The sequence below is a fragment of the Salvelinus fontinalis genome, chromosome 42 (genome assembly GCF_029448725.1).
Source record: "Salvelinus fontinalis isolate EN_2023a chromosome 42, ASM2944872v1, whole genome shotgun sequence".
Lineage (NCBI taxonomy): Eukaryota > Metazoa > Chordata > Actinopteri > Salmoniformes > Salmonidae > Salvelinus > Salvelinus fontinalis.
Window position 1 is genome coordinate 7,601,192 of NC_074706.1, and position 144,179 is coordinate 7,745,370.

At 45.9% G+C, this 144,179-nt stretch overlaps 1 protein-coding gene across 1 annotated transcript; it reads right to left on the minus strand.

Moving 5' to 3' along the window:
- Window positions 1-35,537: 35,537 nt before the first annotated feature.
- Window positions 35,538-103,878, minus strand: LOC129841358 (vascular endothelial growth factor C-like). The gene is made up of 7 exons (XM_055909596.1): window positions 103,385-103,878; window positions 68,292-68,505; window positions 67,805-67,995; window positions 58,956-59,095; window positions 44,986-45,098; window positions 40,401-40,725; window positions 35,538-36,848 (listed from the first exon to the last, which is right to left on the minus strand). Exons 1-7 carry the CDS (start codon window positions 103,511-103,513, stop codon window positions 36,737-36,739), a joined length of 1,224 nt encoding a protein of 407 aa, XP_055765571.1. The 5' UTR covers window positions 103,514-103,878; the 3' UTR covers window positions 35,538-36,736.
- Between the last annotated feature and the right edge of the window lie 40,301 nt (window positions 103,879-144,179).

Sequence of the window (144,179 nt, forward strand, 5' to 3'; positions counted from 1 at the left end):
CAGCAGTGACTAGATCAATACAAAAGTGGTCAGATGAAGCAGATGCCAAGCTACAGGACTGTTTTACTAGCACAGACTGGAATATGTTCCGGGATTCTTCCAATGGCATTGAAGAGTGCACCACATCAGTCACTGGCTTCATCATTAAGTGCATCGATGACATCATCCCCACAGTGACCATACGTACATACCCCAACCAGAAGCCATGGACTACAGGCAACATCCGCACTGAGCTAAAGGGTAGAGCTGACGCTTTCAAGGAGCGGGACTCTAACCCGGAAGCTTATAAGAAATCCCGCTATGCCCTCCTACGAACCATCAAACAGGCAAAGCATCAATACAGGACTAAGATCAAATCGTACTATACAGGCTCTGACGCTCGTCAGATGTGGCAGGGCTTGCAAACCATTACAGACTACAAAGGGAAGCACAGCCGAGAGTTGCCCAGTGACACGAGCCTACCAGACGAGCTAAACTACTTCTATGCTCGCTTCGAGACAAATAACACTGAAACACGCATGAGAGCACCAGCTGTTCCGGAAGACTGGGTGATTACGCTCTCCACAGCTGATGTGAGTAAGACCTTTAAACAGGTCAACTTTGACAAGGCCGCAGAGCCAGACGGATTACCAGGATGTGTACTGCGAGCATGCGCTGACCAACTGGAAAGTACCTTCATTGACATTTTCAACCTCTCCCTGTCCGAGTCTGTAATACCAACATGTTTAAAGGAGACCATGCCTGTGCCCAAGAACACTAAGGTAACCTGCCGAAATGACTACCGACCCGTAGCACTCACGTCTGTAGCCATGAAGTGCTTTTAAAGGCTGGTCATGGCTCAAATCAACACCATTATCCCAGAAACCCTATACCCACTCCAATTTGTGTACCGCCTGGTATAGAGGTCCTGGATGGCAGGAAGCTTGGCACCAGTGATGTACTCGGCCGTACGCACTACCCTCTATAGTGCCTTGCAGTCGGGGGCCGAGCAGTTGCCATACCAGGCAGTGATGCAACCAGTCAGGATGCTCTCGAGGGTGCAGCTGTAGAACCTTTTGAGGATCTGAGGACCCCTGCCAAATCTTTTCAGTCTCCTAGGTTTTGTTCTGCCCTCTTCATGACTGTCTTGGTGTGCTTGGACCATGTTCATTTGTTGGTGATGTGGACGCCAAGGAACTTGAAGCTCTCAGCCTGCTCCACTACATTCCCGTCAATGAGAATGGGGGCGTGTTTGTTGTCCTTGCACCACAAGGTCAAGTCTCTGACCTCCAGTCATAGTAGTTTAGCATCTGCTTCATCTGACCACTTTTTTTATAGATCGAGTCACTTGTGCTTCCTGCTTTAATTTTTGCTTGTAAGCGTGAATCAGGAGGATAGAATTATGCTCACATTTTCCAAATGGAGGGCGAGGGAGAGCTTTGTATGCGTGCGTCTCTGTGTGTGGAGTAAAGATGGTCTACAATTCCCCCCCCCCCCCTGTGATTGCACATTAAACATGCTGATAGAAACTTGTTAAAACTGATTTAAGTTTCCCTGCATTAAAGTCCCCGGCCACTAGGAGCGCCGCCTCTGGATGAACGTTTTTCTTTTTGCTTATGGCGGTATACAGCTCATTGAGTGCGGTTTTAGTGCCAGCATCGGTCTGTGGTGGTATGTAGACAGCTACGAAAAATACAGATGAAAACTCTCTAGGCAGATAGTGTGGTCTACAGCTTATCATGAGATACTCTACCTCAGGCGATCAAAACCTCAAGACTTCCTTAGATATCGTGCACCAGCTGTCTTACCAGAGGCTGCTGTTCTATCCTGCCGATAGAGTGTATAACCGGCCAGCTGTATGTTCTTAATGTCGTCGTTCAGCCACGACTCGGTGAAACATAAGATATTACCGTTTTTAACGTCCCGTTGGTAGGATATACGTACTTTCAGTTCGTCCCATTTATTTTCCAGCGATTGAACGTTAGCTAGCAGGACGGAAGGCAAAGGCAAATTAGCCACTCGTCGCCTGATCCTCACAAGGCAACCTGATCTTTTTCAGCGAAATCTGTTTCCTTCTCCAGCGAATGATGGGGATCTGGGCCTGGTCGGGTGTCTGTAGTATATCCCTCCCATCCGACTCATTGAAGAAAAACTATTCTGTTACGGCCGGTGCTGAAGAAGACCAAGGTGCAGCGTGGCGAGCGTACATTTTCCTTTTTATTTAAAATGTCGCTAACAAAACAACAAACGAAAGAAACAGCCGTGAAGCTTACAGGGCATTAGTGCCACAAACAAAGTTAACTACCAACACTGAAAGGAGGGAAAAAGGGCTACCTAAGTATGGTTCCTAATCAGAGACAGCGATAGACAGCTGTCCCTGATTGAGAACCATACTCGGCCAAAACATAGAAATAAAGAAACATAGAAAACAAAACATAGAATGCCCACCCCAAATCACACCCTGACCAAACCAAATAGAGACATAAAAGGGCTCTCTAAGGTCAGGGCGTGACAGAACCCCCCCAAAGGTGCGGACTCCGGCCACAAAACCTGAACCAATAGGGGAGGGTCTGGGTGAGCATCTATCCGCGGTGTGGAACGCAGACCCCGCTCCACCTCTGGCTCACCCCACTTTGGTGGCACCTCTGGTGCGGGGACCCTCGTTGCGGGCCCCGGACTGGACACCCTCGTCGCGGGCCCCGGACTGGGCACCCTCGTTGCGGGCACCGGACTGGGCACCCTCGCTGCGGGCCCCGGACTGGGCACCCTCGTTGCGGGCACCGGACTGGGCACCCTCGCTGCGGGCCCCGGACTGGGCACCCTCGTTGCGGGCCCCGGACTGGGCACCCTCGTTGCGGGCACTGGACTGGGGACCGTCGCTGGAAGCTCCGGACTGGAGACCGTCGCTGGAGGCTCCGGACTGGAGACCGTCGCTGGAGGCTCCGGACTGGAGAACGTCGCTGGAGGCTCCGGACTGGAGACAGTCGCTGGAGACTCCTGACTGGGGAACCTCGTTGCGGGCTTCGTGCCGTGACTCCTCACTGGAGGCTTCGTGCCATGGATCATCACTGGAGGCTTCGTGCCATGGATAATCACTGGACGCTTCTTGCCTTGGATCATCACTGGAGGCTTTGTGCCATGGATCATCACTGGAGGCTTTGTGCCATGGATCATCACTGGAGGCTTCGTGCCATGGATCATCACTGAAGGCTTCGTGCCATGGATTATCACAGGAGGTTTCTTGCCATGGATCATCACTGGAGGCTTCTTGCCATGGATCATCACTGGAGGCTTCTTGCCATGGATCATTACTGGAGGATTCTTGCCATGGATCATCACTGGAGTGAGGAGACGTATGGGCAGTCCGGTACGTGGAGCTGCCACAGGGCTCACCAGGCTGGGGAGACATAAAGGAGGCCTGGGTCTGGCAGCAGGCACAGGACTCACCAGGCTGGGGAGACATACAGGAGGCCTGGTTCTGGGGACAGGCACAGGATACACTGGGCCGTGGAGGCACACTGGAGGTCTTGAGCATAGAGCCTGCACAACCCGTCCTGGCTGGGTGGTTATTTTCGCCCTGCAGATGCGAGGCGCTGGCACAGGATGCACTGGGCTGTGCAGACGCACCGGAGACACAGTGCGCAGAGCCGGCGCAGGATATCCTGGGCCGTGGAGACGCACTGGAGGCCAGATGCGCTGAACCGGCACCTTCCGTCCTGGCTGGATGCTCACTCTAGCCCGTCCAATGCGGAAAGCTGGAATGTAGCGCACCGGGCTATGAACACGGACTGGAGACACCGTGCGCTCCACCGCATAAAACGGTGCCTGACCAGTACGACGCTCCCTCCGGTAAGCACGGGGAGTTGGCTCAGGTCTCCAACCTGACTCAGCCAATCTCCCCGTGTGCGCCCCAATTGTGTTGTGGGGGGGTCTGCCTCTCGTGCCTGCTCCGTTGCCGTGACTCCTGGTAGCAAAGTCGTTCCTCCCTCCCTCGCTACTTCAGCCTGTTTCCATGGCAGGGTCTTATCTCCTGCCATAACCTCCTCCCATGTCCAAGATGTCCTCCATTCTCTCTTCTCCCGGGCCCAGGATCCCTTCTCCTCCTGGCCACGCTGCTTGGTCCTTTGGTGGTGGGTAGTTCTGTCACGGCCGATGCTGGAAGAAGAACAAGGAGGAGCAGGGATCCTGGGCCCGGGAGAAGAGAGAATGGAGGACATCTTGGACATGGGAGGAGGTTATGGCAGGAGACAAGAGCGTACATTTTCCTTTTTATTTAAAATGTCGCCAACAAACAACAAACGAAAGAAACAACCGTGAAGCTTACAGGGCATTAGTGCCACAAACAAAGTTAACTACCCACACTGAAAGGAAGGAAAAAGGGATACCTAAGTATGGTTCCCAATCAGGACAACATAGAACAAAACATAGAATGCCCACGCAAATCACACCCTGACCAAACCAAATAGAGACATAAAAAGGCTTTCTAAGGTCAGGGCGTGACATCTTCATCTAATCTGAGGTGAGTAATCGCAGTTCTGATGTCCAGAAGCTCTTTTCAGTCATAAGCGAATGTAGCAGAAGCATTATGTACAAAACAAGTTACGAACAACGTGGAAAAAACTAACAAAATGGCATGGTTGGTTAAGAGCCAATAAGACGGCAGCCATTCCCTCTGGCGCCATCATAGTAACAAGCAGGGAGAATGAGCTCAACCATCTGGCTCATATCCCTGCATGCTGTAACAGGGATGCTGTTACCCCCCCCCCCCCCCCAGTAAATAAACTCTCCCTAATGAAGTTTCACCTCCAAAATCGCCAAAACAACCTCTATGCAGATGTCGGCTAAAGCAGATCTGATTGAATAGAACCCCATGTGTTTTTTCGCACAGAAGTAAAAGCACGAATAGGTAAAATAATTTAGGCGATAACTCTGCATTAGCATAATGCGTCTTTACTGTGTGTGATGAGAAAACCATTCAGCAGCTTTTCATTCCTCTGGGAAGTCACTGATACCCTTTTCACACTATTTTGCCGAACCGGACTGTGCTGACTCACTGACTCAGATTTTTCATTATACATGATCCTTTCTAGCAGCTATAGTGGATTCTTTACCAGTACAACTCAGTAGTGTGAGAAGGGTCTATAAAAGGTCTCTCTGTCATGTTGTGACACAGAGCAGAAGTATCAGAGTGGATCCACTTCACACAACCTCTTCTTCAGAAGCACCGCACAGAGGCTTCTGTAATCACTCAAGGGCAAACCTAAGGCATGATCAGCATGTATTAAGCAGCCCTGGGAACTCCTCCTGTCAGAAACACAGAGCGCGGGAGTGCGACGTTATCCACCTGTCTGGCGAACAGGGAGGGAACCTGTTTTAGAGGGAGAAAGATGTTTGTCTGTGTGTATCAGGAGTGTGTGTCCGTGTATCCGGAATGTGTGTATCAAATCAAATCAAACCCCAAATCAAATCAAATCAAATTATATTTGTCACATACACATGGTTAGCAGATGTTAATGCGAGTGTAGCGAAATGCTTGTGCTTCTAGTTCCGACAATGCAGTAATAACCAACGAGTAATCTAACCTAACAATTTCACAACATCTACCTTATACACACAAGTGTAAAGGGATGAAGAATATGTACATAAAGATATATGAATGAGTGATGGTACAGAACGGCATAGGCAAGATGCAGTAGATGGTATAGAGTACAGTATATACACATGAGATGAGTTATGTAGGGTATGTAAACATTATATTTAGTGGCATTGTTTAAAGTGGCTAGTGATACATGTATTACATAAAGATGGCAAGATGCAGTAGGTGGTATAGAGTACAGTATATACATATGAGATGCGTAATGTAGGGTATGTAAACATTATATTAAGTGGCATTGTTTAAAGTGGCTAGTGATAAATGTTTTTACATGTATGGCAGCAGCCACTCAATATTAGTGGTGGCTGTTTAACAGTCTGATTGCCTTGAGATAGAAGCTGTTTTTCAGTCTCTCGATCTCTGCTTTGATGCACCTGTACTGACCTCGCCTTCTGGATGATGGCGGGGTGAACAGGCAGTGGCTCGGGTGGTTGTTGTCCTTGATGATCTTTACGGCCTTCCTGTGACATCAGGTGGTGTAGGTGTCCTGGAGGGCAGGTAGTTTGCCCCCGGTGATGCGTTGTGCAGACCTTACAGCCTTACGGTTGTGTGCGGAGCAGTTGCCGTACCAGGTGGTGATACAGCCCGACAGGATGCTCTCGATTGTGCATCTGTTAAAGTTTGTGAGTGCTTTTGGTGACAAGCCGATTTTCTTCATCCTCCTGAGGTTGAAGAGGCGCTGCTGCGCCTTCTTCACCACACTGTCTGTGTGGGTGGACCAATTCAGTCTGTCCGTGATGTGTACGCCGAGGAACGTAAAACTTTCTAGCCTCTCCACTACTGTCCCGTCGATGTGGATAGGGGGGTGCTCCCTCTGCTGTTTCCTGAAGTCCACGATCATCTCCTTTGTTTTGTTGATGTTGAGTGTGAGGTTATTTTCCTGACACCACACTCTGAGGGCCCTCACCTCCTCCCTGTAGGCCATCTCGTCGTTGTTGGTAATCAAGCCTGCCACTGTAGTGTCGTCTGCAGAGTTGAGGCGTGCATGGCCACGCAGTCATGCGTGAACAGAGAGTACAGGAGAGGGCTCAGAACGCACCCTTGTGGGGCCCCAGTGTTGAGGATCAGCGGGGTGGAGATGTTGTTACCTACCCTCACCACCTGGGGGCGGCCTGTCAGGAAGCCCAGTATCCAGTTGCACAGGGCGGGGTCGAGACCCAGGGTCTCGAGCTTGATGACGAGTTTGGAGGGTACTATGGTGTTAAATGCTGAGCTGTAGTCGATGAACTGCATTCTCACATAGGTATTCCTCTTGTCCAGATCGGGTTAGGGCAGTGTGCAGTGTGGTTGCGATTGCGTCGTCTGTGGACCTCTTGGGGCGGTAAGCAAATTCGAGTGAATCTAGGGTGTCAGGTAGGGTGGAGGTGATATGTTCCTTGACTAGTCTCTCAAAGCACTTCATGATGACGGAAGTGAGTGCTACGGGGCGGTAGTCGTTTAGCTCAGTTACCTTAGCTTTCTTGTGAACAGGAACATGAAGCATGTGGGAACAGCAGACTGGGATAAGGATTGATTGAATATGTCCGTAAACACACCAGCCAGCTGTTCTGCGCATGCTCTGAGGACGTGGCTGGGGATGCCGTCTGGGCCTGCAGCCTTGCGAGGGTTAACACGTTTAAATGTTTTACTCACGTCAGCTGTAGTGAAGGAGAGTCCGCAGGTTTTGGTAGCGGGCCGTGTCAGTGGCACTGTATTGTCCTCAAAGCGAGCAAAGAAGTTGTTTAGTCTGTCTGGGAGCAAGACATCCTGGTCTGCGACGGGGCTGGTTTTCTTTTTGTAATCCGTGATTGACTGTATACCCTGCCACAGACCTCTTGTGTCTGAGCCGTTGAATTGCGACTCTACCTTGTCCCTATACTGACGCTTAGCTTGTTTGATTGCCTTGCGGAGGGAATAGCTACACTGTTTGTATTCGGTCATGTTTCTGGTCACCTTGCCCTGGTTAAAAGCAGTGGTTTGCGCTTTCAGTTTCGTGCGAATGCTGCCATCAATCCACGGTTTCTGGTTGGGGAATGTTTTAATATTTGCTGTGGGTACGACATCGCCAATGTACTTGCTAAGGAGTTTGTGCGCGTGTGTGTGTGTGTGTGTGTGTGTGTGTGTGTGTGTGTGTGTGTGTGTGTGTGTGTGTGTGTGTGTGTGTGTGTGTGTGTGTGTGTGTGTGTGTGTGTGTGTGTGTGTGTGTGTGTGTGTGTGTGTGTGCGCGCAAGCATCACTGTAAGTCGGTTAGGATAAAAGTGTCTACTAAACGGCATATATTATTATTATTATTGTGTCATTATTATATTATTGTGTCAGGAGTGTGAGTCAGGAGTGTGTGTGTCAGGAGTGTGTGTGACTGTGTCAGGAATGTGTGTGTGTCTATAGCTTACCGTACGTATGCTTCCCAGTTGAAAGAGTTTTTGTCCCCAGCTGTTCATGCACATCGCATTTTGTCTTCGTCGATGTTTGGTCAACAGCAGGGCTTCTTCAATGAAGTGTTTGTTGTCATTCAAAGACAGACGGCTAGTTTTCATGCACATTTTTTCACTTGAGAAATACTGCACCAAACATGTTATTTAGATGTAAAATTGCACTGCAAAACCGTCAAAATGAATTACAGATTTCTTTACTATTTTGCGGAAGTGTACTTTTGCTACGGCATCTCAAGAAGGGACAAACCGTAATTTTGCCACAATTTTCTCGTTTTCGGTATTTTAAGGGCGTATGCGAGCACAGACGTTCACGTCATCCCTAGCCAAGTTCTGCTCGAAGCAAACTGAATCAATTTTGTGGACGCCTTTATCCCCCCCCCTCCAAAAAAAATTACATTTTCTACCAGCACTGACTTTGCTGATAACTTCTTTATTGAGGAAATATTTACTTTGACATGTGGTTGTCTCACCTAGTTATCTTAAGATGAATCCACTAACTGTAAGTCACTCTGGATAAGAGCATCTGCTAAATGACTCAAATATACATGTGTGTGTCAGGAGTGTGTGACTGTGTCAAGAGTGTGTGTGATAGTGTGTCGTGTGTGTGTGTGTGTAAGCTAAGGGCTGAGAGATACCCTGGAGCTGAAGGATACCCTTGAAGTCACAGTTACACCCCACCAAGTAGAGAAGGCCAGGGGTCGCAATACATCCAAATCATCCATGTTTTTTCCAAAATATGCATGTTTCAGAAGTAGTGGGACACCCTTCTGGTTACACATCAGTAAACAAAGCAAATAGGAAGACAGTTCAGGGTTTTCCTATTCCAAAATTACAAAGAGAGCTTGGATCATAGGACTGTGATGTTGCTGACAGGGCATAGTCAAACAGTAGAGCTCAGTCATGCATAGTTGTATGAAAGAAGAACAGTGAATGCATGTATAATCTTCTAGACTCTTGCCCTGGATCCACACGTTAACAACACTGTCAAATCTTAATGTGACAGGTCGAATAAGGGTTAGAGAGACGTTGTTTGAACAGACTTTTTTGAGAAATTGAAAATGACAAAGAGATTGATTACGGGCGAGTTTGTGTTTTAGTCTAAGTTTCTGGAAAGTTTTGACAGCAGAGCCTCACGATAAATTCCCCCTCCCCCTTGCAAACTTCCAGGAAGAAAAACAACATTCGTCTTATTCCCAAGCCTCAAGCCTCTCCAGTCTCAAAGAGAGAGAGAGAGAAAGGGAGAGAGAGAGGGAAAGAGAGAGAGAGAGAGAGAGAGAGAGAAAGGGAGAGAGAGAGGGAAAGAGAGAAAGGGAGAGAGAGAGAGAGAGAGAAAGAGAGAGAGAGAGGGAAAGAGAGAAAGGGAGAGAGAGAGGGAGAGAGAACCCCACTCGGTCATCAGGCAGATGTTCACAATTACATGGCACCTTCATGGTATCCATATCACAATGCACAGGAGACATGGGAGGTCAATGTTCAGCCTGCCTGCTGCCATTATTGTACCTTTCAAGTGTAGTGTCGCTAATGCTTTGTGTGAGGCGCGACTCCCAGTCGCTGCACGATAGCCAAATGCGATTATGCAGAGTCGAGGTAGGGGAAGGTTAAAAGAGCTGCTACATCGGAATATTCAAGATTTGGAAAGAAAATAGGCCTTCGGAGCCATGTGTGGGAGTTCAAAATGACTCAGGTGGGACGATGGTTTGGTGTGCCAGTGACTAACAGGAGACTATAATTCCCTTAGTGTGCAGTGAGCTAATGAGCCAACAAGCAAAGTGAATTTATACCCATTGTAACCGCCACATGACCAGAATCGAATTGAATTTGCTCTCCTGTTATATAAAATATGCTTGTGAAAGCATTCAGATGTTGTTCGTTGGAAATTAAATCCCCTTAAAAAAAAACTTTACGTGGAAAATGCTGATCATACTGGGGGGAAAAACCTTACTGTACTTCCCCTTTGTTATACCTGATATCATGTGATGCCTTACTTTTCAGTCAGGTTTGAAGAATGCAGGGGGTAATTCTGAGGCAGACAGATTCTCCTAGCTACCCCCTCAATCACCCGTGGCAAGCGCTGCTCCTCTGTGGCACCCTCTGTATCTTTGGCCCTAGTTATGATTCCATTCTGGCTCTTCTTCAGGGCCTGGGAGGCACAGCCCTCATAGACTCCGCCTCCACAGTGGAGTATTACTCCTGTCAGGGTTGGGGTAAATCCCATTTCAATTCCAGTCAATTCAGGAAGCATACGGAAGCATACGTCCAATTCTCTTTTATGCAATTCAAAGATGAACATTTAGAATTGAAATTTGGTTTACCTTCTGAATTGACTGGAACTGAAATGGAATTGACCGCAACCCTGACTTATCTGCCCCAACCCGTAGAAACATAGTATTGTTATGGAAGTTGTTTAGGGCATAGGTAGTCGTCCACTCTACACTTCCACCACATGCATCACAACCCTGGAAGGCAGCAGCAACTGGGCCAGGTACTGAGAGTGATAAGCAAGTGATTGCTCACAGGTAATCATAGTGGAGAAGTGGATTAAGTAGCCTTCCCGCGGTTGTTTGCAATTTGTGCATTTTTCATGTCTTTCCATTGTTAGTTTGTCATTAGCCTCAACATTAATTATCTGCTTGGGTTGGCTGACTACCGAGGCAAGACAGAGCTCGCCCTGAATCCTGGTAAGCATGCCTTCACCTCGGCCAGTGTATCTAACAGAATGAGTTACAGTGAGAGAGGAACACTGTAATGTGTGTATTAATATAGAAACCAAGAGATTTGTAACAGTCCTGACCTATTTATGTTAGTTTTTATGTGTTTATGGTCAGGGCATGTGTTTTGGGTGGGCAGTCTATGTTACCTGTTTCTATGTTGGTTTCGGTTTGCCTGGTATGGCTCTTGATTAGAGGCAGGTGGTTTGCATTTTCCTCTAATCAAGAGTCATATTTAGGTAGGGCATTATCACTGTGTGTTGGTGGGTGATTGTCTCCTGTGATGTCTTCGTGTTGTTTCGATGTATTCACTTTTGGAGCTGTTTGGCTGTTCGTATGTTTCGATGTCCGTTCCTGTTCGTGAGTTTACGTTTGTCTATGTAAGTTTATGTTCAGGTTCCGTTGTACGTCGTTTTCTTATTTTGTAGTTTGTTAAAGTGTTAGTTTTCGTGTCATCAGTTTTCGTTATAAATAAAGATGGCATATTTCCCTAACTCCGCATATTGGTCAGAAGATCCTTCACTCCTCACCTCATCTGAGGATGAGGAGAGCGACAGCTATTACAAGATTAAAGTTTAGTTTAGTTCATTAGGATCCCCGTTAGCTATTGTACATGCAGCAGCTACTCTTCCTGGGGTCCTCCTAAAATGTACAAATACATGATAATGTACAGAACAATAATAGACTAGAACAACATAAGATATTACATTCAATTCCAAATAAACACATTTTTACTCCGAGACAACAAAAATACTATTTATATATACATACTCATATTCCTATATAAAACACAGTAAAATTAGATATTTGGAAAGAGGAGAGGCACAGTGATACGAGATGTTTTTTATCCCCAAAAATGTTTTACTTGCTTTTTGTCTGAGTAACCTCTGGTGGCAGAGCATTCCACAATGACATGCAACGCATTGTCTGTTTTTGGTTTGGGTAACGTGAAGAAACCCATAGTGGCGTGTCTAGTGGGGTATGTATGTCTGTTTGAAGTGTATGCAAAAAGATTATTTCAAGTGGTTAGGCATTTTCAACACAGAGCCAATTGTCTATTGGACTCCCAATTATGGCCAGATGTGATGCAGTCTGGATTTGAACCAGGAACTGCAGTGACCCCTCTTCCACTGAGATGCAGTGCCTCAGACCGCTGCGCCACTCAGGAGCCCAGATATCACAGACTATCATGTTGTTGATGTTAGGTCTGTGTGTGTTAGTCATAATGCTCCATTGTTCTTGTCCTGATCCAATGCCACCCAGAATCCAGAGTGGCACAGTTGGCATTCCAAGCACAAAGCCAAGACATATTTTGTCAATGGTTGGCAGTGACCAGTACCTCTAGAATGCTACAGCATTGTATGATCCAATCCCCAAAGTCCAAACACAAAGAATAACCCTGGCGATAAATAGCCAAATAGGCTGTGAGGCCCATGCTATTGTACCTACTGTAAATCCCCTAGTATTGAAGTAATAACTGCTGGAACACAACGCCACAGTGTAACGTCCTGACCAGAGTTCTTATGTGTTGTGCTTGTTTTAGTGTTGGTCAGGACGTGAGCTGGGTGGGCATTCTATGTTGTGTGTCTAGTTTGTCTGTTTCTGTGTTCAGCCTAATATGGTTCTCAATCAGCTGTCGAGGCAGCTGTCAATCGTTGTCCCTGATTGAGAATCATATATAGGAGGCTTGTTTTGTGTTGGGGATTGCGGGTGGTTGTTTTCTGTGTCAGTGTTTGTGCCACACGGGACTGTGACAGTTAGTACGTTTGTTGTTTTGTATTTTGTCTAGTTTTCTTGTTATTAAATCATGGAAACTTACCACGCTGTACATTGGTCCTCCGATCCTTCTCGCCTCTCCTCGTCTGAGGAGGAGGAAGAGCTAGACTGCCGTTACAGAACCACCCAACAAACTCGGACCAAGCAGCGTGGCTACGGGCAGCGACAGCAGGAGAGAGAAAGAGAGAAAGGAGGAATGGACACGGGAAGACGTTTTGGACGACAAGGGTTGCTACACATGGGAGGAGATCCTGGCTGGAAAGGATCGCCTCCCAGGGGAACAGCTGGAGGCAGCTAGGAGAGCAGAGCCAACCGGAGAGAGGAACCGGCGTTATGAAGGTACGCGGCTAGCACGGAAACCCGAGAAGAAATCCCCAAAATTTCTTGGGGGGGATAAAGGGTAGTGTGGCGAAGGCAGGTAGGAAACCTGCGCCCACTTCCCATGCTTACCGTGGAGAGCGGGAGTACGGGCAGACACCGTGTTATGCGGAAGAGCGCACGGTGTCTCCTGTACGTGTGCATAGCCCGGTGCGGGTTATTCCACCTCCCCGCACTGGCCGGGCTAGATTGAGCATTGAGCCATGTGCCATGAAGCCGGCTCAACATATCTGGCCTCCAGAACATCTCCTTGGGCCGGTGTACATGGCACCAGCCTTACGTATGGTGTCCCCGGTTCGCCAACACAGCCCAGTGCGGGTTATTCCACCTCCCCGCACTGGTCGGGCATTCAACCAGGTAAGGTTGGGCATGCTCGGTGCTCAAGGGAGCCAGTACGCCTGCACGGTCCGGTAAATCCGGCGACACCTTCCCGCCCCAGCCAAGTACCATCAGTGCCTACACCACGCACCAGGCTTCCAGTGCGTCTCCAGAGCCCTGTTCCTCCTCCACGCACTCTCCCTGTTGTGCGTGTCTCCAGCCCAGTACCTCCAGTTCCGGCACCACGCACCAGGCCTACTGTGCGCCTCAGCAGGTCAGAGTCGGCCGTCTGCTCAACGCCACCTGCACTGCTCGTCTGCCCGGAGCCGCCAGAGCCGCCAGCCAGTCAGGAGCCGCCAGAGCCGCCAGCCAGTCAGGAGCTGCCAGAGCCGGCAGCCAGTCAGGAGCTGCCAGAGCCGCCAGCCAGTCAGGAGCTGCCAGAGCCGCCAGCCAGTCAGGAGCTGCCAGAGCCGCCAGCCAGTCATGAGCCGCCAGCCAGTCATGAGCCGCCAGCCAGTCATGAGCCGCCAGCCAGTCATGAGCCGCCCTCCAGTCATGAGCCGCCCTCCAGTCATGAGCCGCCCTCCAGTCATGAGCCGCCCTCCAGTCATGAGCCGCCCTCCAGTCATGAGCCGCCCTCCAGTCATGAGCCGCCTTCCAGTCATGAGCCGCCCTCCAGTCATGAGCCGCCCTCCAGTCATGAGCCGCCCTCCAGTCATGAGCCGCCCTCCAGTCATGAGCCGCCCTCCAGTCATGAGTCGCCCTCCAGTCATGAGCTGCCCCTCAGTCCGGAGCTGCCGCTCAGTCCGGAGCTGCCCCTCTGTCCGGAGCTGCCCTTTGGTCCGGAGTTGCCCCTCTGTCCTGAGTTGCCCCTCTGTCCTGAGCTACTTCTCTGTCCTGAGCTACCTCTCTGTCCTGAGCTACCTCTCTGTCCTGAGCTGTCTCCTAAATCCTGTGGGGACCTTGGTGAGGATTCCTAGGTCAAGGTCGCGGGCAAGGGTCACCACTCAAAGGACGCTAAGGAGGGGGACAAAGACAATGGTGGAGTGGTGTCCTCGTCCTGCGCCGGAGCCTCCACCGAGGACAGATGCCCACCCAGACCCTCCTCTTGAGTTTTAGGGGTGCGTTCGGAGTCCGCACCTCAGGAGGGGGGTACTGTAACGTCCTGACCAGAGTTCTTATGTGTTGTGCTTGTTTTAGTGTTGGTCAGGACGTGAGCTGGGTGGGCATTCTATGTTGTGTGTCTAGTTTGTCTGTTTCTGTGTTCAGCCTAATATGGTTCTCAGAGGCAGCTGTCAATCGTTGTCCCTGATTGAGAATCATATATAGGTGGCTTGTTTTGTGTTGGGGATTGTGGGTGGTTGTTTTCTGTGTCAGTGTTTGTGCCACACGGGACTGTGACGGTTAGTACGTTTGTTGTTTTGTATTTTGTCTAGTTTTCTTGTTATTAAATCATGGAAACTTACCACGCTGCACATTGGTCCTCCGATCCTTCTCGCCTCTCCTCGTCTGAGGAGGAGGAAGAGCTAGACTGCCGTTACACACAGGAGTTGTTGCTGTTGTTTTGCTCTGACCACCAGTCCCTGTGCATTCTCCTGAAAATAACCCCAATGTCACTCATTGTGTCCTTGTGTCATGTGTGACTCTTCGTTGGAGGACGTCATTCCAGAGTCATTTCTAGAATTCATCTTTTTTTTTCCCATTCTTTCAGGTATTTCCTCATTCTGTCTTCCCTGTCGCCGAAATGTAGCACGTAGGTCTGTTCCGTGGACTCAATGGAAGCATAGGTGGTTGACGTAGACCACAGGAGATTGGTGGCTCCTTAATTGGGGAGGACGGGCTCGTGGTAATGGCTGATGCAGAATAGGTGGAACGGTAGCAAATACATCAAACACATGGTTTCCATGAGTTTAATGCCATTCCATTTGCTCTGTTCCACCCATTATTCTGAGCCGTCCTCCCCTCAGCAGCCTCCACTGACATAGACCTAAATGTCTGTGGACATCAAAGCACTTAGAGTAGGAATACCAGAGGAAAACCATTTGTTACATGGCATTTTCAAATTAGTTTTCTGCATTCCTTGCGTAGCAACACATTTCATACTGCACCACACGTTCACATTAAAGCCATACATGTAGGCCTATCCACACAATGTGAGTTGTATTATCTCTTCAATATGAGTGATTGAATGAGCTTTCCATTTGTTCCCCTCAAATCAAACACATGTAAGTGCACACGTTCTCCCCAGTCCACATACTGTCTGTCATGTATGTCTACTTCTCTCTCCTCCACTCCTTGTTTTGTTACCAGTGTTTTCCCATATCAGTTGATCTCTGTTGTGTGGTATCAGGAACCCAGCGACCCAGTTATAGGCATTGGGATTCATTTCCGTCCTGGCAGTGTTTCTGTTCTGTTACATGGAGATGTTAATAATCAAGCACAACAAAGGACCAAGTTCATTTCCAGAAAGTCAGTCAGTCAACCAGCCAGCCAGCCAGTCAACCAGCCAGCCAGCCAGTCAGTCAACCAGCCAGCCAGCCAGTCAACCAGCCAGCCAGCCAGCCAGTCAACCAGCCAGCCAGCCAGTCAGTCAACCAGCCAGCCAGTCAACCAGCCAGCCAGTCAGTCAACCAGCCAGCCAGTCAGTCAGTCAGCCATTCATTCAACCAGCCAGCCAGCCAGCCAGCCAGTCAGTCAGTCAGCCAGTCAGTCAGTCAACCAGCCAGCCACTCAGTCAGTCATTCATTCAACCAGCCAGCCAGCCATTCAGCCAGCCAGTCAGTCAGTCAGTCAACCAACCAGCCAGCCAGCATCAAAGGCAGGCAGCACTGAGAGTGTTTCCCCTTCCACTCACCTGAAGACACCCACTATAGTCAGGTGAGTGATGTTAGGAGTGACTCCTTGGCTTGAGTTTTACAGCCAACTGTACTCAGTAAAGTGAAGTAGACCAGGAACCCAGCGACCCAGATGTAGGCATTGGGATTCATTTCCGTCCTGGCAGTGTTTCTGTTCTGTTACATGGAGATGTTAATAATCAAGCACAACAAAGGACCAAGTTCATTTCCAGCAAGTCCGTCAGTCTGTCAGCCATTCAGCCAGTCAGTCAGTCAGGCAGTCAGTTCTTTAGCCAGTCAGTCAATCAACCAGCCAGCCAGTCTTTCAGCCAGTCAGTCAGTCAGTCAGCCAGCCAGCCAGTCAACCAGCCAGTCAACCAGTCTGCCAGCCATTCAGTCAGTCAACCAGCCAGCCTGTCAGTCAGTAATTCAATCAGCCGGCCAGCCATTCAGCCAGTCAGTCAGTCAATCAGTCAGTCAACCAGCCAGTCAGTCTGTCAACCAGCCAGTCAGCCAGTCAGTCAGTCAATCAGTCAACTAGCTAGCCAGTGTGATAATTCAGCCAGTCAGTCAATCAGCCAGCCAGCCAGCCAGCCAGCCAGCATCAAAGGCAGGCAGCACTAAGAGTGTTTCCCCTTCCACTCACCTGAAGACACCCACTATAGTCGGGGTAGTGATGTTAGGAGTGACTCCTTGGCTTGAGTTTTACAGCCAACTGTACTCAGTAAAGTGAAGTAGACCCCTTGCGTGTTATTAAACCGCCACAAGGGTCTACAGGAAATTAGGCCAGATGTATAAAGTGGTATGATGGGCTGGTGCTCACATTGTAAAGTCCTGATGGAGATTAAGTAGAGAGCAGTAGACCCACATGCCATCTTTGTATTAGCAAGGCTTATATTGCTGACCCTTTTCCTTAGTTAGTAGACTACCTGCACGAGGCCTCTGTCTGGAACCTGTGTGATGTTTATTAACAATGGCACAGAGGAACGTTTTAAAATCATTATTAAATCAGAATTTAATTTAGAAAAATTGAAATACATGGTTTTCCATTTCAAGCTCATACTACATCGTTTTTTCATGGATTGTGTTTTCCTCAACGCCAGTCCATTGGACAGACGGTGCCAAAAGAACAGTCTTTCGTGCCAGACTTCAGCTACATTCACAAACCTGGGCTACATTCCAAATTGCACCCTATTCCCTGTATAATGCACTACGTTTGAACAGGTCTCAAAGGGCTTCTGGTCAAACGTAGGGAACTATGTAGGGAAAAAGGGTTCCATTTCCAACTCTTGTCCAGTTTTAATCTCTTCCTCTTAAGGGCTTCTAAAAGCACTATAAATATCCAGTATTAAATGAATTTGTACCATTATGACTGTGATATTTACACAAATTATCAGATTATGACGTGAACATAACTGAAACCTCTATCTTTAAGTGTTTTTGATATAAAACAATGTTTCTCAAACACAACCATATTTACTTTGTATTATATCTCATTCAGCTTTTGATTATTTTCTTGGCATTTCTGCTGTGGACACGGGTAACAAACCGCAGTTTGTTTTGGATAGGCGGCCAATAGTTCTAGTTTTGAATTGACAGGTTTGAGTTTGTGTTCCTCAGTCTACCAGATGTCACTCAGTACTTTATGGAGCTACAACTAACTGAAATAACATAAAAACTAGTCAACATGTGCTTGTATAACACACTAAACAGGCACATACAGGGCAACTACTGGCTTCTGAATGCAAAGGCTTTGTGAGGGCTGTGAATTTATACCCCTCCACCCTTACACCCACCCTCTCCATTGTTGTCCACTGAGTCAAGGACACACCCCGTTCCTATAATGGGAATCTACACCCCCCACACCCCTACACCTCCACCCCTTCACAGAGGTCATAAGTCTTCCACAATTTCAATAGCAGGAAGAGCGCATCATAGTAAATAATGGGCACAATTATGTAATATACGGTGTGAACCCTTCGTCTGTGCCACAAACGCTAATCTGACAATCAGCAAGACCAAGGCAATTGACATGGTTTCCTTCCCTTGGCGGAGGATATTGATCATCCTTTTAAGAACCTTTTTCGGGTGGCTAAGGCGTTTGTTATTGTCAAACCGTATCCAAGGGGACAACCCAGACAACAAACTATGTTCCAAAGACATCCTGTGAAGTTAGATGTGTTCATTGGTGTTAGGATGTGGATTGGTTAGTTGTAATGGTGCTTATCTCACATTTGAAAAGTTTTACTCCTTTTTTATATATTATAATTTTAATTTGAGACGGGTGTATTTTTCTTCCGGACCTCTGTGTAACCTACAAGGTTCTTGCAAAATATAGAAGTTGAGAATTGAAATTAAAAGCAAAACATCTGGATTGGCCAAACTTAATTTTCAGCCAATTATACAAGTCATCAAATATGTTATTTTTGTCGATGCAGCCTAATTTTGCAGCTCTTCTGTGGCAAAGGTCTACTGTCAAACAACGAAACTAAGAATGTTGGTTTTTCAATTATGGACTGTAAGATTAGATGCTGTACTGCCCATTCTCGTTTGAAATTCAATGATGCGCCAAAAGATTGAATAGCACTGAAAAACAAACTGCAGGCTTAATTGGTAACTAAAAGGACTTAGAGACTTACAGTGGGTTGCGAAAGTATTTACCCCCTTGGCATTTTTCCTATTTTGTTGCCTTACAACCTGGAATTAAGGTGGATTTTTGGGGGGTTTGTGTCATTTGATTTACACAACATGCCTACCACTTTGAAGATGCAAAATATTTTTTTTTGCGAAAAACAAACAAGAAATAAGACCAAAAAAAATGAAAACTTGAGCGTGCATAACTATTCATCCCCCCCAAGTCAATACTTTGTAGAGCCACCTTTTGCAGCAATTACAGCTGCAAGTCTCTTGGAGTATGTCTCTATAAGCTTGGCACATCTAGCCACTGGGATTTGTGTCCATTCTTCAAGGCAAAACTGCTCCAGCTCCTTCATTTTGGATGAGTTCCACTGGTGTACATCAAAGTCATACCACAGATTCTCAATTGGATTGAGGTCTGGGCTTTGACTAGGCCATTCCAAGACATTTAAATGTTTCCTCTTAAACCACTTGAGTGTTGCTTTAGCATTATGCTTAGGGTCATTGTCCTGCTGGAAGGTGAACCTCCGTCCCAGTCTCAAATCTCTGGAAGACTGAAACAGGTTTCCCTCAAGAATTTCCCTGTATTTAGCGCCATTCCATCATTCCTTCAATTCTGACCAGTTTCCTAGTCCCTGCCGATGAAAAGAATCCCCACAGTGGAGCATGGTGGTGGCAGCATCATGCTGTGGGAATGTTGTTCTCGAGGTGATGAGAGGTGTTGAGTTTGCATCAAACATAGCGTTTTCCTTGATGGCCAAAAAGCATAATTTTAGTTTCATCTGACCAGAGTACCTTCTTCCACATGTTTGGGGATTCTCCCACATGCCTTTTGGCGAACACCAAACATGTTTGCTTATTTTTTTCTGGCCACTCTTCTGTAAAGCCCAGCTCTATGGAATGTATGGCTTAAAGTGGTCCTATGGACAGATACTCCAATCTCCGCTGTGGAGCTTTGCGGCTCCTTCAGGGTTATCTTTGGTCTCTTTGTTGCCTCTCTGATTAATGCCCTCCTTGCCTGGTCCGTGAGTTTTGGTGGGCGGCCCTCTCTTGGCAGTGTTATTGTGGTGTCATGTTCTTTCCAGTTTTTAATAATGGATTTAATGGTGCTTTGTGGGATGTTAAAAGTTTCAGATATTTTTTTATAACCCAACCCTGATCTGTACTTCTCAACAACTTTGTCCCTGACCTGTTTGGAGAGCTCCTTGGTCTTCATGGTGCCACTTGCTTGGTGGTGCCCCTTGCTTAGTGGTGTTGCAGACTCTGGGGCCTTTCAGAACATGTGTATATATACTGAGATCATGTGATAGATCATGTGACACTTAGATTGCACACAGGTGAACTTTATTTAACTAATTATGTGACTTCTGAAGGTAATTGGTTGCACCAAGTCTTATTTAGGGGCTTCATAGCAAAGGGGGTGAATACATATGCGCACACACCACTTTTCCATTTCAATGTTTTTGAAACAAGTATTTTTTTCATTTCACTTCACCAATTTAGACTATTTTGTGTATGTCCATTACATGAAATCCAAATAAAAATCTATTTAAATTACAAGTACAACAAAATAGGAAAAATTCCAAGGGGGATAAAACTTTTGCAATGCACTCTAGACCACCTGGCACACCATAAACAAATTGTCTCATGGGCTTCGTATTTGTGTCTCTGTTCTCAATGCCACAACCCTAATGGGCTCAGGATTCAGGAGTATTGTGACCATGTGACCTCACCAGGGAAAACTCAGGCCCTAGTTAAGGTCGTTACCTATTTCTCTTCTTAAAATCAGATTTTAAACCTTAACCTTAACCCTAACCTTAACCACACCGCTAACCTTATGCCTAACCAAAACCTTAAATTAAGGTTATAGACAATTTTTACTTAGTGGCTGTGGTTACTAGTGACAACCCCTTGTTAACATGTCTTTCCTGGTCAAGTCATGTAGTCAGGAAGAGCTCCTGGCTCATACAAACGATCACATTTTGATGTCTTCTGAGGAAGTTCTAAACGGTGCTAGAGAAAGTATGACAACTGTCTATTGGCTGGAGAGAGAGACCTGTGAAACATAAAGGAACATGGATGATTTGTAGAACAAACCTGTCACAATTTCCTCCAAAACGCTGACAAAGCTTCTTGTCGGTGGGCGGTGTGTTCCCCTTGATTAGAATGGATGGCCCTCTTCTGCAGTGTGGAAAGGAGCAAAGGGAGAAAAATATGAAGTTAGGAAGTACAGATGTAAGATCTTAATTAGATCACCCTTTTGCAGGAGAACTTTCCTGCAATGCAGGAAATGTAAAACGTGTAGTGTTTTTGAGGTTTAAATAGGCTTTTACAAAAAAGTTATCAACCCCTACCAAAAAATGTCCATGAATATTTCTCCACATAAATAATTCACATTTCCTGTTGCTGTAGGATATTTTCCCTGCTGTAGCAAATTAAGATCCTACATCTGTATGGAAGCTTAGACTAAGGTGTGTGTTAGGATTTAGACTAGGAATGGAAATCCGACCTAGCCTGTGGCATACACAAAATCGTCAAAGGTAACTCAGTTTGATAGTTGGAGCCAGTTAGCTGTGCCAAGCTTGTGCAAGCTTCCTGTCTTCCTCTCTTGAGCTGGAAGTTCAAATTCTCACACAGCCCAGCAGTATTTCTTTTGGTGTTGAGGTTTGTGGTCGTGATGAATATAAATGCGTTTGTGTCTCCCTGTGGCGATATTGGGACACTGAGGCCTACTCAGGCTTTCATCGTTTGCAGAAGGAGTGTGAGAATTAGATTTTACACTCTGTAGCGAATCAGTCTTCAACATAGTGGAACTGTCCACAATTCCCAACAAAAATACATTTATACATCCTGCCTGTAACTTAATAGGGTGCTCATAAACCTCTTATAAGAACCTAAAATCACTATTGCTTAAGCTTACCATGAACTTTAGAAGGGGAGACATAGTAAAACTCCTGTTTGTTTAAAAAAGCAAGTTAAAGCATTTTTCCCTTTTCAAAAACTGCATACCAACAAGTGTCTGTGACAATTCCAAAACGTGAGAAAAGCAATCTTTAGGCAGAGACACAAAAGCCTTTCCTTTCTAAGTAGCGTTCCGTGTTTATGGCTTAAATAGGGCTTACTAGTAAATGGGGCGCATGCCATTGATTCTGTTTGAATTTCTTTCCAAGTGTAAAAAAGATAATCCTTTATGGGGTGCAGAGAGGGCCAAAAAAGGAGTGGTAGTGTTGTGGACAGATGGAAGCTCTCAGATTGATGTGGAAACGCTGGGTCATAACTCAGCTAGAGAGGACTACGATGCACCCCAACGTCTACAAGCGCTTGAGTTATGGAACGAGGGGAAAACAGAGAGAAAATATTCACTTTTTGGATCACTTTTCTTTTTCATCCTAAAAGGGGTGCCAGTGAATTTTGTATGCATGTGGTTGAAATCAAATGATTGGAGGACACGTTTATCTGGGACTGTGGGTGTCAATTACTGTTCAAATCAGGTGCAACTGACACTCGGAGCTAAGCCTCAGTCTCTAAACTCATGTTCATACCCTCTTGCTTTAGTGAGTGACGTTACTGATATAATGGAAGAACTATACAATAGAACCTACTACTGTGTAGGCTTACTTTATGGATAGGATTAGGATTCCTGTATTCTAATTGGTGCCCATTCTTTGGATGAATTGTTGCTATATCAGAGTTTTGTTCCAGTCTCGTAGTATTGTAAAAAGCTGGATCCTCACTAGCTCCTCACTGTAGTCAGGCGGGCACACTGCTGGAGTTGACCTAGAGGTCAGGAGTCAGGGATCCATTGCTGAGAAGGTCATCTCAGTTAGCATCACCAGTGTGTGGCCTATGAGAACGTAGAGCTACGAACCACCCATAAACACAGCGGAGTCTATTGGGTATGACTCCGTCTGCGTGATCTATGGACCACTTGAGAATATGGTCAGATGGCTTTACACCTTGAGAGGAAGTAAGACTGAATCATAGCTGAGTGGACAGAAGATTTAGGGATTTGATGAAAGATGTATGTTTGGGAAGAAAACGGAATGTTTGCTGTGATTGACTAGCCGTGCCACAAATACACTTTCTAGTAATCCGTTTTAAGTGCTCTGTGCTGTTTTTCTCCCCCATGAAAACATTGGTTGATTAAATTCATAACTACACTTGTTTTACACTGACACGAATGAGAATTGTAAGTGAAAATAAAAACATGTTCAGTTCCAACTTTGTTTGCTTAACTTGTGTTACTTACAGTATACCAAAATTGGACTCCAGTAACTTTAGTGCCTGTGAGAAACTGTCTGAGTAATAAGGTTGGAACAGAATAACGTCTCTGTCTCTATTCTCTTCTAGTTAGTCTAAACAATCCGTGGTTTTCCTCAGTTGTCTCATGGAGCCATTTACAATGATAAGCAACATCACCACATCATTTAAATGGACAGAAACTCTGAGAAAACGGTTTACTTGTGTGCAACCGGGATTCTGCCGCCTCTCACCGGACGTCTCGTTTAAAAAGCTATCCATGGTGGAAAATACTAAACAGATGTATTGTATTGTTTCTGTTGTGGAAACGTAACAGTACACACAGTGTATATTGGATCAGTAATGATGTGTTTCAATACTCATCCTTTACCCCGCTACTAATTGCTAAGCAATGACAAGACAACTTTTTGATTCCACTTATGATTTCCAATGAAAAATGTCTGTTTTTCAGTTTACACAGCATAGCAAGATGTGATGTATTTAAGTGAAGGGTATTCTAAGAAGATAAAGGAAGACTCATTTGAAAAATGTCTAAATATAATATATCGTTATCATGAATGCTCCAAGTTTGTAAAGGAAAAATGTATAAGATGAAACAACCAATTGCAACCAAATCAAACAATCCAACAGTTGGGAAAATTATGTCAAGACAGAGCAAAATAACTTCTGTTACACAAAATTAGGTTACTGTTCAGTTTACTTTTCTTTGACTTGTTTCAACAGTGTTCTGTGTACCGTGTGGTGGGGTTGAATTTGGTGCTGCCCCTCTTCGTCTTGAAGTGAATAGTGTTTTTGTTTGCTCTGTAAACCGATTATTGGCTCATGCTTGGTGTGGACCACCAAGCATCTCTCTCTGTCCATTCCTCACATGCTGGACCTTTCCTTCTCAGCATTACAACACATCCCCGTGGGTTTTAGAGAGACTAGCATGCCTAATCCATTACTCAGTCAACCAGTCACCGTAACAGTGTCCCAAATCAAAGTCCTTGAATACCCCTCTGTCGGTTTCACTAGCCATCTCTGATTTGGTTTCTCTGTCTAGACTCTCTACCTATTCAACTGTTTCTATTCAACTGTTTCTGACATCAGTCACTGTCATTGGTCCATAATACCACTAAATTAACAATAATTATTCAATTTTAGACAGCGGATTTTAGAGATATTGTCACGCCCTGACCGTAGAGATCCTTTTAATTCTCTATTTGTTTAGGTCAAGGTGTGACTAGGGTGGGCAATCTATGTTTTCTATTTCTTTGTTGGCCGGGTATGATTCCCAATCAGAGGCAGCTGTCTATCGTTGTCTCTGATTGGGGATCATACTTAGGCAGCCTTTTTTCCACCTTAGTTTGTGGGATCTTGTTTTTGTACGGTTGCTTTCCAGCCCTACAGAACTGTGCGTTTCTTTTGTATTTGTTTGTTTTTTCCGGTGTCATAAATAAAAGAAAGATGCATGCCTACCACGCTGCACCTTGGTCTACTCCTTCCAACGACGAACGTAACAGATATATGGAGAAAAAAACAGAGCACCAACTGTTGGTCAAGGGTCTAAATTGTCAGGGCGATTTGTGCAGTTTCTGTTAGGATGCTGTCTTTTTACAGTGAAACTGTGGGTCATAATTTACTGCAGGTTTTAAATGTCGTAATCACAACATGACCGAGTACCAAAGAAAACTGTGCCTCTTTGAGATGTTAACAACCAAGCCGTGTTGACGTGAAGATAAAGAATATGTCAAGCACCTTGAGAATTCTGCACACGACACATACAACATCACCAGGCACACCCTGTAGGAATGGACCCCGATCAGTAGGCTTTCTGAGGTCCAGTAATCAGAGAATGTGTGCTGGTGGGAGGGAGTGTATTGCAATTATTGACTTCTTTTCTGTACAGGTGGACGTATGAATGTTTTCATTGCAGAGAGAAAAACACACCCAGTCTCCCACTTGGCAATTTCCACATCCTCCCTTTCTTGCCTTTAGATCCATTTTTCATTACTACTTAATGGTTTCCCTTTCCCACAGCCTAAATAAACACCAACCATTAGGAAAACCTTATGCTCACCCTGGCTGGCCTCAACACACACGCACGCACGCACGCACGCACGCACGCACGCACGCACGCACGCACGCACGCACGCACGCACGCACGCACGCACGCACACACACACACACACACACACACACACACACACACACACACACACACACACACACACACACACACACACCCTCTGATAGGGCTCAAGGTACTCTGACTCTCAGGGCGTTGGAACTCTCCCACAAGGTTCTCTCTTCATTTGATGTGACTTGATACCCGTTAGTGTTCAACATCTATCTTTCTTTCAATTGATTTCAATCCAAGTTATTTCATGACTCTGTCAGATATATGGGATTGTAAAAAGGCAGGGGATGGGAAAATATATTGTTTTTGTTATGAGGTGTGTGTGAGAAAGTATGATGGTGGTTTTAGTTCTACAGTAGAATGTAATGCGGTCATAGGGTTCTTTCGCCTGGGAACCTCTTGGTAGGCGATTGTAGCTAGTATAGACTGGTACATTTCTCCTGTTGGTTGTTGAGTGGGTGTAGAAGAAAAGGACTGTGGTCAGAGTACTAAGGCAGGAAGAGGGTGTGGTCCAGAGGCAGACCGCTGGAGAGTGGAGGAAACTTTGGCCTGATCTAGGATCAGTTTAGTCTTTTAGATCATAATAAATAAGATTAGATGGAAAGCGGGGACCTGATCCTAAATCAGCACTCCTACGCTATTAGAATACAGGCCCAGGACTATTCAACAGAGGAGAGAAAGAGGAGAAGTGAGGGCCGGGCATTGTTCCTCATAACGTGCGATTCATTTGAATTCCAAACTCTTTCTATAAGACCCCTGTGGATATTGCTGACAAATTGTTTACGGCCCAGTTCCACATTAAATGTACCGTTTCATACAATGATAACACAAAAGTCCCATTTTGATCCAAATTTCGACAGCTATCAGCTTAAGAGAGATCAACATTAGAGCAACCTTATGAGTCGTTTATGTCACTCATTTTCTAAAGGAAGAACGTGAACCATAAAACAATAGCAGAACTACACAGCCAGATCCATAAACCTACGGAGAGACGGAGGCTGCATCCCAAAGGGAATTCTATTCCCTAGGTAGTGCACTAAAGCTCTATGCGCCCTGGTCAAAAGTAGTGCACTATATAGGAAATAGGGTGCCGTTTGGTATGCACAGATAGAGAACAATGGTATTTTCCGACACGTCACATAACAGCCAAACACTGACATGATTTATAGGTTCTGAGAAGACAGAAAGACACAGAGTCTGTTTCCCATACCTGTCACTCAATCTTTATCTGATTCCAAGTATATGTCACTGGGATACACGTTCACATCAGCGCATTCACATCAGCGCATTGTAGTGGACGATACCAAATGGCAGGATTGTTGTTGGAACTGGAATGCAGCCAATGTGGCTAATGTGTGTGTGTGTGTGTGTGTGTGTGTGTGTGTGTGTGTGTCTGTGTGTGTGTGTGTGTGTGTGTGTGTGTGTGTGTGTGTGTGTGTGTGAGTGTGTTGTAGACAGGATAATCCTCTAGAAAAATAAAATATAAGGATAGACCACAGAGTTTGGATTTAGATGATAACCAGACCTCTCTGGTGGGCTGAGCCGGAGGTGTTTACCCTAATCAGCTGTGAAAATAAGCTTAAACTCAACAGCTGTTTTAAAGGCAAACAGTACAGACAACAGACCCCTTAGACGCCATAATAACTCCATAACCATAATCCAGTTTGTGTTTAACGGTAATCTGAGAATGTTACTTGAGAAGTAAATGGGTATATGTGTGGACATCAACTCTCGTACAGTATGTTACTGGCTACGGGCCGTACAGCTTTGACAGTGTTCCATTTGGCCTCAGTAATGCACCAGAGGTTAGTTATCAGTGCGTTACAAAGATGAATATTCATTTTTAGGATCATTTCTAGTTGATTGTCGAATTAAAATTAATTTCGAGGAACATATCCCCTTACGACCAACAGGCTTTTTGGTTGAACTATTTGCTGGCTAACGATGTAGCCTGAAACTATTGGCAGGCTAACATTACAGCCTGAAACTATTGGTGGGCTAACATTACAGCCTGAAACTATTGGCAGGCTAACATTACAGCCTGAAATTATTGGCAGGCTAACATTACAGCCTGAAACTATTGGCGGGCTAACATTACAGCCTGAAACTATTGGCAGGCTAACATTACAGCCTGAAATTATTGGCAGGCTAACATTACAGCCTGAAACTATTGGCGGGCTAACATTACAGCCTGAAACTATTGGCGGGCTAACATTACAGCCTGAAACTATTGGCAGGCTAACATTACAGCCTGAAACTATTGGCGGGCTAACATTACAGCCTGAAACTATTGGCAGGCTAACATTACAGCCTGAAACTATTGGCGGGCTAACATTACAGCCTGAAGATATTGGCAGGCTAACATTACAGCCTGAAACTATTGGCAGGCTAACATTACAGCCTGAAACTATTGGCGGGCTAACATTACAGCCTGAAGATATTGGCAGGCTAACATTACAGCCTGAAACTATTGGCGGGCTAACATTACAGCCTGAAACCTTAGTCAGGTGGAAGATCTGCCGGCGATTGATAGACGTTTAGGGGAACAGAAGAAGTACAAGGTGGAAGACCCATAAGGCAGACCAGACCTTGCCTAAAGCTCAGCAGTTCCTCTGGAACCATTATTCCAGTAGCCCCTCTAGTTAAAACCTTCTACAAGGTTCTATTGCTATATAACATACTGGCAACTTGACAGACATGTGTGTAGTATTACACCACACCTGAAAGACAGTATATATTATGAAAAACTGGGTGGTTTGAGCCCTGAATGCTGATTGGCTTACAGCCGTGGTATATCAGACCCGATTACCACGGGTATGACAAAACATGTATTTTTACTGCTCTAATTACGTTGGTAACCAGTTTATAATAGCAATAATGCACCTCAAGGGTTTGTGGTATATGGCCAATATACCACGGCTAAGGGCTGTGTCCAGGCACTCTGTGTTGCGTTGTGCGAAAGAACAGCCCTTTAGCCGTGGTATATTGGCCATATATCACGAACCCCGAGGTGTCTTATTGCTATTTTAAACTGGTTACTAACATAATTAGAGCAGTAAAAAATGTATGTTTTGTCATACCTGTTGTGTACGGTCTGATATACTACGGCTGTCAGCCAATCAGCATTCAGGGCTGGAACCACACAGTTTATATATAGTAGTATACCACAGTGCACCACACCTGACAGCCATGTACCATACATTACACTGGATTAGTGAGAGGGGCTAAATAGAGCAACAATAAATAACATGACTAACGCAGGCCTTGTTCACCACAGGAGACCTGGCCCTGACACTAACAGCAGACAGACACAGAACACATAACTTAGCCCAGATGTAGCCAGGTCACTCAGGTGTGTTAGAACTACTACACATTCTGACAATGAGACTGGAACGGTTTCATAATGATTTTAGGCCATGAGCACTGCACTTCACACAGACCACCCAAGAGAGAGACCTCAATGTAGACGGTGTCACATTTCACATGCTTGTATAAATGTTCTTAGTTTTTTAGACTACCCCAATATGTTTTGTTCTGAATGTTATCACATTTTTTAATATACAATTATAAAAATTTAAAATAAAAATCTATTTTTTTTTACCACAGTTTTAGTAATCTTTCTACCTAAACAAACCGTGTTCAATATTTGGAACTGTAGAACAAACCGACAAAACAAGACACTGGTTTGTTTAGACGGCTGTCTGTTCCATCCTGCAAAGTGTTTTTGTTTCCCGCTCGGCGGAACACACCAATACCAAACAAAGGCCTGATCCTGTTCCCGTGGCGACTTTAACAGTGGAACGTAAACTTTAATCGTTGACCTCAAAAGTCAAAGAAGGGTTAAATCAGTGAGACAATGTTTTTTCTCTTTCAGCTTTCTTTCTTTCCTCTGTTGATGCGATGGCTGTTTCTGGTTTTCTGTCTGCTTCACGGTCCACAGCCACATGTTCTGTCCGACTCCTTCTGAGGTGAACCAATGGGAAAACCATTTGGACAGTATTCAGAGACAGAGTGTGTTCTACCATGTCATTGTAAAGCCCTGTTTCTGGAAAGGAAGGAACTTACTTTGAACATATAGATATACTTTGAATAGACATATTTACAGTAGTAGTCAAAAGTTTGGACACACCTCATTCCAGGGTTTTTCGTTATTTTGACCATTTTCTACATTGTAGAATAATAGTGAAGACATCAAAACTATGAAATAACACATATGGAATCATATTGTAAACAAAAAAGTGTTAAACAAATCAAAATATATTTTAGATGTTATTATCTTCAAAGTAGCCACCCTTTGCCTTGATCACAGCTTTGCACACTCTTGGCATTCTCTCAACCAGCGTCTGGATTAAGATAACAAGTCCGGATAAAGATAAAGAGTATGGATTAAGATGAAGCGTCTGGGTGGAAGATGAAGCGTCTGGGTGGAAGATAAAGAGTATGGGTGGAAGATACAGAGTCTGGATAAAGATAAAGAGTCTGGGTGGAAGATAAAGAGTCTGGATGGAAGATAAAGAGTCTGGATGGAAGATAAAGAGTCTGGATGGAAGATAAAGAGTCTGGATGGAAGATAAAGAGTCTGGATGGAAGATAAAGAGTATGGATAAAGATAAAGAGTCTGGATGGAAGATAAAGAGTCTGGATAAAGATAAAGAGTCTGGGTGGAAAATAAAGAGTCTGTGTGGAAGATAAAGAGTCTGGGTGGAAGATAAAGAGTCTGGATGGAAGATAAAGAGTCTGAATAAAGATAAATAGTCTTGGTGGAAGATAAAGATTCTGGATAAAGATAAAGAGTCTGGGTGGAAGATAAAGAGTCTGGATTAAGATAAAGAGTCTGGGTGGAAGATAAAGAGTCTGGATGGAAGATAAAGAGTCTGGATAAAGATAAATAGTCTTGGTGGAAGATAAAGATTCTGGATGAAGATAAAGAGTCTGGGTGGAAGATAATGAGTCTGGATAAAGATAAAGAGTCTGGATAAAGATAAAGAGTCTGGATGGAAGATAAAGAGTCTGGATAAAGATAAAGAGTCTTGGTGGAAGATAAAGATTCTGGATAAAGATAAAGAGTCTGGGTGCAAGATAAAGAGTCTGGATTAAGATAAAGAGTCTGGGTGGAAGATAAAGAGTCTGGATGGAAGATAAAGAGTCTGGATAAAGATAAATAGTCTTGGTGGAAGATAAAGATTCTGGATAAAGATAAAGAGTCTGGGTGGAAGATAAAGAGTCTGGATTAAGATAAAGAGTCTGGGTGGAAGATAAAGAGTCTGTGTGGAAGATAAAGAGTCTGGATAAAGATAAAGAGTCTGGATAAAGATAAAGAGTCTGGATAAAGATAAAGAGTCTGGATAAAGATAAAGAGTCTGGATAAAGATAAAGAGTCTGTGTGGAAGATAATGAGTTTAGATAAAGATAAAGAGTCTGGATAAAGATAAAGAGTCTGGATGAAGATAAAGAGTCTGGATAAAGATAAAGAGTCTGGATAAAGATAAATAGTCTTGGTGGAAGATAAAGATTCTGGATAAAGATAAAGAGTCTGGGTGGAAGATAAAGAGTCTGGATAATGATAAAGAGTCTGGATAAAGATAAAGAGTCTGGATAAAGATAAAGAGTCTGTGTGGAAGATAAAGAGTCTGGATAAAGATAAAGAGTCTGTGTGGAAGATAATGAGTCTGGATAAAGATAAAGAGTCTGGATAAAGATAAAGAGTCTGGATAAAGATAAAGAGTCTGGATAAAGATAAATAGTCTTGGTGGAAGATAAAGATTCTGGATAAAGATAAAGAGTCTGGGTGGAAGATAAAGAGTCTGGATAAAGATAAAGAGTCTGGATGAAGATAAAGAGTCTGGATAAAGATAAAGAGTCTGGATAAAGATACTGAGTCTGGATAAAGATAATGAGTCTGGATAAAGATAAAGAGTCTGGATAAAGATAAAGAGTCTGTGTGGAAGATAAAGAGTCTGGATAAAGATAAAGAGTCTGTGTGGAAGATAATGAGTCTGGATAAAGATAAAGAGTCTGTGTGGAAGATAATGAGTCTGGATAAAGATAAAGAGTCTGGATAAAGATAAAGAGTCTGGATAAAGATAAATAGTCTGTGTGGAAGATAATGAGTCTGGATAAAGATAAAGAGTCTGTGTGGAAGATAAAAAGTCTGGATAAAGATAATGAGTCTGGATGGAAGATAAAGAGTCTGGATGAAGATAAAGAGTCTGGATAAAGATAAAGAGTCTGGATGAAGATAAAGAGTCTGGATGAAGATAAAGAGTCTGGATGAAGATAAAGAGTCTGGATGGAAGATAAAGAGTCTGGATGAAGATAAAGAGTCTGGATGAAGATAAAGTGTCTGGATGAAGATAAAGAGTCTGGATGGAAGATAAAGAGTCTGGATGGAAGATAAAGAGTCTGGATGAAGATAAAGAGTCTGGATGAAGATAAAGAGTCTGGATAAAGATAAAGAGTCTGTGTGGAAGATAAAGAGTCTGGATGAAGATAAAGAGTCTGGATGAAGATAAAGAGTCTGGATGAAGATAAAGAGTCTGGATAAAGATAAAGAGTCTGGATGAAGATAAAGAGTCTGGATAAAGATAAAGAGTCTGGATGAAGATAATGAGTCTGGATAAAGATAAAGAGTCTGGATAAAGAGTCTGTGTGGAGGATAAAGAGTCTGGATAAAGATAAAGAGTCTGTGTGGAAGATAAAGAGTCTGGATGGAAGATAAAGAGTCTGGATGAAGATAAAGAGTCTGGATGAAGATAAAGAGTCTGGATAAAGATAAAGAGTCTGTGTGGAAGATAAAGAGTCTGGATGAAGATAAAGAGTCTGGATGAAGATAAAGAGTCTGGATGAAGATAAAGAGTCTGGATAAAGATAAAGAGTCTGGATGAAGATAAAGAGTCTGGATAAAGATAAAGAGTCTGGATGAAGATAATGAGTCTGGATAAAGATAAAGAGTCTGGATAAAGAGTCTGTGTGGAGGATAAAGAGTCTGGATAAAGATAAAGAGTCTGTGTGGAAGATAAAGAGTCTGGATAAAGATAATGAGTCTGGATGGAAGATAAAGAGTCTGGATGAAGATAAAGAGTCTGGATAAAGATAAAGAGTCTGGATGAAGATAAAGAGTCTGGATAAAGATAAAGAGTCTGGATGAAGATAAAGAGTCTGGATAAAGATAAAGAGTCTGGATGAAGATAATGAGTCTGGATAAAGATAAAGAGTCTGGATAAAGATAATGAGTCTGGATAAAGATAAAGAGTCTGGATGGAAGATAAAGATAAAGAGTCTGGATAAAGATAAAGAGTCTGGATAAAGATAAAGAGTCTGGATGAAGATAAAGAGTCTGGATAAAGATAAAGAGTCTGGATGAAGATAATGAGTCTGGATAAAGATAAAGAGTCTGGATGAAGATAATGAGTCTGGATAAAGATAAAGAGTCTGGATGGAAGATAAAGATAAAGAGTCTGGATAAAGATAAAGAGTCTGGATGAAGATAAAGAGTCTGGATAAAGATAAAGAGTCTGGATGAAGATAATGAGTCTGGATAAAGATAAAGAGTCTGGATGAAGATAATGAGTCTGGATAAAGATAAAGAGTCTGGATGGAAGATAAAGATAAAGAGTCTGGATAAAGATAAAGAGTCTGGATGAAGATAATGAGTCTGGATAAAGATAAAGAGTCTGGATGGAAGATAAAGAGTCTGGATGAAGATAAAGAGTCTGGATAAAGATAAAGAGTCCGGATAAAGATATAGAGTCTGGATAAAGATAAAGAGTCTGGATGAAGATAAAGAGTCTGGATAAAGAGTCTGGATGAAGATAATGAGTCTGGATGAAGATAAAGAGTCTGGATAAAGATAAAGAGTCTGGATAAAGATATAGAGTCTGGATAAAGATAAAGAGTCTGGATGAAGATAAAGAGTCTGGATAAAGAGTCTGGATGAAGATAATGAGTCTGGATGAAGATAAAGAGTCTGGATAAAGATAAAGAGTCTGGATGAAGATAAAGAGTCTGGATAAAGAGTCTGGATGAAGATAATGAGTCTGGATAAAGATAAAGAGTCTGGATAAAGATATAGTCTGGATAAAGATAAAGAGTCTGGATGAAGATAATGAGTCTGGATAAAGATAAAGAGTCTGGATAAAGATAATGAGTCTGGATAAAGATAAAGAGTCTGGATGGAAGATAAAGATAAAGAGTCTGGATAAAGATAAAGAGTCTGGATGAAGATAAAGAGTCTGGATGAAGATAAAGAGTCTGGATGAAGATAAAGAGTCTGGATAAAGATAAAGAGTCTGGATGAAGATAATGAGTCTGGATAAAGATAAAGAGTCTGGATGAAGATAATGAGTCTGGATAAAGATAAAGAGTCTGGATGGAAGATAAAGATAAAGAGTCTGGATAAAGATAAAGAGTCTGGATGAAGATAAAGAGTCTGGATAAAGATAAAGAGTCTGGATGAAGATAATGAGTCTGGATAAAGATAATGAGTCTGGATGAAGATAATGAGTCTGGATAAAGATAAAGAGTCTGGATGGAAGATAAAGATAAAGAGTCTGGATAAAGATAAAGAGTCTGGATGAAGATAATGAGTCTGGATAAAGATAAAGAGTCTGGATGGAAGATAAAGAGTCTGGATGAAGATAAAGAGTCTGGATAAAGATAAAGAGTCCGGATAAAGATATAGAGTCTGGATAAAGATAAAGAGTCTGGATGAAGATAAAGAGTCTGGATAAAGAGTCTGGATGAAGATAATGAGTCTGGATGAAGATAAAGAGTCTGGATAAAGATAAAGAGTCTGGATAAAGATATAGAGTCTGGATAAAGATAAAGAGTCTGGATGAAGATAAAGAGTCTGGATAAAGAGTCTGGATGAAGATAATGAGTCTGGATGAAGATAAAGAGTCTGGATAAAGATAAAGAGTCTGGATGAAGATAAAGAGTCTGGATAAAGATAATGAGTCTGGATGGAAGATAAAGAGTCTGGATGAAGATAATGAGTCTGGATAAAGATAAAGAGTCTGGATAAAGATAATGAGTCTGGATAAAGATAATGAGTCTGGATGAAGATAATGAGTCTGGATAAAGATAATGAGTCTGGATAAAGATAAAGAGTCTGGATGAAGATAAAGAGTCTGGATGAAGATAAAGAGTCTGGATAAAGATAAAGAGTCTGGATAAAGATAATGAGTCTGGATGGAAGATAAAGAGTCTGGATGAAGATAAAGAGTCTGGATAAAGATAAAGAGTCTGGATGAAGATAAAGAGTCTGGATAAAGATAAAGAGTCTGGATAAAGATAAAGAGTCTGGATGAAGATAAAGAGTCTGGATGAAGATAAAGAGTCTGGATAAAGAGTCTGTGTGGAAGACAATGAGTTTGGATAAAGATAAAGATTCTGGATAAAGATAAAGAGTCTGTGTGGAAGATAATGAGTCTGGATAAAGATAAAGAGTCTGGATAAAGATAAAGAGTCTGTGTGGATGAAGATAAAGAGTCTGGATAAAGATAAAGAGTCTGGATAAAGATAAAGAGTGGATAAAGATAAAGAGTCTGGATGAAGTGTAACAGATTGTGAATAGGTGGAGGTAATGTAGGTAATGTGCTCCAGATGCATTACACTGGTGAAGTGAACAATGGTTAAGCGGTGAGGGTTGGGGGTTCAGGAGGACCAGGCCCACCTGGTGTGTAAATAAGAAAGAGGTAGAGCTCTGTTTAACCCCCTTTATACCTCTCACCCCTCCCCTCTCAATGGAACTATGAATTAACGGCATTATTGGGGGGCTATGCACTTTGAAATACTTGATAACGTAATGAGCGGTCCCTCTAGTAGTTGAGGCATGCCCAAAACGGGAATGTCCTGTCCAGGAATATGGCAGGCGCGCACACACACACACACACACACACACACACACACACACACACACACACACACACACACACACACACACACACACAACCACACACACACAACCACACACACACAACCACACACACACAACCACACACACACAACCACACACACACACACACACACACACACACACACACACACACACACACACACACACACACACACACACACACACACACACACAGCAAATGATTATTATATTTACAGTGCTCAGACGAAAAGTGTGTGTGAATATCAGGTGGACCCAGGCCAGTTCCAAAGCTCATAAATGCACTTATTAAGTGCCATCTGTGGTCTTTCACATACCAACCCGGTGGCTAGATTGCATATCCATGTCAAGATAAACGCGTTCCAACTCTCCAGTTGAAATAAGCCAAAACCCACAGTCCATCTATCTTGCCTTCCCTTCCGCCCAAACGCTTTGCTGCATACATTTCTAGTTTCTCTGCACACAAGACAAAAGACAGGACAAGTCAAAAAGGAACTATTTGCTTCCACATAACCTTTCAACAGTCAGTTACATCAGTCCAATCACTGACTCAGAATATCTGTGCGTCTTGCGAAATTGGTGATTTATTTTCCAGTAGAAAAACATAGGAACAATACAAATTCAGTCGACGTAGAAAATGACCATGACATACTTCAACACTATAACAACAACTCAACCTGCTCTTGTTTAAACCCATACGGAGTGAGCACCTTAGAAACATCTGTGTAACCATTTATCCCGATGGGTCATTCATGGTAGACTTTGAAACATCCATTCACTTGTCCAATGAGTTTTGGTCAGAGAATTAGGAGCATTCTCATAATGGTCTGCATACTGCTGTACTGTAGATTGGATATCCTTATCCATTTTGCTGATTAGGGTTCTCCATAGTAGTAATATTCATTCATTGACAAGGCAGGATTCATGCATTAGTTCACGGTATCCCTTCCTTGGAGATGTCCTTCCTGTGACTTACATTCATAGGATACCCTCATCATGTCATAAAATGGGCCAAACCTGGAAAAACTTATGGCCCTGATCCTAGAACTGAGAGTCCAATGTTAGTATTGCTGGTGAAGTGGTTGACCAAAGATAAAAGTGATATATAGTATATTTTCAAGTATCTAACATAAATGTGTATGCTGTGGATGGCAGTTCAGAAATGACATGCTATTTTGTGTTTATTCATATGGAAATTTAAATGACATTTTTGTTGTGTAAATATAGCCTGCCATAAGATCATAATTGTAAGATAAGTGTGTACATTAGTTATTTACAATCAGTAACTACAATTCAATATGATAAACTAGATTAGAAATACGTTAACAATATTCAACTTTTATTTTAAAGTGGCATCACATGATGCAAACGTATCGATCACAGTGTATTTTCTCGGAAAGATTGAAATTGCAATAAACAAAGAGGTTGCAAACATTTAGTGTCAATAAATTATATAATCAATATCTGACGTACGAATAACAGACAAATACACAACAACAAAAATAAGGCTTCGCCTTCAATTGCTCCCCATCCTTCAGTCTTTTCATTAGATCCTCTCATGATATTTGGGGTTCATATCAATATGTCCATAATATTTCCCAAGTGTCACTTTAAAATTCCAAAGTAGCCCACAAACTATGTGTCCTTTCAACCATTTCTCGACCTAGGTCCGGTCTAGGTACGTCTCCACACGACTGCGGCTAGCATAATAGATTCTAATCATTACAACCGGGTAGAAGGTCAGCTGCCTAATGTGAACTCAAAGTTAATCCTGTCCTCTCCAGTATGTTGGTACGCACCGGCAGACCTCCTCGCTGAAGTAAAAACCTGATGCACAGCGCCGATTCCTCCGTACGTCACACGGTGGTCTGTGGCAACTAGGGGAAGACAAAGACGATTCATGTTGAAGGTACATTTCAAACATGTTTAACTTGATATTCATCATCTCCAGCACCACCCCAACATCAACATGTGGGAAAATGGCGCGTTTCTATGTTTTGTAGTAAAAAAAATGGAGGAAGATGTGTTTCCAATGACATCCTCAACTAATTAGTTGTAAGGGGTGCGTAACTGGTGGCAGGGAAGTCAGACGCAGGAGAGCAGAACTCGGTAATAGCCGGAGCAGTTTAATTACAAAACCAACGGCATCAAGAAATAACCAACTTGGGTACAAAACCCGACGCGCACCAGTAACCATGTGCACAAGCACTTACAACAACCAATACCACACAAAGACATGGGGGGAACAGAGGGTTAAATACACAACACTTAATGAGGGAAATGATAACCAGGTGTGTAGGAAAACAAGACAAAACAAATGGAAAATGAAAAGTGGATCGACGATGGCTAGAAGACCAGTGACGCCGACCGCCGAACGCCGCCCGAACAAGGAGAGGAACCGACTTCGGTGGAAGTTGTGACATTAGTAGACAAATAGTAGGCAAATACGTAGTAGGCAATGCTCATAGTTGGTTAAAATGACGATGCACACCGATGATGTCATCGGGAACACTTATTTTCCTCTCTATTTTTTACTACAAAACACAGAAACGTGCCATTTTCACAGATGTTGATGTTGGGTTGGGCTGAAGGTGATGAATAGGAAGTAGCATTTTTTGTAAATTTCCCTTTAAATCATGTAATGTGCAGGAGTTTAAACCATATATATAACCACAAGTTTATTAGTCCATTCTGGTATACTCTTTCTTTTAATATTTGTCCTACGAGGTACAACCTCTTACTCAGTGTATGTCAATTTTATGGCATCGATATAAGGAAGTCCCTCAGGCTTCTTCAGGAAATTAACCTTTTCTAGTAAGTTTGGTATCAAATAAAAACAGGAAGAAACGAAAGCTGATTCTATTCTATCGTCCGTGTTCCCGACATTGGATCCTTACTGCAGATGGATAGTCATAAATCATATTAACGTGGGGCTACAAGGGGTCACCGTAGTGGGTTGTGGGTTGTTCCTTCAGGCAGGGGGAACTAGCAGTTAACTGACAGCAGTAAGGCAGTGAAACCTTTTATTTGCAAGTGAAATATGTTGTACTATGACCAATGAACACCAAGCCCTTAAAGAGGGCTCATATTGATTAACTGGGTATAGTTTATCATCCTGGCACTGGTTTAAGACCACAGGAGCAGAACTGGCAACATCACCTGAAGAGTGAGATCACTGGTAAATGGGCAGCCCTTATTTCAGTGTTTTTATCGCAGTGTAAAGTGCAAGACTGCAAGTTCATTTACAACTCTGGGCGGATTGGTATTCACAGGACTTCTTTCCTTGCAGACTTCTAAAAACATAAAGGGGCTGTCAGCTTTGAAATGAAAATGATTTATGTCTAATTTGTGTGTGAGGGCATCTGGAAAATGAACATGTATGACTAACAGTCATGCAATGTCATGTCACAGACATTTATACACTAAATGGACAAAAGTATGTGGACACTTGCTCGTCGAACATGTCATTCCAAAGTCATGGGCATTAATATGGAGTTGGTCCCCCATTTGCTGCTATAACAGCCTCCACTCTTCTGGTAAGGCTTTCCACTAGATGTTGGAACATTGTTGTGTGGACTTGCTTCCGTTCAGCCACAAGAGCATTAGTGAGGTCGGGTACTGATGTTGGGCCTGGTTAGGCCTGATTTGCAGTCGGCTTTCCAATTAATCCAAAAGGTCTTCGATGGGGTTGAGGTCAGGGCTATGTGCAGGCCAGTCAAGTTATTCCACACCGATCTCGACAAACCTTTTCTGTACGGACCTCACTATCTGCACGGGGGCATTGTCATGCTGAAACAGGAAAGTGCCTTCACCAAACTGTTGCCATAACGTTGGAAGCACAGAATCATCTAGGAAGTCATTGTATGTTGTAGCGTTAAGATTTCCCTTCACTGGAACTAAGAGGCCTAGCCCGAACTATGAAAAACAGCCACAGACCTCCACCAAACTTTACAGTTGGCACTATCAATTCATGCAGGTTGCATTTCCTGGCATCCGCCAAACCCAGATTCATCCGTTGAACTGCCAGATGGTGAAGTGTAATTTATCACTCCAGAGAGTCCAATGGCGGCGAGGTTAACACCACTCCAGCCGACGCTTGGCATTGCGCATGGTGATCTTAGGCTTGTGTGTGGCTGCTCGGCCATGGAAGCACATTTCATAAAGCTCCCGATGAACAGTTGTTCTGACACTGCTTCCAGAGGCAGTTTGGAACTCGGTAGTGAGGGTTGCAACCAGGGACAGACGATTTATACTTGGTACGCGCTTCACCACTTGGCGGTCCTGTTCTGTGAGCTTATGTGGCCTACCACTTTGCTTCTAGATGTTTCCACTTCACAATAACAGCACTTACTGTTGACCGGGGCAGAAATTTGAGGAACTGACTTGTTGGAAAGGTGGCATCCTTTGACGGTGCCACATTGAAAGTCACTAAGCTCTTAAGTACTTCCCATTCTACTGCCAATGTTTGTCTTTGGAGATTGCATAGCTGTGTGCTCATTTTTATACACTTGTCAGCAACGGGTGTAGCTGAAATAGCCGAATCCAGAAATTTGAAGGGGTATCCACATACATTTGGCCATGTAGTGTATATAGTATAGCAGGTCATATGAGTTTCTCTGTGTGCAAATAGACATGTTTTTGAGTCCTCAATTGTAGTTATCAGTTAATATAATTCATATATTCCAGTGGTTCGCTGACATAATAACTCTTCACGTTCTATTTGAGCCCGTCATTCGAGCTTTGTTGGAGTTCTCAATGATAGAACACATTACAGCTCTGGATGTGCGGCCGCATACATTCTCTCCGTTACCCAGAGTCTGGACGCTGGATTTCCTGAATCAAGTACATTTAGCATGGTTCTAATAGACTCCAGCTGGAGAGGGTTCATCTTACACAGGCCATGCCATTTTAGAGTTTGGCAAACACAGCTGTGGTACAGCCTTGGGGCTTAGCGGCGTGGATCTAACAGGACTTATACCTAGGCTGCGTCCCAAATGGCACCCTATTCCCAATTTAGTGCACTACTTTGACCAAGAGCCCTATGCCCTGGTCTCGTCTCCAGTCGAGTACTGGGTTCAACTGGAACTGGAATACTATAAATAAGTCAGGAACGCTCCAAACCACACTCTCCTCTAAGTAACTTAGTCTCTTCTTTCCACATTGATCAATGGAGGGAGATTTTCATCCCCCCTTTCAGTCCTTCGTCTTGACTGGCTACTTGAATTACCAATGACTATGCTAATGTATATGGTCTGCTATGGAAATGTGCGTTTGAAAAGATCTGAAAAGGTCGTCACGATAGCAATTTGGAATGTCATCATCAGACTTATCCCTATCCTCCATTCTTTACCTTTCTCCATGTCGTCCTCCTCCTCCTTTTCAACAATCCTTCTCATCCTTCATCATCATCATCATCAAGCTGTATTTACCTGCAGGTGGCCTGGTGGAACCTTTTGCCTTTCAGGAAGCACCTGTTGGGTGACTCGTTGCACTCGCAGGCACACTTGGTGCGGTTGAGCGGCTGGTGCTTGGGACACGTCCTGGCGCAGGAGCACTGGCACGTGTCTTTATTGAAAAGCTGGTGCGGCCCACAGGACGATGGGAGCGTCTTACACACACACTGGCACGTGTTCTTATCCAGGTAGCGTTGGGGTCCGCATGCGCCCGAGGCCCGAAGCTGTCGTCTGCAAACACACTGGCACGTCTCCTCGTCCAACTCCTTATCTGACCCGCAGACATCTGCTTCAAACGAGTCTAGAGAGATACAGGGGAGGAGATTAGATTTGAATTATACTGACAAAAATATAAACGCAACATGCAACCATTTCAAAGATTTTACTGAGTTACTGTTCATAGGAAATTAGTCAATTGAAATAAATTCATTAGGTCCTAATCTATCGATTTCACATGACTGGGAATACAGATATGCATCGGTTGGTCACAGAACTTTAAAAAAAAGGTATGGGTGTGGATCAGAAAACCAGTCAGTATCTGGTGTGACCACCATTTGCCTCATACAGTGAGACACATCTCCTTCGCATAGAGTTGATCAGGCTGTTGACTGTGGTCTGTGGAATGTTGTCCCATTCCTCTTCCATGGCTGTGAGAAGTTGCTGGATATTGGCGGGAACTGGAACACGCTGTCGTACACGTCAATCCACAGCATCCCAAACATGCTCAATGTGTCTGGTGAGTAGGCAGGCCATGGAAGAACTGGGACACAGCTTCCAGGAATTGTGTACAGATCATGCTGAAACATGAGGTGATGGCGATGGATGAATGGCATGACAGAATCTCATCACGGTATCTCTGTGCATTCAAATTGCCATTGATAAAATGCAATTGTGTTCAATGTCCGTAGCTTATGCCTGTCCATACCATAACCCCACCGCCACCATGGGGCACTCTGTTCACAAGGTTGAGCAAACCGCTCGCCCACACGATACCATACACGTGGTCTGCAGTTGTGAGGCCGGTTGAACGTACTGCCAAATTCTCTAAAACGACATTGGAGGTGGATAATGGTAGAGAAATTAACATTAAATTCTCTGGCAAAAGCTCTGGTGGACAGAGCTGAAAAATGCATCAACCTCTATATTTGCTATTAGTGCAGGATTCTTTTCCTGCTGTGAGAAACTGATCAAATGAAGATCCTATATCTGTACATAAGAAGAACATACCAATATCCTACAGACTTGAAAGTTAGCTAGAGTTGTTGTTTGACATCACAGCAGCAAACTATTTGAGATAGATTGAATAGATTCCTGCCCTAAATTCCTCACAATATATTTCCCCCCCAGTGGAGCGAACAGATGTTTTCTTTACAACACAGGCGAATAAACGAATGGGATATCTTCGAGAGAGAGAGAGAGAGAGAGAGAGAGATTTGGCTGCAGTCAGGAACTAATTCCTGTCGTTACTGTGTTTATGTGTTTGCTGATTAACAGACCCAGATTGCGATGGCAACGTGTGGTGATGTTTACCACAGTGAGGTTTTCTAACCCTAACACATTAATGGACTGTTTGCTTGTATATGGGGCTGTTGTGGTGTTTCAGACAAAGAGAAAATACATTTCCACTTGGAACAAACTATCGATTCATAATTCATGAGTCTTTAGTGATTGATGCTATTCAATAACACAACCGATAATTGGTCAAGTATCCCTGATGGGGTATGCTTGAATATGCATAATGTTGCCCTGTGGTTTATCATGAATAATGCCAGTTATCAATTATTGAGTTGAATTTACAGTAAATCATAAATCAAGTTTGGCTTGATTTGGAACTGTCCAACAACTTCGCAATCTGAAAGAAATCACAGCATTTTCAGTGGCATCCAAATCAATTTTCTTTTTTTTACAGTTTTACACAGAAGTTTGACACTGTGCCCGCTGCCGTCGGCCATAATTAACGGTGTCGACGGTGTCTCTGTGATTGTGGTCATCATCAGGGAGGTAGTGTACTGTAGTTAATGGAGCTAGAAAGGTCTCTCACGGATCTCCAGCTCCTCTGTCTTGTGTAGAGATCATTATAAGCCAATGTTCTGCTAATCTGAAGAGAGAGAGACAGGAGGGAGTAAGGATCTAGCTGCCATCCAAACTCTGGTTGATTTGCAGAGGGAGTCACCCATAACTACCATTACTTAAGTGACTTATGAGATCACCACAAACCTTGAGACGTGGTAGAATTTTTTTTTAACGTTAATTACCTCTACCCACACGCTCACTCTCTCCCTCACTCTCGCGCTAATGTCTCTCTCTCTCTCGCTCTCTCTCTCACTTTATGCAAGAGGATGTGATCGCAGAGAAATAGGAGAAAGAGCCCTCTATTAGTCATTAGTGACAACCCTGATGCAGTCGAACCAATGAAAAACAAATCCCAGGTCTAGCTACCTCACCTCCCTTTGTGAATGATACCGCACTCTAGATAATGGTTAAAGACGGACGGACATTAACCACGGCACAATGACGTATCCGTCTCCCTAAATCAAAGTCCTAATGCCCTATAGGAGTAATGACCCCAACTGTATATTACACAGGCGCAATAACTGTCCAGCTCTAGGGTTTTGGTGTCTGCTCCTCTGAAGACTTCAGTTGGTGTTTCATACTGACCTGGGGAGCCTGGGGCTGCATAGCAGAGACATTCTATTCCATGGTTGCATCCCAAATGGCACCCTACATTCCCTTTAGTGTGCTTATTTTCAACAGGGCCCATAGGGCTCTGGTCAAAAGTAGTGCACCGTCTAAGGAATAGGGTGGCCATTTGGGATACACTGTCCCTGTGAGCAGAGTAGAGCACGGATCTCCAAGCTTCTAGAGCTACCTCTGATTGGGCCTGTCGAAGCTGGTTAGTGTGAAGAGGAAACCCAAATCAGCTCTGCCGCTCTCGCATGGCTATTGCTATCAAGTCCTCTCGTTGATGTATTCGTCTGTAATGTGGAGGATATAGGCCTAGCTAAATATTTCTTTGGGTTCCATGAAATGGTAGAACATGGCAATGGGGTTGAATGATAATCAATGAGAAATTCAATGAACTGTCAGCCAGTAAATGTCATCGTATGACTGGACAATAAACCTACAGATAACCAACATCTTCTTCAATCTGGTAACTGCATGAGAAAGCTATGCTTTGATCATGAAGTCAATATCAGCTGATAAAAAAGGGGTGATCCCCATTAAACTAAATGTTGATGGCTCGATGTCCTCAATTCACCCAGATGCTTTTTAATATGAGTGAGTAAACTTTGAAGCCAAGTCTGTTAAGAGAGATTAACTTTCACGCGACAACAGAGTTGTTTGATTGGCTTCCTGCTTTCAGTGCTTCATAAACATTGTGTGGCTGGGGTAGAGTGGCGTGAGCCATGGGCTTCGTCCCAAAGGGCACCCTATTCCCTACATAGTCCACTATAAGTCCTGGTCAAAAGTAGTGCACTATAAAGGGAATAGGGTGCCATTTGGGACGAAGCCATGGAATCCAGATCTCTGGGATTCTTTCTGAATTCTTCTGTCTCTCGTTTGTTCACTCAGGGTTCTCTCTACTGCATAGACACATCTGCTGAAAAACAACTGCCATGTTGTGTTTTCATAGTGACAACTCACCGAGACATGCCCTCGGAGATTTCAACATCTGTCTTAGAAAAAAAGTGGACTCGGGTTGTAAATAGTGTATGGGGATCACGGGTACGTTCTCGCGTGGATGGAATGAGTTGTTCTCTTGTTGGTGAGCTGTTGAAGAGACTCGAGTGCTGGTCTGTGTTTCTGTGAGGATTTTGAGGGCTGTTGTAAAAAACCAAGAGCACATTGTCCTTCTCTGTGTCTGTTGCTTCACCATGTCACAGTCTTGTAAGAGGCCATTAAAATACCGTTAATCGTGCTCAACACATTCTCTTGACTCCACATTTCAATCCATACCACAACTAGGACACCCTCAGAACAGCATACGCCTGTCTTACTAATATTGAACTCAAAGAGAAACATAATTCACCACATTAAGTGGTAATTAAGACTAATCAGCGTTAATTAAGACTAATAAGCGGTAATTCAGTCTAACAAACTGTAATTCAGTCTAATAAACTGTAAATCAGTCTAATAAGTGGCAATTCAGTCTAATCAGCGGAAATTCAGTCTCATAAGCGGTAATTCAGTCTAATAAGTGGTAATTCAGTCGAATAAGTGGTAATTCAGTCTAATAAGCAGTAATTCAGTGTAATACGATGTAATTCAGTCTAATAAGGTGTAATTCAGTCTAATAAGCGGTAGCTCATTCAGTGTAATAAGCGGCAAATCAGTCTAATAAGCTGTAATTCAGTCTAATAAGTGTTAATTCAATCTAATAAGTGGTCATTCAGTCTAATAAGCGGTAGCTAATTCAGTCTAATAAGCGGTAATTCAGTCTAATAAGCGGTAGCTAATTCAGTCTAATAAGCGGTAGCTAATTCAGTCTAATAAGCGGTAATTCAGTTTAATAAGTTGTGCAACAGGTGCAGAATCAGCATCAGTACTAGGGCCTACTCACCCGAGTGTTGTGTCTGGGGCGAGGGAGGGGTGTCGCGTTGCACCGCCATACATCTGCACAAGCGGTTGCTCCAGCTGTGGTTCTTTGGGCAGGTTTTATTGGCTACCAGACATCTGTAAGGGGAAAACAGTTATTAGCATTAGAAGAGGAGGAAACCGACAGACAGAGGCTGCTGACCAGAGCCATATGGGCCCTGGTCAAAAGTAGCGCACTATATAAGGAACGCCATTTGGGTGGCAGTAGCTGGAGAGGAAATTCCTCACTTCATTGACATTCATTAACCACTAAGCTATGTAGCATTTGATGTTGTTTTGGTTGTTGGATGAAATGTGACAGGGCTGGACTGGCTATTTTAAGGGTTATTTTGACAACTCCCACCCAGCACATCAAAGTTGGGTTAGCAGCACATCTAATCGCAGAGTGAGAGCGAATAAGCCAATTGGCTCTGATGACATGAAACATTTCTGTCCCCTTATAGATAAGAGGGATGCTGATTGGCTGAGTTTAGACAAACAACCATCAAAGAGAGAGGACTCTTGGGAAGACATCAATGGACAGCAATGGAAAAGAAGTAAGAAGGATATATTTTGTAGTCTAGTAAACATTGGTTAGCATTGGTAAGACCCTTCACTTTAGCTTAGTATTCACCTCTTGCGCTTCCTTTCCGTTCCACATTACACGTCCTAGTATAGAACACTTTGATTATGAATCACTGCATAGTTCCCAGACAGAAGTAATACTTCAGAACGTGGCACTTCTATCGCCACTGGATGTGTCAACGGGGATGATCATTTAGGGGGATGAAAGTGAAAAGGATAAAAACCGGAGACTCTCTCTCTCTCTCTCTCTCTCTCTCTCTCTCTCTCTCTCTCTCTCTCTCTCTCTCTCTCTCTCTCTCTCTCTCTCTCTCCTCTCTCTCTCCTCTCTCTCTCCTCTCTCTCTCCTCTCTCTCTCCTCTCTCTCTTCTCTCTCTCTTCTCTCTCTCCTCTCTCTCCTCTCTCTCCTCTCTCTCCTCTCTCTCCTCTCTCTCCTCTCTCTCCTCTCTCTCCTCTCTCTCCTCTCTCTCCTCTCTCTTCTCTCTCTTCTCTCTCTTCTCTCTCTTCTCTCTCTTCTCTCTCTTCTCTCTCTTCTCTCTCTTCTCTCTCTTCTCTCTCTTCTCTCTCTTCTCTCTCCTCTCTCTCCTCTCTCTCCTCTCTCTCCTCTCTCTCCTCTCTCTCCTCTCTCTCTTCTCTCTCTTCTCTCTCTTCTCTCTCTTCTCTCTCTTCTCTCTCTTCTCTCTCTTCTCTCTCCTCTCTCTCCTCTCTCTCTCTCTCATCTCTCATCTCTCATCTCTCATCTCTCATCTCTCATCTCTCATCTCTGTCCTCCACCATAATATTCTACTCACACACTTTCCATTGGCTGTCCATTGACAAAAAAAATTAGACAAATGACTGACCACTTTGTACACGCACATCTGACACTTGCCAGACCAATATGGGTCTATTTAGATTTTGACATTTCTGATATCATCCATTTCGGAGCCCAGCGCTTTGCTTTTTCTCATACTCTTACACATTAGGCTAGACCACTGCTGAGAATCCAGTTGAGATCACGTACTGCCAACTGACCCACACTGACTTTATCAGAGCCAGTGTCAGCTGCATCCATCTGTCTTTTTGCTCTGAGACAAACGCACGGCTCGTGCTACAGTGCAGCCGCTGGCCAGCGGAAGCACGGTCGCATTCCAAGCTAAACTTGATTCTGGCTGCTTTAACTGCTGTGGAGGAAAAGGGATATAGCTCTCAGCAGGGTGGAGTCGTGGAGTGACATGTGTGTACTATCAAAGATGTAGTGGAGTGCATTTGAAACACGTCAACTCTATATCAACGTCATATGGAGAAGGACTGTTGTTAAGCAACATCTGATCCACGTGAATATAACAGCAGTAGAACTGCAAGAGGTTTGACACAAAAATAAAATGGCAATACATCCAATTAAAATGTATTGAAGTGAATTGGTATTTACACTTAACATACTGAGGAGTATTTCTGTCTGTTTTACAGCCCTTTTGTGGGGGAAAACTCATTCTGATTGGCTGGGCCTGTGTAACGTCCTGAGTTCTTATGTGTTTTGCTTCTTTAGTGTTGGTCAGGACGTGAGCTGGGTGGGAATTCTATGTTATGTGTCTAGTTTGTCTGTTTCTGTGTCCAGCCTAATATGGTTCTCAATCAGAAGCAGCTGTCAATCGTTGTCCTTGATTGAGAATCATATATAGGAGGCTTGTTTTGTGTTGGGATTTTGTGGATGATTATTTCCTGTCTCTGTGTTTTGTCTGCACCGGGTAGGGCTGTCTCGGTTTTCACATTTGTTCTTTTGTTACTTGTATTAGTGTTACCGTTTATTCGTCTGTCTAGGATCAGCGTGGCGCTAGCGGCACACCCCCCCCCCCCACTGAAAAACCAGTGCCGCGAAATTCAAAAAAAATATTTTTTTTAAATATTTAACTTTCACACATTAAAGTCCAATACAGCTAATGAAAGACACAGATCTTGTGAATCCAGTCAACATGTCCGATTTTTAAAATGTTTTACAGGGAAGACACAATATGTAAAGATGTACATCTATTACCTAAAAACACATTAGCATAATCCACCATCTTTTATTTGTCCACCAACACCAGTAGCCATCACCAATTCGGCTAAACTAAGATATTTATAGCCCCTAACCAACAAAAAAACTCATCAGATGACAGTCTGATAACATATTTATGGTATGGGATAGGTTTTGTTAGAAAAAAGTGCATATTTCAGGTAGATGGCATAGGTTACAATTGCACCCACCGTCACAAATGGAATAGAAAAACTACATTGAGCAACGTGTTTACCTACTTACTAATCATCAAACATTTCGTAAAAATACACAGCATACATGAATCGAAAGACACAGATCCTGTGAATACAGACAATATTTCAGATTTTCTAAGTGTCTTACAGCGAAAACACAATAAATCGTTATATTAGCATAGCACATAGCACATAGCAGCCCAGCATTGATTCTAGCCAAAGTGAGCGATAACGTCAACATCGCCAAAAATATATTAATTTTTTCACTAACCTTCTCAGAATTCTTCAGATGACACTCCTGTAACATCATATTACACAATGCATATAGAGTTTGATCGAAAACGTTTATATTTAGCCACCAAAATCATGGTTAGACAATGTGAAATGTAACTCAGCTGGTCAGAATATGTCCTTGCGCCACTTAGACAGTGATCTACTCTTATACATAAATACTCATAAACGTGACTAAAAAATATAGGGTGGACAGGGATTGATAGACAATTTAATTCTTAATACAATTGCGGAATTACTTTTTTAAATTTATCCTTACTTTTCAATACAGTTTGCGCCAAGCGAAGCTACGTCAAAAAACATGGCGTCCTAAGCCACTAAAATGTTTCGACAGAAACACGATTTATCATAATAAAAATGTCCTACCTTGAGCTGTTCTTCCATCAGTATCTTGGGCAAAGGATCCTTTCTTGGGAGTAAGCGTCTTTTGGTGGAAAGCTGTCCTCTTGCCATGTGGAAATGCCAACTGCGTTCGGGATGAACTGAAAAGCGTGCCCAACTATTCACATCGTTTCAAAAATAAATGTCCCAAAATCGCACTAAACGGATATAAATTGCTATAAAACGCTTTAAATTAACTACCTTATGATGTTTTTAACTCCTATAACGAGTGAAAAGATGACCGGAGAAATATAACAGGCTAAACTAACGCTTGGAACAGGTGCGGGCCGGTGTCCTCTAGGCGCATGACGCAGCTCCAAAAGAATGACTAGCCTCAGGGTTTTTTCATTTGTAGTGCCTGTGAACGCGCAATCGACCCCATTGGAATCGTCATCACGTAAAGGCATCCAGGGGAAGACGTAAGAAGTGTCCGTATAGTCATAGCAATGACAGTGCCCTTTTAACTGACTTCAGAACAGTGGCCAACATTTCTCAAATCTGACTCCATGTCAGGGAAATTGCTGTAGAATGGGCTCTGTTCCACTTAGAGACAAAATTTCAACTCCTATAGAAACTATAGACTGTTTTCTATCCAATAATAATAATAATATGCATATTGTACGATCAAGGATTTTGTGGGAAGCCGTTTCAAAAATTACCCAATTAGCATAAATAGTCTAAACAGCGCCCCCATCCCCAACAGGTTAAACCTGTTGAACACTAGGCGCGCTGCATTTTGGTCCTCTCCTTCACCTATGGAAGAAAACCGTGACAGCCTGGCTCCCCAGTGGGTGGGCCTATGCCCTCCCAGGCCCATCCATGGCCGCACCCCTGCCCAGTCATGTGAAATCCATAGATTATGGCCTAATGCATTTATTTCTAATTGACTGATTTCCTTATAGAAATTGTAACTCAGTAAAATATTTCAGTATAGTCCAATTGATCAGGTTCTTTGTAAACACACTGCAGTTTCTTCTTTCAATTAACCCCCTGAACAAAGAACCCTACCTCCCAAGACAATAAACTGCATTTCAGCAGAACCAGAGATATTACATAACCTGTATACTCTAGTCAGTAGTTCCTGCCAGACTGAGATTATCACCACTAAGGAAAATGCACTGAAAAGAGAACGACACTAGCTCCATACTGCCTCTGAAGAGAGGGCCAACAAATAGCACTTAGCGCCTCTATGGAGGTCCGTTGTTGTATTCCTTTCAAGAGGGGGGAGAATAGGAATGGGGCAGGTGGGAAGTTTATGGTAAAGAAAACAGGTGTACGAAATGAAATACCGCGTTGACTTTCTGTTGTGCTACACACGAGGGTAGGTGCTGTGCAAGAGCTAAGGCTTCCGCTGTAGCTCCTGGAACTCACACTCGAAGCTTAATGTGTTTAGGTGCAAAAATGCTAACAAACTCTACTACCCCCGGCATGGAACATTCCTAAACAGTTTGATAAGGCTGTGTTCAACGCACGCTTGCGTAACTAGCCACCGTACTGTGAGTGCATGCAGATCTAAGGCTTCAGTGAACATGCACTCCAACTGTATTACTAAAGTGTTACAGTGCATTCAGCTGGTCAGTGCAGTTGAAAAGGGCAAACCCACTGTCAAAAAAACGGGCCTCTGGTTCAGTAATAAGGAAATGCCAACCATACAGGAGCTCTGCGAGAGACAAACAAACGGGTTGACAGGGGAGCTTAAAAATGTTTTTCTTGAAAACGTAGACCGTTTGTTTCCACATGGTAGTGAAAAAGCAGGTCTTACCTTCTCTGGTAGGGATTTATGACTCTCCCCCTCCAACTCAAACTCCGTCTCCTCCTCATCTCTACATCCGTTTCCCACTCTGTCTCCCCGTCTGCTCTGGCAGGATGATTTAAATGGTCCAGTCATGGCAGGCAGCTCCACGAACGACCACCCCAATATCACCCCAATATCAGACCTGATCTCTAATACATCACCCCAATATCAGACCTGATCTCTAATATATCACCCCAACATCAGACCTGATCTCTAATATATCACCCTAATATCAGACCTGATCTCTAATATATCACCCCAATATCAGACCTGATCTCTAATATATCACCCTAATATCAGACCTGATCTCTAATATAGCACCCTAATATCAGACCTGATCTCTAATATATCACCCTAATATCAGACCTGATCTCTAATGTATCACCCCAATATCAGAACTGATCTCTAATATATCACCCTAATATCAGACCTGATCTCTAATATATCACCCCAATATCAGACCTGATCTCTAATATATCACCCTAATATCAGACCTGATCTCTAATATATCACCCCAATATCAGACTTGATCTCTAATATATCACCCTAATATCAGACCTGATCTCTAATGTATCACCCTAATATCAGACCTGATCTCTAATATATCACCCCAACATCAGACCTGATCTCTAATATATCACCCCAAAAGCAGACCTGATCTCTAATGTATCACCCCAATATCAGACCTGATCTCTAATGTATCACCCTAATATCAGACCTGATCTCTAATATATCACCCCAACATCAGACCTGATCTCTAATATATCACCCCAATATCAGACCTGATCTCTAATATATCACCCCAATATCAGACCTGATCTCTAATATATCACCCTAATATCAGACCTGATCTCTAATATATCACCCCAACATCAGACCTGATCTCTAATATATCACCCTAATATCAGACCTGATCTCTAATGTATCACCCCAATATCAGACCTGATCTCTAATATATCACCCCAATATCAGCCCTGATCTCTAATACATCACCTCAATATCAGACATGATCTCTAATGTATCACCCCAATATCAGCCCCAGCAGGCAGGGGTGCAGGGGTTCAGCCTCAAGCTGACTGTCCACTATAAGGGACAGGAGGACCCATGCCCCTCTCCACGACTCCAATCCATGCCTCGAGGAGTACCCCCTCACCTTTGCACCGAGCCCCACTGAGAAAGTGGACGGATGTAACAGCTAAGGTTACCCCCTCTCTGCGATTGATTGAGCCCCCTTTGTCGGGGGGTGATGGGATGAGAGGGGTGAGAGAGTGAGACGAGTGGCACGGTCAGGGGTTTATCAGACACAGACGTTCAGGGAGGCCTGTGACTCAGGTAGGGAGGCATGAAGCCTCCTTCACCTCCCCCATCTCACATCCGTGCCCTCTCACCTCTTCCCTTTCCTCTGCCTTCTTCTCCCCAGGTCTAAGATCATCCTGTCTTCAAATGGTGGTCCTGTCTGATATATGACCCTGGTACAACATTCTGTCATCGGAGGGCGTCGGGGTGAGTAAGGGGGATGGGCAGGCGCTTTTATTATGGAAATCCCGGCAACAACAAAATTAGTCAGGCCTCTTTGAGGTCAGAACCTCTGAGCCTCCGAAAACATATCCGAGACATTCCACAATTGGTGTGCTAACCACAGTAAGCATCCGTATGCTTGAAAGCAGGGGTGCTACTTTCGTTTAAGAAGTGGGGGGGGACATAATTCATTAAAAAAATGTATCCAGTCAGACAAACACTCCAAACAGCCTACCCGACCGCTCGGAGGCATCCACATGGTCCTAAAGCACAATGTTGCCTCGTTTTGTATCACATTCCAATGAGAAAACTGTGGGGGACAAAAATGCAATTTCAGAACATGTCCCCCATCCCCAGTGAAAGTTGTGCCCCTGATTGAAAGTGAAGAGTGAGCTTAGTCGACCTGATAACAAATTACAGTTAGTGGTTAGAGCACTTCAGAAAAAATCTACTGTTCTGAATTCACAAAGCATTCGTTTCAAATGCAACAATGCAAACAGATGTTGGCTTAATTAACATTTTGTGTTGATTATCTATGTAAAACAAAAACAGACCCTTTCGACTATTTATTTGAAATAAAAGTTGCCATGAAACGGCTCAGTGGCCGCTCTACACATCTGAGGGATTGTCAATGTGCTTTCAATTACCATACACGCAGTGGCTTAAACTGACAACACATTCCAAAGGGCTGAAAAAAGTAACGAAAATCACCCTCCTGGCATGTTTGTGGCTTCGTAGGAAGACACGTCATCTGATTAACAACACGTGCACCGTGCACCTTTCATAACACACAACAGACGTGTCCGTTTAGACAGCCAAGGTGTCACCCCCTTGATATTACTGTACATAGGCTGGGGTAATCCCAGGAACATGTTAGATCCACTTCAGCCGGGAATCTTTGCTGCATGGGATTTGATTAATATAGTGCAACTACTGTCTACAATTCATCTCAGGAGGGGATTTGTATGTGGTATGTGCAGACCTCTGGCATGTGTTGTTTTGATTCATATAGCGAATCAACTACTGTCTATATTTCCTATGAGGAATGGATTGGTACGTACAGGGCCTCCTCTGGAATGTGATGGATTGAAATGAATAATAACTGTGTGCATACAATAGAAGGTAGACTATGTGTTAGCGGGCTATCCACCTGATTTAGTAGCTTTTCTAATGTTAAATTGATCTGGTGATATAGAGCATTACTGTACATATTGTTATATATTATAGCTCTGCAGTCTTGGCGGTACCTGCTGTAATGTCCTTTCCTGCTCCAATTTATGGCACAGGTCTACAGAGTACGCACGTCAGCATTCCATATGCCAAACGTCCTCTTCTTGTATAGGTCCCCCATTAAATGTTCATCTATAAAACTAGATACGCATCTGTTGCAAAAATAAACGTCATCTCTCAGAGTAGAAAGACTTGCCTCACTCAACATTTTACCCACACATACTCTACACGCTCAAGCAAATATATGTATATACTTTAAAATTGGAGAAACAAAGCTTTAGCAGCACATCTGTGTTGCGTCTCTTGACATCAAGCGTTTTACTGGCACTGAGGGTTTTTTCCCCCGACGGACTTACAGCCACACGCCAGGATAAACGTCATCTTAGATAACGGATGGGATGCCCTTTGAGCTCCTCCTCGCTCCTCTCGCTCGGGTAACGGCTGTTTGTCCTGTGGTATCCCAGAGAGAGATTTTATTTTCATTACGCCTGTGAGTAACTCACAGAACCTCCATCCCATAGAAAAAGCAAGCGCGCGTGAAACTCTTAGCCAATTTCGTAATTATTACCAGCCTTTTCACCTCACCGCGGTAGCTGCCCGAGAACAGATAAGGACAACACACTCTAATATTTGACATTTGAGGAATTACACTCTCAAGTTGAAAGCCTTTGTCTTCACTCTGAAGAGTAGCTCATCTCTCTAATGGTTTATTATGTCCAGTATGTGTGAGGGCAGAGAGCTCCTTCTTTGGCACTCCTTAGCCCTGGGTCTTGATAAGTAACGTTAGACCACATTGTGTCAACTCTGGCAGCCTCCAGACTACTATATGATCACGAGATGTTGCCATTCAGACAACAGCATTCCCCGTAGGTTTTGATACGTGTCTATTTATATGACGGCTGAACCGGCCAACATGTATTAGACTACCATTCCGTAGCATCTCCTCATTACAGGTGAGATCCTTACACATGTTGAGAGACCTGTGCTTGCAATGCTCTGTGTGTCCTGAGCATTCACAACAGTTAAGAGGAAAGGTCCATGGAAAAGAACCGCAGAGAAACAGACCAGAGAAAGATCAAAGCTCTACTACTGGACCCACGGGTCTGTTTCAGTCTTTAGCAGCTAGCTGAATCCACAGCCCAAACTAATCAATTATTATTAGCCCTCACAGCTTAATTTGGTCCTATTTCTGCAATCCAGAATAATTCTGGGGATGGATTGGTCTAGACTAGGCTCCATTAGGTCACTTTTAGATGTTGTATTCAGCTTCAATGCATCTGTATCCGCAATCAGAAAACATAAACTGTTGCTGCTATGTAACCATACCCCCACTGGAGCTACAGGCAGAAAAGAATGGTGGAAAGAGACACCCCTTAGTGTCAAGGCAAAGAAGAAAAACACAAGGGTTGCGTCCCAAATGGCACCATATTCTCTATATAGTGCACTACTTTTGATTAGAGCCAAATGTGCCCTGGTCAAAAGTAGTGCACTATAAAGGAAAAGGGTGCAATTTGGGATGCATGCTAGCAGAACAAAGTTCTGCTCGCCATAGGAACACATCTGCTTTTTCTTACGCGAGGAGCTGAGCGAAGCCTGGCGATGTATGAGAGCGAGAGCAGCTCACTCGCCGAGGGATGATGCGTTTTCCTGACGTTGAAAATCACTCTGACAGAGGAGCAGGTAGAAAAATACTGTTGTAAAATATCCCATAATAAATAAACTGGTCTGCTGACTCTCTCTGGAAGGATAGTTCTGACATCTCCAGGACCAACTCAGGGTCTTAGGGGACGAACGCTGATCATTTGTCAACTTCATTCCCTCTGAATTAAGACCTTTATTCCATCATTTGATATGTGATGATGTCACAGCCAGATAAGTCATAGCATCATAAACATCCTGAACATGGACTCTCAGCCTCTAACATATTTATTTCATTTGACTTAATCCTTATTTTACCAGGTAAATTGACTGAGAACACATTCTCATTTACAGCAACGACATAAAGAGGACCAGGCATTTCAATTAGTCACGTCAGGTAAGATTGTATCCATTAATCACACATTGTTAAACTTTACTACTGAACTCAAGCATTATACCATGAATAAACTTTTCCGTACCAAAAACACTCAGTCACCTACATTGTAATTCATCGTGCTTCAACCTATCCTATTGATTGGCCCCTATGATACAGCTAGTGCAAAACAGCCTTATAGCATGGCTCATATCCTGCCATAGATCGTTCAGCCAGGTAGTCATGACCTGGACCTCTGGTCTCCATCCCGATTTGTGCCCTGTTCCCTATGGGCCCTGGTCAAAAGTAGAGCACTATAAAATGAATAGGGTACCATTTGGAACGCAGCCCTGGATTTGACTGTAGCAGGCCTCCCATCTGGGATCGATCTGCAGCTCTCTCTTGGCAATACTGTCCTCCCTGGTCGGTCACAACAACACCACAGCTTTAGGACATGGAGAACATTAGGGCTTACAGATCAATGGTGTTCCAGTTGCCATTGCATTGCTAGAGGAGAGTTTTTCACCTTGGGGAATGAGTCATTTCTCGGCATGCTGGCGCATGTCAAGAACGGGCGAAAGGCTAATCCTTCAGTCTGTGGGGTTGACACAAGGGCAATAAACATTTACACTAGTTGCGCTAAAACAGCGCAATGCCGAGCAGAAATAGAGAGCAAGATCCCTTGTTAGTATACTAAGAGCATGTATGAGACTTACAGAGACTTACTATTGATCTAAACATTGTGTCACATTAGAGACTATGAATTGACAGTACATGACATGACAAGGCCGGCGTAGCGTCGGTTGGCATAGCGTTTCTTATTTCGGTTTGAAATGAGCCATTCAATTTTGGGGCGAGGACTTTTTCCTGAACACATGAACTGAAACAGGTCAAACTCTGGGCCCTTGTTGATTATACCTAGGCTCCAGAGTTATACATAGGGCCCGAGTTTTTAGCTATGAGCTCATTGTCTATAGTAAATTCTAAGTGTTTATGGAGTGTTGCTCTTAATCCTGTTTGCTTGCCTTGTGCAGCCCTGGTCTTGCTCTCCTCTCCCTGGGGTGTTGACATGCCGTCCCCACCCTGCTGCTCCATATATCACCACTGTTACTGCTACTGTTAGTGCTACTGCTACTACTACTAGTACTACTGCTACTACTACTGCTACTGCTTCTACTACTACTACTACTACTACTGCTTCTGCTATTACTACTGATTCTACTAGCGCTACTGCTACTACTAGTGCTACTGCTAGGGCTACTGCTACTGCTACTAATACTGCTACTGGTTCTACTACTGCTTCTACTACTGCTACTGCTACTACTACTACTACTGCTATTACTACTGCTACTACTACTACTACTGCTATTACTACTGCTACTACTAGTGCTACCTCTACTACTAGTGCTACTGCTACTGCTATTACTACTTCTACTACTAGTGCTACTGCTACTACTACTACTACTGCTACTGCTATTACTAATTCTACTACTACTACTAGTGCTACTGCTACTACTACTGCTATTACTAGTGATACTACTACTGCTACTGCTATTACTACTGATACTACTACTGCTACTACTACTACTACTGCTACTGCTACTACTACTGCTACTGCTTCTACTACTGCTACTGCTATTACTACGGATACTACTAGTACTACTGCTACTGTTACTGCTACTGCTTCTACTACTGCTACTGCTTCTACTACTGCTACTGCTACTACTAGTGCTACTACTATTGCTACTGCTGCTACTGCTATTGCTACTACTGCTACTACTACTGCTACTACTGCTACTAATGCTACTACTACTACTACTACTACTACTACTACTACTACTACTACTGCTATTGCTACTGCTTGGTGGAAAACCTCTAGATACATGTACCCTATTGTAGAAGAACGACTGCTCTAAGTTTGGTGGAGGCTCTGGAAACAATATTGTCCCCCGACTTGTTCTGATTAAGCTAAACAGTTAACACCCCAGCTAACTCTCCCACCGCTCCCAGAAAACTACTGTATGTAAACACGGCTTAATGTATATCTACAGAACGAGGAGTACTGCAGGAGTAGCAACATCTGATCTTTACATCACCCAAGTGGGTGCTGCACAGGTGTGTATATGATGGAGGAAATGACACTAACTCTAATTATGTAAAAGTGAATTCAGGTCTGGTGACAAAAACACCATCCATTTAACTGTCCTCACTCTACGTAGTGACTATGGACTCAGTCCATAATGCTCCACAGTGCACCGCCCTGCCTAGATGGAAAGTTAATCAAGGTTCACTGCTGGGATTTCCTGTAGTAGCACCTCTTCTATCAACACACTGACAGGAAGCCTTCACAGCACAGGAACAATAGGTGTCCACACTAAATTGGCCAATATGAACCTCTATATCCGTTCAAGGGAAAATACTGATGCTGTACAACACAAGGCAACCTCCCACTGTATCCAAAACACACACAACCCTTTCACCACATATACTCCCAATAAAGAGAACCAGAATCCAGGAACTGACTGGAAAAACTGAGCGAGTTTGTTGGAACTGGGGACTTTTGGTTAGCATGCTGACAGCGGAGACGCTATCCTAAGTTTTTTGGTGCGAGAACGAGCTCTTTGCAGGCTTAAATACATCCGCAACATCTTGCAAACTGTTCTTGAAGTGTATTTCCTGTCCTGTGGTGGACAATGCCTCCTTCTCACTTTCTGGGCATTTGGAAAAGTCCCTGTGACAGATATCTGTTAGAATGCTTTTAGCAGTTCATTCAACGCATCCAACGTATTGGATCTGAAAACACAAGGCATAGACTGGATTAAGAATCCAGAAAAAGGCACTAGAAGAGGCCTATGTAATGCAGAGAAGATACTTTACAGAACTACTCCTACTATTACTACTACCCCTAAGCAGATCAACATAGCTAAGTTAACTAGTATTACTACCCCTAACTCCTACAGGGGTAGGAGCAGATCAACATAGCTAACTTAACTATTACCACTACCCCTAACTCCTACAGGGGTAGGAGCAGATCAACATATCTAAGTTAACTATTACTACTACCCCTAACTCCTACAGGGGTAGGAGCAGATCAACATAGCTAACTTAACTAGTATTACTACCCCTAACTCCTACAGGGGTAGGAGCAGATCAACATAGTTAACTTAACTATTACTACTACCCCTAAGCAGATCAACATAGCTAAGTTAACTAGTACTCCTACCCCTAAGCAGATCAACATAGCTAAGTTAACTAGTACTCCTACCCCTAAGCAGATCAACATAGCTAAGTTAACTATTACTACTACCCCTAAGCAGATCAACATAGCTAAGTTAACTAGTACACCTACCCCTAAGCAGATCAACATAGCTAAGTTAACTAGTACACCTACCCCTAAGCAGATCAACATAGCTAAGTTAACTAGTACTACTACCCCTAAGCAGATCAACATAGTTAACTTAACTATTACTACTACCCCTAAGCAGATCAACATAGCTAAGTTAACTAGTACACCTACCCCTAAGCAGATCAACATAGCTAAGTTAACTAGTACACCTACCCCTAAGCAGATCAACATAGCTAAGTTAACTAGTACTACTACCCCTAAGCAGATCAACATAGTTAACTTAACTATTACTACTACCCCTAAGCAGATCAACATAGCTAAGTTAACTAGTACTCCTACCCCTAAGCAGATCAACATAGCTAAGTTAACTAGTACTACTACCCCTAAGCAGATCAACATAGTTAACTTAACTATTACTACTACCCCTAAGCAGATCAACATAGCTAAGTTAACTAGTACTCCTACCCCTAAGCAGATCAACATAGCTAAGTGAACTAGTACTACTACCCCTAACTCCTACAGCAGATCAACATAACTAAATTAGAGGACTGGATTAAGAAAAGGAACACTTACTCTGGTAGAGATCGTCGTATGATGGAGTGTACTTGTCTGTAGGCGTCCAGTTTGGACAGACAATTGCACACGGTGTGGTTGGCAAAGCTGATAGTCACTAGGTTGTTAACTGTTCTGCTGGAAACTGTGATTTCAAACAGCTAGAAGAAACAGAGAGAGAACATTAGTCAAGTAACAGTTAGTAGGACTTTTAGACAGTTTTCTTTAGTCAACATAATGGTGAAACCTACAAAGAATAGTGGTTTTCAGACAGTTATGAGAGAAAAAAAACTATTATCAAGCAACTGACAGAGATAATAGTACTTTGTAGGACCTGTATTTGTCTTGTTGATGTCACGGCGCAACCAAAATTATGATCAACCTTTTGCAACAGTTTCTTTGCAGCATTCTAGTCAGGACCCTTTGAGGGTTGAAGATTAAATCTAAAAACAGCCAGATAAGTGGGGCTAAGAATGGGGCATGTTGTGCAACTCTAAATTCGCAGACCCCTGACACACAACCACACTGTGTATAAACTCTCTAACCACAACTACAGACAACATTGAAGTGGACGGGATACCAGCCATGAAAGAGGGAACGAGGCAAGGGAGCTTGTTTTTATTAGTGTTGGCAGGAGCTTTCTGTATCACGCCTTGATCAATTAAAAACTATTCATTGTGGTTACTCTGTTCTAGGGCCGCATAGGGAGGAATGGAGTAGACTCAAGCAGTGATTGAGAGTGAGTCTGTGAATGGCCATTGGCCCCCAAAGCATGAATAGCAAACAAAAGTCTCTGTGACTTGAATCCAGACTTTTCTTCCCTTCAATGAAACAGGTCAGTCCACATTCACTCAAAAAAATAACAGACCACTCAATGAGAACTATAGTCCTTTAGGATGATTAAAACTGACCTAAGCAATCAACCCGGTCCTCCTCCTGGCAAACATTTTACCAAGGTAGCCCAGTCTGATTAGTCTCAGCACCTTGGCATGGGCTTTGGCGGAGGCCTTTCCAGCTTCCTTTTAAGAAACCGGTAAAACCTGACAAATGCCCCCGCAATAAATACTGCAACCCTTATAAGTGAGGGGAATATCCGGGAATACCAAAAATACTGTAATAGCGGGATGATCTGACCCCTATGCCCTAACGTCGCCTCAGAACGTCCTCCCCGGTGAAAGGGAGGGGTACTTCCCTACCTTCCCCTACCCGCCCCTCCTTCCCATCCACACCCGGCTCCTTACAGCCGCGCTTACGCACTTACACTGCATCACACATCCCCCCACCGCTCTAAAGACAACACACTAACCGCTTGTTAGGCTGGCAACGTACATGAGCGAGATTCCTTAAGGCATCTTGATGTACTGTACGTGACAATGGACTCTACTCACATCTGGGGAAAGGAAGTGAGCACTACCAAAGAGCTGTCTTAAATAACACCCCCACTGTACCTACAGAATAGTGCATTGAGGGCAGAGGAAAGAAATGCTTAAAGGATCTGTAAAATCAAGTAGCGATGCTCAAATAAAATGTTATTGGTCACATACACATGGTTAGCAGATGTTAATGCGAGTGAGGCGAAATGCTTGTGCTTCTAGTACTGACCGTGCAATAATATCTAACAAGTAATCTAACGCATTTTACAATGACTAACTTACACACACAAATGGAAAGGGATGAATAAGAATATGCACAGTTGAAGTCGGAAGTTACACACACCTTAGCCAAATACATTTAAACTCAGTTTTTCACAATTCTAGACATTTAATCCTCGTAAAAATTCCCTGTCTTAGGTCAGACAGGATCACCACTTTATTTTAAGAATGTGAAATGTATGTCAGAATAATAGTAGAGAGAATGATTTATTTCAGCTTTTATTTCTTTCATCACATTCCCTGTGGGTCAGAAGTTTACATACACTCAATTAGTATTTGGTTGCATTGCCTTTAAATTGTTTCACTTCGGTCAAATGTTTTGGGTAGCCTTCCACAAGCTTCCCACAATAAGTTGGGTGAATTTTGGCCCATTCCTCCTGACAGAGCTGGTGTACCTGACTCAGGTTTGTAGGCCTCCTTGCTCGCACATGCTTTCAGTTCTGCCCACACATTTTCTATAGGATTAAGGTCAGGCTTTGTGATGGCCACTACAATACCTTGACTGTGTTGTCCTTAAGCCATTTTGCCACAACTTTGGAAGTATGCTTGGGGTCATTGTCCATTTGGAAGACCCATTTGCGACCAAGCTTTAACTTCCTGAATGATGTCTTAAAATGTTGCTTCAATATATCCACATCCTTTTCCTCCTCATGATGTCATCTATTTTGTGAAGTGCACCAGTCCCTCCTGCAGCAAGCACCCCCACAGCATGATGCTGCCACCCCCTTGCTTCACGGTTGGGATTGTGTTCTTCGGTTTGCAAGCTTTTCCTCCAAACATAACGATGGTCATTATGGCTAAACAGTTCTATTTTTGTTTCATCAGACCAGAGGACATTTCTGCAAAAAGTACGATATTTGTCCCCAGGTGCAGTTGCAAACCATAGTCTGGCTTTTTTATGGCAGTTTTGGAGCAGTGGTTCTTCCTTGCTGAGCGGCCTTTCAGGTTATGTCAATATAGAACTCGTTTTACTGTGGATATAGATACCTATGTACCTGTTTCCTCCAGCATCTTCACAAGGTCCATTGCTGTTGTTCTGGGATTGATTTGCACTTTTCGCACCAAAGTACGCTCATCTCTACAGAATGCATCTCCTTCCTGAGCGGTATGACGGCTGTGTGGTCCCATGGTGTTTATATTTGCGTACTATTGTTTGTACAGATGAACGTGGTACCTTCAGGCGTTTGGAAATTGCGTCCAAGGATGAACCAAAGAGGCACAGAGTTTGAAGGTAGGCCTTGAAATACATCCACAGGTACACCTTCAATTGAGCTTCTAAAGCCATGACATAATTTTATGGAATTTTCCAAGCTGTTTAAATTTTCCAAGCTGTTTAAAGGCACAGTCAACGTATGTAAACTTCTGATCCACTGGAATTGTGAGACAGTGAATTATAAGTGAAATAATCTGTCTGTAAACAATTGTTGGAAAAATTACTTACCTACTTGCCAAAACTATAGTTTGTTGACAAGAAATTTGTGGAGTGGTTGAAAAATGATGTAAATGTAAACTTCCAACTTCAACTGTACATATAAATATATGGATGAGTGATGGCCGTGCGGCATAGGCAAGATGCAGTAGATGGTATAGAATACAGTATATACATATGAGATTAGTAATGTAGGATATGTAGACATTATTAAAATGGTTTTGTTGAAAGTGACTAGTGATACCTTATTAAATCAATTTATTACATTTATTTAAGTGGCAAGAGATTTGAGTCAGTATGTTGGCAGCAGCCACTCTATGTTAGTGATGGCTGTTTAACAGTCTGATGGCCTTGAGATAGAAGCTGTTTTTCAGTCTCTACGTCCCAGCTTTGATGCACCTGTACTGACCTCGCCTTCTGGATGATAGCGGGGTGAACAGGCAGTGGCTCGGGTGGTTGTTATCCTTGATGATCTTTATGGTCTTCCTGTGACATCGGGTGCTGTAGGTGTCCTGGAGGGCAGGTAGTTTGCCCCCGGTGATGCATTGTGCAAACCGCACCACCCTCTGGAGAGCCCTGCGGTTGTGGGCGGAGCAGTTCCCGTACCAGGTGGTGATACACCCCGACAGGATGCTCTCGATTGTGCATCTGTTAAAGTTTGTGTTGTGTTTTCGCTGTTGTGTGGGTGGACCATTTAAATTTGTCTGTGATGTGTACGCCGAGGAACTTGAAACTTGCCACCTTCTCCACTACTGTCCCGTCGATGTGGATGGGGGAGTGCTTCCTTTGCTCTTTCCTGAAGTCCACGATCATCTCCTTTATTTTGTTGACGTTGAGTTAGAGGTTATTTTCCTGACACCACACTCTGAGGGCCCTCACCTCCTCCCTGTAGGCCGTCTCTCCAATGTTGGTAATTAAGCCTACCACTGTAGTGTCGTCTGCAAACTTGATGATTGAGTTGGAGGAGTGCATGGCCACACAGTCATGGGTGAACAGGGATTACAGGAGAGGGCTGAGAATGCACCCTTGTGGGGCTCCTTGGTTGAGGATCAGCAGGCTGGAGATGTTGTTTCCTACCCTCACCACCTGGGGGTGGCCCGTCAGAAAGTCCAGGACCCAGTTGCACAGGGCGGGGTCGAGACCTAGGGTCTCGAGCTTAATGACGAGTTTGGAGGGTACTATGGTGTTAAAATCCAGCTGATGTATGAAGGGATAAATAAATACATTTGATTTGAGTTGAAATGCTGCGATGTAGTCAATGAACAGCATTCTTACATAGGTATTCCTCTTGTCAAGATGGAATAGGGCAGTGTGCAGTGTGATGGCGATTGAGTCGTCTGTGGACCCATTGAGGCGGTAAGCAAATTGGAGTGGATCTAGGGTATCAGGTAGGGTGGAGGTGATATGATCCTTGACTCGTCTCTCAAAGCACTTCATGATGACAGAAGTGTATGCTACAGGGCGATAGTAATTTAGTTCAGTTACCTTAGTTTTCTTGGGAACAGGAACATTGGTGGCCATCTTGAAGCATGTGGTCACAGCAGACTGGGATAGGGATTGATTGAATATGTCCGTAAACACACCAGCCAGCTGGTCTGCGCATGCTCTGAGGACGCGGCTAGGGATACCGTCTGGGCCGGCAGCTTGCGAGGGTTAACACATTTAAATGTTTTACTCACGTTGGCCACGGTAAAGGAGAGCCCACAGACTTTGGTAGCAGGCTGTGTCAGTGGCACTGTATTGTCCTCAAAGCTAGCAAAGAAGTTGTTTAATTTGTCTAGGAGCAAGACGTCGATGTCCGCGACGAGGCTGGTTTTCTTTTGTAATCCGTGATTGACTGTAGACCCTGCCACATACGTCTAGTGTCTGAGCTATTGAATTGTGACTCTACTTTGTCTCTATACTGACGCTTTGCTTGTTTGATTGCCTTGCAGAGGGAATAGCTACACTGTTTGTATTCTGTCTAGTTTCCAGTCGCCTTGCCATGATTGAATTGGATAGTTCACCCTTTCAGTTTTGAGCGAATGCTGCCATCAATCCACGGTTGCTGGTTAGGGAAGGTTTTAATAGTCAAAGTGGGTACAACATCACCGATGCATTTGCTAATTAACTCGCTCACTGAGTCAGCGTATACATCAATTGTATTGTCTAAGGCTACCCGGAACATATCCCCAGTCCACATGATCGAAGCAATATTGAAGCACGGAATCCGATATGTCAGACAATAATTGGATAGACCTGAGTACGGGCGTTTCCTGTTTTAGTTTCTGTCTGTAGGCTGGGATCAACAAAATGGAGTCATGGTCAGAGTTACCGAAGGGAGGGCGGGGCGGGTTGGGGGGTTGGGGGATCTGTATACATCGCGGAAGTTAGATTAGCAATGGTCGAGAATGCTACCAGCCTGTGTCGCACATTTAATATGCTGATAGAATTTAGGAAGCCTTGTTCTCATATTAGCTTTGTTAAAATCCCCAGCTACAATAAATGCAGCCCCAGGATGTATGGTTTCCAGTTTACATAGAGTCCAGTGAAGTTCTTTCAGGGCCGTCGGGGTATCTGCCTGGGGGGATATACACGGCTGTGACTATAATCAAAGATAATTCGCTTGGTAGATAATGAGGCTGGCATTAGATTGTAAGGAATTCTAAATCAAGTGAACAAAATGACTTAAGTTCCTGTATGTTGTTATGATCGCAACATGAGTCATTCATCATAAGGCATACACCCCCACCCTTCTTCTTACCAGAGAGTTGTTTGTTTCTGTTGGTGCGATGCGTGAAGAAACCGGACAGCTGTACCAACTCTGACAACATATCCCGAGTGAGCCATGTTTCCGTGAAACAGAGAATGTTACAATCTCTGATGTCTCTCTGGAAGGCAACTCGTGCCCTAATTTCGTCCACCTTGTTGTCCAGAGATTGGACATTGGCGAGTAATATGCTCGGAAGCGGTGTATGGTGTGCTCGCCTTCTAAGTCTGACCAGTTGGCCACTCCGTCTGCCTCTCCTGCAGCGACCGTGTTGTTTTGTGTCGGCCTCTGGGATAAGATCCTACGTCCAGGGTGGAGGTCTGAACAAAGGATCCGCTTCGGGAAAGACATATTCCTGGTCGTAATGATGGTAAGTTAACATCACTTTTATATCCAATAGTTCTTCCCGGCTGTATGTAATAACGCTTGAGATTTTCTGGGCTAACAATGTAAGAAATAATACAGAAAAACCCCGAATTACTGCATAGTTTCCTAAGGACCTGATGCGAGGCGACCAACTCTGTCGGCGCCATGATACTGCAGGTCACGTAAAGTAAAAGTCAGGTAAACTGTTTATTAATTAAGTTCATCCTAACTATTCAGCGAGTTAATCTGTCTGAATGCGGCCCTGTCAAACACATGAGTTCGTTGAGTCATTTACAATCCACTGAGCCTGCACATTGTTTGGGTTCAGGTGGGCATAAAGCCAGATAAGAGGTAACTGGAGAGACATTTGATTGGCCATTAGTTCTGTAGTGGAAACCAAACAGTAGGCCTACAGACCAACCTGCCTGGCCACAGACCAACCTGCCTGGCTACAGACCAATCTGCCTGGCCACAGACCAACCTGCCTGGCCACAGACCAATCTGCCTGGCCACAGACCAACCTGCCTGGCCACAGACCAACCTGCCTGGCCACAGACCAACCTGCCTGGCCACAGACCAATCTGCCTGGCCACAGACCAACCTGCCTGGCCACAGACCAACCTGCCTGGCCACAGACCAACCTGCCTGGCCACAGACCAACCTGCCTGGCTACAGACCAATCTGCCTGGCCACAGACCAACCTGCCTGGCCACAGACCAACCTGCCTGGCCACAGACCAACCTGCCTGGCTACAGACCAACCTGCCTGGCTACAGACCAACCTGCCTGGCTACAGACAAATCTGCCTGGCCACAGACCAACCTGCCTGGCTACAGACCAACCTGCCTGGCTACAGACAAATCTGCCTGGCCACAGACCAACCTGCCTGGCCACAGACCAACCTGCCTGGCCACAGACCAACCTGCCTGGCTACAGACCAATCTGCCTGGCCACAGACCAACCTGCCTGGCCACAGACCAGCCTGCCTGGCTACAGATTGACAAGTAGTTCAGAGGTTGTGGGTGATGTCAGGGGGAGTAGACACAACAAGCTAGTCTTTCTCTGAGGATACCCAGTAGTACCATAAGTCAGTGGTTTAGCTATGAGTCTCCAAGTAAGCCAATCGAAGAGTCATGGGAGCTGTAGTTGGGCTTGAAATCAATGACAAAATAGCATGGAAAATGCATGCTTCAATTTTCAATCTGAATCCAATCACGCTTGGTTTGTATCCAACCGCCAATGTTTAACGAGTAGTTACGTTACCAAACACATGTAGGCTATATTACTTAGCTGTGTTATTGAACTGCAGGTTTCAATTTCATTCTTGGTGCCCTGCGTCTTGCTAATGAGAGCTATATAGAACTATAGAACCCTTCACTTAAATCTGACCCCTTTGGATGGAGAACATATGTTTTATCTGCATAGATCAGGGCACGCCAGCGCTCAGCTGAATTGTACAGACGAGTCCTAATCTAACATCTATGCTCCCCCAGTGTCTCCTTGAATGTTGATGCATGCTTATTCTCTGACGCAAACACATTTACTGTACCACACAGACCCCCCTCCCTCCCCCACAGCATATCACATCTCAGAGCCCTATGAGTCTAGTTCCCTCGTCATGAAAAACATTGCACTGTTGAATTGCACGAAAACAATTGCACAACTATTAGGTCTTTTCTCTGATCCCCTAAAATAGAGAATCTAATTTCTTGATGGTCCAAAAAAAATGTGTTAGGGCAGTAAAGATTATAAGAAAAACTCTTAGGTTCCCAGGGGTGACCAGGATTAAGTCAAGTAGGTCATTGAGTTACACTTACAGAGGCTGTGGTAGGTCTCCATAGCAACATTAGCAGTCTAACAACAGTTGCAATGTTAAGGCCTTGACCAGGAGGACTCAGACTCAAACCCCTGACTGTGAGCGTGTCATGCTTTACATCACACAGACTCAGAATAGCCCGGCTGGGCTCAGCCCACCCAAAATAAGTGGACAATTAAAAGAGGTCTAGCCGCTAATAACTCCAACACGCACACAACCTCGCAGAAGGCCCCCTGCCTGCCGTTTACCCCCTGAATCAAGGTGGGACACTGAGAATGAACCCCTCACTCACATCAGTCTAGTAGAGAAAAACTATGCGTAGGCTTTAAAGAAGCTATAAGCACATCAGAGTACATCCAATACGTCATTTGGATTTCCACAGATCACACTCTGTAAAAAAAAATGCATTGTTTTGGCATTTCCATGCAAATCAACTGAACCATTTCTAAATCATATGAAGCAAGGCTTTAACCCAACTCCAGTCCTCAGGGGCCTGTGTGTCTAACGGTTGTCAGGTCTTGCCATTCAACTAGTAAAATGATGATCTGTAAGTGATCTGTGGTCAATCAAGATACTGCGGCCTGTGAGGACTGCAGTTGAGTACCGGCGCTGTTTAAAAACCCCACTCCAACATAGCCAACACACGCACACTCGCGCACACACACACATGCACACACACATGCACACACACACACACACACACACACACACACACACACACACACACACACACACACACACACACACACACACACACACACACACACACACACACACACACACACACACACACACACACACACACACACACACACACACACCACAGTCCCCCCCCTCCCCCAGGTTGTGTGTAACTCACCGTCTTGCTGATGTAGGAGGTGCTGATGTTCATACACTGATGCGCCTCGCTGTTGCAGCAGCCCCCACATCTGTAGACAGACACGCAGGGTGGTTTATAGAAGGTGTTTGTAGCCGCCCCAAACTCTTTCCCCACATCTAAACAAACTTCTCGTGGCATGCACTGGGTCTTTTTCCACTCTGACACAATACCTGTTGGATGCACGTTGAGAGAATCAGACAGGAAGACCAGAGCATTAAAATGACATCATCATTCGACAAACCATGTATTGTATTGCACTTCCTGTATTGACGTCAGTCAAGAAAACTGGGCAATCAAATGTATTTTCTTTTTTAGGTGATATCAATTTGTTTGCGGAACTAAGCACTGATCTAATTGTTTGTTATAGTCAAATGCTACTATCCTACAGGGTCAGTTGGTCAACACCCAACAAATCTAGACAGGCCAACAGTGACAGAAAAAGCATCTGCTGAAAACAGACACTTACTTTTCAGTGTGTCAGGGTTGAAGGAAGCGAACGCCGGCAGTTCGTCGCTCGATCGCGTTTCCGTGGCTGTGTGTTCCCCTCTCAGGGTGAAGCGTGCGCCACGCTTGGACCGGCAACTGAGCACGCTGTAGTAGTTAGGGTACACTATCCTCATCAGTTCGTCAACACTGGCCACGGAGCGCAGCTGCTGCTCAAGGTCTGGCTCCGACGGCTCCTGGATGGAAAGAACAGAGAGACCATATAAGGACTGATGTACTGGTACCGTTATCACACGTTAAGAACTGGGGAGAAGACATGAAGGTATTTGGTTTGAGGAGACCTCCCACAGTAGTGTGGTGAATGATACAGACAGAGTTCACGAGGAAGTGTGTTACCAGAGTCAACTCAGTCGGAGACAATACCATGATCTGATGAATTGACGTAGATCGTATTGTTCTTTGTTAGGAGGAGGAAGAGTGTTTAGAAAGGAATCTCATGGTGATGGTTTTGACTCACGGACATAGACATGTCACTAACCCCCTAGTAAGTGTAATAAATGCTTGTTTAGCCATATTGAGCATTTTCATTGGTTCGAAACCATTTCAATTGCATTGGTAAAGCATTTCCTGTCCTGACAGCCAACAATATTAAAAGAATCAGTGGAATCAGGTGATATGAGTTGTGTTAGTTTTGCTATTTATTCCAAAACATAATTCTCATTCAATGCTGAGAATCCATTTATATTGCGCCACCTTCAACCTTCAACCACAGACCAGTATTGAAATGAAAAAAAAAAAATATATATATATGTATATATAGAATTATAACTACAAATAAGTGCGGAGTGAAAGTTAAAAAGCTTTTAACGTATGGGCTAAGACATAATTAAAATACACCAACACGTAACCTTTACACCTTCAGGGTGTCTACACAGTGGAGAGGCAGACCAATATTGTCTGAAAGGGTAGGGAGACGTGAATAAAACAGAACGCTTGGTGTGAGGGTAGCTACTATAGCTAATGACCTGTTCTCCTTCAACAGTACAACCAACCTCTGGAAGACATCCGTATCAGAATCGTCTAGTACACTTTCAGCACCCGGTTGTCCCTCACCGACCAGACATTGACAGGCTGCTTCCCTCCCTACACACCGCCACTCCTTGGGGGATACGAGTTTGCAAAGTGTGAAAACATGAGCACTGTCTGACAGCGTACAGGAGTCGCTGATGAAAAGTGATACTGTTGTCTAGAACATTCCAGAAAACATGCCCTCATGAGTCATGACCCCGATGATAACCAAAAAAGAGAGAGAAAGAAAGAGAAAACCTCCCTCCCTCACATTCGTCTCCCTTCAAGGTGTCAAAAAGCGAAAGTAAGAAAAAAATGGCCAATAAATGTTTTTCTTTTCTTTTTCCGGACAGACTCTATCTGGGTAATTCATAATAGTTTATTATCTAAGACCGGGCTGGGATTATTCAATAGACATGACATCTTATTCCGTGCTGACCACCATGTTTACAGACTGGTATGTAAGGTTCTTGACTCTAATTTACAGAGAACACATCTCTTAACTGCTTGTCTTGGAGAACATGAATCATATGTTTGCCTTAAAGCTTGTGGGATGTTTAGTGTTTTAAAACATGTTGACAGGACAGGCAAATTCAACAAAGACATGAACCATTATGTTTTCCCGAGTTGAGTTGTTTCCAGAGAAGGTTATTTAATAATATCTTGATTTGTCAAGTTCATCTTGTCTTCAAAGATGAGCCATGAGCTGTTTGCAAACATTTCCCCCAAATGATAAGAGGATTGAACTGAAAGGGGACGTGCATTGCAGTTCGCAGACAATTAACAGATTGGAAACATACTGATTGTATTATTCAATTCAGGGAATGCTTGTTGGACTCCGATACCCTCCAAGGACTCAGGTTCAAGCCTTTGCTTTGACATCAGATGTCATGACTTAATAAACAAGGCAAAGCAAACAACGGGATGGAACAGCAGGTCCATCTTTTACTCCCGTATCGCCAAAAGTTCATTGACAATACGACCTCAGCTCCACTCTGGTTGACATCCTCCAGAAACAAAGAGAGAAAGCGCTTGACCTTTCTGTCAGGTTACAGAGGAACCTTAGAGTCATTTCTATATTGGAATCTACAGCGTACTGCCTGTACAGCGGTGGTATTCAACTCTGGTCCTCTAGACAGGCAACATCTCTCTCCCGAGCACTGCTTCCTCGTCAAAGTATCAGGTGAAGAGGTAGAATTCAATTCCTTGTAGTAAGCGGGCATTTTGCCCTTTATTTATTCAGGAAAGTCAAACACCAGAGAAACCCTGAACAAGACTATTGTATTAGACTCCTTTCATGTGTTAGTTTACAATGGTTCTATAGATAACAGCGTAACGTGGTTTCCTACCAGGAACACTAGACACTGTGTGTGTGTGTGTGTGTGTGTGTGTGTGTGTGTGTGTGTGTGTGTGTGTGTGTGTGTGTGTGTGTGTGTGTGTGTGTGTGTGTGTGTGTGTGTGTGTGTGTGTGTGTGTGTGTGTGTGTGTGTGTGTGTGTGTGTGTGTGTGTGTAAGCTTATTCACACCTTGGTCCACCCTCACGTTCGTTCACTAGGGGGAAAGAAATGTCTGACGTCTTAAATCCATTTTAAGAGACAAAGGCAAAACAGTGAACAAACGTATCTCCGACTAAACATTCCGTTTAACTAGAAATATAACCTATTGTTGTTTTACTATTGACTCGGGAGCACAGAGTACAGAAGACCAATATGGAAACGCACAGTAAGGATTCACAGTGGAATGCATCCAGCAGGCAGTAGATACTTGACAGTATAGTACAGTAGGCAAGCAGAACATTCGATAGGTCCTTTCCTGCAGTCAAATGATATTGGGATGCAATGTAATGTAATATTGGGATGCAAACTACAAATGTTGTACATTTCAACTCTATATCTGACATGGTACAGGTGTCTTATTTTTGTTAAGCCCATAACCATATGTGTGAGGTGTATACTTTGTTTCAAAGTAGATTTGTTTAAGACTACCAAGAAACACTCTGTGTGACCCCGATTTAGCCCACTGCAGTAAAAAGCTTTAAATGAATCACGTCCACCACAAAACACACCCCTTTCGTTTGTTCCATGCCGTTTAGAACTCTGCCAAGCAATCCCACTGATGACACTTACATTGACTACTTTTGACTAGGGTTCATGCGGTGAAAGTTTTGAAGTCACAGGATATGAATGACCGCGCGGACAGACATACAGTCCGGATAAAAGAATGTTCAAAATGTAACACATAAAACCTCAGCCAAAGTTCATTTTTTGTCAGTCCTGGTCTTCATCCAAAATGACACAGTATTCCCTTCATAGTGCACGAAAGTAGTGCACTGTATAGGGAATAGGGTGCCATTTTGGACGAATCTCTGCTGTTAGTGGAATGCACTGCCACAGGCACAGGAAGGTGAATGTATGACTGAGTGTTGGTAATGGAACATTATTGCCACACTACAAGTAGGCACAGGAAATCCTCCTGACCACTATGACAATAATAAAATGCCAGTGTGGTTTAATCATCAGCGTGTGTGGTTCCAATTACCATGCAAACATGCTCACCCTTGCCTTAAAATAGTATTGTAAACTGAGCTGACTTTCAGTTGTTCACTTGACACCATTAGGAGGGAGTGGCTAGGGCCAGGAGGTTTCCCTGACCATGTTATCTGACCAGGAAAAACTCCAGTGCCTGGTTGTATAGATTACAACCAGGGCTGTGAGATTCCCCTTGTCAGGGAAAACGGACAATAAACAATGTCACGATAGATTCATATGTGTGGGAGTTACTTTCTGTAACGAACAGGAGAAACCTGTGGCCGAAGTGATGGCCTCAGTCCTGAGTTACTGGAAGGCTGCTACATCCTATACTGTACAGTATGGCTCCAGGTATTTCCTATGATGACAGGTATAAACCACAGTCCGAGCCTGGGCTGGACGGTGAAGCAGCAGTGTCCGTGCTTCCTCTGACTAAGCAGAGCAGAACAGGTTTAAGGGTACCGGGCAAGCCCCCATCCTCCCTCCCTCCCCCCTCCCTCCCCCTCGTCGTCTGGTTCACCAGCATCCCGGATGCTCTAGGATCCAGCAGCCCAAAACGATCTTCCCAATCTGAGCCTGGAATTCCTCTCTTCCGTTCTCCTGCAGGGCCAGGGATTTAATCCGTGTTGCCAGGATTCAACTAGAATCTACCTCTTCAAATATATTACCATGCATGTATTGCCATGGGGAGCATATGATACTGTATGGTCCGTTTGTATCTGTTTTACACTGCCTAAAGACGGAGCCTGATGTCATGTTCTGCATTAGAGTGACATTTAGTGAGCAAACCGCCTGACAAGATTTTTCCATTCCCAAAAGTGATGTCATAATCAATAAAAACAGTCAAAATCCTGCCAAAGTCAGACAGTGACTCATCGATATTGCATAAATAGTGAATTAAAGATTTCCTAATATGTCCAAACAGCATAATCTAATGAGATGAGTCATATTGAAAACAAAATAACCGATTGAAAATGGTTCCCTTAAGAACAAACAAGCATCATGGCTTGGAAAAACGCTGTAACAGTGGCCAATAGGTAATAGGTCTGATAGTTACTCAACAAATGATGTATTTGATGTCAACGGAATGACAGGAAAACCTCAAACTATTCCTGTCCCTAACTTAACTCCATCCAACAATTTAAAACTGAATAGTCTTCCACTTCCCAAATCAAATTATTTTTATTTGAAACCAAACATAGAATTGTATTCACTGTTGTACATCAGGACAGAACTCACTAAACAGATCCTTTAAAACCAAGGCATATCCTCTTTGGGTCAAGTCAGATCCAACATTCAGTCATCTGAAGTTTGATCTGACAACATTATGGAATAGCCACAGATGTGAAACCACTAAATATTCAAACCAAAACAGATCCATGACGAACCATAATATCTCTGATGTCTGCATATCATCCACGCTCTGTACATGAGGAGGAACCATAACCGCTAAATGGGGATAAGAGTTTATGGAATGGCATGTAGCCAAAGGCAAGGTGGAACAGAAGGCTGCTAAAGCAGGATTTTCTCCATAGCCTGATCCCACTACCAGCTACATGCACAAACAAAGGAATTACACGTGTAGCATCTGTTGCAGCCATTACTTTCATCCATATTTATTAGACCCTCAGGACCAGGCTTAGAGACAGAGAACAGGAAGTAATGGAACCAGAACAGGCATAGCTAGTGTAGGACAGGACAGGCTTAGAGACAGAGAACAGGAAGTAATGGAACTAGAACAGACCTAGCTAGTGTAGGACAGGACAGGCTTAGAGACAGAGAACAGGAAGTAATGGAACTAGAACAGACCTAGCTAGTGTAGGGCAGGACAGGCTTAGAGACAGAGAACAGGAAGTAATGGAACTAGAACAGGCCTAGCTAGTGTAGGACAGGACAGGCTTAGAGACAGAGAACAGGAAGTAATCGAACCGGAACAGGCCTAGCTAGTGTAGGACAGGACAGGCTTAGAGACAGATAACAGGAAGTAATGGAACCAGAACAGGCCTAGCTAGTGTAGGACAGGACAGACTTAGAAACAGAGAACAGGAAGTAATGGAACCAGAACAGGCCTAGCTAGTGTAGGACAGGACAGGCTTAGAGACAGAGAACCGGAAGTAATGGAACTAAAACAGGCCTAGCTAGTGTAGGACAGGACAGGCTTAGAGACAGAGAACAGGAAGTAATGGACCTAGAACAGGCCTAGCCAGTGTAGGACAGGACAGGCTTAGAGACAGAGAACAGGAAGTAATGGAACCAGAACAGGCCTAGCTAGTGTAGGACAGGACAGACTTAGAGACAGAGAACAGGAAGTAATGGACCTAAAACAGACCTAGCTAGTGTAGGACAGGACAGGCTTAGAGACAGAGAACAGGAAGTAATGGACCTAGAACAGGCCTAGATAGTGTAGGACAGGACAGGCTTAGAGACAGAGAACAGGAAGTAATCGAACCGGAACAGGCCTAGCTAGTGTAGGACAGGACAGGCTTAGAGACAGAGAACAGGAAGTAATCGAACCGGAACAGACCTAGCTAGTGTAGGACAGGACAGGCTTAGAGACAGAGAACAGGAAGTAATGGAACTAGAACAGACCTAGCTAGTGTAGGACAGGACAGGCTTAGAGACAGAGAACAGGAAGTAATGGAACCAGAACAGGCCTAGCTAGTGTAGGACAGGACAGGCTTAGAGACAGAGAATAGGAAGTAATGGAACCGGAACAGGCCTAGCTAGTGTAGGACAGGACAGGCTTAGAGACAGAGAACAGGAAGTAATGGAACCGGAACAGGCCTAGCTAGTGTAGGACAGGACAGGCTTAGAGACAGAGAACAGGAAGTAATGGAACCAGAACAGGCCTAGCTAGTGTAGGACAGGACAGGCTTAGAGACAGAGAACAGGAAGTAATGGAACCAGAACAGGCATAGCTAGTGTAGGACAGGACAGGCTTAGAGACAGAGAACAGGAAGTAATGGAACCGGAACAGGCCTAGCTAGTGTAGGACAGGACAGGCTTAGAGAACATTGTACTGGGGAAACAGACCTTGCCAGAACCATATTCATATATCTGCATTTATACAACTCCGGACGCAGCTAGAGTAAGACAGGACAGGTTTAGAGAGTACTGCACTGGGGGAGCTGACCTAGCTACAGTACAACAGGACAGGTTCAGAGAGCACTGCACTGGGGGAGCTGACCTAGCTACAGTAAGACAGGACAGGTTTAGAGAGTACTGCACTGGGGGAGTTGACCTAGCTACAGTAAGACAGGACAGGTTCAGAGAGTACTGCACTGGGGGACCTGACCTAGCTACAGTAAGACAGGACAGGTTTAGAGAGCACTGCACTGGGGGAGCTGACCTAGCTACAGTAAGACAGGACAGGTTCAGAGAGTACTGCACTGGGGGACCTGACCTAGCTACAGTAAGACAGGACAGGTTCAGAGAGTACTGCACTGGGGGAGCTGACATAGCTACAGTAAGACAGGACAGGTTTAGAGAGCACTGCACTGGGGGAGCTGACTTAGCTACAGTAAGACAGGACAGGTTTAGAAAGCACTGCACTGTGGGGGCTGACGTAACTACAGTAAGACAGGACAGGTTTAGAAAGCACTGCACTGGGAGAGCTGACATAGCTACAGTAAGACAGGACAGGTTCAGAGAGTACTGCACTGGGGAGCTGACCTAGCTACAGTAAGACAGGACAGGTTCAGAGAGTATTGCACTGGGGGACCTGACCTAGCTACAGTACAACAGGACAGGTTCAGAGAGCACTGCACTGGGGGAGCTGACCTAGCTACAGTAAGACAGGACAGGTTTAGAGAGTACTGCACTGGGGGAGTTGACCTAGCTACAGTAAGACAGGACAGGTTCAGAGAGTACTGCACTGGGGGACCTGACCTAGCTACAGTAAGACAGGACAGGTTTAGAGAGCACTGCACTGGGGGAGCTGACCTAGCTACAGTAAGACAGGACAGGTTCAGAGAGTACTGCACTGGGGGACCTGACCTAGCTACAGTAAGACAGGACAGGTTCAGAGAGTACTGCACTGGGGGAGCTGACATAGCTACAGTAAGACAGGACAGGTTTAGAGAGCACTGCACTGGGGGAGCTGACATAGCTACAGTAAGACAGGACAGGTTTAGAAAGCACTGCACTGGGGGGGGTGACGTAACTACAGTAAGACAGGACAGGTTTAGAAAGCACTGCACTGGGAGAGCTGACATAGCTACAATAAGACAGGACAGGTTTAGAAAGCACTGCACTGGGGAGCTGACTTAGCTACAGTAAGACAGGACAGGTTCAGAGAACACTGCACTGGGGAGCTGACCTAGCTACAGTAAGACAGGACAGGTTTGGAAAGCAATGCACTGGGGAGCTGACCTAGCTACAATAAGACAGGACAGGTTTAGAGAGCACTGCACTGGGGGAGCTGACCTAGCTACAGTAAGACAGGACAGGTTTAGAGAGCACTGCACTGGGGAGCTGACTTAGCTACAGTAAGACAGGACAGGTTTGGAAAGCAATGCACTGGGGAGCTGACCTAGCTACAGTAAGACAGGACAGGTTTGGAAAGCAATGCACTGGGGGAGCTGACCTAGCTACAGTAAGACAGGACAGGTTTAGAAAGCACTGCACTGGGGGAGCTGACCTAGCTACAGTACGACAGGACAGGTTTAGAGAGCACTGCACTGGGGGAGCTGACCTAGCTACAAACACCAGACTCCACTGACCTAGCTACAGTAAGACAGGACAAAAGCCAGACTTTACTGACCTAGCTTCAGTAAGTGCAGTACTCTCCAGACTCCACTGACCTAGCTACAGGAAGACAGGACAGACACCCGACTCCACTGACCTAGCTACAGTAAGACAGAACAAACACCCGACTCCACTGACCTAGCTACAGTAAGACAGGACAGACACCCGACTCCACTGACCTAGTTACAGTAAGACAGGACAGACACCCGACTCCACTGACCTAGCTACAGTAAGACAGGACAAACACCCGACTCCACTGACCTAGCTATGGTAAGACAGGACAAACACCAGACTCCACTGACCTAGCTACAGTAAGACAGGACAAACACCAGACTCCACTGACCTAGCTATGGTAAGACAGGACAAACACCAGACTCCACTGACCTAGCTACAGTAAGACAGGACAAACACCCGACTCCACTGACCTAGTTACAGTAAGACAGGACAAACACCCGACTCCACTGACCTAGTTACAGTAAGACAGGACAAACACCCGACTCCACTGACCTAGTTACAGTAAGACAGGACAGACACCCAACTCCACTGACCTAGTTACAGTAAGACAGGACAGACACCCGACTCCACTGACCTAGCTATGGTAAGACAGGACAAACACCAGACTCCACTGACCTAGCTACAGTAAGACAGGACAAACACCAGACTCCACTGACCTAGCTACAGTAAGACAGGACAAACACCCGACTCCACTGACCTAGCTACACAGCACAAACACCAGCTCTGGATGGCTGAGCTGACTCCCACCACAATATAGATAGGAAGGAGGTGTAAGGGAAGAGAGGGCACATGGACCGCCAATCCTCCATCCATCTGGTGTGCATGGTAAGCCAATATCAGGGATATCTGTCCTATTCTACTGATATGGACCCGAAATGAAGATACAAATCATCATGTAGGGACCGCTCAGTAGACCAGAACCCAATGGTTCAGAATCGCAGGTTTCATTTGAATAATGCTATTCATCACTAACCATTTCCTGGGCTGCGTCTCAAATGTCACCTACTCCCTTTTTATTGCACTACTTTTGACCAGAGCCTTATGGGCACCCTATCATCACTATATAGGTGACAGGGTGCCATTTGGGACGCAGCCCTGGTGTGATTGAGATGTACATCACGCTACAGCTCATCCAAAGGCCAGCATCATTCCACCCTCTTTCTTCCACACTCTCTCCCCCACTTGCCTTCTTCCTTGGGAGAATGGCTTTTCCCTTCTTAGCGCTAGAGCTGCTATAGCCATTAGATGTAAAACTGGCACTGTGCAAAGTCTGAGCAAATAAATTATCATAGTCCGTGTTAATGTACATAGTACAGGATTAGCTTTCAAAACCCCAATAAACTTGTTATTGAATAATTGCCCAGATACAATCAGCTTTGCAGAAGAACTTGGAGGAAAAGGGATTTCGAACACTGATCTTGTAATCCTCAACTGGCTTCCATTTTGTCACCCTTCCACTTTGACTTGGCAGATTAGTTTCGCAGATATCTGACAGCTTGGAGGACATGCGGGATGTGTTTTTAGTGGGATTAGACATGTTTATCTGTGAATGGCTGCTTGCTATCGGGTTTCTGTGGTGCAATAAAGCAATCATCTCAGCCTATTTATCTGTCTCTGTAGGACCACCGGGAACTAGAGCCTGATGTAGCATAGCCCGCCTTCTGAGCTCCCCTTCCAGGGTGTTCTGCCTGGCTGACTTCTCATCCCCACACATCAGCCTCCAGCCTCCACTGGGTTAGCTAGCCTACACTGGGTTAGCTAGCCTCCACTGGGTTAGCTAAAATGGACATAAAACAACTTTTGATGTACATTTGACAAACACTGGATCCCTTCAAGCCATGACCCCTCCACTGGTCTAACAATGCATGCTGATCCTTTCCAACAAAATGGCAACCTACAAATACTGCAGCAGGTTGAAGGATGAGGGAAAACCTCAATGCATAGGACATGAGAAAACGTGTATCTTACATGCTGTCCTATGCTAATTGTCCTGGTTGGAGTCTGAGAGTTAACCCGTTGGTTTCTCTTGACAGGGCAGGTCCTGCATGTGCAAATCCTTGAGAAACACTTGAATAACTTGAATTTCATGTATTGTCAAGAGAGAAGTGTGTGAACATTTGAACTGCCCTCACACATCTCTAATTGCAATTGTTTTCACGGAGCAGTTGGAGGCGCTAAACCGACACAGTACAGAGGGAGCCAGAGCTCATCGCTTTCTGCGGGTTTGGCCGCGAGGGCGTTACGCCACAACTTGTTGTTTTAGCGCTGGAGTGCTGCGGTTGCACGCTGCCAGTCGTGGTGTCAGCTGACTTAGGAGCGCAGAGCCGTGTGTGTGTGTGTGTGTGTGTGTGTCTGTGTGTGTGTGTGTGTGTGTGTCTGTGTGTGTGTGTGTGTGTGTGTGTCACTGTGGCTCGTCTTCAGACCAGTCATGCAGCTCACACTCCTCTTCTAAACAAACGTCTTGCCTCAGTGAGTTCTCAATTAATCAAAGACCGCTAAGCTAACCCGTTGCCTCCAAACCAGTGTCCACACAGTCCACATGCACACTCTGCTACTCCTGATGAGGGGACCACCTAGATAGCCCTCTGGTTTAGTCATGGTGTCAGAGCATTCAGAGTTACTGGGGCCCCAAAACATGTACCCATGACAAACAGGGAAGCTTGTGAGGACCCGTTGCTTTCTGAGCGGTATGACAAACAGAACAATAGAGATTAGTCCAACAGAACAGTCAATTGTGAAACTTGTAACGAAAGTCAATCAAATCGGCGTACCAACTAAAACTATCACCATGGAGGACTTTGTATGTAGCATGTACCATGACAGGCTTAGGTTATAAGGCAGTAGACAGAGGAATTATTGGTTGAATTCCATTACGAAAGTAGTTTTGCCACAATCAAGAAATACTATCTAATATGACCCTGGGTCTTCTCCAGTCGACCAGTAAAGCTTTTCCCTCTGACTGCTCTGTGGCTCTGTCTGAGGTCCAGGACATTTTCAATGACCCCTTTCTTTAAACCGGCAGAGTTTAAAGGAAACCAGGCTAAGAATGAATGGGGGATTTTTACTCTCTCTGCACCTCTACCACCTTTGTGCACTTCCAAATGGCAAGTTCTTATGTTGGCGGTATGAATAAAACCGCCAATCACCTCGGTTCTGTAGGGCTGCATTTAAAGGCGCGTGCACAAAGTCAACGCAGAGAGGCCAAGAGTTTAGGAGGAGCTGCCGGGAGGTTAAAGTCCCTCTCCTCCACATCTCATTCTTCTTCCCTCTCTAGGCTCTCTCTTTTCTAATTCAACTTCAGCTGATTGATGCTCCTCTACGCTACTGTTCTAGAAGTGGTAAAACACATGTAGGGGATTAGATGTACTTCCATATGTGAACAGAAGAGGCTGAACAGGGAAGAGAAGAAAAGAGACAGACAGACAGAACACTGGTGCAGTTATGAAAGGCAGATTGTCACATGCTATTGATGTCGTTCAGGACCATTGTGGTCTCTGTAGACTAGCGTGGTCTCTGTAGACTATTGTGATCTCTGTAGACTAGCGTGGTCTCTGTAGACTAGCGTGGTCTCTGTAGACTAGCGGGGTCTCTGTAGACTAGCGGGGTCTCTGTAGACTAGCGTGGTCTCTGTAGACTAGCGTGGTCTCTGTAGACTATTGTGGTCTCTGTACACTATTGTGGTCTCTGTAGACTATTGTGGTCTCTGTAGACTAGCGTAGTCTCTGTAGACTAGCGTGGTCTCTGTAGACTAGCGTGGTCTCTGTAGACTATTACGGTCTCTGTAGACTAGCGTGGTCTCTGTAGACTATTGCGGTCTCTGTAGACTAGTGATGTCTCTGTAGACTAGCGGGGTCTCTGTAGACTATTGCGGTCTCTGTAGACTAGTGTGGTCCCTGTAGACTAGCGGGGTCTCTGTAGACTATTGCGGTCTCTGTAGACTAGCGTGGTCTCTGTAGACTTTTACGGTCTCTGTAGACTAGCGTGGTCTCTGTAGACTATTGTGGTCTCTGTAGACTATTGTGGTCTCTGTAGACTAGCGTGGTCTCTGTAGACTATTGTGGTCTCTGTAGACTAGCGTGGTCTCTGTAGACTAGCGTGGTCTCTGTAGACTATTGCGGTCTCTGTAGACTAGCGTGGTCTCTGTAGACTAGCGTGGTCTCTGTAGACTATTGTGGTCTCTGTAGACTAGCGTAGTCTCTGTAGACTAGCGGGGTCTCTGTAGACTATTGCGGTCTCTGTAGACTAGTGTGGTCTCTGTAGACTAGCGGGGTCTCTATAGACTATTGTGGTCTCTGTAGACTAGCGTGGTCTCTGTAGACTAGCGGGGTCTCTGTAGACTATTGTGGTCTCTGTAGACTAGCGTAGTCTCTGTAGACTATTGTGGTCTCTTTAGACTAGAGTGGTCTCTGTAGACTAGCGGGGTCTCTGTAGACTAGCGTGGTCTCTGTAGACTATTGTGGTCTTAGTAGACTAGAGTGGTCTCTGTAGACTAGCGTAGTCCCTGTAGACTATTGTAGTCTCTGTAGACTAGTGTGGTCTCTGTAGACTAGTGTGGTCTCTGTAGACTAGTGTGGTCTCTGTAGACTATTGTGTTCTCTGTAGACTATTGCGGTCTCTGTAGACTATTGTGGTCTCTGTAGACTAGAGTGGTCTCTGTAGACTAGAGTGGTCTCTGTAGACCACATATGTCAGAGTCAAGGCCCGCGGGCCACATCCGGCCCGCGAGAAGGTTTTTTACGGCCCCTGGGATGATCTTGATTTATTATTAGAACCGGCCCGCAGACCGCAGCAAGCCGGCAGCCCGCAGATCTTTTACACGCACCAATACTACATTTCCCACAATGCAACGGTGACGCACCGAGCAGTAGGCTGCTTCATTTCAATATTTATTGGCACAGCAGTCGTCAGCATCACAGTAAAATTAACTTTCAGATACCCATCAAAAATGGCAAAACGGAAGGTGGACACTGAGAACCGGGGGTTTCAAACAAGGTGGGAGTCGGAGTATATGTTCACGGAGGTAGCTGGAAAACCTGTGTGTCTTCTGTGTGGAGAAAGTGTGGCGGTACTGAAAGAGTATAATCTGAGACGACATTATGAAACGAAACACGCGGACAAAAACAAGAATATGGACATGGAACAAAGGCTACAAAAGGCAGAGGAATTAAAACGAGGCCTCAAATCTCGACAGGCTCTGTTCAAAAAAGCCAAATCACAAGGCCAGGCTGCTGTCAAGGCCAGTTTTATTTTGGCAGAAGAGATCGCTAAATCAGCCCGCCCATTTACGGAGGGGGATTTCATCAAAAACTGCATGATTAAAGTTTGTGACGAAGTTTGCCCAGAAAAAAGGCAACTCTTTTTAAATGTGAGTCTGAGCAGAAACACCATTGCCGAGAGAGTAGACCAGTTGTCCATCAATCTAAAAGAGCAGCTTGTGAAAAAGGGAAAAGATTTCATTGCATATTCCTTGGCTGTGGATGAGAGCACCGACATTTCTGACATTGCCCAGTTGTCAATTTTCATCCGCGGAGTGGACTCCAGCCTAAGCGTGACAGAGGAGTTTTTGGCTTTACGTCCTATGCATGGCACAACTACGGGGCATGATTTGTATGAAGAGGTGTCAAGATGTGTAAATGAGATGGAGCTGCCTTGGGAAAAACTCGTGGGTTTGACAACCGACGGAGCACCTGCGATGTGTGGACACAGGAGCGGACTGGTGGCGAAGATACGGGAAAAGATGCAAGAGGAAAACGCGACAGGTGAGCTGACAGCTTATCATTGTATCATACACCAGGAAGCGTTGTGCGGTAAAGCCTTGAAAATGGAGCATGTAATGAGCATCATCACGCGCACAGTTAACTTTATCAGAGCCAAAGGTTTGAATCACCGCCAGTTCAAGGCATTTCTGACGGAGTTAGAAACGGAGCATGGTGATTTGCCTTATCACACAGAGGTGCGATGGCTAAGCCAGGGAAAGGTGCTTCAAAGATGTTTCGAGCTTCGTGAGGAGATTTGTCTGTTCTTGGACAGCAAAGGGAAAGACACAACACAACTCCGAGACGAAATGTTTCTGTGTGAAATGGCTTTTCTGTGTGACATTACGAGTCATCTGAATGCAATGAACTTGCAGCTGCAGGGTCGGGATCATGTCATCTCTGATATGTACAGTACAGTGAAGGCATTTAAAACCAAACTGACTCTGTGGGAGACGCAGATGCGGAAAGAAAATTTGAGCCACTTTCCCAGCTGCCAGACCATGAAAGAGAAGCTCTCTACCAGTGCGTTCCCGAGCGCACAGTTGGCTGATAAAATAGGTATGCTTGCCGCTGACTTTCGACGCCGATTTGCTGACTTTGAAGCACAAAAAAGCAGGTTGGAACTGCTCGGTAACCCATTTGCTGTTGACGTGGAAAGCTCACCACCAAACCTCCAAATGGAGTTGATTGACCTCCAATGCAATGATGCACTGAGGGCAAAATATGCGGCAGTGGGTGCTGCGGAGTTCGCCCGTTTCCTCCCCGACACAATGCCCCAGCTGCGCATCCAGGCTGCTCAAACGTTGTCTATGTTTGGCAGCACATACCTGTGTGAACAACTGTTTTCTTTGATGAACCTGAACAAAACATCACACAGAAGTCGACTTACTGCTGAACACCTCCACTCAATTCTGAGGATTTCCTCAGCTCAGAGCCTTACCCCGAACATTGATGAACTTGTGGAAAAGATGGGACACCACCAAGTATCACCCTCAACCTCAAACAAGTGAACATTACTGTGCAATCACATATTTAGAGTTTTTACTCAGTTCAAGTTTAAAAGTTAAAGTTTAATATTTGTTTTCACTGCATGTTACTTCTCCTTAAACAAAGTGTTGTTTTTGATTAATAGATTTTTGCACTTTATTTTATTGTATTTCAATCCAATTATATTTTAAAAATATTTCAGTTGAGTGGATGATAGAAAATTGCTATTATTGTTTTTTTCTTTGAAGTAAATTTAGCCCACTTTTGCTAAAATAGAAAATATAGGCTACTGATGGTGCCTTGAATACCGGTTTCTTTCATTTAATGTTCATGTTATGGGGATTTTTATATAAAGGAAATTTGTCTTTTGTGTCTGTTGAAAATTAAAGATTACTGACAGAGCCATAAGAAAATATTGCTTTATTTATCTGATCATATTGGAATATATTTGTTAGGTTTTCAGTAGGTTCAATTAGGTTCACTAGACTATATGCGTCATTTAAAAATTTTTCAATGAACATTCGAACAGTCCGGCCCTCGGCTTGTAGCTAAATTTTTTATTTGGCCCTCCGTCCATTTGACTTTGACACCCCTGCTGTAGACTATTGTAGTCTCTGTAGACTAGCGTGGTCTCTGTAGACGAGAGTGGTCTCTGTAGACTATATTGGACTCTGTAGACTATCGCAGTCTCTGTAGACTTGCGTGGTCTCTGTAGACTAGCACGGTCTCTGCTGTAGACTAGCACGGTCTCTGTAGGCTAGCGTGGTCTCTGTAGACTATTACGGTCTCTGTAGACTAGCGTGGTCTCTGTAGACTATTGCGGTCTCTGTAGACTAGTGAGGTCTCTGTAGACTAGCGGGGTCTCTGTAGACTATTGCGGTCTCTGTAGACTAGTGTGGTCTCTGTAGACTAGCGGGGTCTCTGTAGACTATTGCGGTCTCTGTAGACTAGCGTGGTCTCTGTAGACTATTACGGTCTCTGTAGACTAGCGTGGTCTCTGTAGACTATTGTGGTCTCTGTAGACTATTGTGGTCTCTGTAGACTAGCGTGGTCTCTGTAGACTATTGTGGTCTCTGTAGACTAGCGTGGTCTCTGTAGACTAGCGTGGTCTCTGTAGACTATTGCGGTCTCTGTAGACTAGCGTAGTCTCTGTAGACTATTGTGGTCTCTGTAGACTATTGTGGTCTCTGTAGACTAGCGTAGTCTCTGTAGACTAGCGGGGTCTCTGTAGACTAGTGTGGTCTCTGTAGACTAGCGGCGTCTCTATAGAATATTGCGGTCTCTGTAGACTAGCGTGGTCTCTGTAGACTAGCGGGGTCTCTGTAGACTATTGTGGTCTCTGTAGACTAGCGTAGTCTCTGTAGACTATTGTGGTCTCTGTAGACTAGAGTGGTCTCTGTAGACTAGCGGGGTCTCTGTAGACTAGCGTGGTCTCTGTAGACTATTGTGGTCTTAGTAGACTAGAGTGGTCTCTGTAGACTAGAGTGGACTCTGTAGACTATCGCTGTCTCTGTAGACTTGCGTGGTCTCTGTAGACTAGCACGGTCTCTGCTGTAGACTAGCACGGTCTCTGTAGGCTAGCGTGGTCTCTGTAGACTATTACGGTCTCTGTAGACTAGCGTGGTCTCTGTAGACTATTGCGGTCTCTGTAGACTAGTGAGGTCTCTGTAGACTAGCGGGGTCTCTGTAGACTATTGCGGTCTCTGTAGACTAGTGTGGTCTCTGTAGACTAGCGGGGTCTCTGTAGACTATTGCGGTCTCTGTAGACTAGTGTGGTCTCTGTAGACTATTACGGTCTCTGTAGACTAGCGTGGTCTCTGTAGACTATTGTGGTCTCTGTAGACTAGCGTGGTCTCTGTAGACTAGCGTGGTCTCTGTAGACTATTGTGGTCTCTGTAGACTAGCGTGGTCTCTGTAGACTAGCGTGGTCTCTGGTGACAATTGTGGTCTCTGTAGACTAGCGTAGTCTCTGTAGACTAGCGGGGTCTCTGTAGACTATTGCGGTCTCTGTAGACTAGTGTGGTCTCTGTAGACTAGCGGGGTCTCTATAGACTATTGCGGTCTCTGTAGACTAGCGTGGTCTCTGTAGACTAGCGGGGTCTCTGTAGACTATTGTGGTCTCTGTAGACTAGCGTAGTCTCTGTAGACTATTGTGGTCTCTGTAGACTAGAGTGGTCTCTGTAGACTAGCGGGGTCTCTGTAGACTAGCGTGGTCTCTGTAGACTATTGTGGTCTTAGTAGACTAGAGTGGTCTCTGTAGACTAGCGTAGTCCCTGTAGACTATTGTAGTCTCTGTAGACTAGTGTGGTCTCTGTAGACTAGTTTGGTCTCTGTAGACTAGTGTGGTCTCTGTAGACTAGCGTAGTCTCTGTAGACTATTGTGGTCTCTGTAGACTATTGCGGTCTCTGTAGACTATTGTGGTCTCTGTAGACTAGAGTGGTCTCTGTAGACTAGAGTGGTCTCTGTAGACTATTGTAGTCTCTGTAGACTAGCGTGGTCTCTGTAGACTAGAGTGGTCTCTGTAGACTAGAGTGGACTCTGTAGACTATCGCAGTCTCTGTAGACTTGCGTGGTCTCTGTAGACTAGCACGGTCTCTGCTGTAGACTAGCACGGTCTCTGTAGGCTAGTGTGGTCTCTGTAGACTAGGTGGATCTCTGTAGACTAACGTGGTCTCTGGAAACTAGCGTGGTCTATCATCTTAGCTGTTGTGATTCTGTTAGAATTCGTCTCCCATATGAAATTGGTCCCATTTGTCCAGCTTTGAAGTGTTGCATAATATGTAATATCTAGTCCCTGAAGATATTCTCAAACACTAAGATGTTATCATAGCAAAATTGCTTAAATTCAAGGACCATGACAGTGTCTAGTACACATTTCTGACTACAGAGAGTTGGATCTGATTTTCTAATCACCACAGATAAACAAGCTGGGCACCTTTCACTTTCCATTTAATCTGCTTTCATTTTCCTAGTCAGAAAAGACCTGTTGTGGAGAGCCAGGATCAGCATAACAATGAGAAACAGGTTAAATGTTAACACCTGAAGAGGTCAGGAGCACCGCTTTTCACAATGTCTGCTACCAACAAGTACCCTGAACTGAGCCTATTCATGATGCATTCTAACCTCCTTGACCCTCATTCAATCTCCCCACTGCAGAAAATGGGAGTTGAGAGTTTTGTATATCCTTTGTGAGTCTAATCCAACTCTTTACTCTTCAGTCTGAAGATGTGAAGTAATTTTTTAAATGTTATTTCACCTTTATTTAACCAGGTAGGCTAGTTGAGAACAAGTTCTCATTTACAACTGCGACCTGGCCAAGATAAAGCAAAGCAGTTCAACACATACAACAACACAGAGTTACACATAGAATAAACAAACATACAATCAATAATACAGTAGGAAAAAAGTATACAGTATATATAGTGTGTGCAAATGAGGTAAGATAAGGGAGGTAAGGCAATAAAATAGGCCATAGTGGCGAGGTAATTACGATATAGCAATTAAACACTGGAGAGATAGATGTGCAGAAGATGAATGTGCAAGTAGAGATACTGGGGTGCAAAGGAGCAAAATAAATAAATAAATACAGTATGGGGATGAGGTAGTAGGATGGGCTATTTACAGACGGACTATGTACAGGTGCAATGATCTGTGAGCTGCTCTGACAGCTGGTGCTTGACGTCAGTGAAGGAGATAAGAGTCTCCAGCTTCAGCGATTTTTGCAGTTCTTTCCAGTCATTGGCAGCAGAGAACTGGAAGGAACGGCGGCCAAACAAGGAATTGGCTTTGGGGATGACCAGTGAAATATACCTGCTGGAGCGCGTGCTGCGAGTGGGTGCTGCTATGGTGACCAGTGAACTAAGATAAGGCGGGGCTTTACCTAGCAAAGACTTGTAGATGACCTGGAGCCATTGCGAGGGCCTGCCAACGAGAGCGTACAGGTCGCAGTGGTGGGTAGTATATGGGGCTTTGGTGACAAAACGGATGGCACTGTGATAGACTGCATCCAATTTGTTGAGTAGAGTGGTGGAGGCTATTTTGTAAACGACGTCGAGGATCGGTAGGTGTACTAGGACCGTCAAGCGTTCAGCCGGCTGCAGTGACCCTACGGACGCTCCAGTCTACAGCGCCTGGTTCAATAGTGCTTAGGACCATTTTTTAAAAATCTCTAAATGGTTAAGCTAGTGATAAATATATGTGATTATTGTAAAAATCTGTGTTTGCTTAATTTACTATGATTAATTTCCTATTTTGCCATGTCTAATTAATAATAAAGAGTCTATTGACTCACCCCTGCATCAATCTAAGTAACATAATACAGAAATCCCCATCAAAATCTGTCTTTTTAAGCTACAGGCTCAATTCACTGAGTGTATAGAAAATGAAGAACACCTGCTGTTTCCATGACATAGACTGACCAGGTAAATCCCTATTTGATGTCACTTGTTAAATCCACTTCAATCAGTGGGAGGAGACAGATTATAGACAATTGAGACAATTGAGACGTGGATCGTATATGTGTGCCATTCAGAGGGTGAATGAGCAAGACAAAATATTTAAGTGCCTTTGAACGGGGTATGGTAGTAGGTTCAAGGCGCACCGGTTTGTGTCAAGAACTGCAACGCTGCTGGGTTTTTCACGCTCATCTGTTTCCCGTGTGTAATCAAGAATGGTCCACCACCCAAAGGACATCCAGCCAACTTGACACAACTGTGGGAAGCATTGGAGTCAACATGGGCCAGTATCCATGTGGAACGCTTTCGACACCTTGTAGAGTCCATGCAACTCAATATTAGGAAGGTGTTCTTATTGTTTTGTACACTCAGTATATATATATTAAATGTTTTATTTTATTTGACCTTTATTTAACTAGGCAAGTATAGCTTCTATTGCTGTGTTACTTTCTCCGTATTTCTCATGTGTTTTCTTACTTTTTATTCTTACTTGTATTATATACTTAACATTATTTTCTCTCACCTTGATATTGAATTGTTGTGAAGTAGCTTGCAAGTAAGCATTTCACTGTACTGTTTTACACCTGCTGTCTTCTGTAGCCTTGATTAAATCATGAAATACTGGTTGCATCATCTTAACAATAGGATTTAAGCATTGTTTGGTCACATTACACCCTAAGCACCTGGCACTGCGGCTACCGTTCATTTCCAGCTCACGTGAGCTGAACTAAAGGGTCTCCACTGCAGATAAAGGTGTTGTGAAAACATCCAAAACTTCTTCAGAGGACCGTGAACTTATTTGGCCTCTTCTTGACTGCACTGTTTCCAGGAAGTTGGTGAGGCGAGGGCAAGAGAGTGTCAGAGAGGCACCATTAGTTGTCCTGAAGGACCATGGGAATACATTCTTCTCTCTGTTCTCAGCTTTACATTAACCAGACAGAGTTAGCACACAGCTATACTTCTGACAGTGATGTTGATCCTAGCTTACTGTATGTCAGCTCTAGTTTTGTTAGGACCTACCACCTGCTGGCTGCTGTGTGAGGGAGCTGGATGGTTCAGTAGCAGACAGACAGACAGCACTGGTAGTCAAAGGCTTCCCACTGTGCTACTGTCACAGACATATGGACACACTGAGGATTCAACTGAGGATCATTGACTGCCTGTTGTTCATAAGGTTCACTATACGGCCTGGGTTTATGAGGGGTCATTAGTAGCACTTTAGTAGCACAGATTAAATGAGGCAGAAAGAGAGAGAGAAGAGAGAGAGGCAGACAGATGGAATGAGGAGAGAGAGAGAGAGAGAGAGAGAGAGAGAGAGAGAGAGAGAGAGAGAGAGAGAGAGAGAGAGAGAGAGAGAGAGAGAGAGAGAGAGAGAGAGAGAGAGAGAGAGAGAGAGAGAGAGAGAGAGAGAGAGAGAGAGAGAGAGAGAGAGAGAGAGAGAGAGAGAGAATAACATGTTTGTGTGGGAGAGAGATGGAGAGAGTGAGAGCATTGTACTCCTGGGTGGGTACAGGCATGTATACATTAAGGCGTCTAAGCATTAACTCAATTGTCTGAAGCAACATCAACATCATGTAAAGAAAAATGCCTTGTATATAATTGTTAATATTTTTGTCCTCTTATTGTAATCCAGTGCTTGAGTCTCCCATATACTCCAAGTTTTTTTTGGCAGGCACTCAAATACATGCCATTGTAGACATTTCATAACCACATTGAAATGGCTAGTTGGCCATAAACGTGACAGCACTCTTGTAATACTGACTGTAATTGCAACAGTGTCCTAACTCGAAGGACAGCTGAACTTTGACCCTCTCTCCCTTCGCCTATAACACATCCAAACCCTACAACCTTATGTCAACGACTCATCTAGCTCATGTTTGATACTCTGTCTCGGTGTTCTTTCTTTTGGTGAAAACGGATAAAGTGCTGAAAAGTGGTGTGATATACCGTCGTAATACTAGGGGTTAGGACAGGTGGGTTGTGTAACAGAGATAACCTGGAGATAAAGTCGAGCTGAGGAAAGCAGCTGTGAGGTCATCGCTTCCACCTGGGATCAAACTGTTGGGTTTACGAGAACAACGGATTACTTCACACACTACACTGACTGTCATGGAGAATACAGGAAACAGCCTTTAACCCCTACTCCCTACCTAGTCTCTTCACATACTACCCTGACTGTCATGGAGAATACAGGAAACAGCCTTTAACCCCTACTCCCTACCTAGTCTCTTCACATACTACCCTGACTGTCATGGAGAATACAGGAAACAGCCTTTAACCCCTACTCCCTACCTAGTCTCTTCACATAGTACCCTGACTGTCATGGAGAAGACAGGAAACAGCCTTTAACCCCTACTCCCTGCCTAGTCTCTTCACATACTACCCTGACTGTCATGGAGAATACAGGAAACAGCCTTTAACCCCTACTCCCTACCTAGTCTCTTCACATAGTACCCTGACTGTCATGGAGAAGACAGGAAACAGCCTTTAACCCCTACTTCCTGCCTAGTCTCTTCACATACTACCCTGACTGTCATGGAGAATACAGGAAACAGCCTTTAACCCCTACTCCCTACCTAATCTCTTCACATAGTACCCTGACTGTCATGGAGAAGACAGGAAACAGCCTTTAACCCCTACTCCCTGCCTAGTCTCTTCACATAGTACCCTGACTGTCATGGAGAAGACAGGAAACAGCCTTTAACCCCTACTCCCTACCTAGTCTTACACATACTACCCTGACTGACTGTCATGGAGAAGACAGGAAACAGCCTTTAACCCCTACTCCCTACCTAGTCTTACACATACTACCCTGACTGACTGTCATGGAGAAGACAGGAAACACTCCTTAACCCCTACTCCCTGCCTAGTCTCTTCACATACTACCCTGACTGTCATGGAGAAGACAGGAAACAGCCTTTAACCCCTACTCCCTACCTAGTCTCTTCACATACTACCTTGACTGTCATGGAGAATACAGGAAACAGCCTTTAACCCCTACTCCCTGCCTAGTCTCTTCACATACTACCCTGACTGTCATGGAGAAGACAGGAAACAGCCTTTAACCCCTACTCCCTACCTAGTCTCTTCACATACTACCTTGACTGTCATGGAGAATACAGGAAACAGCCTTTAACCCCTACTCCCTGCCTAGTCTCTTCACATACTACCCTGACGGTCATGGAGAAGACAGGAAACACTCCATAACCCCTACTCCCTGCCTAGTCTCTTCACATACTACCCTGACTGTCATGGAGAAGACAGGAAACAGCCTTTAACCCCTACTCCCTACCTAGTCTCTTCACATACTACCCTGACTGTCATGGAGAAGACAGGAAACAGCCTTTAACCCCTACTCCCTGCCTAGTCTCTTCACATAGTACCCTGACTGTCATGGAGAAGACAGGAAACAGCCTTTAACTCCCACTCCCTACCTAGTCTCTTCACATAGTACCCTGACTGTCATGGAGAAGACAGGAAACAGCCTTTAACCCCTACTCCCTACCTAGTCTCTTCACATAGTACCCTGACTGTCATGGAGAAGACAGGAAACAGCCTTTAACCCCTACTCCCTGCCTAGTCTCTTCACATACTACCCTGACTGTCATGGAGAAGACAGGAAACAGCCTTTAACCCCTACTCCCTACCTAGTCTCTTCACATACTACCCTGACTGTCATGGAGAAGACAGGAAACAGCCTTTAACCCCTACTCCCTACCTAGTCTCTTCACATAGTACACTGACTGTCATGGAGAAGACAGGAAACAGCCTTTAACTCCCACTCCCTACCTAGTCTTTTCACATAGTACACTGACTGTCATGGAGAAGACAGGAAACAGCCTTTAACCCCTACTCCCTACCTAGTCTTACACATACTACACTGACTGTCATGGAGAAGACAGGAAACACTCCTTAACCCCTACTCCCTACCTAGTCTTACACATACTACCCTGACTGTCATGGAGAAGACAGGAAACAGCCTTTAACCCCTACTCCCTACCTAGTCTTACACATACTACCCTGACTGTCATGGAGAAGACAGGAAACACTCCTTAACCCCTACTCCCTACCTAGTCTCTTCACATACTACCCTGACTGTCATGGAGAAGACAGTAAACAGTCTTTAACCCCTACTCCCTACCTAGTCTCTTCACATAGTACCCTGACTGTCATGGAGAAGACAGGAAACAGCCTTTAACCCCTACTCCCTACCTAGTCTCTTCACATACTACCCTGACTGTCATGGAGAAGACAGGAAACAGCCTTTAACCCCTACTCCCTGCCTAGTCTCTTCACATACTACACTGACTGTCATGGAGAAGACAGGAAACAGCCTTTAACCCCTACTCCCTGCCTAGTCTCTTCACATAGTACCCTGACTGTCATGGAGAAGACAGGAAACAGCCTTTAACCCCTACTCCCTGCCTAGTCTCTTCACATAGTACCCTGACTGTCATGGAGAAGACAGGAAACAGCCTTTAACCCCTACTCCCTACCTAGTCTCTTCACATACTACACTGACTGTCATGGAGAATACAGGAAACAGCCTTTAACCCCTACTCCCTACCTAGTCTCTTCACATAGTACCCTGACTGTCATGGAGAAGACAGGAAACAGCCTTTAACCCCTACCTAGTCTCTTCACATACTACCCTGACTATCATGGAGAAGACAGGAAACAGCCTTTAACCCCTACTCCCTGCCTAGTCTCTTCACATACTACCCTGACTGTCATGGAGAAGACAGGAAACAGCCTTTAACCCCTACTCCCTGCCTAGTCTCTTCACATAGTACCCTGACTGTCACGGAGAAGACAGGAAACAGCCTTTAACCCCTACTCCCTACCTAGTCTTACACATACTACCCTGACTGTCATGGAGAAGACAGGAAACACTCCTTAACCCCTACTCCCTACCTAGTCTCTTCACATACTACCCTGACTGTCATGGAGAAGACAGTAAACAGCCTTTAACCCCTACTCCCTACCTAGTCTCTTCACATACTACCCTGATTGTCATGGAGAAGACAGGAAACAGCCTTTAACCCCTACTCCCTACCTAGTCTCTTCACATACTACCCTGACTGTCATGGAGAAGACAGGAAACAGCCTTTAACCCCTACTCCCTACCTAGTCTCTTCACATACTACCCTGACTGTCATGGAGAAGACAGGAAACAGCCTTTAACCCCTACTCCCTACCTAGTCTCTTCACATAGTACACTGACTGTCATGGAGAAGACAGGAAACAGCCTTTAACTCCCACTCCCTACCTAGTCTCTTCACATAGTACACTGACTGTCATGAAGAAGACAGGAAACAGCCTTTAACCCCTACTCCCTACCTAGTCTTACACATACTACCCTGACTGTCATGGAAAAGACAGGAAACACTCCTTAACCCCTACTCCCTACCTAGTCTTACACATACTACCCTGACTGTCATGGAGAAGACAGGAAACAGCCTTTAACCCCTACTCCCTACCTAGTCTTACACATACTACCCTGACTGTCATGGAGAAGACAGGAAACACTCCTTAACCCCTACTCCCTACCTAGTCTCTTCACATACTACCCTGACTGTCATGGAGAAGACAGGAAACAGCCTTTAACCCCTACTCCCTACCTAGTCTCTTCACATACTACCCTGACTGTCATGGAGAAGACAGGAAACAGCCTTTAACCCCTACTCCCTACCTAGTCTCTTCACATAGTACCCTGACTGTCATGGAGAAGACAGGAAACAGCCTTTAACCCCTACTCCCTACCTAGTCTCTTCACATACTACACTGACTGTCATGGAGAATACAGGAAACAGCCTTTAAACCCTACTCCCTACCTAGTCTCTTCACATAGTACCCTGACTGTCATGGAGAAGACAGGAAACAGCCTGTAAACCCTACTCCCTGCCTAGTCTCTTCACATAGTACCCTGACTGTCATGGAGAAGACAGGAAACAGCCTTTAACCCCTAGTCCCTACCTAGTCTCTTCACATACTACACTGACTGTCATGGAGAATACAGGAAACAGCCTTTAACCCCTACTCCCTACCTAGTCTCTTCACATAGTACCCTGACTGTCATGGAGAAGACAGGAAACAGCCTTTAACCCCTACTCCCTGCCTAGTCTCTTCACATACTACCCTGACTGTCATGGAGAAGACAGGAAACAGCCTTTAACCCCTACTCCCTACCTAGTCTCTTCACATACTACCCTGACTGTCATGGATAAGACAGGAAACAGCCTTTAACCCCTACTCCCTACCTAGTCTCTTCACATAGTACACTGACTGTCATGGAGAAGACAGGAAACAGCCTTTAACTCCCACTCCCTACCTAGTCTTTTCACATAGTACACTGACTGTCATGGAGAAGACAGGAAACAGCCTTTAACCCCTACTCCCTACCTAGTCTTACACATACTACACTGACTGTCATGGAGAAGACAGGAAACACTCCTTAACCCCTACTCCCTACCTAGTCTTACACATACTACCCTGACTGTCATGGAGAAGACAGGAAACAGCCTTTAACCCCTACTCCCTACCTAGTCTTACACATACTACCCTGACTGTCATGGAGAAGACAGGAAACACTCCTTAACCCCTACTCCCTACCTAGTCTCTTCACATACTACCCTGACTGTCATGGAGAAGACAGTAAACAGTCTTTAACCCCTACTCCCTACCTAGTCTCTTCACATAGTACCCTGACTGTCATGGAGAAGACAGGAAACAGCCTTTAACCCCTACTCCCTACCTAGTCTCTTCACATACTACCCTGACTGTCATGGAGAAGACAGGAAACAGCCTTTAACCCCTACTCCCTGCCTAGTCTCTTCACATACTACACTGACTGTCATGGAGAAGACAGGAAACAGCCTTTAACCCCTACTCCCTGCCTAGTCTCTTCACATAGTACCCTGACTGTCATGGAGAAGACAGGAAACAGCCTTTAACCCCTACTCCCTGCCTAGTCTCTTCACATAGTACCCTGACTGTCATGGAGAAGACAGGAAACAGCCTTTAACCCCTACTCCCTACCTAGTCTCTTCACATACTACACTGACTGTCATGGAGAATACAGGAAACAGCCTTTAACCCCTACTCCCTACCTAGTCTCTTCACATAGTACCCTGACTGTCATGGAGAAGACAGGAAACAGCCTTTAACCCCTACCTAGTCTCTTCACATACTACCCTGACTATCATGGAGAAGACAGGAAACAGCCTTTAACCCCTACTCCCTGCCTAGTCTCTTCACATACTACCCTGACTGTCATGGAGAAGACAGGAAACAGCCTTTAACCCCTACTCCCTGCCTAGTCTCTTCACATAGTACCCTGACTGTCACGGAGAAGACAGGAAACAGCCTTTAACCCCTACTCCCTACCTAGTCTTACACATACTACCCTGACTGTCATGGAGAAGACAGGAAACACTCCTTAACCCCTACTCCCTACCTAGTCTCTTCACATACTACCCTGACTGTCATGGAGAAGACAGTAAACAGCCTTTAACCCCTACTCCCTACCTAGTCTCTTCACATACTACACTGACTGTCATGGAGAATACAGGAAACAGCCTTTAAACCCTACTCCCTACCTAGTCTCTTCACATAGTACCCTGACTGTCATGGAGAAGACAGGAAACAGCCTTTAAACCCTACTCCCTGCCTAGTCTCTTCACATAGTACCCTGACTGTCATGGAGAAGACAGGAAACAGCCTTTAACCCCTAGTCCCTACCTAGTCTCTTCACATACTACACTGACTGTCATGGAGAATACAGGAAACAGCCTTTAACCCCTACTCCCTACCTAGTCTCTTCACATAGTACCCTGACTGTCACGGAGAAGACAGGAAACAGCCTTTAACCCCTACTCCCTGCCTAGTCTCTTCACATACTACACTGACTGTGTAAAGGCAGTCAATGTTGTTCTCCTCCTCAAACGAGGAGGAGCATGGATAGGACCAAGATGCGGATTGAGGGAAATAAGCCATCTTTTAATGAAAACAGCAAACAAGACACTACAAAACTACAAAACAACAAACGTGACTAACCTTCAACCGTCCATGTGTGGACACAGGAACAAACACCCACCAAACCCCAGTGAAACCCTGGCTGCCTTAGTATGACTCTCAATTAGAGACAAACGATACACACCTGTCTCTAATTGAGAATCATACCAGGCCGAACACAAAAAACCAACCTAGAAATACAAAACATAGACTACCCACCCAACACTCACGCCCTGACCAATAAAGACATACAAAACAAGAGAAAACAGGTCAGGAACGTGACAGAACCCCCCCCTTAAGGTGCGAACTCCGGGCGCACCAGCACAAAGTCTAGGGGAGGGTCTGGGTGGGCGTCTGTCCACGGTGGTGGCTCAGGCTGAGGGCGAGGTCCCCACCCCACCATAATCAATCCCCGCTTCTTTATCCCCCTCCCAATGACCACCCTCCCACTAACACCACCTAAATGAAGGGGCAGCACCGGGATAAGGGGCAGCACCGGGATAAGGGGCAGCACCGGGATAAGGGGCGGCACCGGGATAAGGGGCGGCAGGTCCTGGCTGAGGGACTCCGGCAGGTCCTGGCTGAGGGACTCCGGCAGGTCCTGGCTGAGGGACTCCGGCAGGTCCTGGCTGAGGGACTCCGGCAGGTCCTGGCTGAGGGACTCCGGCAGGTCCTGGCTGAGGGACTCCGGCAGGTCCTGGCTGAGGGACTCCGGCAGGTCCTGGCTGAGGGACTCCGGCAGGTCCTGGCTGAGGGACTCCGGCAGGTCCTGGCTGAGGGACTCCGGCAGGTCCTGGCTGAGGGACTCCGGCAGGTCCTGGCTGAGGGACTCCGGCAGGTCCTGGCTGAGGGACTCCGGCAGGTCCGGGCGTAGGGACTCCGGCAGGTCCGGGCGTAGGGACTCCGGCAGGTCCGGGCGTAGGGACTCCGGCAGGTCCGGGCGTAGGGACTCCGGCAGGTCCGGGCGTAGGGACTCCGGCAGGTCCGGGCGTAGGGACTCTGGCAGGTCCTGGCTGGACGGCTCTGGCAGGTCCTGGCGGGACGGCTCTGGCAGGTCCTGGCTGAACGGCTCTGGCAGGTCCTGGCTGGACGGCTCTGGCAGGTCCTGGCTGGACGGCTCTGGCAGGTCCTGGCTGGACGGCTCTGGCAGGTCATAGCAGGACGGCTCTGGCTGGTCATGGCAGGACGGCTCTGGCTGGTCATGGCAGGACGGCTCTGGCTGGTCATGGCAGGACGGCTCTGGCTGACTGAGACGCACTATATGCCTGGTGCGTGGTACCGGAACTGGAGGTACCGGGCTGAGGGCACGCACCTCAGGGCGAGTGCGGGGAACAGGAACTGGGCACACTGGACTCTCGTGGCGCACTCTAGGCCTGGTGCGTGGTACCGGAACTGGAGGTACCGGGCTGGAGACACGCACCATAGGGAGAGTGCGTGGAAGAGGAACAGGGCTCTGGAGATGCACTGGAAGCCTGGTGCGTGGTGTAGGCACTGGTGGTACTGAGCTGGGGTGGGAAGGTGGCGCCGGATATACCGGACCGTGAAGGAGGACACGTGCTCTTGAGCACCGAGCCTCCCCAACCTTACGAGGTTGAATGGTCCCCGTAGCCCTGCCAGTGCGGCGAGGTGGAATAGCCCACACTGGGCTATGCAGGCGAACCGGGGACACCACCTGTAAGGCTGGTACCATGTACGCCGGCCCGAGGAGACGTACTGGAGACCAGATACGTTGGGCCGGCTTCATGGCACTCGGCTCGATGCCCAACCTAGCCCTCCCAGTGCGGCAAGGTGGAATAGCCCGCACTGGGCTAAGCACGCGTACTGGGGACACCGTGCGCTTTACCGCATAACACGGTGTCTGACCAGTACGACGCCCTCTTACTCCACGGCAAGCCCGGGGAGTTGGCTCAGGTATCCAACCCGGCTTCACCACACTCCCCTTTAGCCCCCTTCCCAAGAAATTTTTGGGTGAGCCTCTCGGGCTTCCAGCCTCTCCTATGTGCTGCCTCCTCATACCAGCGCTCCTGGGCTGTGGCTGCCTTCCTCTCCTCCCGAGAGCGGCGATTCTCTCCAACTCTTCCCCAGGGTCCCTTTCCGTCCATGATCTCCCAAGACCATTCCTCCTGTGTCCAGTGCTTTAGTTCCTTTTCTCTCTCCTCAATCCGCTTGGTCCTGTTATGGTGGGTGTTTCTGTAAAGGCAGTCAATGTTGTTCTCCTCCTCAAACGAGAAGGAGCATGGATAGGACCAAGATGCGGATTGAGGGAAATAAGCCATCTTTTAATGAAAACAGCAAACAAGACACTACAAAACTACAAAACAACAAACGTGACTAACCTTCAACCGTCCATGTGTGGACACAGGAACAAACACCCACCAAACCCCAGTGAAACCCTGGCTGCCTTAGTATGACTCTCAATTAGAGACAAACGATACACACCTGTCTCTAATTGAGAATCATACCAGGCCGAACACAAAAACCAACCTAGAAATACAAAACATAGACTACCCACCCAACACTCACGCCCTGACCAATAAAGACATACAAAACAAGAGAAAACAGGTCAGGAACGTGACAGACTGTCATGGAGAAGACAGGAAACAGCCTTTAACCCCTACTCCCTGCCTAGTCTCTTCACATAGTACCCTGACTGTCACGGAGAAGACAGGAAACAGCCTTTAACCCCTACTCCCTACCTAGTCTCTTCACATAGTACACTGACTGTCATGGAGAAGACAGGAAACAGGCTTTAACCCCTACTCCCTGCCTAGTCTCTTCACATACTACCCTGACTGTCATGGAGAAGACAGGAAACAGCCTTTAACCCCTACTCCCTGCCTAGTCTCTTCACAAAGTACCCTGACTGTCATGGAGAAGACAGGAAACAGTCGATAACCCCTACTCCCTACCTAGTCTCTTCACATACTACACTGACTGTCATGGAGAAGACATGAAACAGCCTTTAACCCCTACTCCCTGCCTAGTCTCTTCACATAGTACCCTGACTGTCATGGAGAAGACAGGAAACAGTCGTTAACCCCTACTCCCTACCTAGTCTCTTCACATACTACACTGACTGTCATGGAGAAGACAGGAAACAGCCTTTAACCCCTACTCCCTGCCTAGTCTCTTCACATAGTACCCTGACTGTCATGGAGAAGACAGGAAACAGCCTTTAACCCCTACTCCCTGCCTAGTCTCTTCACATAGTACCCTGACTGTCATGGAGACGACAGGAAACAGCCTTTAACCCCTACTCCCTACCTAGTCTCTTCACATACTACACTGACTGTCATGGAGAATACAGGAAACAGCCTTTAACCCCTACTCCCTACCTAGTCTCTTCACATAGTACCCTGACTGTCATGGAGAAGACAGGAAACAGCCTTTAACCCCTACTCCCTACCTAGTCTCTTCACATAGTACCCTGACTGTCATGGAGAAGACAGGAAACAGGCTTTAACCCCTACTCCCTGCCTAGTCTCTTCACATACTACCCTGACTGTCATGGAGAAGACAGGAAACAGCCTTTAACCCCTACTCCCTGCCTAGTCTCTTCACATAGTACCCTGACTGTCATGGAGAAGACAGGAAACAGCCTTTAACCCCTACTCCCTACCTAGTCTCTTCACATAGTACCCTGACTGTCATGGAGAAGACAGGAAACAGCCTTTAACCCCTACTCCCTGCCTAGTCTCTTCACATAGTACCCTGACTGTCATGGAGAAGACAGGAAACAGCCTTTAACCCCTACTCCCTACCTAGTCTCTTCACATAGTACCCTGACTGTCATGGAGAAGACAGGAAACAGCCTTTAACCCCTACTCCCTACCTAGTCTCTTCACATAGTACCCTGACTGTCATGGAGAAGACAGGAAACAGCCTTTAACCCCTACTCCCTGCCTAGTCTCTTCACATACTACACTGACTGTCATGGAGAAGACAGGAAACAGCCTTTAACCCCTACTCCCTACCTAGTCTCTTCACATAGTACCCTGACTGTCATGGAGAAGACAGGAAACAGTCGATAACCCCTACTCCCTACCTAGTCTCTTCACATACTACACTGACTGTCATGGAGAAGACATGAAACAGCCTTTAACCCCTACTCCCTGCCTAGTCTCTTCACATAGTACCCTGACTGTCATGGAGAAGACAGGAAACAGTCGTTAACCCCTACTCCCTACCTAGTCTCTTCACATACTACACTGACTGTCATGGAGAAGACAGGAAACAGCCTTTAACCCCTACTCCCTGCCTAGTCTCTTCACATACTACACTGACTGTCATGGAGAAGACAGGAAACAGCCTTTAACCCCTACTCCCTGCCTAGTCTCTTCACATAGTACCCTGACTGTCATGGAGAAGACAGGAAACAGCCTTTAACTCCCACTCCCTACCTAGTCTCTTCACATAGTACCCTGACTGTCATGGAGAAGACAGGAAACAGCCTTTAACCCCTACTCCCTACCTAGTCTCTTCACATAGTACTCTGACTGTCATGGAGAAGACAGGAAACAGCCTTTAACCCCTACTCCCTACCTAGTCTCTTGAGTATATCTGGGAGTATATCTGGGAGTACTGGCTAGTGGTTCTTTGTTGCTCAGTTGGTAGAGCATGGTGGATAAAATTGTCTGCTAGTGGGTAAAGGTTGGTCTAGGAGCTAGGGGTTGTCTCTGTACAGGGTGCACTAGCCTAGGGGGTAAAGGTTGGTCTAGGAGCTAGGGGTTGTCTCTATACAGGGGCCCTATCTTACAATGTCCAGAGGGATTCCCCTTAACAACACAGTGTGAAGCTAGGCTAAGTGCTAAGTCCAGGTCAGGTCCATTGTCTTAGGGAGCAGTAGGTAATGGACCCTATCCCACAGCCACTCTCACACTCCAGGTCTGTGCGCTTCGTCGCCTCAGGAGGTTTTCACCCTGTATTCTTCACCAACTGTAACACTAACACCCAGGCCTCCTGTACTTACACTACCAAGAGCCCCCCTTACAGAGGTGTGTGTGTGTAATAAAGCAAACAGTCACAAAGCAAGCAATGTTTCAACATGAAATAGCTACAGACCAATTATCAAGACCAGACTATTGAGACAGACCCACCGGCATGCACAAAGGTCTACGCTACAGTTGGATTGAAGTCAGATCCAAACCTCAAGGTGACCACAAATTACAGCCGCCTACTCCCATTCACCCCCCATTCACCCTCTCAACCCAGCCTCGTTCTACTCTCTAGCCCCATTAGAACAGCCATTCATCCTTAGTACTCTTTCGAAGTGGATGTCTCACTTCGACACGTGTGTGTGTGAATCCAACACTGAGTGATGCAGCCAGATGACTTCTAGTTCTAGGTGAGTTACAGGCTGACTACACCACTCGCGTAGCGAGCGTGGCAAAATAAATGAAGACATACGTGTTATTCAATTATTGCCCCCACACTGCTCGCGCCAACGAGCATCTGCGTTGCCAAGGGCTAAAATAGAAGTCAGTTCTATTTCTGACGCAGATCGCGCTGCAAGTCCTGCCAAGTCCTGCCAATCAATAGGCCATAGTAGCGAAGTAATTGCAATTTAGCAAATTAACACTGGAGTGATAGATGAGGAGATGGCACGTGGGTACCTGCTTCTATAAACCAATGAGGAGATGGGAGAGGCAGGACTTGCAGTCACAAATAGAACTGACAAATAGACACAAATAGAACTGACTTCTATTTTAGCCCTTGGCAACACAGACGCTCGTTGATGCACTCGAGCAGTGTGGGTTAATAATTGGAATTTATTTTGCGTGTTATAGTGTAGTTACAGTACTGAAGAAGTAACACAATGAACCTGCACAGGATGTGTTTATTACTATAAAATCACACATGGTCAGGGTTCCAGTGCAGTTATTGGTCAAATATTCATCGCTGTATCGTAACCATAGTCACCGTAGGATAAATACCTCCCGCTTGGATGAAAAAATATATACAGTATATGGTTGAACATGTAGTCTTTGAATTCTGATTAAATGTGTCTAAATTACTTTTAATTTGATAACGACTCCAGGGGGTTAACATAACTGTGATTACATACACACACACACACACACACACACACACACACACACACACACACACACACACACACACACACACACACACACACACACACACACACACACACACACACACACACACACACACACACACACACACACACACACACACACACTCAGACCAATCACCCCAGTTCCTATGGGAGGTGTTACATGTTTTCATTAGATTTTCTAAATGTATGGCATATGAGGTCATTTATTTACACAGTGAATTTCATAAACCAGAATGATACTACTTTGATATCAGAGGTAGGTACTGGAAGTGAAACTATCCAGACAGGACATTTTGTTTTGTCAGGTCATAAAGACGTATGACCGTAAATAACCTTTATGAGCCAATGGGAGTACATAACAAGATCATTACTGAACACACACACACGCACGCACGCACGCACGCACGCACGCACGCACGCACGCACGCACACACACACACACACACACACACACACACACACACACACACACACACACAGAGAGAGAGAGAGAAAGGAGAAGAGAGTGTAAGAATGAGAACTTGTGTTTTCAATGCATCATTACAGCTGCAGGCTCATTTGAGACACTAAAAGTCAACTAGTAGCAGTGTTAATCCCACCAAATAAGTGTCATATTATACGATCAAATAGCCACGTGTTTAAGATTATCCCTGTCTCCTTATCTCTTACTGCTACTGAGGAACAAACACACACACACACACACACACACACACACACACTGAGGAACACACACTGAGGCACACACACAGACGAAGGCACACACACACACACACACACACACACACACACACACACACACACACACACACACACACACACACACACACACACACACACACACACTGAGGAACACGCACTGAGGCACACACACACACACACACACACACACACACACACACACACACACACACACACACACACACACACACACACACACACACACACTGAAGCCCCCACAGGTTTTGACACAGTGACACCTGCCTCCCACCCTCTTTCTTCTGCTAATTTGAAAGTGCTCTTCTCTAATCTCCTCTGCATCCTTTCATTGTGAGGAATTCTCACTGCTCTCTCGCTCCATCTCATCCATGATAGCCCCCCCCCCCCCCCCCCCCAGCTGTGAGATAAATATCATCCCCTGTAATAAAATGACATGTATCCCGAGCCTTTTTCCCATTTTCCCATTAAAAGTTCAGATTAAATGACCTCCTGTTGATGTGCCCCTTGCTTCAGTGATGTCTATATTCACTACATACTGTACGGTAGTGAAAGTTCAGTAACTTACATCATCACCAAATTTGTGGAAAGTCAAATATTATGACTTGTATACCCTCTGCTCCATACCACATTCCCCAATATAATGTTAAAATGTTTTTGAATATCAGTTGAATAATTCACAATGCATAATAGTAATGCGTAAAGTAATATAAATAGCATGCGTTAAATAGAAAACATGTATCCAAATACATACCGGTTCATCCCCTTGATCCTGATCATAATCATTATAATCATGACTGAATTCATGACTCACTTCACTGGCTAGATTTGCGTAGAGAATCGCTGAATTGGCAAGGAGAACCGATATTCCAAATAAGTGCATTTTAGAAGTCTTTATCCGGAGCAAAAAAACGTACTCCTTATTTGTTGACCTCTATTGGTCAAGTTCTTTTTCCTCCAAAGAAAATCAATAGCGCATCAGATATCCGAATTTTCGTGAGACCACTGTCATAAAAATGATGGTGCGATGATGACAGGCAAAAATAAGGCCGTTATTTTCTCCGCGAAACGAAAGCTGCTGGAGGCAACTCTTTTCACGTGTGAGCTTTCTGCGTCAAACTTCTGTCGGCCGCGGCATCCACCCAGCGAGCAGATGAGAGGTTGGGGAGCATGAACGTCCTCGGAGCAGAGAATGGCATGTTCAATGCAATTTCACGGTGTCACTAGATTTTCCTCCTCCCCCTGCATGGGTTTTTTCTTTCCAGCAGCTCAGTCTGTTTCTCCACGGAATAGCTGCAATTTACTACTAGAAATATGAGTTGGGACACGCGCACCTTCTCTTGGAGACGTTGGAGACGAATCCCTTATGGACTCAACATGCGGAGTGAAATGTCCCTGCTGTATTTCAATGGTTGTACACTGACGACCACATGTTTATATAGCAGAACTATGCCTAATATCGCCACGAGTCAACACTTTTACCAATTATCAAACCCGAAGGATAAGATTCATTTCCCTGTATTGCCATCATTACAAACTTTTGCAAGGTGTATTCTGTGGCCGCTACTAATGACTTACAGATTTGATTTAACCCATAACAATCCGTTTCATCATGCACGTGGGGATTTATAATCTTAAACCTGACATATTAAGTATATAATAGATGACTTTACTACAATATTCTCATATGGTTTGATTTACGAGTTATTTGATGTAATCCACGCCACGGGGCACTGCCATATGTCTTATGCTTTATACTTCATTTAACCAGATTTGTGTGAGTTCGGTGTGGTAATTTAGAACAAAATCATTTACAGAAACGCTGCCCAACATGAGTATAGCATCATCAGAGTGAGAACCTGGGGGTGTAATATTTACTGTTCACTTTTTTATTGTTTATTTCACTTTTGTTTATCAATTTCACTTGCCTTGGCAATGTAAACATATGTTTACCATGCCAGTAAAGCCACTTGAATTGAAATTAGAGAGAGAGAGAGAGAGAGAGAGAGAGAGAGAGAGAGAGAGAGAGAGAGAGAGAGAGAGAGAGAGAGAGAGAGAGAGATCAGTCTCTCTACATGCTAAACCTCAAATTCATTGAGGGCTCTTATAATAGTTTGGAATGTAAGCCACACTGAAGGATTTCCAACCCCCTTTACAGTCTTGTAAGTGGCCCCTCTTCACTTAGCTAGAGAACCACAAATAGTTTTAATGGATTTGTTAAACACACACTGTTATACTGTATTGTATTATGCAAGCCGCTTAGTTAGAATTTGTTCCAGCTACATCAATTTAGGATGATATATTATAAGGTTTATGGGATGTCAACGGTGGCGTCTTTTTATGTGCGCCGTGTTTTCATGTTCACTGTGTTTTACGTTGCTGTTTTGGTGCGTGATCACCAAGGATAAGGATTTGCTAAACATCTGATTTGTTGTGGCTAACGTTAGCTAGGTGGCTAATGCTAACGTTAGCTATGCTAGGAGTTAGGGTTAGGGGTTAATGTTAAGGTAGAGCTAGCTAACATGTTAAGTAGTTGCAAAGTAGCTAATTAGCTAAAAGGCTTATGTTTAGGGTTAGGTTAGGGTTAAGTTAAAGGGTTAAGGTTAGGGTCGGGGGAAGGGTTAGCTAACATGCTATGTAGTTGCAAAGTAGCTACAAAGTAGTAAATATTTGCAAAGTTGCTAATAAGCTCAAATGCTAAAGTTGTCCGTGATGATATTCGAACATGCAACCCTTGGGTTGCTAGACCTTGGGTGAGTTGGGTGACGTTCATTCTGAAGTAGAAATTGAGTCATTATTGTATAATAGACATCAGACATTGAATCAGTTGGCAATGACCCACTGACACCTCAGCGTGCTTTAGCTGATGCTAGATATGCCACATGCCCCACACTAGGATGAGGAGTAAATATATATGCCATATCTACCAACAGCTGAACCATGCTGAGGTGGATGAAGGGATTTTCTCCACAAGCCCTGTAGGCTGAACCGTTGCGCCTTGAGTCCTAAACCCTCAGGCCTGCTATGAATGGCCCATGACTGCAGAGGTCGCTGGTATTGCTGGGAGTGACTCAGGTCACGGGTAACCTGAATTGTATTACTACCACAAGCTGAAAGATTGTACATAAAGATTTTGCCATGAGCTGGAGTAGAATCAAAACTGACTCGGCCACTAATTGTTAATCTGATATAGGATCTTGCCTCGTTTTCGTGTGTGTCAATAACTTGTAGCACGTAATGTAAAGTAAACCCGCATCTATTTGCAAATGTTATTTCACATGTTGATTTCCCCTTTGGGATAGCTGTCAATATGGAGTCTATTCGCAAACATATCCAATGCCAGACTATTTCACAATCACTGTTTTGTTGAATGTTATCACTGCTGCTGTGTATGTTATTACACGTTACCAGGCAACCACGCAGCTATACTGTTCTTATACCTGATCAGTAAGTGCTATAAATATGGTGTCCATATGAGGACAGCCTCAGAGTTAGAAGAAGTTGGTGTCAGATACATGCGTATGTTCCTACCGATTCACGGTTGTCTGTATGACTCACAAAGTCAAAGAATTTGCGCTATTTGTCCCTCTGTAACCTTCCTGCATACTAAAGTCCCAGAAGTCCCTTGGTACCAGAAGTCTGTTTTGAGCTGTCACTCAAAGGAAGTCATTAGCACTTATCGTGTTTTTGTGACTTCCTTTTATTTTGACGTATCCCTTATGGAAAATTGCAACATGGTAACATTCTTGGACTTTGATAAACTGGAGGAGTCTTTATTCCATTTTTTTGGTATCTCCTTTCTGTTTTGGGCCTGTGTGGTAATTTTCTTTGAAATAGCCTATCCCATCCACCACGTCAACCATGGCGGTGGCCATCGTAGCGCCCATCGCTGTCGCAGAGTTCTGTGGTTAACTGTCTAGAAGGCTGGAAGGAATAGAGAGCTGGGCAATTCTCACCGACCTATAATGGCGGACCTCTAAGCTCAGTGTCATTTAAAGAGGTGGCACCGGATCAACTTCCTGTCAGAATATCTGAACAGCAACACAAAAAGATGTCAACATGGATTAAACTGAGCAGCAACCTCAATTTAAAGCCGAAAGCGGTTTAAAGTATTTAAAGTCAAATCTGTCCTCTCCAGCAATGTTCTCGCTCCGTCTGGCTTTGTCGTCTAGTTTTGCAATAATTGCCTGCTTCTGACAATGTAGACTGCTACTCTTTCCACTCAGTTCCACTTAGACAACCTGCTGTGAACCACTCTTTTAGTGTGTTGTTGTGTTGTTTGAGAGTCATATTTACCACTTCGACAAGTCAATGCATGTAGATGTGGAAGTCTCAGTGTGTAGATGTGTCCGCCATTACCAATTTAAAACCCTTTGTTGACATTGTTAATTGTCCATCTTGATTTTCTCACACGTGGTAAAAGTTCCGCTCTTAGCTAACCAACACAATGGACACATCTCTCATCCACGAAGTCTTAATTTTCTTCACCCTCTCCTCTGATTGGTCTCTACTGACAGGGAGCGTCACAGTCGCACCTCTGCAAACTGTCGACACACAAAACCACCGTGAGGGACGGCACTTTGACTTTTCACATGTCGTTAAACGTAAGCACTTCATAAGACCCCCCCCCCCCCCTCCCGCATAGGAAGCAGTGGCGATGAGGAAGCTAGCTTCTCTACTAGCAGCATTCCATGGCCGAGCAAAGCCTGACCGCCCGTCTGTTCAGCCCGCTGGTCTGCCCATGTGTGCACAGCTAGTTCCCACAGTGGGAATGACTGCTGGGCGGAACTGGGGAACAATGGAAGGGGACCATATGACTGTAGCCTCTGCTTTGGGAACTGGTGGCCCCTGTTAAAAGTGGAATTTGCAGTGTGTGTGTGTGTGTGTGTGTGTGTGTGTGTGTGTGTGTGTGTGTGTGTGTGTGTGTGTGTGTGTGTGTGTGTGTGTGTGTGTGTGTGTGTGTGTGTGTGTGTGTGTGTGTGTGTGTGTGTGTGTGTGCGTGCGTGTGAGAGTGTGTTCACACAGCCCTCCTATCCTCCCCCCCTGGCTGAGAAAACCTCCCCAGGTTCAGCCGTGTCTGGGTGGTGATCGATTTGGATGACGAGATGGGAGAAGAGGGGTGGTGGGGTTGTACAAAAAAGGGCGAATCTTGTTCAGTCCCACAATCCTCTGCTTCCTTTCCGTCCTTCATTTTCTTAACTTTTTCACAGGAGAGAGGCCCTCTTAAAGCTGTGACTTAATTATTTCAATATGGGGAAATCAAATGCTCTAAGAGAGTTTAAAACTCTCTAGAAGTAATCATATTGAGTTTCAAGTTCCAATACTAATCGTATACGCAATACTGTACAATGCACCCATACATATGGGTAAGGCAGCATACTCTATATGAGGGAGGAAATTGAGCTGGGATTACAAATGATTACATTGTCTTTCAGCCTTCGTTGGCTAGCTCAGAACTACCAGCTTAATCAGCTTGAGACTACTAGGGGCCAGTAGGGGCCACAGCTCATGGTAATCTATGGAGGGAAAACATGTAGGGTGCAAGATAAGAGTTCTTTGTTGGGAATGTTGACGCCGAACACAATTAATTACCCTGAAAGAAGAAGGGAAACGTGGAAATACCCTGTGTGCGCGGGCTGGCTGGGTTTCTGTGTTGGAGGGAAATGTTTCATGTTCTTTCCAATGAGTTTCTAAGACTGAAATACCTCCCTTTGCAAGGAACATGGGTAATATTTCATGAGAAGAAGTTGGATATGTGTTGAGCGATTCTCCTCTACTTTTTAACCCATTACAGCAAGTTTCTTTCAGTGCATAATCCATTTTAGACTGAAACCTTGCAAAATATTCAGTGTTGAAATTGTGTAATCTTGGGGTTTCATCTTAATCTACCTAGAGCTCTGACTGATTGGGTTATGATCTCATAAACATGCCTTGTGTGAGACTCAGCTATTACACTTGTTAAAGAGCTCTGGTGTCTCTGGTGTTTCCAATGTTGTAACCCAAATGGCACTTTATTCCCTAAATAGTGCACTACTTTTGACTAGGGCTGTCACGCCCTGACCTTAGAGAGCCTTTTTATGTCTCTATTTGGTTTGGTCAGGGTGTGATTTGGGGTGGACATTCTATGTTTTGTTTTTCTATGATTTTGTATTTCTATGTTTTGGCCAAGTATGGTTCTCAATCAGGGACAGCTGTCTATCGTTGTCTCTGATTGGGAACCATACTTAGGTACTTAGCCCTTTACTCTCCTTTCTTTGTGGGAAGTTCACTTTGTTTGTGGCACATAGCCCTTAAGCTTCACGGTTGTTTTGTATTGTTTATTGTTTTTGTCGGCGTCATCACCTTAAGGAATATGTACGCTCACCACGCTGCGCTTTGGTCTTCTTCCAGCAACGGCCGTGACAAGGGCCCATAGGGCTTTGGTCAAAAATAGTGCACAATGTAGGGAATATTGTGCCTTTTGGAACATAGCCCCAGTAACTCCATGACTCTGCGATGTACACAGACAGATAACAGAGCAAATCCCCCGAAATTCTCCCCTGAAACCAACCTTAAACAACATTCTGTCAATGGAATGTCAGCCAAGTCAAAATATACCCTACTGTTCAAAAGTTTGGGGTCACTTAGACATTTCCTTGTTTTTGAAAGAAAACATTTTTTGTCCATTAAAATAACATCAAATTCATCAGAAATACATTGTAGACATTGTTAATGTTGTAAATGACTATTGTAGCTAGAAATGGCAGATTTTTAATGGAATATCTACATAGACGTACATAGGCCCATTATAAGCAACCATCACTCCTGTGTTCCAATGGCTCGTTGTGTTAGCTAATCCAAGTGTATAGTTCATAGTTCGCTATATAGGGAATAGGCTGCCATTTGGGATGATATACTCCAAATCTCACAGTCCAGCACCATCCATTCACAGCCAGGGCTCGCTCTCCCCTTTCTCTTCCCCATAACTTCCTCTCCCCTTCTTCTTTCCTGTACCCTCCTCTCCCTCCTCTCCTCTCCCCTTCCTCTCCCCTTCCTCTTTCCCCTACCCTCCTCTCCTCTCACCTTTCTCTTCCCCCTACCGTCCTCTCACCTTCCTCTTTCCACTACCCTCCTCTCCCTCCTCTCCTCTCACCTTCCTCTTTCCCCTACCCTAATCTCCTCTCCCCTTTCTCTTCCCCCAAACTTCCTCTCCCCTTCCTGTTTCCTCTACCCTCCTCTCCCTCCTCTCCTCTCCCCTTCCTCTCCCTTCCTCTTTCCCCTACCTTCCTCTCCTCTCACCTTCCTCTTCCCCCTACCGTACTCTCACCTTCCTCTTTCCTCTACCCTCCTCTCCCTCCTCTCCTCTCCCCTTCCTCTCCCCTTCCTCTTTCCTCTAACCACCTCTCCTCTCACCTTCCTCTTCCCCCTACCTTCCTCTCCACTTCCCTTTTCCTCTACCCTCCTCACCCCTCCTCCCCCCTCCCCTCCTCTCACCTTCCTCTTTCCCCTACCCTCCTCTCACCTTCCTCTTTCCCCTACCCTCCTCTCCCCTTCCTCGTCCCCCATCCTCTTCTCCCCTTCCTCTACCCCTTCCCCTCCTCTCCCCTCCTCTTCCCCCTACCCTACCATCCTCTCCCCTTCCTCTTCCTCTTCCTCTTCCTCTTCCCCTTACCCTCCTCTCCTCTCCTTTTCCTCTTCCTCTTCCCCTCCCCCCCCCTCCCCTCCCCTCCCCTCCCCTCCCCTCCCCTCCCCTCCCCTCCCCTTCCTCTTTCCTCTACCCTCCTCTCCTCTCCCCTTCCTCTTCCCCTTACCCTCCTCTCCTCTCCCCTTCCTCTTCCTCTTCCCCCTCCCCTCCCCTCCCCTCCCCTCCCCTCCTCTCCCCTTCCTCTTCCCCCTACCGTCCTCTCCCCTTCCTCTTCCCCCTCCCCTCCCCTTCCTCTTCCCCTACCCTCACCTTCCTCTTCCTCCTACCCTCCTCTCACCTTCCTCTTCCCCCTACCCTCCTCTAACTTTCCTCTTCCCCTACCCTCCTCTCCCCTTCCTCGTCCCCCACCCTCTTCTCCCCTTCCTCTACCTGTTCCCCTCCTCTCCCCTTCCTCTTCCCCCTACCCTACCCTCCTCTCCCCTTCCTCGTCCCCCATCCTCTTCTCCCCTTCCTCTACCCGTTCCCCTCCTCTCCACTTCCTCTTCCCCCTACCCTACCCTCCTCTCCCCTTCCTCGTCCCCCATCCTCTTCTCCCCTTCCTCTACCCGTTCCCCTCCTCTCCCCTTCCTCGTCCCCCTACCCTACCCTACCCTCCTCTCCCCTTCCTCGTCCCCCATCCTCTTCTCCCCTTCCTCTTTCCTCTACCCTCCTCTCCTCTCCCCTTTCTCTCAACCCTACCATATCCTCACCTTCCTCTTCCCCCTACCCTCTTCTCACCTTCCTCTTCCCCTTAACCTCCTCTCACCTTCCTCTTCCCCCTACCCTCCTCTCCCCTTCCTCTTCCCCTTACCCTCCTCTCCTGTCCCCTTCCTCTTCCTCTTCCTCCTACCCTCCCCTCCTCTCCCCTTCCTCTTCCTCTCCCCTTTCTCTCCCCTTCCTCTTCCCCCTACCCTCTTCTCACCTTCCTCTTCCCCTTAACCTCCTCTCACCTTCCTCTTCCTCCTACCCTCCTCCCACCTTCCTCTTCCCCCTACCCTCCTCTAACTTTCCTCTTCCCCTACCCTCCTCTCCCCTTCCTCGTCCCCCACCCTCTTCTCCCCTTCCTCTACCTGTTCCCCTCCTCTCCCCTTCCTCTTCCCTCTACCCTACCCTCCTCTCCCCTTCCTCGTCCCCCATACTCTTCTCCCCTTCCTCTACCCGTTCCCCTCCTCTCCCCTTCCTCTTCGCCCTACCCTACCCTCCTCTCCCCTTCCTCGTCCCCCTACCCTACCCTACCCTCCTCTCCCCTTCCTCGTCCCCCATCCTCTTTTCCCCTTCCTCTTTCCTCTACCCTCCTCTCCTCTCCCCTTTCTCTCAACCCTACCATATCCTCACCTTCCTCGTCCCCCATCCTCTTCTCCCCTTCCTCTACCCGTTCCCCTCCTCTCCCCTTCCTCGTCCCCCTACCCTACCCTACCCTCCTCTCCCCTTCCTCGTCCCCCATCCTCTTCTCCCCTTCCTCTTTCCTCTACCCTCCTCTCCTCCCCCCTTTCTCTCAACCCTACCATATCCTCACCTTCCTCTTCCCCCTACCCTCTTCTCACCTTCCTCTTCCCCTTAACCTCCTCTCACCTTCCTCTTCCCCCTACCCTCCTCTCCCCTTCCTCTTCCCCTTACCCTCCTCTCCTGTCCCCTTCCTCTTCCTCCTACCCTCCCCTCCTCTCCCCTTCCTCTTCCTCTCCCCTTTCTCTCCCCTTCCTCATCCCCCTACCCTCTTCTCACCTTCCTCTTCCCCTTAACCTCCTCTCACCTTCCTCTTCGCCCTACCCTCCTCTCCCCTTCCTCTTCTCCCTACCCTCCTTTCACCTTCCTCTTCCCCGTACCGTCCTCTCACCTTCCTCTTTCCCCTACCCTCCTCTCCCCTTCCTCGTCCCCCATCCTCTTCTCCCCTTCCTCTTCCCCCTACCCTCCCTCCCCTTCTTCTTTCCCCTACCATACCCTCCTCTCCCCTTCCTCTTCCTCTACCTTCCTCGCCCCTTCTTCTTCCCCTTCCCCTCCTCTCCCCTTCCTCTTCCACTTCCCTTCCTCTTCCCACTATCTTCCTCTCCCCTTCCTCTTTCCCCTCCCCTCCTCTCACCTTCCTCTTCCCCACACCCTGCCCTCCTCTCACCTTCCTCTTTCCCCTACCCTCTCCCTCCTTCCTCGTCCCCCATCCTCTTCCCCTTACACTCCTCTCCCCTCCGCTTTCTCTTTCCCCTACCGTACCCTCCTCTCCCCTTCCTCTCCCCTTCCTCTTTCCTCTACCCTCCTCTCCTCTCCCATTTCTCTCAACCCTACCATATCCTCACCTTCCTCTTCCCCCTACCCTCTTCTCACCTTCCTCTTCCCCCTACCCTCCTCTCACCTTCCTCTTCCCCTACCCTCCTCTCCCCTTCCTCTTCCCCTTACCCTCCTCTCCTGTCCCCTTCCTCTTCCTCCTACCCTCCCCTCCTCTCCCCTTCCTCTTCCTCTCCCCTTTCTCTCCCCTTCCTCTTCCCCCTACCCTACCCTCACCTTCCTCTTCTCCCTACCCTCCTTTCACCTTCCTCTTCCCCCTACCGTCCTCTCACCTTCCTCTTTCCCCTCCTCTCCCCTTCCTCTTTCCCCTCCTCTCCCCTTCCTCTTCCCCCTCCCCTCCCCTTCCTCTTCCCCTACCTTACTCTCCCTTACCTCTTCCCCTACCTTCCTCTTCCCCTACCTTCCTCTCCCCTTCCTCTTCCCCTACCTTCCTCTCCCCTTCCTCTTCCCCTACCTTCCTCTCCCCTTCCTCCTCCCCTTCCTCTCCTCTCCCCTTCCTCTTTCCTCTACCCTCCTCTCCTCTCCCCTTCCACTTCCCCCTACCGCCCTCTCCCCTTCCTCTTCCCCCTACCCTCACCTTCCTCTTCCCCTACCCTCACCTTCCTCTTCCTCCTACCCTCCTCTCACCTTCCTCTTCCCCCTACCCTCCTCTAACTTTCGTCTTCCCCTACCCTCCTCTCCCCTTCCCTTTCTCTCAACCCTACCATATCCTCACCTTCCTCTTCCCCCTACCCTCTTCTCACCTTCCTCTTCCCCTTAACCTCCTCTCAACTTCCTCTTCCCCCTACCCTCCTCTCACCTTCCTCTTCCCCCTACCCTCCTCTCCCCTTCCTCTTCCCCTTACCCTCCTCTCCTGTCCCCTTCCTCTTCCTCCTACCCTCCCCTCCTCTCCCCTTCCTCTTCCTCTCCCCTTTCTCTCCCCTTCCTCTTCCCCCTACTCTCTTCTCACCTTCCTATCCCCCTTAACCTCCTCTCACCTTCCTCTTCCCCCTACCCTCCTCTCCCCTTCCTCGTCCCCCTTCCTCTTCTCCCCTTCCTCTTCCCCCTACCCTCCCTCCCCTTCTTCTTTCCCCTACCGTACCCTCCTCTCCCCTTCCTCTTCCCCTACCTTCCTCGCCCCTTCTTCATCCCCTTCCCCTCCTCTCCCCTTACTCTTCCTCTTCCCTTGCTCTTCCCACTATCTTCCTCTCCCCTTCCTCTTTCCCCTCCCATCCTCTCACCTTCCTCTTTCCCCTACCCTCCTCTCAACTTCCTCGTCCCCCATCCTCTTCTCCCCTTCCTTTCCCCTTCCCTCCTCTCCCCTTCCTCTTTCCTCTACCCTCCTCTCCTCTCCCCTTCCTCTTCCTCACACCCTGCCCTCCTCTCACCTTCCTCTTTCCCCTACCCTCTCCCTCCTTCCTCGTCCCTCATACTCTTCCCCCTACCCTCCTCTCCCCTCCCCTTTCTCTTTCCCCTACCGTACCCTCCTCTCCCCTTCGTCTTCCTCTCCCCTTTCTCTCCCCTTCCTCTTTCCTCTACCCTCCTCTCCTCTCCCCTTTCTCTCAACCCTACCATATCCTCACCTTCCTCTTCCCCCTACCCTCTTCTCACCTTCCTCTTCCCCTTAACCTCCTCTCAACTTCCTCTTCCCCCTACCCTCCTCTCACCTTCCTCTTCCCCCTACCCTCCTCTCCCCTTCCTCTTCCCCTTCCCCTCCTCTCCTGTCCCCTTCCTCTTCCTCCTACCCTCCCCTCCTCTCCCCTTCCTCTTCCTCTCCCCTTTCTCTCCCCTTCCTCTTCCCCCTACTCTCTTCTCACCTTCCTATCCCCCTTAACCTCCTCTCACCTTCCTCTTCCCCCTACCCTCCTCTCCCCTTCCTCTTCTCCCTACCCTCCTTTCACCTGCCTCTTCCCCCTACCGTCCTCTCACCTTCCTCTTTCCCCTACCCTCCTCTCCCCTTCCTCGTCCCCCTTCCTCTTCTCCCCTTCCTCTTCCCCCTACCCTCCCTCCCCTTCTTCTTTCCCCTACCGTACCCTCCTCTCCCCTTCCTCTTCCCCTACCTTCCTCGCCCCTTCTTCTTCCCCTTCCCCTCCTCTCCCCTTACTCTTCCACTTCCCTTGCTCTTCCCACTATCTCCCTCTCCCCTTCCTCTTTCCCCTCCCATCCTCTCACCTTCCTCTTTCCCCTACCCTCCTCTCAACTTCCTCGTCCCCCATCCCTTCTCCCCTTCCTTTTCCCTTCCCTCCTCTCCCCTTCCTCTTTCCTCTACCCTCCTCTCCTCTCCCCTTCCTCTTCCTCACACCCTGCCCTCCTCTCACCTTCCTCTTTCCCCTACCCTCTCCCTCCTTCCTCGTCCCTCATACTCTTCCCCTTACCCTCCTCTCCCCTCCCCTTTCTCTTTCCCCTACCGTACCCTCCTCTCCCCTTCGTCTTCCTCTCCCCTTCCTCTCCCCTTCCTCTTTCCTCTACCCTCCTCTCCTCTCCCATTTCTCTCAACCCTACCATATCCTCATCTTCCTCTTCCCCTACCCTCTTCTCACTTTCCTCTTCCCCTTAACCTCCTCTCACCCTCCTCTTCCCCCTCCCCTCCTCTCACCTTCCTCTTCCCCCTACCCTCCTCTCCCCTTCCTCTTCCCCTTACCCTCCTCTCCTGTCCCCTTCCTCTTCCTCCTACCCTCCACTCCTCTCCCCTTCCTCTTCCTCTCCCCTTTCTCTCCCCTTCCTCTTCCCACTACCCTACCCTCACCTTCCTCTTCTCCCTACCCTCCTTTCACCTTCCTCTTCCCCCTACCGTCCTCTCACCTTCCTCTTTTCCCTACTCTCCTCTTCCCTTCCTCGTCCCCCATCCTCTTCTCCCCTTCCTCTTCCCCCTACCGTACCTTCCTCCCTCCTTCCTCTTCCTCTCCCCCTCCTCCCCCCTTCCTCTCCCCTTCCTCTTTCCTCTACCCTCCTCTCCTCTCCCCTTCCTCTTCCCCTACCATCCTCCCCCCTACTCTACCCTCACCTTCCTCTTCCTCCCCTCACCTTCCTCTTCCTCCTACCACCCTCTCACCTTCCTCTTCCCCTACCCTTTTCTCCCCTTCCTCTTCCCCCTACCCTAACATTCCTCTCTCCCCAACCCTCCTCTCCCCTTCCTCCTCCCCCTACCCTCAACTTCCTCTTCACCTACCCTCCTCCCCCCTTCCTCCTCCCCCTACCCTCCTCTCACCTTCCTCTTCCCCCTACCGTCCTCTCACCTTCCTCTTTCCACTACTCTTCTCACCCCTTCCTCATCCCCCATCCTCTTCACCCCTTCCTCTACCCCTTCCCTTCCTCTCCCCATCCTCTTTCTTCTACCCTCCTCTCCTCTCCCCTTCCTCTTCCCCATACCCTACCCTCCTCTCACCTTCCTCTTCCCCCTACCGTCCTATCATCTTCCTCTTTCCCCTACCCTCCTCTCCCCTTCCTCGTCCCCCATCCTCTTCTCCCCTTCCTCTACCCGTTCCCCTCCTCTCCCCTTCCTCTTCCCCTACCTTCCTCGCCCCTTCTTCTTCCCCTTCCCCTCCTCTCCCCTTCCTCTTCCACTTCCCTTCCTCTTCCCACTATCTTCCTCTCCCCTTCCTCTTTCCCCTCCCCTCCTCTCACCTTCCTCTTTCCGCTACCCTCCTCTCCCCTTCCTCGTCCCCCATCCTCTTCTCCCCTTCCTTTTCCCCTTCCCTTCCTCTCCCCTTCCTCTTTCCTCTACCCTCCTCTCCTCTCCCCTTCCTCTTCCTCACACCCTGCCCTCCTCTCACCTTCCTCTTTCCCCTACCCTCTCCCTCCTTCCTCGTCCCTCATACTCTTCCCCTTACCCTCCTCTCCCCTCCCCTTTCTCTTTCCCCTACCGTACCCTCCTCTCCCCTTCCTCTTCCTCTCCCCTTCCTCTCCCCTTCCTCTTTCCTCTACCCTCCTCTCCTCTCCCATTTCTCTCAACCCTACCATATCCTCATCTTCCTCTTCCCCCTACCCTCTTCTCACTTTCCTCTTCCCCTTAACCTCCTCTCACCTTCCTCTTCCCCCATCCCCTCCTCTCACCTTCCTCTTCCCCCTACCCTCCTCTCCCCTTCCTCTTCCCCTTACCCTCCTCTCCTGTCCCCTTCCTCTTCCTCCTACCCTCCCCTCCTCTCCCCTTCCTCTTCCTCTCCCCTTTCTCTCCCCTTCCTCTTCCCACTACCCTACCCTCACCTTCCTCTTCTCCCTACTCTCCTTTCACCTTCCTCTTCCCCCTACCGTCCTCTCACCTTCCTCTTTCCCCTACTCTCCTCTTCCCTTCCTAGTCCCCCATCCTCTTCTCCCCTTCCTCATCCCCCTACCCTCCCCTCCCCTACTTCTTTCCCCTACCGTACCTTCCTCCCTCCTTCCTCTTCCTCTCCCCCTCCTCTCCCCTTCCTCTCCCCTTCCTCTTTCCTCTACCCTCCTCTCCTCTCCCCTTCCTCTTCCCCTACCATCCTCTCCCCTTCCTCTTCCCCCTACCATCCTCTCACCTTCCTCTTCCCCTACCCTCCTCTCCACTTCCTCTTCCCCCTACCCTCACCTTCCTCTTCCCCCTACCCTCCTCCCACCTTCCTCTTCCCCCTACCCTCCTCTCCCCTTCCTCTTCCCCTTACCCTCCTCTCCTGTCCCCTTCCTCTTCCTCCTACCCTCCCCTCCTCTCCCCTTCCTCTTCCTCTCCCCTTTCTCTCCCCTTCCTCTTCCCACTACCCTACCCTCACCTTCCTCTTCTCCCTACCCTCCTTTCACCTTCCTCTTCCCCCTACCGTCCTCTCACCTTCCTCTTTTCCCTACTCTCCTCTTCCCTTCCTCGTCCCCCATCCTCTTCCCCCCTCCTCTTCCCCCTACCGTACCTTCCTCCCTCCTTCCTCTTCCTCTCCCCCTCCTCCCCCCTTCCTCTTCCCCTACCGTCCTCTCCCCTTCCTCTCCGCTACTCTACCCTCACCTTCCTCTTCCCCCTCCCCTCACCTTCCTCTTCCTCCTACCACCCTCTCACCTTCCTCTTCCCCTACCCTTCTCTCCCCTTCCTCTTCCCCCTACCCTAACATTCCTCTCCCCCCAACCCTCCTTTCCCCTTTCTCCTCCCCCTACCCTCATCTTCCTCTTCACCTACCCTCCTCTCTCCTTCCTCTTCCCCCTACCGTCCTCTCACCTTCCTCTTTCCACTACTCTTCTCACCCCTTCCTCATCCCCCATCCTCTTCACCCCTTCCTCTCCCCCTTCCCTTCCTCTCCCCTTCCTCTTTCCTCTACCCTCCTCTCCTCTCCCCTTCCTCTTCCCCATACCCTACCCTCCTCTCACCTTCCTCTTCCCCCTACCGTCCTCTCACCTTCCTCTTTCCCCTCCCCTCCTCTCCCCTTCCTCGTCCCCCATCCTCTTCTCCCCTTCCTCTACCCGTTCCCCTCCTCTCCCCTTCCTCTTCCCCTACCTTCCTCGCCCCTTCTTCTTCCCCTTCCCCTCCTATCCCCTTCCTCTTCCACTTCCCTTCCTCTTCCCACTATCTTCCTCTCCCCTTCCTCTTTCCCCTCCCCTCCTCTCACCTTCCTCTTTCCGCTACCCTCCTCTCCCCTTCCTCGTCCCCCATCCTCTTCTCCCCTTCCTTTTCCCCTTCCCTTCCTCTCCCCTTTCTCTTTCCTCTACCCTCCCCTCCTTTCACCTTCCTCTTCCCCCTACCGTCCTCTCACCTTCCTCTTTCCCCTACCCTCCTCTCCCCTTCCTCGTCCCCCATCCTCTTCTCCCCTTCCTCTTCCCCCTACCCTCCCTCCCCTTCTTCTTTCCCCTACCGTACCCTCCTCTCCCCTTCCTCTTCCCCTACCTTCCTCGCCCCTTCTTCTTCCCCTTCCCCTCCTCTCCCCTTACTCTTCCACTTCCCTTCCTCTTCCCACTAACTTCCTCTCCCCTTCCTCTTTCCCCTCCCCTCCTCTCACCTTCCTCTTTCCCCTACCCTCCTCTCCCCTTCCTCGTCCCCCATCCTCTTCTCCCCTTCCTTTTCCCCTTCCCTTCCTCTCCCCTTCCTCTTTCCTCTACCCTCCTCTCCTCTCCCCTTCCTCTTCCTCACACCCTGCCCTCCTCTCACCTTCCTCTTTCCCCTACCCTCTCCCTCCTTCCTCGTCCCTCATACTCTTCCCCTTACCCTCCTCTCCCCTCCCCTTTCTCTTTCCCCTACCGTACCCTCCTCTCCCCTTCCTCTTCCTCTCCCCTTCCTCTCCCCTTCCTCTTTCCTCTACCCTCCTCTCCTCTCCCATTTCTCTCAACCCTACCATATCCTCATCTTCCTCTTCCCCCTACCCTCTTCTCACTTTCCTGTTCCCCTTAACCTCCTCTCACCTTCCTCTTCCCCCATCCCCTCCTCTCACCTTCCTCTTTCCCCTACCCTCCTCTCCCCTTCCTCTTCCCCTTACCCTCCTCTCCTGTCCCCTTCCTCTTCCTCCTACCCTCCCCTCCTCTCCCCTTCCTCTTCCTCTCCCCTTTCTCTCCCCTTCCTCTTCCCACTACTCTACCCTCACCTTCCTCTTCTCCCTACTCTCCTTTCACCTTCCTCTTCCCCCTACCGTCCTCTCACCTTCCTCTTTCCTCTACTCTCCTCTTCCCTTCCTCGTCCCCCATCCTCTTCTCCCCTTCCTCTTCCCCCTACCCTCCTCTCACCTTCCTCTTTCCCCTACCCTCCTCTCCCCTTCCTCATCCCCCATCCTCTTCTCCCCTTCCTCTACCCGTTCCCCTCCTCTCCCCTCCCTCCTCCCCCTACCCTACCCTCCCCTCCCCTTCCTCTTCCCCTAGCGTACCCTCCTTTCCCCTTCCTCTTCCTCTCCCCTTCCTCTTCACTTCCTCTTTCCTCTACCCTCTTCTCACCTTCCTCTTCCCCCTAACATCCTCTCACCTTCCTCTTCCCCCTACCCTCCTCTCCCCTTCCTCTCTCCCCTACCCTCCTCTCACCTTACTCTTCCCCCTACCCTACCCTCCTCGCCCCTTCCCCTTCCTCTTCCCCTTACCATCCACTCCTCTCCCCTTCCTCTTCCTCCTCCCATCCCCTTCCTCTTTCCCCTACTGTACCCTCCTCTCCTCTTCCCCTCCTCTCCCCTTCAACTTCCCACTACCTTCCTCTCACCTTCTTCTTTCCCCTACCCTCCTCTCCCTTTCCTCGTCCCCCGTCCTCTTCTCCCCTTCCTTTTCCCCTTCCCTTCCTCTCCCCTTCCTGTTTCCTCTACCCTCCTCTCCTCTCCCCTTCCTCTTCCCCTATCCTCCTCTCCCCTTCCTCGTCCCCCATCCCCTTCCCCTTACCTTCCTCTTCCCCTACCTTCCTCTCCCCTTCCTCCTCCCCTACCTTCCTCTCCCCTTCCTCTTCCCCTTCCTCTCCTCTCCCCTTCCTCTATCCTCTACCCTCCTCTCCCCTTACTCTTCCCCCTACCCTACCCTCACCTTCCTCTTCCCCCTACCCTCACCTTTCTCTTACTGCTACCCTCCTCTAACATTCCTCTTCCCCTACCCTCCTCTCCCCTTCCTCTTCCCCCTGCCCTACCCTCCTCACCCCTTCCTCTTCCTCTTCCCCTTACCCTCCACTCCTCTCCCCTTTCCTCTTCCTCCTCCCCTCCCCTTCCTCTTTCCCCTACCGTACCCTCCTCTCACCTTCCTCTTTCCCCTCACCTCCTCTCCCCTTCCTCTTCCCCTTATCCTCCTCTCCCCTTCCTCATCCCCTACCTTCCTCCCTCCTTCATCTCCCCCTTCCCCTCCTCTCCCTTTCCTCTCCCCTTCCTCTTCCCTACCGTCCTCTCCCCTTCCTCTTTACCTACCCTACCCTCACCTTCCTCTTCCCCCTACCATCCTCCCACCTTCCTCTTCCCCTACCCTCCTCTCCCCTTCCACTTCCCCCTAACCTCACCTTCCTCTTCCCCCTACCATCCTCTCCCCTTCCTCTTCCCCCTACCCTCACTTTCGTCTTCCCCCTACCCTCCTCTAAGCTTCCTCTTCCCCTACCCTCCTCTCCCCTTCCTCTTCCCCATACCCTCCTCTAACCTTCCTCATCCCCTACCCTCCTCTCCCCTTCCCCTTCCCCCTACCCTCCTCTCCCCTTCCTCGTCCCCCTTCCTCTTCTCCCCTTCCTCTACCCCTTCTCCTATTCTTCCCTTCCTCTTTCCCCTACCCTCCCCTCCCCTTCCTCTTCCCCTACCGTACCCTCCTCTCCCCTTCCTCTTCATTTCCCCTTCCTCTCCCCTTCCTCTTTCCTCTACCCTCCTCTCCTCTCCCTCTTCCCCCTACCCTACCCTCACCTTCCTTTTCCCCCTACCCTATTCGTGCCTTCTTCTTCCCCCTAACCTCCTCTCACCTTCCTCTTTCTCCTACCCTCCTCTCCCCTTCCTCGTTCCCCTACCATACCCTCCTTTCCCCCCTCTCTTCCCCTTCCCTTCCTCTCCCCTTCCTCTTTCCTCTACCCTCCTCTCCTCTCCCCTTCCTCTTCCCCTTACCCTCTTCTCCCCTTCCTCGTTCCCCTACCATACCCTCCTCTCCCCCTCCTCTTCCCGTTCCCTTCCTCTCCCCTTCCTCTTTCCTCTACCCTCCTCTCCTCTCCCCTTCCTCTTCCCCAACCCTACCCTCCTCACACCTTCCTCTTTCCCCTACCCTCTTCTCCCCTTCCTCTTTCCCCTACCCTCCCCTCCCCTTCTTCTTTCCCCTACCGTACCCTCCTCTCCCCTTCCTCGTCCCCCATCCTCTTCTCCCCTTCCTCTACCCGTTCCCCTCCTCTCCCCTTCCTCTTCCCCTACCTTCCTCTCCCCTTCTTCTTCCCCTCCTCTCCCCTTCCTCTTCACCTTCCCTTCCTCTTCCCACTACCTTCCTCTCCCCTTCCTCTTTCCCCTCCCCTCCTCTCACCTTCCTCTTTCCCCTCCTCTCCTCTCCCCTTCCTCGTCCCCCATCCACTTCTCCCCTTCCTCAACCCCTTCCCCTCCTCCCCCCTTCCGCTTTCCCCTACCCTACCCTCCTCTCCCCTTCCTCTTCCCCTCACCCTCCTCTTACCTTTCCCTTCCTCTTCCCCCTACCCTCCCCTCCCCTTCCTCTTTCCCCTACCCTACCCTGCTCTCCCCTTCCTCTTCTCCTTACCTTACCCTCACCTTCCTCTTCCCCTTCCCCTCCTCTTACCTTCCTCTTTCCTCTGCCCTCCTCCCTCTTCTTTCCCATACCCTCATCCCCCTTCTTCTTTCCCCTATCCTCCTCTCCCCTCCTCTTTCCCCTACCCTCCTCTCCCCTTCTTCTTTCCCCTTTCCCCTCCTCTCCCCTTCTTCTTTCCCCTTTCCCCTCCTCTCACCTTCCTCTTTCCTCTTTCCCCTCCTCTCCCCTTCTTCTTTCCCCTTTCCCCTCCTCTCCCCTTCTTCTTTCCCCTTTCCCCTCCTCGCCCCTTCCTCTTTCCCCTTTCCCCTCCTCTCCCCTTCTTCTTTCCCCTTTCCCCTCCTCTCCCCTTCTTCTTTCCCCTTTCCCCTCCTCTCCCCTTCCTCTTTCCCCTTTCCCCTCCTCTCCCCTTCTTCTTTCCCCTTTCCCCTCCTCTCACCTTCCTCTTTCCCCTTTCCCCTCCTCTCCCCTTCTTCTTTCCCCTTTCCCCTCCTCTCCCCTTCTTCTTTCCCCTTTCCCCTCCTCTCCCCTTCTTCTTTCCCCTTTCCCCTCCCCTCCCCTTCCTCTTTCCCCTACCCTACCCTGCTCTCCCCTTCCTCTTCTCCTTACCTTACCCTCACCTTCCTCTTCCCCTTACCCTCCTCTTACCTTCCTCTTTCCCCTTTCCCCTCCTCTCCCCTTCTTCTTTCCCCTTTCCCCTCCTCTCCCCTTCTTCTTTCCCCTTTCCCCTCCTCTCCCCTTCTTCTTTCCCCTCTCCCCTTCTTCTTTCCCCTTTCCCCTCCTCTCCCCTTCCACTCCCCCCTAACCTCACCTTCCTCTTCCCCCTACCATCCTCTCCCCTTCCTCTTCCCCTTACCCTCACTTTCATCTTCCCCCTACCCTCCTCTAAGCTTCCTCTTCCCCTACCCTCCTCTCCCCTTCCTCTTCCCCATACCCTCCTCTAACCTTCCGCTTCCCCTACCCTCCTCTCCCCTTCCTCTTCCCCCTACCCTCCTCTAAGCTTCCTCTTCCCCTACCCTCCTCTCCCCTTCCTCTTCCCCATACCCTCCTCTAACCTTCCGCTTCCCCTACCCTCCTCTCCCCTTCCTCTTCCCCCTACCCTCCTCTCCCTTTCCTCGTCCCCCTTCCTCTTCTCCCCTTCCTCTACCCCTTCTCCTCTTCTTCCCTTCCTCTTTCCCCTACCCTCCCCTCCCCTTCCTCTTCCCCTACCGTACCCTCCTCTCCCCTTCCTCTTCATTTCCCCTTCCTCTCCCCTTCCTCTTTCCTCTACCCTCCTCTCCTCTCCCCTTCCTCTTCCCCCTACCCTACCCTCACCTTCCTTTTCCCCCTACCCTATTCGTGCCTTCTTCTTCCCCCTAACCTCCTCTCACCTTCCTCTTTCCCCTACCCTCCTCTCCCCTTCCTCGTTCCCCTACCATACCCTCCTTTCCCCCCCTCTTCCCCTTCCCTTCCTCTCCCCTTCCTCTTTCCTCTACCCTCCTCTCCTCTCCCCTTCCTCTTCCCCATACCCTACCCTCCTCACACCTTCCTCTTTCCCCTACCCTCTTCTCCCCTTCCTCTTTCCCCTACCCTCCCCTCCCCTTCTTCTTTCCCCTACCGTACCCTCCTCTCCCCTTCCTCGTCCCCCATCCTCTTCTCCCCTTCTTCTTCCCCTTCCCCTCCTCTCCCCTTCCTCTTCACCTTCCCTTCCTCTTCCCACTACCTTCCTCTCCCCTTCCTCTTTCCCCTCCCCTCCTCTCACCTTCCTCTTTCCCCTCCCCTCCTCTCCCCTTCCTCGTCCCCCAACCTCTTCTCCCCTTCCTCAACCCCTTCCCCTCCTCTCCCCTTCCTCTTTCCCCTACCCTACCCTCCTCTCCCCTTCCTCTTCCCCTCACCCTCCTCTTACCTTTTCCTTCCTCTTCCCCCTACCCTCCCCTCCCCTTCCTCTTCTCCTTACCTTACCCTCACCTTCCTCTTCCCCTTACCCTCCTCTTACCTTCCTCTTTCCTCTGCCCTCCTCCCTCTTCTTTCCCATACCCTCCTCCCCCTTCTTCTTTCCCCTATCCTCCTCTCCCCTTCTTCTTTCCCCTTGCCCCTCCTCTCCCCTTCTTCTTTCCCCTTTCCCCTCCTCTCCCCTTCTTCTTTCCCCTTTCCCCTCCTCTCACCTTCCTCTTTCCCCTCCTCTCCCCTTCCTCTTTCCCCTCCTCTCCCCTTCCTCTTTCCCCTCCTCTCCCCTTCCTCTTTCCTGAAGGGCTTTGGGAAGCATACATGCATCTGTGAGGAAGCCTTTTGTCATTTGACGTTCTAGTGCCCCACTTCATCAAAAACATCAAAATAGTAATTTACCAGGTCGCCATTTGACCTTGCACGGCCATTGACGCATTTACCCTGCAAATTATTTGCAGGCCAGTAAGCAACCCACCTCCAAAGGCAGACTGGGCAGCTTTGACGTCACCCGTGGAGGGCCGGGCTGCAACACCACAACCCAAGGCCCCCACAGATCCCCTTCTATCCCAACCTCTGGCCCTGCTGGCATTCGTATGGAAATCAGTCATCCTGGGAAGTTTCTGTTTAAGACCTCTGAATGGGGATTAGCCTGGCTCCCAGTTCACTAAACACTGCATTTAATGAGCATACTTCTCCCTCACGCCGGCCGACTGGCCCTGATTAAATTTGGCCCGCGCGTGTGTTCGCGATAAAACCACCACGCTCCAAATATACATTTACTTCACACAGACTTGTAGGATTATTCCGTGTGTTATTATTACATTTAGCTGTTTCCTCCTATGAGAAAGTCCAAACCCGTGTGGGGTTCTGCTTTCTGCAAGTGGTTGCTATAGCAACGTGTTTGATGTCCAAATGCTGAGGGAAACATTCAATGACCAAGTAAAGGCAGAATAATTGATATTATCCCCTCATACAGATGCCACAAATAGCACAGCTCTCCATACATAGAACGATTCAAGTATTTCATTAAACAGCCTGCCTGGGAGTTTATGCCCTAAAGTCTTAGGATTTTCATGTCAGTCTTGAAAACATCTGAATGTCTCAGGCTTAAGGACCTTGACCAGGCAGCCTGCTTCCCCCAGAGGGTTGTGGGTAATTACCAGACCTTGAAGAGGCCATTACCCAGTAGAACAGGCCAGAGGATTTGTTACTGTTGTTTATGTAGCATGGGTCACCCCATCACGACCAGGCAGGCTCAGAGAGAGACGTGCACGCACACACTGACCAGGATACACTCTCTCTCTCTCTCCCCCCCCTCCCCCAACAGGAGTGTTAATGCGAGTTGTTTGACAAAAAAGTAGGTCTACCTACATCCAGTAATCAAAATAGCAGGGGTTGTGTGGGTAGTAATATTACTCTTACAAACGTTAGCTGTGACAATTATAACCGTAATGTGTGACTCAGCTATTTGGATGTGATTCATGTGATTTATTTCGTCAAAATGTTTTTTTTAAATTTTATTTCACATTTATTTAACCAGCTAGGCTAGTTGAGAACAAGTTCTCATTTACAACTGTGACCTGGCCAAGATATAGCAAAGCAGTGCATCACAAACAACAACCCAGAGTTACACATGGAATAAACAAACGTACAGTCAATAACACAATAGAAAAAGTCTATATACAGTGTGTGCAAATGAGGTAGGATAACGGAGGTAAGGCAATAAATAGGCCATAGTGGCAGAATAATTACGATGTAGCAATTAAACACTGGAGTGATAGATGTGCAGAAGATGAGTGTACAAGTAGAGATACTGGGGTGCAAAGGAGAAAAATAAATAAAATAGATAACAGTATGGGGATGAGGTAGTTGGATGGGCTAATTACAGGTGGGCTATGTACAGGTGCAGTGATCTATGAGCTGCTCTGACAGCTGGTGCTTAAAGCTAGTGAGGGAGATATGAGTCTCCAATTAAAAAAGGTGTGTACAAAAGGTAATTGTTCAATGGATTCTGAAATAGTGCAAAACAGACTACAACGTCCTGGAATGAGTCTGGTTTGGCCGATCTAATGGCTTATTGCTCATGTATCAGTTCCCTCCCTGGCTGTGTCGAGTACTGCTTTCTGCAATGAGCTGAGGGTGAAAAGTTCAACACACCACAGGGCATCCCAAATGATGCACTATTCCCTATATTGTGACTACTAGAGCAGTATGGGCCCAGGTCAAAAGCAGTGCAGTCTATAGGGAACAGAGAGCCATTTGGCACGCAGACTGTCCTCTCATTAGATGACTGTCAGACTATTTGATGGAAGGAGCAAATTACCTAAAGTACAATTAGATTAGAATGAATATGTTTCCCAAATGGCACCCTATTTCCTATGAAGTGCACTACGTTTGACCAGAGCCCTAAAGGCTTACACATGGGCACTACATAGGGAATAGGATGCCATTGGGACACCGACTTATTCACTCTGTTCTCCATTTTGCTTTGTCTCTATAATAGTGTGACAGTGTACAACTGCGTGTGTGATTCTTATCTGTCAGTGTGACACAGCTTAACTAATGCTATTATATTAGCTCTGCTCCACTCTTCAAATGAAGCTCAATGAATCGCTCTTCTCGACCTTTGACCTACAGTATGTGGTTGTGTGTGGCTCCCCAAACGTCCTATCGTAACCTCGCAATGGAGTACGAAGCACATAAAGGTTGTGGAAAAACAAATTAGACCATGACGCATTCCTTTCATTAGGCACAAACCGGCCCGGCAGGACCCGGAATTTATGTCTCTTTTGGTCAAAAGCTATTGAAAGTATGTGTCTCTATAACACAGGAAATCAAGCAGCACAAGGCCTTGGCTTCTTCCCTAATGGCACCTTATTCCCTATTTAATGCACTACTTTTGACCAGGGCCCTATAGGGAATAAGGTGGTGTTTGGGACACAGTTCATATGTGAAGGGTAGATGCCGATTACGAAAGACAGAGCGCGTTGTAGCGATGGCTTAGTTGACTTAGCTGATAGCCTCTCGCACACGACCAATCTTGCAGTGTCACTGGCTTTCCTCATCAGCGGTTCCCTCCGGAACAGCCACTTGGAATGTGAATTTGGGGAATTTTTCAGAGTTGGAAGACAGACGGAGTGAGGCTTTCTGAATATTCCCATGACTGACTGAAACCTGGCGACATACTACAACATCCCCTTAAGCTTTTATGGGTAAAAGAAACAGGCATTTTATAGTCAAGAAAACGGTGTAAATCAACACAGTGGGATGCAGGCCCGTTATCGGATTGGGAGAGAGGTGAAGACATGGAACAGTACATGTGTGTATGTGCGCGTTCACCTGCGAGTGTACGAGTGTGTGTGTTTGCATGTATCCGTAAATCCGTGTCTCCGTGTCTCTGTGACTGCACAGGGATTGGCCGGTGGACAAACGTTGGACTAGCGGAGCCCTGCTTAAAGAAAGATGTCCTCCTCACCCCACGCAAACGTTGAGCAATTGGAATGTAGAAATATACGAAATGAGCATCGAAATGCAAAATTACAAAAGCTACGCTGCCAAAGAAAATGCTCTAATGTTGGAAAAGAGAAAAGGCACTGCTGGATACTGATGAAACCCCAGACTTGACACTTTTGGCCTCTTGGTTCTCGTCTGTTGATGCTCTTGATATTATTCTACTACACTATAGTATGTGGTTATACCCCCCCCACACTCTTTTACAATACAACAGACTTGAAAGATGGGAGCTGAAACCACAGCTGTGTCAGCCCCTCTGTTCGCTGGGTGGCTGAGTGACGGCTCCCTGTGGCATCAGCCACGATGGACACCTTCATCACCCTTCATCGCCTTCCCCTGCCTGAAGCCATCAGAGAGGCCCCTATAATAGTAAGGAACATCACCCTTCTGAGAAGTGGAGGGAAAATACCTGTACTGAGACTCAGAAATGGCTCCCTGGGCACTGGTCTAAAGTAGTGTTCAAGCACTTGGATCTGAGGAAATGTCTTGGTTGATTATTTTATATTGCAACCTCGTGGATAAATACTCAACGTATATAACCAGGATATTGTTTTGAACATTGAAACATGCACATTTTTCACACCTCCTCCGGGAGCATCGTATAGTGTGCATTGAGAGTGAGGCAATGGCTCATTAGCTGTAACTCAGTTTTAGATGGCAACATTATCATAAAAGGCAAACCCTGAAAGGTGCGTCACATCCCACAGGCATGTCATCCCAACGAGGGCAACAGAACGCTTTGTTTTCCTTCTATAGCATCAAAACCTGGTCCTGCGGCACCGCCACCCTTCCTCGAATGGGAAACTGGAGGGAAACTGGGGGAAAAATGAGAACGTGCTGAGAAGCCGATTGGAGCGAGTTGACCGGGGGAGGGGAGGAGGGAGGTATTCAGGCCATTTCCCAGAAACGTTTGCCAGGTTCTGTCAAGGATAATCCCGTAGGAGAAACAAGCCGACTGTTTCAGGGCCCTTCTGCTTAGGTAACGAGAACATTCCCCCCGGTTGCCTTTCTCCAGTCTTTAATGGGACCAAATGAGGCTTTTGTTTTTTCTTTTGGGAGGAGAGGAGACAGATACTGCTGTCCTGCGTCTCGTTGAATTCTTAGCTCATCTACTTGACCTCTTTTAAAGTCAGCAAGGTGGGCCAATCATCGTCTGATTGTTTCAGAGCAAGCAGTTAACACGAGTGTCAGATAAGTGCATACAAGAGGAATTCAAACCAATGCATACAAGAGGAATTCAAACCAAAGCAAAGTATAATGTTGGATGCAAACCAAGCAAGGACTTAGCCCATAGTCTTATTGTCTTTCTGGCCTGCGTCAATGTCGTTAGGTCATTTCTTATAAGTGCATTCGCTCTGACACTTTTGTTAGCTAATGAGTGTGTTTTCTGACGGTACGGTCTTGAGACTTTTCCCTAGGGCACTACTTTTGAATTCGATAGCATTTGGGATGCACTTTGGGAGAGCGACGAGGATGTTTTTTCTTGTTATTCAACCATTGCTTTGGTCGATATATATATTTTGACTTGGCTAAAATTCCATTGACAGAATGTTGTTTAAGGTTGGTTTCAAGGGAGAATTTAGGGGGATTTGCTCTGTTATCTGTGTGTGTACATCACAGAGCCATGGAGTTAGACTGGGGCTTCGTTCCAAATGGCACCATATTCCCTACGTAGTGCACTACTTTTGATCAGGGCCCATAGGGCTATCTTACACAATACTGGGAAACTTAACTGACGACAGACTGGAGACAGCAGACATGTCTTATCTTAGTCCTTAGCTCAACGTATTGATGTACCTGTCATCTTAAATTGACTGACAGATTTTTATGAATGACCGAAACAAGTGTCCTTGTCCTTGGAATGTCAATTCTTCTTGAAATTCTTTCACTTTGTCATTATGGCGTATTGTGTGTACTGTAGTTGGGTGAGACATTTTTTTCTCACCATTTAATCCATTTTGAATTCAGGCTGTATCACAACAAAATGTTGAATAAGTCAAGGGGTATGAATGATTTCTGAAGGCACCGGATATGTTTTTATCTGTGAACATCGGTACGTTTGAAAGGCGACAGGGTGGGAAATCAATTCAAAGACTGTTTGTTTTCCTAACCAACCTAGTTATAGAACAAAGGAGAGGGGAGGGAGGCCTAGAGAAACACATATACCCAATTACCCTGACTAGGCCACAGCAGGTCAACTAGGCTTGAGTTGAGATCCATAGCGTCTCATAAGGGTCGACTAGTTGAGTTCATGTAGTAGTCGAAGTGAACACTTGAACCCCTGTTGACCCTTTAATTAACCTATTGAACTGTCAAGATGCTAAGCTCTGGGAAATGCATGCATGACGTATGGAAGTCAAACAAGATTACGCAGTGAGACAAAACAGTATTGACAATTGATGTTGCTGATATTTTCCTGGTGGATCTATCTGATAATGTTAAATTGAGTCAGTTGGGAATTAGAGACTGAAGCTGTGGACAAATAACTGACAAGATGTAGATTCTACATCCAAATTGCCCCTCGCGGACTATACAAGGTCAACCATGTGTTAGACAAAATGTACGTAAAATACTTTCGTGACACAAATCATAAATATTATTTTGACTAGAAGGGTAGGGGTGTTTAACAACTGATAACAATGATAGTGGCGGCCTGGTTTCATTCCGTATGAAATAACTTAACACGGAGTTTACATCCAAACATCTCTGACACCCTCAACTCATTTATCATGTTTTATCAGGCTGTATATTTTCAGTTTCACCCTTGACGAAACGCCGGTCTTTGCCAAGGAGGACATACTGCCGGGACGTATTGCCGGATTGCGTGTACAACTAACAGGAATTGCCTGCAGCTTATATATTCCCCCCCCAGACCCCTCCCCGAGCAAACAACTTTCCGTGTTTTCATTTCTAACCCCACCGCCGTGTGCCATATCCTCACAGTGGAGCCGAGTGATTTATCACCTACTAACAGTAACATGACTGTTGTGCAAGCGTCCCTTTCTGTCCGCCTGTGTAGAAAAACATTCAAAAATACATTCGCATTTTAATTCTTATAAATCAATTTATTGCCATAAATCAATGTTTGTACTGTATTACTGTATATGGAGATGCTGTCAGTAGGACTTTATAGAGAGATGGAGAGGGAAACTCCCGACCACCTAGAGACCAGCAGAGATGGACCCAGTCTAGATCTGGGTTAATATGGCCTTTACTCTGGCCAACCCCCGGTCCACTCACCTGTCAACGTGGATTTGTGGATTTTTATCAGGTCGCAGCTGTAGAACACATTGGCGCTCATGACTGTGAATACACAGGTGGCTCCATAGATTGACTTCACTGTGGTCTTTTGAGGATGTTGGTGAAATGTTAATCTGTGGTTAGGCCTACAAGTACTTGTTTTGCAAGGCTAGCTGGATGGCTGGAGAGCGTGGACCCTGGTTGGGGCATTCTGTGGGTTTAGAGGAGTTAGATCTAGCACAGGTCAAGGAGTAGAATACAATATGATTTTTTAAATGAAATAGTCCTGTCAACATTTATAAAACAACAGCTAAATCTAAATGACATCCAACCGAAGATGCCAATATGATGAATATCTGCTGTACATTGGCGATTTACTGTCTTGGGCCTACTGTATATTACTTCAGTGTCTCTCAACATACAGACTTCCACTCTGACCAACTGTACTTTACTTTAATATCTCAAAATACAGAATGTCACTCTGAACGCTAGTAATAAACAGTCAAAAATGTCTTCTGCCAACTGCAGTAGAAGTATTTTGATTGCAATCGAAATGTACATTTATAGATGGAATAAAGATTCTGTTCTTTATTGTACATCAATGTGAAAGCTTGTACCTCTGTGAATGAAATTTGTGTAAAGGTTACTACAAACTTCACTTTGTTGATCTATTAGCGGACACTGTAGCGGACACTGTTTGGTAACATGATATCCTTACCGGTCCCACTCCCATTCACAAGGGGCAATAGCAAAGTATTTTATTTTTGTCTTTTCATTTTGTGAAAGCAAGAAAGAGTCGCCTTTCCTTTCTAGTAGTAGCTAGCTGGCTTAAACCTAGCTAAAAACAGGCTTTTCAGCTTCCCACATCTCCATGTGAAATAATCTGATTCATAATAAAACAATATGACCTGTCAGATATTCTTATACTTGCCGATGTAACCTAAAACATGATCCCAGTTTGATGTGCTGCTTGTGTTTTCAATCCCATATCAGCTAATAATAGAACGTCATTATGTTTTGGAGAAAGAAGCACATGGCTAGCTTGTTGGCTATAGCAGGTTCTACCATTTCACAATAGCCTGGAATCACAAGTTCTAAGTTCTAAACAAAATACCCTTTTGGGTGGATTCTTGCTGTTTGGTTTACTGTTTGAACAGTCGCTGAGATTCTATTTGGTTATCAATGCAAAATATCTACTTTGATGAACAGCCTATAGATCAGATCAAGGAACCAAGCGACTACACCACCCCCATACGGCTGCAGAAGGAATGATAGTGTGGATCTCCATTTTCAGGTCGTCAAAAAGTATGTCGACTGCAGGGGCATATTATTTTGTGACGACATTGCAACACTCCGAATCTTGCGTCTGTTTAGAGCTTGTAGTTAGCTCAAGAGTTATGAACAGATCTAATAGGGTGCCAGGTAGCCTGGCAGTTAGAGCGTTGGGCCAGTAACCGAAAGGTCGCTGGGTCGGTGAACCGAGCCGACAAGGTAAAAAAAAATCTGTTGATGTGCCCTTGAGCTAGGCACTTAACCCTCATTTGTTCCAGGGGCTCCGTAAAACCGTGGCTGACCCTGTAAAACATCACATTTCACTGCACCTCTCTGGTGTATGTGACAATAAAATGTATTATGAAGCCTGTTATATTAATGTCCCATAAAAACGGTTTAGTAAGCCTATTGTGGTGTGTTATTTGAGGAGATAACAGTTTGTAAATGGAATCCTTATGGCAGAGCATTTGCTTTGGGTAAACATAATTGTGTTATTGCAGGCCATTAACAGGTACTGAACTAAGCAATGGTACATTTGCTGTGGGTTTTGCACAACAGACTAAATACTGCATAGCCAGTGAGTACAGCAATCTGAGTACATATGGAAAAGGTACGTTTATGGCACCGGTTGCAGCGCTGCTTTGGTTTGGTTCCAACGAGACAAAAAAAGCCTTTGATTTGCGCACTGCACCTCAGCGCCCTACAGTCATATTGTCTTTCTTTATAGCCTCCTATTGAAGAGCTGCACTCTAACTACTATCACAGAAGAAGTACAGGAAATAGTCAAGTGTACATTTTTGTCTGATGGGAGATGTCTTGCAGTCGCACGTCGTTTATGAGACGATACGAACCATAAAGCCAGCGTCCTCCCTGTGTTTTTACTTGTTTTTAACTTCAAATGAATGTGTGCCTTTGCACGAGGGTTTATGTTCACTTTGTTTGCCTCGGCATAGCCATAAACCATCTGAAGGTTGTACCTGGAGCATGTTCGCTTTCAGATACATTAGAATAGTGTGTGGACGTTGCTTTATTTCTCTGGCTTGTCCTTTATTGTCCACGATCCTGCAGGTAACCTAGCGGTTAAGAGCGATGGGCAAGTAACTGATAGGGTGCTGGTTTGAATCCCTGAGCCGACTAGGTGAATAATCTGTCGACGTACCCTTGAGCAAGGCACATAACCCTAATTGGTCCTGTAAGTCGCTCTGGATAAGAGCGTCTGCACGACGACTTAAACGTTGATGTGATCCTATTCCAAGTTTGGATGTGTGTAAACGCTCTCCTTTCATGCATTAGAAGAGACTCTGAGTGTAAGCTTTACAGAAGTCCTATAGAATACTACTGTTGTTTTGTCCTAAACAGGACCACGTGGCTGTTATGTTTAGGGTACTGTATAGAGCCATTTCCCTATTTTCTTCTGGCCAAAACATGGCCCTGCCTGTATGAGTCTGTTTAACTTTATCGGATTTGTTCATGCTGATATTCATGCTTATATTGCACTTCGCAAACGGAACCAAAATCCCCCTATTGATTACATGTCAGTAGGGGGAAAGTTTGCGTCTCCTTACTAAGCCTAAGGAGGCTGGTAGGGTAGGATAGCTTTTGTGCTGTGCCACTAGATAAGGGCACTGATCATTACTCTCTCTCCTAGCAGTCTGTGCTTGCCTCCTCCTCATCAAAGGGTGAGCTCAGCACCGCAGTGAGCAATTAGCCACATGCTAGCTAGCTTAGTGAAAGTTAGCTCATTTGCATCCTCCTTATATGGCACCTCGTGGGAATGGCTGAGTTCAATAGACTCAGAAGGAAGCAGACTGAGTCTAGAGTCATTTCATTACTTTGTCACACATTTTGTTTTTGGATGCGTGAGTGTATGTCCCCTGCTCACCCTCGAGCTAGACAAGTGTCCCTGTCTTGTTTGTTGAGCCGTTCTGGGTTTTCGCGGCCGCTCGGGTTTCGAGATGTTTGTGTTTTTTCGACTGGGGACTTAAATAGACCTTGCAGTGTGTTTGTTGGTTTTCCTGGACGCACACATAGGTCTAAACCCCCCTCTCACAACAGAGGCGTTAAAGGCCCTTGAAACCCGAGCCAGAGGATTCGGACCACCTCAGAACAGGACGACCAAATATACCCCCCCACTTTTTGTACACCCACCGCTTGTTATCCCCATAGAGACCTCCCTCTCTTTTGTCCTCTGAGAAAACAAGCATTTTGTTCAGTTCTCTCTCTTTTATCTTTCCCTCCATCTATCTCCTCCGCTCCCTCTCCTCACTAGCCCTCCTCTCCTCCATTCACTTTCCCCTCATCCTTTTATATCCCTCTCCCCCCTCCTCTTATGCCCCCTCCTCAACCTTTCCCTTGTAATTCACATCTGGCGACTTGACCTTCAGTGTGTTACCGCGGTCCCGCTTTATCTATCACCGCTTTTCCTGGCAACCCCCCGATGTCCACGTCAAGAATTCATGGACTTTCGTGCCTTCGACTGGTTGATAAATACGTGATTTCAAGCTCCCTCGTAGCCTGCCAAGAAGCCAGACAGGGTACTTCAGTTCACTGTCCCAGTGGGGTATGTTGAAATACAGGCAGTCTGTGGGATGCGTCCCAAAAAGCACCCTATTCCCTATATAGTGCACTACTTTTGACCAAGGCTCACAGGGTTCCGGTCAAAAGTAAAGCACTACGTAGGGATTAGGGTGGTATTTGGAATGCAGCCTGTGATCCTAGCCCAAGGAATGCTGCCTCTCTAGGTTCTACTAATGTATACTGTATATGCACTCTGAGGCATTATGTATCCTACATCTCTGAGGGCACAAACTCCCTCCACCAGGTCAATAGAAGGCTCTGGCATCATCAATAGCTATCACTAGCTGTTAGGATTTTTGAAATGTTGAAATGAAATGATTTTTGAAATGTTGTTGTTGCATTTGATAATATGGGCACCAGATGATCTCATGGAGTGAGAATAATATAATATGGGAAATGTAGTTTCTTTATTAAAATGGCGTTGAAGAGCTGTAGTGTTCTTTTCGATGAGCTGTCATTTTGACCAAACTGATTAAGCAAGATCAGCTTTGGGGGGGACCAAAGCAATAAAAACAAGAATCAGTTGTATAATCAAAATCCAACATTTCTGACAATATCTTCTATCAACTATGTGCAAACAAAAATAGTTTGGAGGGACACAGGCTGTCTGTACTCACATATTGTGTATACATTGCACATGGACAGTATTCAAGACCAACAGCTGTCTTGGACAGTGCTTTTAAATTAAGTTAAAATTGAGAGAACCAACTATTCCAGCAAGGACTGAATGTTTTATTTCACTAACGAACTGCACATGTATGCTGTTGTCTGATGGGAAAAAACATTTGTTTTTCTACCTTTGATGACGCAGTATTATAGTGCAGGGGTCATGTATCAGTATATCAGTATCTTGCCACAACTTTACGTTACTACTCACTGTCCTTTTGCCAGTTTGCTCTGGTTGCCTACTGGGTAATGGAGTTTCTGAATAGATTCATGGACGTACTGCTCTTAAACTATAATTCCCTGTTCTGTTCTGGGATTTTCAGGACAAAAAGAAAGAAAAAAACTCCCACACTGTCACATTTACTCCCGCTCTCCCTCTCCGGCACTCAACTTCGCCAGTTGTCTCACCACTATGCACACCTGCCAAAATCATTACCTGCGCCTTATGACACTCACCTAGACTCCATCACCTTCCTGAGTACCTCCCCTATATCTGTCACTCCCCCTTTGGTTCTTTCCTCAGACGTTATTGACTCTATTTCTGTTTATTGTCTGTACGCTTTTCGTCTTTCTTGTTTGTTCCATGTTTTATTTATTATTGAATGATTCACTCCCTGTACTTGCTTCCCGACTCCCAGCGTACATGTTACACACACAAGGTTTTACCAGTCTGCCCATTTATTGTTGTCAATGTTTTGGTTCAAGACCTTTTTAACTTGCTATGCCTCCTTGAGAGGAGCAGTGAGCCTGCTAAGCTAGTGAGGTAGCCAAACACTTAAAACAAATGTCCCGCTGATGACAATGGTGTTAGCCATGGGCCCAAAGTGCGTTTCGGGCCACAAATCAACTTTGTGTGTGTCCATATTACTCTGCGTTGATTTCCCAACATATAACAATACACTCCACTGATGAATAATGTTGCTGCTGTCACCGCAGCTCCACGTTTTAACGGATGGTTGGGGCAGGGGAATCTCTGCTGTACATTTGTCAACCTCGCAACACATTTGGGTTTTATTGTGCGGAACCTACAGGAATCTCCAGTTACCCAAGGTGCCTTCACACAACCTCACAGGAACTATCCATCACTGAAATGTCCAGACATATAAATCAAGCTTAAGGATTTCTTACCTTACGTTCATTGATTGTGATTGTGCAACAGCAATAAACAATTAGATAGCCTAAATGTATAGGAAACAGTGTATTTTGTTTTCAAGACATTTTGAAGGACTGTGTCGCTGAAAATACTGTGAACATTTTATACTTATGTTGAACTAGTAAACTGAGATACTGTTCTGCCCCCTAATAATGCTTAACGTGTGTTACCTTTCCATTTAAAATGTTTAATATCTGCAAAGAACATACAGTTAAAGTCAGAAGTTTACATACACTTTAGCTAAATACATTTAAACTCAGTTTTTCACAATTCCTGACAATTAATCCTTGTAAAAATTCCCTGTTTTGGGTCAGTTAGGATCACCACTTTATTTTAAGAATGTGAAATGTCAGAATAATAGTAGAAATAAGTATTTATTTAAGCTTTTATGTCTTTCATCACATTCCCAGTGGGTCAGAAGATTACATACGCTTAATTAGTATTTGGTAGCATTGCCTTTAAATTGTTTAACTTGGATCAAACATTTCGGGTAGCCTTCCACAACATTCCCACAATAAGTTGGGTGAATATTGGCCCATTCCTCCTGTCAGAGCTGGTGTAACTGAGTCAGGTGTGTAGGCCTCCTTGCTCGCACATGCTTTTTCAGTTCTGCCCACAAATGTTCTATGGGATTAAGGTCAGGGCTTTGTGATGGCCACTCCAATACCTTGACTCTGTTATCCTTAAGCCATTTTGCCACAACTTTGGAAGTATGCTTGGTGTCATTGTCTATTTGGAGACCCATTTGCAACCAAGCTTTAACTTCCTGACTGATGTCTTGAGTTGTTGCCTCAATATATCCACACAATTTTCCTGTCTCATGATGCCATCTTTTTTGTGAAGCACACCAGTCCCTCCTGCAGCAAAGCACCCCCACAACACGTGCTTCTACACCTGCATTCTAGCTGTTTGGGGTTTTAGGCTGGGTCTCTGTACAGCACTTTGAGATATTAGCTGATGTACGAAGGGCTATATAAAATAAACTTGATTGATTGATTGATTGATGCTGCAACCCCCGTGCTACACGGTTGGGATGGTGTTCTTCGACTTGCAAGCCTCCCCCTTTTTCCTCCAAACATAAAAATGGTCATTATGGCCAAAAAGTTCTTTTTTTTATCAGACCAGAGGACATTTCTCCAAAAATTATGATCTTTGTCCCCATGTGCAGTTGCAAACCGTAGTCTGTTTTTTTTGGGGCGGTTTTGGAGCAGTCACTTATTCTTTGCTAACGGCCTTTCAGGTTATGCCGATATAGGACTCGTTTTACTATGGATATAGATACTTTTGTACCTGTTTCCTCCAGCATCTTCACAAGGTCCTTTGCTGTTGTTCTGGGATTGATTTGCACTTTTCGCACCAAAGTACGTTCATCTCTAACAGACAGAACGCGTCTCCTTCCTGAGCGGTATGACGGCTGCGTGGTCCCATGGTGTTTAAACTTGCGTACTATTGTTTGTATAGATGAATGTGGTACCTTCAGGCGTTTGGAAAGGTCTACAATTCTTGGCAGATTTCTCTTGATTTTCCCATGATGTCAAGCAAAGAGGCACTGAGTTTGAAGGTAGGCCTTAAAATACATCCACAGGTACACCTCCAATTGACTCAAATTTTGTCAATCAGCCTATCAGAAGCTTTTAATTTTCTGGAATTTTCCAAGCTTTTTAAAGGCACAGTCAACTTAGTGTATGTAAACTTCTGACCCACTGGAATTGTGATACAGTGAAATAATATGTCTGTAAACATTTGTTGGAAAAAGGACTTGTGTCATGCACAAAGTAGATGTCCTAACCGACTTGCCAAAACTATAGTTTGTTAACTAGAAATTTGTGGAGTGGTTGAAAAACGAGTTTTAATGACTATGTAATCTTCCGACTTCAACTGTACATGTCTTGGCTGTCCCTTTGTTTTCTTACACCAGAAGGGTCCTGGCATGGGAACACCACTATTCTGTGCCCCAAATGGCATCCTATTCCCTATATAGTGCACTAGGGTCCATTGTGTTTGATCAAAATGAGTGCACTGTACAGGGAATAGGTTGGCATTTGAGAGGCACACCTAGTTTGAAACACAATCATTCAGAAGTAGCTGTTGGTCTGAGGTTTATTGTAAAATGGGTTTTATTCAGTTTGACATAGAAAAATAAATGAATCTGAGGAGACAAGTAGTTCCATTAATGATTGGAACGGCTGCAACGGCAATGCAACCTAATGTTCCCGAAACCTTAGACAGATTTCCATACAACGTTGCGGCATGACCCCCAGTGGAGATGAGGAGCGAGGGGAGAGAGGGGAGAGAGAGGGGAGAGAGAGAGGAGAGAGAGAGGGAGAGGGAGAGAGAGAGGGAGAGGGAGATGGGGAGAGAGAGGGAGAGAGAGAGAGGGAGAGAGAGAGGGGGAGAGAGGGATAGGGAGAGGGAGAGAGGGGGAGAGAGAGGGAGAGAGGGGGAGAGAGAGGGAGAGAGAGGGAGAGAGAGGGAGGGAGAGGGAGAGGGAGAGGGAGAGGGAGAGGGGGAGGGAGAGAGAGAATCCCAATAGGTTGAACCCTTTATTATGTTAGAACTCAGAACTCTAAATCCCAACCAGGTTCAGTCTAGAACAGCAATAGGGTCTTTGTCCTAAATTCATTATCTACAGTATGATTTGATTGGAATTGAGCAATTTTGACAATTTAATTTGCTACATTTCACAGTAATAGAGTGATTATAAGTGTTGATATGAATGATATCCAGGACAGAATTATATAAAAAAAAGTCAGCAACATTAAAAAATAAAGAAAACATTGCACAATGTGTTCATCTGCATATATGGAAGAACAAAAATCTTGGAACACACAACTGACCAATGAAATTGCTCCATGCTCAGGAGACTGCCTGTCCAGGTGTTTTCAATTTTACACTGCCTTCATTCACAATTATTAGCAGCAACATGGCGTATGAATACCAAGTGACCCCGATCAAAAGGAAACAAAAAGACCAATGGAGCACCGTTTCACACAGGTCATAGTACAGAACCGAGCTTCAGCTACGCCAAACAAGTCATTTTAATTTAGGAATTGAATTCATTGGAGATGGAATCATATGTGTGGAATTCCGGTGGAATTATGACTACCAGTCTGCAGGGTTTACACGCACACACACACACACACACACACACACACACACACACACGCACGCACGCACACGCACGCGCACGCACACGCACACGCACGCACGCGCACGCACACGCACACACATTGAGGGATGAGGTCATCTCACAACCTGTCACAGCTTCCAGATTGTACACTTCCTGTCTGCCTGAAACATGAGGAAAGACTTCCATGAAACTACTATGAGTTATGATCAGGTTGCCTACTGACTGAAATATGCTAAACAGGAAATGACGCAGTGATTGATGGAAACTCATGGAGGGAGCAGGTCTGCCGGGTCTGTTGGATGAGCAGCCACTTATAACCTTTAACTTGAACTCTTTAACATGACCCTTTGTGGACAGATTGTGGAAAACCATATGTCTGGAATGCTTTGTAGTGAAAATACTATGGCCAACTTTGACCATTTAAAATATCAATATAATAATATTTTGATGAAAAGTGGGGGTATAGTACAGTTGATCTGTTAGTCATCGTACGGTGTAAGATCATTGTAAGTGTAGGTAATGTTTATATATAAAACTATGCATCACTGCCAAAATGGTAATACCAATGCTTTGTTCTTTCACTAGCCTATTGATCCACTGAGCCACAAGTCACAGTGCTAAAACGACCTTTAGATCCATTGAACCACAAGTCACAGTGTTAAAACGACCTTAAGATCCACTGAGCCACAAGTCACAGTACTAAAACGACCTTAAGATCCATTGAACCACAAGTCACAGTACTAAAACGACCTTAAGATCCACTGAGCCACAAGTCACAGTGGTAAAACGACCTTAAGATCCTCTGAGCCACAAGTCACAGTGCTAAAACGACCTTAAGATCCACCCAACCACAAGTCACAGTGCTAAAACGACCTTAAGATCCTCTGAGCCACAAGTCACAGTGCTAAAACGACCTTAAGATCCTCTGAGCCACAAGTCACAGTACTAAAACGACCTTAACCACAAGTCACAGTGCTAAAACGACCTTAAGATCCTCTGAGCCACAAGTCACAGTGCTAAAACGACCTTAACCACAAGTCACAGTGCTAAAACGACCTTAAGATCCTCTGAGCCACAAGTCACAGTACTAAAACGACCTTAACCACAAGTCACAGTGCTAAAACGACCTTAAGATCCTCTGAGCCACAAGTCACAGTGCTAAAACGACCTTAAGATCCACTGAACCACAAGTCACAGTACTAAAACGACCTTAAGATCCTCTGAGCCACAAGTCACAGTGGTAAAACGACCTTAAGATCCACTGAACCACAAGTCACAGTACTAAAACGACCTGAAGATCCTCTGAGCCTCAAGTCACAGTACTAAAATGACCTTAAGATCCACTGAACCACAAGTCACAGTACTAAAATGATACATAAGGCTAGGCCCCTTTTTTCTACACTTCCTGTCTGAATGACGTGCCCAAAGTAAACTGCCTGTTACTCAGGCCCTGAAGCCAGTATATGCATATAATTGGTACCATTGGAAAGAAAAGTCTTTGAAGTTTGTAGAAATGTTAAAATAACGTAGGAGAGTATAACACAATAAATATGGTAGGAGAAAATCCAAAGATAAACCAACTGGATTTTTTTTTGAAAGAGACCATGCTCTTTCAATGGCCAGTATAAGGGCACACTCAATTCTACCTCCCCAGGATAGTACCCGCAAAACACCAGTCTCAACGTCAACAGTGAAGAGGCGACTCCGGGACACTGGCCTTCTAGGCAGTCCAGTGTCTGTGTTCTTTTGCCCATCTTAATATTTTATTTTTATTGGCCTGTCTGAGATATGGCTTTTTCTTTGTAACTCTGCCTAGAAGGCCAGCATCCCGGAGTTGCCTCTTCACTGTTGACATTGAGACTGGTGTTTTGAAGGTACTATTTAATGAAGCTGCCAGTTGAGGACTTGTGAGGCGTCTGTTTCTCAAACTAGACACTCTAATGTACTTGTCCTCTTGCTCAGTTGTGCAACGGGGCCTCCCACTCCTATTTCTATTCTGGATAGAGCCAGTTTACGCTGTTCTGTGAAGGAAGTAGTACACAGCGTTGTACGAGATCTTCAGTTTCTTTGCAATTTCTTGCATGGAATAGCATTAATTTCTCAGAACAAGAATAGACTGACAAGTTTCAGAAGAAAGTTCATTGTTTCTTGCCATTTTGAGCCTGTAATCGAACCCATAAATGCTGATGTTCCAGATACTCAACTAGTCTAAAGAAGGCCAGTTGTATTGCTTCTTTAATCAGAACAACAGTTTTCAGCTGTGCTAACATAATTGCAAAAGGGTTTTCCAATTATCAATTAGCCTTTTAAAATGATACACTTGGATTAGCTAACAAAACGTGCCATTGGAACACAGGAATGATGGTTGCTGATAATGGGCCTCTGTACGCCTATAGATATTCCATTAAAAAAATCAGCTGTTTCCAGCTACAATAGTCATTTACAACATTAACTTTTTAGGGATAGGGGGCGTGCCCAAATTGAACTGTCTCCTACACTGTCCCAGATGCTAATATATGCATATTTTTATCACCATTGGATAGAAAACACTCTGAAGTTTCTAAAACTGTTTGAATTATGTCTGTTAGTATAACAGAACTCATATGGCAGTCAAACTTCCAAACAGGAAGTGGAAATTCTGAGGCTGGTCGATATTCAACTCATCGCCTCTTCAAATCCCAGTAAGATATGGATCTGTTTGCACTTCCTACGCCTTCCACTAGATGTCAACAGTCTGTAGAACGTTGAATGAAGCTTAAACTGTGTTGTGGGGCAGGATGAGAGGGGAATGAGTCAGTGGTCTGGCAGATTGCCAGTTCCTGGTCATGCGCATTCCACATGATATCGCCTTGCGTTCCATTACTTCTACAGACACGAAGGAGTTCTCCGGTTGGAACGTTATTGGATAGATATGATAACAACATCCTGAAGATTGATTCTCTACTTAGTTTGACCAGTTTATTCGACCTGTAATATAACTTTTTTAAGTTTTCGTCCGAGTTTGCCTGGACCTGCGCGAGCTTTTGGATATGTTTACTAAACGTGCTAGCAAAAGCAGCTACTCGGACATAAATACCGGACATTATCGAACAAAACAACAATTTATTGTGGAACTAGGATTCCTGGGAGTGCATTCTGATGAAGATCATCAAAGGTAAGGGAATATTTATGATGTAATTTGGCATTTCTGTTGACACCAACATGTCGGAGAAATTTTGTTTATATCTGAGCGCCGTATCAGATTATTGCATGGTGTGCTTTTTCCGTAAAGTGTTTTTGAAATCTGACACAGCGGTTGCATTAAGACCAAGTGTATCTTTAATTCTATGTAAAACATGTATCTTTCATAAAAGTTTATGATTAGTATTTCCCGTTATTTGATGTGGCTCTCTGCAAATTCTCTGGATTTTTTGGAGGCATTTCTGAACATGGCACCAATGTAAACTGAGATATTTGGATATAAATATGCACATTATCGAACAAAACATACATGTATTGTGTAACATGATGTCCTATGAGTGTCATCTGATGAAGATCATCAAAGGTTAGTGATTAATTTTATCTCTATTTCTGCTTTTTGTGACTCCTATCTTTGGCTGGGAAAATGGCTGTGTGTTTTTTGGACTTGGCGGTGATCTAACATAATCATATGTTGTGTTTTCGCTGTAAAACATTTTTTAAATCGGACACGATGGGTAGATGTTTATCTTTCATTTGCTGTATTGGACTTGTTAATGTGTGAAAGTTACATATTTCTACAAAATATTTTTGAATTTCCCACGCTGCCTTGAATTTCCCGCGCAGCGGAATGTTGTCAGGGTTTCCGCTAGCGGAACGTGTGGCCTAGAAACGTTAACAATATCTACACTGTATTTCTGATCAATTTGATGTTATTTTAATGGACAAAAAATTTGCTTTTCTTTCAAAAACAAGGAAATGTCTAAGTGACCCCAAACTTTTGAACGGTAGTGTAAGTATTTCATGCTATATACTGTACATATGTGATTATGTGAATTGCTGTATGGACAATGGTGTAAGAGTCACCCGTATTTATGACTATGCCTACGTGAACGTTATGCCTATGTCACTGTGGAATGTCACTGGATTCCGGAATCTGGTTGTTTTGGTTTCAGGATGAAATCCTCCGGTGATGCCAAGAGAGGCGGGAATGCCATTCTGCTCCAGTCATTCTAAAGGGGTTTCCTCCTGGATCCATTGGGAAGCTTTGTCAAGCGGAATAACGTACGGAAATATCGCCTGGTTCCCAAGGTAGTTTATGGGCTTTTTTTCTCTCTTTTTCTGTGTGAAAACACAACAATTATGATCTGTTTCTATATGATAGATGGTTTTCTGGTGATTTCTTTGAAGCACGTTACAGACCTCTCTGCGTTGACTTCGTACCCAGTGCTGGAAATCACTTGGCCTAGAAATAGGCCTATAGATTACAATGTTATGTACACTGTCATTACCTTTTCATGAACTTGAAAGATCAAAACCCTAAACGACAGGCACTGATACGACAAAACGAATTGCAGAATCATTGTTGGAGTATCAAGAATTGAGACTTCAGAGCCCAATCTGCCCAATTCAGTCCCTAGCCTCTCTGAAGAAACCAGTCAAAGTCTATATCCCTATGACTTATAACGACCATAACTCCACTGACCCAATGACAGGCACTACCCCCACTGCCAACACGTGGGGGGCGTCATGTGTCACTAGCACCCATGAGTTTACTAAACACCTAGCACCAAGGGTCAGACATAATGGCCTAATGCTACAGTGTGACAGACAATCATTCTTAACTACCTTTTAGGGAGCAATTATCCATGAGAAATGCTCGTTGTTGGAGAGTCAAATTACATCACATTCTATGCACCAGCAACATATCATCTATGCGGATGATGTCAATACTAAATAGGCCTAGTACATGTCTGGAATGAGTTGAATGAATGCCCTCTCCATTCATATCATCCTCTCTCTCTCTCTCTCTCTCTCTCTCTCTCTCTCTCTCTCTCTCTCTCTCTCTCTCTCTCTCTCTCTCCTCTCTC

Bases quoted from the DNA above. Each gene is read 5' to 3' on its own strand.
- LOC129841358 (XM_055909596.1), bottom strand. From the start codon at position 103,513: ATGCACTTATTTGGAATATCGGTTCTCCTTGCCAATTCAGCGATTCTC. The intron at 40,726-44,985 runs GTGAGTAGGCCC...GTATCTCTCTAG, and splicing joins GCCCCAGACACAACACTCGG to ACTCGTTTGAAGCAGATGTC. The intron at 36,849-40,400 runs GTAAATACAGCT...GTCTTCCCCTAG, and splicing joins TTCCACCAGGCCACCTGCAG to TTGCCACAGACCACCGTGTG.